We start from the raw sequence: 144,179 nt of genomic DNA on the forward strand, positions 1-144,179 counted from the left end.
GCTTCATTAGTTAACCTTGCTCTTTGACATACCATCTCTCATTTGGGTCCCTTTGCCATTGGCCCCGTGTTGAGATAGATCCATAAGCACATGTCTATATTCTTACCTTTGTTCCTGTTTATTATCCCATATTAAATGATCAGTTTAATATGAGAAAATAATTTGGGTTGGTTAGATATTAGATATTTAATGACATTACCTCTCTCTTGAAATCATAGTCATCCTCGACTATGAGGTAAAAGAGATAAAGTCATAGTCATTAGTCAATTTGTCTTAGCCGGTAGAGGATCCCTTTTTACCCTACGACATCATTCCAAGATGGATGACTAATCCATTTGGTGCTTGGGAGACATAGATGCCGCAAGCATGTCTGCTCTTTAGTCCATTTCATCCTCCCAAGAAGAGTGACAAATTCCACATGGTGTTTGAGAGACGTCGTCGTCCCAAACATGATTCTTAGTATGCATACTACTTAAATTTGTGCACAATAAAGAGAGAATTAGTCTTATAAGACAAAAACATTGATCATTTAAAAGAAACATGTACATTTGGTTACTCTAATGTAGCATTGTAAGCATTGACAAGGTTCATACTATCCTTAAGCTGGATTCCTTGCATCCATCTAGCATCTTCAAAAGGATAATTTTTGAACTTAATTAGATACCGTCAGATAATCTTACCATGTCATAGTACCTTGTCTTCATGCCGAAGGATAGCTTTGGGTTGTAGTACCTCTTCTTGATCTTCAATTTCGGGAGGGTCTTCAATAATTGGTTCATTTGGAGGCTCTCCTTTGTAGGGCTTGAGTAGGCTCACATGAAAAGCATTGTGTATGAGCCAATGGTTAGGTAACTTGAGTTGATAAGCTACCTCATTGATCGGCTTCAAAATTTGAAAAGGACCATAGTATCTTTTTGCTAGTTTAGCATAATACTTTTGATGGCCCCTAGGATTTTTTCCCATCGTTTGCCTCAATCGAGCCTTAGGAAACTTAAGTAAGACCCAATCATTTTCTTTGAACGTTAAGGCCCTTCTGTGCTTATCAGCAGCAGCTTTTTGCCTTAGTTGGGAGATGGATATAGCCTCCTTAATCTTTTGAAAAGATTTTTGCAGGTCACGGCTATACTCATCGGCAGCGAAGATCTTCCCATGTACTTTAAGTAGCAAGGGACTTTTAGGTCTTCCTTCTATGATTTTAAAAGGTGCTTTTTCCGTAGAAGTATGGATAGTATTATTATACGCATACTCTACAACAGGTAGGTACTTTTCCCATTGTGAGCGTTGATCTACTTCTGTAACATAGGTCTTTAGTAGATCAAGAATCGTAAGATTGGCTATCTCACTTTGGCTATCTGTTTGTGGGTGATAGGCCGAAGAGAAATTCAATCTTGTACCTAGATTTTTGAAGAGACCTTTCCAGAAATTACTGGTTATTCTAGGATCTCTATCTGACACGATGGATGTTGGCAATCCATGATGTTTGAAAATCTGTGATATGAAGAGAGTTACCATTTGGTGTGCCTTAATAGTCTTCTTGACAGGGATAAAGTGTGCTTGCTTGCTAAACCTGTCGACTATTGTCCATATTCCCGTATTCCCATGGATAGATTTTGGTAATCCAAACATAAAATCCATGGATATACTCGCCCATGGTGAATTAGGAATTGGCAATGGCTGGAGTAATCCAGGTTGCTTCCCTCTATCATACTTGGTCTTTTGGCACACTACACATTTTGAAACATACTCTTGTATGTCCACTTTCATGGTAGGCCAATAAAAGTATGTCTCTACTCCTCGAAGAGTAGGTTGAATGCCTCTATGCCCCGCACAGGGAGGAGCATGGGATTCATACATGGCTTTCTCACGAAGGGAGTGGGTAACACATAGCCTATTTCCATGGAGAAGATAATCATCCTGCAAGTGAATGGTTCCTCTTTCTTTCCCAAAGCAAGGGCTGACATTATGTATTTAAAGTCACGGTCAGTAGCATACTCATCTATCATAGAAGATAGATCATTGTGAGTTGCTATTGACACAGCATTAACTGTTGGTCGTCGTGAAAGTGCATCAGCCACTTGATTGTGCTTACCAGCAATGTGAGCAATGTGGAAATTAAATTGTGAAAGAAAATTTTCCCACCTCATTTGTTTGTTGGAAAGCTTTGTTTGCGTCATGAAGTACTTGAGACTTTGATGGTCTGTTCATAAGATGAATGGAGTCCCCAATAGATAGTGCTTCCATGTGTCTAAGGCATGTAGAATAGCTAACAGCTCTTTCTCATAAATGCCTAAGACCCATTCATCCGTGTTGAGCCTTCGGCTCTCATATGCTATGGCATGCCCTTCTTGAAGCAAGACTGCTCCAAGGCAATCACCACAAGCATCACATTGGACCTCAAATGGCTTTGAGAGATCCGAAAGCAAAAGGACTGGTTGGGAGATAAGCTTCTCTTTGACTTGTCAAAAGCACTTTGCTCCTTAGCAATCCATGAATACTTAACGTTTTTCTTTGTTAAGTCATGTAATGGTCCTGCTATTTGAGAGAATTTTGCTATGAAGCGTCTATAGTATACACACATACCAATAAAGCTTCTTAGCTCATGTAGATTCCTTGGATTAGGCCATGCTTTTATTACCTCCAACTTTGATGGATCCATACGGATACCATCTCGAGAGATAATATGACCTAAGTATTGAATCTCTTGAAGGAAAAATTCGTTTTTCTTTTGATTGAGAAAAAGCTTATTCTCCCTTAATGCTTGAAAAATCACTTGGAGATGTTGCTTGTGTTCCTCCAAGGAATTGGAGTAGATGATGATATCATCAAAGAACACTCCAGTGAATTTGTGGTAGGGTCTAAAAAATTTCTCCATTAATTGATTGAATGTAGCCGGTGCATTAGTCAAGCCAAAAGGCATGACTAGATATTCATAAAGGCCAAATGTTGTACAAAACGCGGTCTTTAGGATATCTTCATTCACTATCCTTATTTGATGGTAGCCACTTTTAAGGTCAATCCTATTGAAGTAGGTAGAGCCTTGTAGCTTATCAAATAGATCTTCTACCCGGGGTACGAAAAATATGTTTTTGATAGTGATATGGTTTAGTGCACGATAGTCTACACACATGCGGTATGTACCATCTTTCTTTTGCACTAAAAGGACTGGAGAGAAAAAGGGAGAGGAGCTAGGCCTCACCCTTCCTTTGTCTACCAATTCATGTACTTGCCTCATGATATCCTCTTGTTGAGCTTGTTAAAATTGATAAGGAGGTTTGTTAGGCGGTGAGCTTCCTGATAGGAGCTCAATTCGATGGTCATCATCCCCTCGTTTTGGAGGTAAGTCAATAGGGATATCATCAATGAACACATCTTGGAATCCTTTTAGAAAGTTAGACAAGTCTAACTCTTCTTGATTCCTACCATTCACCTTTGATGAAACATTAGGACCTTTTAGGGATTCTTTGACAAAGATAATGTTCGTAGAAACTGAGCTTTTCATTGATTTATCAAGGGCCAGAGGATTTACAAGTGGTATAGTACGACCAGTCTCATTAGCATCTATATACATATTCTTTCCCCTGTAGGTGAAGTAGATTCTCCTTTCAGGGAACTTCATGTTGGCAGCCATGTGGTTGAACCATGGTATCCCTAGGATAACATCCTCATGTTGGAGAGGAGAGATGAGAAGTCTTCTTTGTCGACATAGCTTTGGACATGAAGCCTCAACTTCCCAATCAAGAGAGTGACGGAGGCCATCTCAAAAGCTTGAATGCCCAACTTGGTGGCCAACTCCATTGATATGAAGTTGAGAGCAGAACCAGGGTCAAACAAGATGAAAGCATCATACTCCCTTACCTTTTCCCAAGCATAGGAGAGAGGTGATCCTTTGCAATGAGTATCCTCTTTTGGAGCTTCGATAGTGGAAGCTCTAGGAGTCTCATTGCGAGCATTTCTTTTGGGGCAAGAATGATAGCCATGCCCTTGTTCCCCACACTTAAAACATTTGTGATCCTTGCGAAAAGTTTCAAGCTCTCCAGGAGAGAGTTTATTTTTACCTTTGTAAACTCCTTTCTCCTTGGATCGATTGTTGTTGTTATTGTTGGAATGGCCGTGGGAAAAATTTTGGGCATTAATTTTTTCCTTTGCATCACTTTTGTCTTTATTTTCCATGGGTTTGACATTCCGTCTAACCCCTTGTTGGAAATTGATGCGTGAAGCAACCATGGTATGGTGGATTACTTCGTTGATAGATTCAGGCCGTTGAGAGTTGACATACTCGGCCATCTCTTCAGGTAATCCCACACAGAATTGTTGTTTTTGCTCAGCAAAGTCTATCTTTTGAAAGACAATAGCCTTGAGATGTAAATCCCAAAACTTGTCCACATATTTGTGGATAGACTAATGAGAGAGAAGCCTTAAACTCCGCCATTCGGTGAGCACTTTGTCCTTTGCATCACTTGCAAGGAATTGCTTCATGATGGAAATTTGTAGAGTTTTCCATGTCTTTGGTGCTTCACCATTGCCTCAAAGGCTAGCCCACCATTGAAGAGCCGATTTTTGGAAGTGCATAGCTACATGGTGTAGCTTGGAGGACTCCGTGAAGCCCTCGTCTCCAAAGGCCACATCAAATTGTTGGATGAAGGCCAATACTTTGTTGGTAGCACCAATGGTGCCATCATAGGTGACAAAAGAGATGCTCTTTCCTCCCTCTTTGAACTTCTTGAGATTTTGTGACCTTCGCCATGCAGGGTAAGATTTGCGATGTCCTCCCCTCTTGTATTCTCTAGGAGAAAAGCCATATCTTTCATCGGTAGAGGAGGAAGGTGAAGAAGAAGGAGAAGAGGGTGACCTCTTTCTTGCCCTTTTCTTCCTTGCTTTCCTCTCTTCCCTTTTGGAGTGACGAGGAGAAGGACTATGGGTTACCCGTTTCCTCTTGGGAGGAGTTGGCGATCGTTTAGACCTCCTTCTTCGTGGAGCCACATCTTCGAAGGAATTTAGGGATTCATTGCTTTCTTGATCTTTGGATTCCTCCTCTCGTATGGGAGAGAGTCTTCTTTTGGGGGTCTCTTCAAGAGGCCTCGTAAGCTCTCTCTCCTCTAATTGGAGAGGAAAGGAAATCCCATAAGCACGAAGTTGTTCAGTAACTTCGGCTTGCAAAGTGGGGTTGCCCATAGATTGTTGCAACCTAGTGACAAGATAATTAACAAACATGGGAGGATCATCATTGGCACCTTCATGTGCAAAATCAAAGTTATCAATGTTCATTCTCCTCTCTTGATTATTGTCAGCCATGCTAATTAAGCTTATGTGTTTACTTAGTGTAAGCTTTTTGGCAATTCAAAACCTTAGTTGCTACTCCTCTTACCCTTTGAAAATAGGCACTTAAGTATCTACACCCAAGGCTCGAATTGGTTAATTATAGAGAGTACTGGAGTGAGTCTAACATAGCGAAGTTGTCAAGGGATAGCTCCTTTTGGATTTCTTATGGCTCAATAGTGGTAAAGCCGTAGGCAAGTCTAAAAAGACTCCATTATTAAGTCCAAAGCTCCCGAGGTGTGCACCATATCCCACATAGTGGGCTCAACAAAACCGATAATAGATCCCAATCCCACTTACCCTAATATAATTAACAAAATCAACCATTAATAGGCTACTTAAGGACCTCTCTTCTTAAGCAAGAAAAGAGAAACCAAATGCTCTGATACCAATGTAATGGAAATTGCCTATGAACTTTGAGAGTAGCGGAATTAGGAAATTAGGTGAAGCACTTTTGAGAGATTCTTTGTGAGCATAGCGGGTGAACTTATTTGATGGTAGCAACATAAACATGGTACTTAGTTAACTTGGCATGAACAATACTTTTGCAAGAGAGAGAGAGTTTAGAGAACATGACAATAGTTGAGGACCGGATTCATATGGAGCCGGTCCCCCCTCCAATAGGCATTTGTATTATAGTTTCTCCCATCAAGAGAGATTTGGTACAATACAATCTTTGTGTTCCTTGTGACCTACCTGATGCAATGAAGATGGAAAGCTTCATGCATCACAAGCATAGCATAAACTTAAAGAAAGCATTAACTATCCCAAGCCTCAGTCCCAAGGCCTCAAACACCTTCGAAGGTGGAGAGAGCTACAGGGGAATGAGGATAGGGAAGAGGAAGAAGAAACATTCCATAGGAGAAAGAAGTAGTTCCTCACTTATCATTACTCTTCTTGCTAGCATACATAATAGCATAGTAATGGAGATGGAGAAGATGGCAAGATTAAGCATAAGCATGACTCTTGGTTGGATTTGCATTCCATAGCCAAGAGTGTTGGTGTAGGCTTTCACTCTCACAAGCTTGGAGAAGGAGGTGGTGTTCCTCAACTTTCACCAAGTGAGAATGGTGTCTCAAATGAGTGTGTGTGATGGTGTATATCCCCCTAGCACCCCCCCTCCTTGCTTTGGGTGAGTGGAGACTTTTCCACATGCTGCAGGCTCATTGGACCCCTCTCCCCTTATCCAACCACATGTAGCATGCAATTAAGTACATGGGTAGTCTTTTGACAAGTGTCCTCCTTACCCCTTAGAGAGAGAGAGCTTGAAAATATCTAGATATTTGTTAGGTGGAAGTAGAAGCTCATTGGACTCCTGTTTAGCCCAACCAATAGCATTCAAGCACACCATGTGGTTAAGCTTAGTGAGAGTCTGACATGTGTCCCATGTGCTCTTTTAGAATTCCCCTAATTTGAAGATTATTATGCATAGGAAGTTTCTCAAGCAACTTCCTCATTAAGTGAGTAGGTTCTCTTTTTGACTCAAGCATCTTACTCCCCATGCATAGGAAGCTTCTCAAGCAACTTCCTCATTAATGTGACAAGCACCTCAAGTACCTTAGTCATCAAGCATGACAAGAACCTTAGGTGGAGTTCCCACCTCAAGCACAGCCCTAGCTTGCCTAAGTTTAGGTCGGGTTCCCACCTCAAGCACAACCCTAGCTTGCTTAAGGTTCCCACCTCAAGCACAGCCCTAACTTGCCTAATTTTAGGTCAGGTTCAAACTTCAAGCACAGCCCTAGATTGCCTAAGTTTAGGTCAGGTTGCCACCTCAAGCACAGCCCTAGCTTGCTTAAGGTTCCCACCTCAAGCACAGTCCTAGCTTGCTTAAGGTTCCCACCTCAAGCACAACCCTAGCTTACTTAAGGTCAAAAGGACTTTTAACACTAACCATTGGAGGTCTTTAATGAAGCTAACCGTAAGGTCTTTTAAGCTTCATTAGTTAACCTTACTCTTTGACAGATCATCTCTCATTTGGGCCCCTTTACCATTGGCCTCGTGTTGAGATAGATCTGTAAGCACATGTCTATATTCTAACCCTTGTTCTCGTTTATTATCCCATATTAAATGATCAGTTTAATATGAGAAAATCATTTGGGTTGGTTAGATATCAGATATTTAAAGACATCATCAACATAAAGCAAAAGCATGATCACTTCATTTCCGATCTTAACCTCTTCTATGCCTTCTTGTTGCATAAAATCAAGAACCATGCATTCCAATTCATCAATGAGTAGCCCAAAGAGGGTTGGGGAAAGTGGGCATCCTTGTTTGACACCAATGGTGCTTGCAAAATATTCTGAAATTCCATCTCCCATACGTAGTCGACATATCACTTTTTGGTAGATGCGAAAGACTGCATGCATAAATTCTCTCGGCACTTGAAGGCTTTGCATACGTCTCCAAAGATTTCCTCGCGGTACCATGTCAAAAGCTTTCTTGAAATCCACAAAGCAACAATACAAATTTTTTCCTTTGGATCGAGACGCTTCCATAAGAACTCAAAGAGTGACAAGGTGATCAATAGTGCTATGATGCTTTCAAAAACCTGCTTGGCCTGGTGCACGTTTGCCGTTCTTTTCAGCCCATTCAGTTATCTTCATCTCCATGATACATCCAAATAACTTTGCCATCAAAGAATCATCATTATAGTGCGATGGTTGTTCACATTGTTTACATCTCCTCCTTTTGTGCAAAGGTTTGATCCAATTTTCACTCCAATCATGAAGCATGCCATGTTGAAGTGCAAGGTTAAATATATCACATATCCAATATCGTGTTTTCTTGCTTTTCCATTTAATCATTTCAGCCTTGACACCTTGAAGGTCCTCTGCCTAGCGGGTAGCAAGTTTCTCAAGCGCGCAACATACATCTTCAATGGTAAAGAAGGGAGGCATAAACGGAAGGGAGCTACAACACTCCATCTTATCAACATTGGTTGCTCATAGAGGTTCTTGCAATGTGTATACATTCCCCAAGAGTCAAGTCACCAAAGCTCTCAACACGCTTGCCTTTTAGATTTTGCCAAAACTTGCCACATGCATGTGCTTTCTCTTGCGCTAAAAGAAGTTGTTTTTTGGCTTCCCACCTTCTCCTCTTTTTTTAAACAAGTGCTTTTTATGTGTGTGAATGTTCCAAGTAACCTTCCTTGTCTTTGCTTGCATCCAACCTTAGCAAGTGTTTTCGGGCTTGACTACATTCCATGTCGAACCATTTCTTCTTGGTGCTACCCTTCTTAGATCTTTTGCAAGACATGTGTTTCACCGAAAAGCATTCCCTCGTACAAGAGCAAATTAACTCTTTGAAAACTTTCCACTTGCATTCTAATGTTGGGCTCTCTTGATGCTCTGTCATGCTTAACATTTGGTCCACCATATCAGCATATATAAGTGCTCGTTTGAAGTCTAGACGTAGGTACGAATGATTCACATCATGATTGGAGGCTACATGCTTGGGTCTTTTACCACACTTGAGGTCAATACATAGCATCCTATGATCCGATTCCAGATTCCATTCACCAAGTGTAAAGCTTTGTATGCATTCTAGAGTGGCTTCCGAAAACAACATATAGCCGATCACACTATCACCATTGTGCTTTCTACATGTAAAGTCATTGGTGCCTTGCCATAAAGATACACCATTTGCAATGAGCATTCCAGTACTATTGCACATATGTAGAAGTGACTTTCCATAGTGATCCAATTCTTTTGCATCATTAGAATTTTGATTATACATCATCCATTCTTCTTGAGACATGCGGCATGTCAACTTGTTGTGTGTCGTGTTGTAACATATTTGTGCGAGCATTCATGTCTCCAAAGACAATGACTTCACCTTGGTCCTTGTAATGAGAAATGTCTTCCTCTAGTTCAACAAAGGGTTGATCTCTATCCATATCCAAGTGAGCATAAAAGTTGGAGTCATAGTGAGGAATGTAGCAACCAACCACAAACATGACTTGACCATTGGGTGGACTTATTTTCAGCCATAAGTAGCATTTATACTTATCTTCTTTGACAATGGAAACATCTTTCAAACCCTTTTTGATCATACATGCTATGCCTCCTTGGCCTCTACGTTGCTTTGCATTTTTTGTCCACATCAAAGAATGCACATCGTATTTGTCAAATCCAAGAATTCGTTGTGCATCATGCTCCCACGTTTCAACAAGAAGTATCACATCGGAATCATTGGTAAGCTCATCAATGCCAATTTCCGCATTCCATGGATAGCCGTTACAATTCCAAAAGCTTATTCGCAAGCGTGAGTTGGTCTCATAGATCATGTGTCCCTATTTGTTGGGTGGACTTGCATCCTCCTCAAGTGATTTTCTTCTTGAGATGACACCTTAACCTTCTTTGTTCTTTCCTCATATGCTTTGCGACGTACATTTTGTTGCATAAGAGTGCGATCCTCATATACATTACAACCCGTTCCTTTGAGGTAGATCCAACTATTTTCAAGGATGATCTTTCTCTTTACCTCATTAGCCATGGTACATACAATAGGTCTTTCTCCCGAGCGAGGGACTCCTTGTTTTCCAACTCGATGTGCACCATAAGCCATGATTCCAGACATGCCAAAGTGTGTAGCAAAAAACTCTTCAATAGCAACTGCAAGAGATTGGGGTGTTTCCATGCTTTCCTCCTTGAATCCACGAATAACGATGTTCTCTGAGCGTTTTTGCCGTTCTTGCAATTCTTGAGTGTCCACATTCTCTACATTCTTTGCTTGGACAACGGCTTGCGTGAAAGGAGATGTAGCAACCACATTATCTTACATATATCAACCCATGATTTGGATGCATTTCTCATCTCACATACATCATGTCGTATTGTATCTATCGTTTCCTCTTTCAATACATGATCACTCTCAACTTTGCTCAAGCGCTCTTTCAATACATTCATGTCCACAAGAGAGTGCTTACATTCTTGAACTTCATTCTCAAGATGCACCAAGCGTATTGTTTTCATTTCAAGAACCTTCTTGAGGTGCTCATTCTCCACAACAAGAACTCTTAAAGTACCATTCTCCATTGCAAGTGTGCGCAACTCTTCACCTTGCTTGTTGACGGTTTCTTGTAATGAGATCAAGTAAGCCATGATCATTGCTTCCATTGTTGTAGACGATGTGGTTGGATTAGCATCCAAATTCCTTGGAGATTTTGCATCATTCTCCATGGTGAGTGTAGATTTTCCACCCTTGAGAGTTTTGTCCGACATTGCCTTCAAGTCGGCAACAAAAATGCAAAGTTTTGACAGTTTTTTCAGTTCTGAGATGTTGTTACAGCAAAGCCTTCCATTGCTTAGAAAAATTCTGTTTTTACATCAATATGTAGAGGGCTTTGTGCTCTTTGATTGAAGCTATAGATCACTTAAATTGGAGTTCAAATGAAGAAGTTATGATCAAAAGAGTGAACTGCTGTCTACTAGGTCAAAAAACGACTGAGAGAGAGAGAGAATACCTCGTCTCTCTGTGCGCGCATGAAAAAGAGTGTGTGTGTGGTGTTGTGTGTGTGTGTGTGTGTGTGTGTGTGTGTGTGTGGTGAGAGAGAGAGAGAGAGAGAGAGAGAGAGAGAGAGAGAGAGAGAGAGACGGAGCCACTACACAATGGTCATAATTTATAGCTCTAAAACAAAGAGTGTATACTTACCTTTTCAAACAGTTCATGTAAGTAAAGGATGTGCATAGGGATTGTTTCATGATGTATTCTCTAATATGGAACTTGAAGATCACGCTAACATTACTTGTAGCATCTACCACATCCTACGATCTCACGATCAAAAAGATAAAAAATAATCTCACGATCGAAAAGTTGTGTATGACCCTTGCAAGAGAGAGAGAGAGAGAGAGAGAGAGAGAGAGCCACATGTTCATGTCCCACTGGAGGCTCACCCAGCTCCCTCACATCACCTCCTCACCTCATGGTTGGCCTAAGGTCTTCCACATGCGCTAATCCTCCGAGAGAGAGAGAGAGAGAGAGAGAGAGAGAGAGAGGAGAGAGAGAGAGAGAGAGAGAGAGAGAGAGAGAGAAAAAATACCCCGTCTCCTGTGCACGCATGAAAAGTGTGTGTGTGTGTGTGTGTGTGTGTGTGTTGTGTGTGTGTGTGTGTGTGTGTGTGTGTGTGTGTGTGTGTGTGTGTGTGAGAGAGAGAGAGAGAGAGAGAGAGAGAGAGAGAGAGACGGAGCCAATACACAATGGTCATAATGTACAGCTCTAAAACAAAGAGTGTATGCTTACCTTTTCAAACAATTCATGTAAGTAAAGGATGTGCATAGGGATTTTTTCATGATGTATTCTCTAATATGGAACTTGAAGATCACGCTAACATTACTTGTAGCATCACCACCTCCTACGATCTTGCGATCAAAAAGATAAAAAGTAATCTCACGATCGAAAAGTTGTGTATGACCCTTGCGAGAGAGAGAGAGAGAGAGAGAGAGAGAGCTAGATGTTCATGTCCCACTGGAGCCTCACATAACTCCCTCGCGTCACCTCCTCACCTCATGGTTGACCTAAGGTCTTCCACCTGCGCTTATCCTCAGAGAGAGAGAGAGAGAGAGAGAGAGAGAGAGAGAGAGAGAGAGAGAGAGAGAGAGAGGAACTGCATTTCAAAAATCTTGACCGCAAAGTTGGAGCATCTGCTTTGATTGGACTCAATGTTTGGGAAAAATGCGTCTCGAATTAATATCGTGCCGTTTTCAATTTTTAAAGGCATGGGGAAAAGGAGAAATTCTACCCCAAAATAAAGAAAATTCATGTAAAAACCCGAAGAATAAACCTAATTTTCCCAGATTTCCTCTTGGAAAACTCAAGAAAGGAAATTTTGAGTGTTTGGAAAAATGATTTTTCCCGAACACTAATTGGACCTAAGGTCTCTCTCTCTCTCTCTCTCTCTCTCTCTCTCTCTCTCTCTCTCACGTCATTTAGTCCTTTTGCATTTCAGGTTTAGAGACGTTATATTTATTTGGAAAAATGATTTTTCTCGAACACAGATTGGACCTAAGCCTCCTCTCTCCTCTCTCTCTCTCTCTCTCTCTCTCTCTCTCTCTCTCTCTTCTCTCTCTCTCTCTCTCTCTCTCTCTCTCTGTGACAATCAAAACCTGCAGAAAAGCTTATAAGAGGAAACCTCAAGAGAGAAGCAGGTCACAATCCAGATGGAGCCTGTGCTGCAGGGCTTTGTAAAAGCTGAAAGCAGTCGCAAAAGCAAGATTAGGTAGCTGATTAGCGATAATCAGGTTCTTGCCATGGTTGTGTTATTGTGGCCATTGCTGGCGACGATGGTGATGGCTGGACAGCTAAATTAGAGAAGTCGCACGGACAGCGAACCTGGCCACTTCAATGATCACTTTTATGCGGGTTGGTGGCCTGATCATGTCTGGCTAGCTGATGAAGGCCGCACCACCAACCTGATGCTTGATAACAATATAGGTACATTCTCTCTCTCTCTCTCTCTCTCTCTCTCTCTCTCTCTCTCTCTCTCTCTCTCTCTCTCTCTCTCTCTCTCTCTCTCTCTTCTAGAGTCTAGATCGCTTCCTAATGATCTTGGGCATGCAAAGGGTTGTGGAGTACATGCTTAAGACACAATGTAGCCCTTTGTATCAACTTCCTAGAATCGCATATGAAGCAAGTCAAAAGGTCCAAAAGGCATGCAAGAGCAAAATACTAAGTTCGGGGTGGATGCTTGACATCAAGAAATGGTTTGGAAGATGCGATGCATGTCACTTGGTCAAGGATGTGTCGATCGACTCCCAAGTTAATGAGGCCTTCTTACAACGCCAATGTATCGCGGCTTGGGAGAAATCCGAAGGTTCTCGCTTCAACCATTACACCACACACGTTGCCCCAAACTATAAATCTCTTTTCTTCTTTGAACGAGGTAACCGAACCCATCCCTACATCCTTGAGCCCATCCGTTGAGTGCGATCTGCACCATTGCCTCCATTCGTCTTAGCTCCCATTCTCTACGCTGCGAGACAGGACGTTGGGGCACTGGCAAGGAGTCTCATCGACTTTGCACCTTATGCCCTCGTCAAGTGCGAGAGAGTGAGTACCACACACTACTTGAGTGCTCAGCTTTTGACCACATTAGGTCCTCTTTTCCCCATATATTCAACCATGAGCTCTCCCTTCATACCTTCCTCTCCCAACCACCATGTGAACTCTCTATTGTGATACTCATTTTAGCCATTTTTGAGCATCGAGAGTCACTTATGACCTCCACTCACACCACGTGACATGTTCATTTCGTCCCATATGTCATATTTGACCTCCGAGGATGATAATAGAACTCTCTCTCTCTCTCTCTCTCTCTCTCTCTCTCTCTCTCTCTCTCTCTCTCTCTCTCTCTCTCTCTCTCTCTCTCTCTCTCTCTCTCTCTCTCTCTCTCTCTCTCTCTTCTTACCTCCCATTCTCTACGCTCCGAGACAGGACATTAGGGCAATGGCGAGGAGTCTCGTCGATGTTGCACCTTATGCCTTCGTCAAGTGCGAGAGACTGAATACCACACACTACTTGAGTGCTCAGATTTTGACCACATTAGGTCCTCTTTTCCCATATATTCAGCCATGAGCTCTCCCTACATACCTTCCTCTCCCAACCACGATGTGGACTCTCTATTGCGGTGCTCATTTCAGCCATTTTTGAGCATCGAGAGTCACTTATGACCTCCACTCACACCACGTGACATGTTCATTTGGTCCCATAGGTCATATTTGACCTCCAAGCACGGTAATAGAACTATATATATATATCTATCTATCTATCTCGTTCGCTCGCAGGTGCCTCTTCATCTTCCAGCCAAAATCTATTTCCCAAGCCGGCTTCCCATTCACCAACCTCACTCACACACACACACAGAGGCCCGGCCCCTCCGCGCACAGGGCAGGTGAAGGCCGCCATCACTGTCAGCATGTAGGATGAGAGAGAGAGAGAGAGAGAGAGAGAGAGAGAGAGAAGTGTGACTACTACCTGGCTCAGACAACAGCAACTCGGATAGCTCGACTCGGTTAGCAGCTCTCAGACGTACAGCAACAACTCAAACAGCATCTTTCGTTGACTCGTGATCTGCACCAGCTCAGATAGCAGCTCGTCTGCAGAGCAGCTAGGCCACTAGCTCGCTTGCACTAGCTCGGACTCCACCTCCTTTGCACCACCTCGGACAGCAGCGCTCTCACTCTCTCTAAGTTGAGCAATGCGAGTGCAGCTATGCCGACTCGTCTGCATCATCTCGGATAGCAGTGCTCTCTCTCTCTCCTCTCTCTCTCTTCTCTCTCTCTCTCTCTCTCTCTCTCTCTCTCTCTCTCTCTCTCTCTCTCTCTCTCTCTCTCTCTCTCTCTTCTTACCTCCCATTCTCTACGCTGCGAGACAGGACGTTGGGGCAATGGCGAGGAGTCTCGTCGATGTTGCACCTTATGCCTTCGTCAAGTGCGAGAGAGTGAATACCACACATTACTTGAGTGCTCAGCTTTTGACCACATTAGGTCCTCTTTTCCCATATATTCAGCCATGAGCTCTCCCTACATACCTTCCTCTCCCAACCACGATGTGGACTCTCTATTGCGGTGCTCATTTCAGCCATTTTTGAGCATCGAGAGTCACTTATGACCTCCACTCACACCACATGACATGTTCATTTTGTCCCATAGGTCATATTTGACCTCCAAGCACGGTAATAGAACTATATATATATATATCTATCTCTCTCTCTCGTTCGCTCGCAAGTGCCTCTTCATCTTCTAGCCAAAATCTATTTCCCAAGCTGGCTTCCCATTCACCAACCTCACTCACACACACACACACAGAGGCCCGGCCCCTCCGCGCACAGGGCAGGTGGAGGCCGCCATCACTGCCAGCATGTAGGATGAGAGAGAGAGAGAGAGAGAGAGAGAGAGAGAGAGAGAGAGAGAGAGAAGTGTGACTACTACCTGGCTCAGACAACAGCAACTCGGATAGCTCGACTCGGTTAGCAGCTCTCGGACGTACAGCAGCAACTCAAACAACAGCTTTCGTTAACTCGTGATCTGCACCAGCTCAGATAGCAGCTCGTATGCAGAGCAGCTAGGCCACTAGCTCGCTTGCACTAGCTCAGACACCACCTCGGACAGCAACGCTCTCTCTCTCTCTCTAAGTTCAGCAACGCGAGTGCAGCTATGCCGACTCGTCTGCATCAGCTCGGATAGCAGTGCTCTCTCTCTCTCTCTCTCTCTCTCTCTCTCTCTCTCTCTCTCTCTCTCTCTCTCTCTCTTCTCTCTCTCTCTCTCTCTCTCTCTCTCCTCTCTCTCTCTCTCTCTCTCTTCTTACCTCCCATTCTCTACACTATGAGGCAGGACGTTGGGGCAATGGCGAGGAGTCTCGTCGATGTTGCACCTTATGCCTTCGTCAAGGGCGGGTGGAGGCCGCCATCACTGCCAGCATGTAGGATGAGGGGGGGGGGGGGAGAGAGAGAGAGAGAGAGAGAGAGAGAGAGAGAGAGAGAGAGAGAGAGAGAGAGAGAGAGAGAGAGAGAGAGAGAGAGGAGAGAGACAGAAGTGTGACTACTACCTGGCTCAGACAACAGCAGCTCGGATAGCTCGACTCGGTTAGCAGCTCTCGGACGTACAACAACAACTCAAACAGCAGCTTTCGTTGACTCGTGATCTGCACCAGCTCAGATAGCAGCTCGTCTGTAGTAGCTATGCCACTAGCTCGCTTGCACTAGCTCGGACACCACCTCCTTTGCACCACCTCGGACAACAGCTCTCTCTCTCTCTCTCTAAGTTCAGCAACGCGAGTGCAGCTATGCCGACTCGTCTGCATCAGCTCGGATAGCAGCGCTCTCTCTCTCTCTCTCTCTCTCTCTCTCTCTCTCTCTCTCTCTCTCTCTCTCTCTCTCTCTCTCTCTCTCTCTCTCTCTCTCGTAGTACTGCGGCAACGGTTGCCTCCACCCTTGCCTCTTCACCTCGTGATGGCCTTGCGTCGCGACCCATCAGCTCCCCCCCCCCCGACGGCTCTCCGGCAAGCCCGTCGGATGCATTCTTTTTGTGCCACATGCAGAGCCTGAAAAAGGCTACCTTTACATGCAACTGATAGAATTTTCCTAAAGTCACTTCCAAGCAAAACTACCTTTCCACCAAACAGACTGTCTATTTGTAAAACATCTCTGAGTTTCCTATCTACACCCTCAAAAGCATGGCGATGAGTCATGAATGCTTCATCCCATATTATCAAAGCTACTCTCCTCAACAATTCTGCAAGTTGGCTATTCACTTTTATATTGCATGTTGACTCAGAATTTAATTCTAGAGGAATCTTATACCTCGAATGTGCAATTCTTCCATTGTTAAGGAGCAAAGCTGCAATACCAGATGATGCACATGCCAACCCTACCTTACATTCACCTCGAAGCGTGCAAGCAATGCATTATAAACATAGGTTTTTCCAGACCCCCCCAGACCATCTAGAAAGAAGACACCCCCTCCATTTTGCTCAACTGCTTATAGCATACAATTGTAAGCATCACGCTGGCCATTGTTTAGAGACCTTTCCATTTGTTTTTCCATACTACATTGTTCGGTAGTATCATACATGGTCTCTTCTGCTAATACACTACTCCTACTTAAAGACATAAAACTTTGATCAATTGGAGGCATCCCGGGATAGTCAAAGAGCCTCTTAACATATTGTTGTAGCAAAGAATGCAGATTACAAAGTGCCCGACTTTTAGCAACTTCTTGTCAAACTCTTGCATCAAGAACACGCATGTTTAAAGCATATGCATAGTCTTTAGAAAGCTCAATAGAAAACCTATCCCACAATGTCCCTAGACATAATGGCTCACAATATACCCATATAATAGCATACAATTGGCGCAATTGCAATCCAGTTTGAAAAGAAGAGGCTTCTTCCAAGCATGTGATCCTCTCCTCGTCACTTTGCAATAACACTCTAGCATTGCAAGCCTCTTTGAATGTAGCATAAATGTGTCCTTCATATGTTCTCAAGTCATCATAACACTTGCATCCCTTACATATGGTTAGCAAAATCCGTAAATAGTCAACATCTCCGGCAGTGGGGACAATGTTGTACATTCTTCCAACGGTATCTCCAAAATTGTCTTTGTGTCCATTGTTTTTTAGTCTTGTTCCAAACCCACATAATAGGAAAGTCAGCATATGTTAGCATATGGGCCTCATGATGATTTTGGTTTACAACAAACCACTCACTAAGTGTTGTCTTCTTAACTTTGTTGTTATTTACTTACTCTGCCAAATCATCTGAATCTCAAAAATTCATAGTATTTTGATTGGCAAGATGAACTTGCAATCTTTGGATATCAGGCTTCTCTTCATGCATGTCAAAACGATAAATTTGCCAAATAGCTTCAGATGCAGAAACAGATCGTGCATCAAGATAGCTCTTAATTTCGTCAAAAGCACCTTCATGATCACGGAGCACCACAGTGACTCGATCATGGCCCTTATATACATACTTGTACAAATACTTTACAACAGAAATGGTTGACCAAACCTCAACCTTGATGTGTGCTTTATATCTCAATGATAAAAATGGGTTGTATGGAACAACCCATCTATTGTCTAGCTTGCAATCTCTTAATTGAACAAAACTTCCATTATCTCGTCTCATATACGTAGGATATCCACTTTCATCCACATTTGTAGACAGTGCAAATTTTGCGTGGATATTTAAACTTACATTTTCCATCAACCATACATGGAGCATTTGAATTCAAGGGACCACATGGTCCATGAATATTGCATAAACTAATCACACTATGCAACTCTGAAAATAGCTCTTTGTCTGGGAGCTCAGCGCACACCAACTTATTATAGTGGGATGCTTCCATTGATTTGTACTGATATGCTAAAATCAACAATATATGTGCACGTGGAAGACCTCGCTTTTGAAACTCGATCACACATACATGACCTACAACATCTCCAAAGACAACCTTTTTTATAAGCAAATGCATCATGTCTTTAAAATTTTGATAGAACGTGCAGTTAGATCCGGACGGTCTACAGCACTTTGTCCTGGTAGCAATGCTTCTTCTATTTCTATCCATCATGGATTACATGTAAAGGTTATAAAGAGATCAGGCTTTCCCCTCTTACGAACATTTTCCATGGCATCTTGGTACAATTGGCACATGTATCTTGGCCCTCTAGTGAAAGAAGAGGGCAAGACAATTCTACGCCCAGCAGTTTGTCCCAAAATAGCATCGATACCATTCCTAGCCTAGATCATATCAGCCAAGCCATTATAGACCTCAGCACGGAGTGTCCTCTGATTATTTCTTAGCCACAACAAATGTGAGTCCTCCATGGAACTATATGCATCCACAATATATTGCTGGAGCAATCTTTCACCCCGTAAGAGACACTCAGTGGTGTCATTTCTTATTTGTATACGAAAACTATAGTATTGTTTTTGTGTAATTTTCTGTCTGGATCCGCTTTGTAGTGAAGGATACCATCCATCTTCTCCCATTGGAAACAAAAGAACATACATAAGAGGCATGTATGATCGATGCAAATTAGAAACTCTTTTTAACCCTCCTTCTCGAAGATTTAATACTATGTCACGATGCCCTATAGTTCTCTCATCGCCTTGCCTAGGCAATATAGCAGCAACTTCACCACCATGGGGAGCAAGATATTGCCACCCATTAGAGCGAGATTCAGTTATCACCATCTTAATCTCTAAAACAACATATCCATTAACCATAGCACCTGCAGTGCGAAGTGCATGAGCATAAGGATTCACCCTATGCATCATTTCTTGTAAAGTTTGTAATACTTCAATGTCCAAGTGTGGAACATGATGCAATCTATTTTATAGCTCATGCTCCGTGTCAGAAAAATACAACCGTGCAAATCGAGGAACTTCACTACGTCCTTCAATTGGCATTAAAGGACCAATATTGTGATATATACAACCATGTGCCTTGAACGTGTAAACTCCTCTTCCTCGGGACATGTTTTCATCAATGTGAGCACCCAAAGAGGCAAATGCAAGTGAATTATTGTTTCCGCGAATATTATTTAAGAAATTCTTGCCTCTTCATGTAGAGGATTGCATCAAATCTTTCAGTTATGGGGGTGGCTCACTCAAAGGCAGCAAATGAATCTTGCCATCCAAACAACAATACTTTCCTACAAAATTACGAATACTTCTTCCTTCAACCTTCCATACTACAGCTCCACAAGTGGAACATTCAAAGTCTAAGCAACGTAAGTTGTGTATCAAACACTTTCCAAACAGAAGTGGTGCCATGGAAGGATTTTTCAAGATGGGAGTAGATGCATAGTTAGAGCAAATTGACAAACAATGTCTTGCCACCTTTGTATAGTCTCCCTATTCAAACACGACTGGGGGCTCTATGCACATTTGCTCTAAATTACTTTGATGGTCTTCAACATGAATATCCGGGGAATATCCATACACTCATGATCTGGACCTTGGCCAACAATGGGTGGCTCAGGTCTCTCATAACACTCTCTTTCATATCTTTCATAAGAAATATGTGGATGTAACCCTAAGCCCCTCAATGCCTTGTTGTACAAAGAGTTCCTAGCTCTATTCCTTGCTATTTCACGCCTAGCTCTTTGAGATTGAGCAAGATGTCTAATACGCCTTGCATGCCCTAGGGACAACATTCGCGGTCCTGACACCATTTGCTATGAGACTTCAATTATTAATGTGTGTGTGTGTGTGTGTGTGTGAGTGAGAGAGAGAGAGAGAGAGAGATTCACCATAATCCTAGTCTACATACATGCATGTAATATCACATGTGTAGAGGTCAATACACCATAACGTGTCTTTGGTGTTTGACATGTGTATAAGTAAGTATGCACATGCGTTTCAGTTATCAGTTATCTTTTTTAAATTGAAAAACTCTAAAAACTTACATAAAGCAAAGTTCCCATTTTCTCATTGCATAGCAATGTTTTACATATATCATAAGCGATTTGCACTTTGTTCACATGCATTGTAACCAACACGATAATAATTGAAGTTCCATAGCAGATGGAGAGAGAGAGAGAGAGAGAGAAAGAGAGAGAGAGAGAGAGAGAGAGATACCATAATCCTAGTTTACATACATGCATGTGCTATCATGTGTGTAGCTAGAGGAAAATACACCATAATGTGTCTTTGGTGTTTAACATTTTAGATATCTTTTTTAGATTGAAAACTCTAAAAAATTACATAAAGCAAAGTTCCCATTTTCTCATTGCATACCAATGTTTTACATATATCATAAGCAATTTGTACTTCGCTCACGTGCATTGTAACCAACACGATTGTTTGGTTTTGGAAAATTGTGTTTAACCATTGCATTCAATTTATTGGAAGTGGCTTGAATCTCTGAAACTCGAGAACCTTGTAGCCTTGTCAAGGGGCACCCAATTTACTTGAAGCAACTAGAATCTCTGAAACTGCAGAACCTTGTAAATGTGTCAAGGCACCCAATTTATTTGAAGCGGCTCGAATCTCTGAAACACCAGAACCTTGTAGCTTTGTCAAGGCACCCAATTTGTTCACAGTGCTCCTTAAAGTGGGCACAATTTCACGCAGGGCATGATCTTGGTCATTGCGTTGGCCCCCAAGAACTCCCAAGAGCTCTATGCGAAAATTCCCAAGAAACTCCAAGGCTTGCTGCTGGCTCACCTCAATCCGAGCTATGGCTCTCTGTAACTGCAATTGATTTTCCAAGATCTTTGATTGGGTCTCTTTCATTTCATCAGGCAACTTCCATGCAAGTCCACCCTTAACATGAGCACTGGAGCCAAGTGTTTGGAGCATCTCCACATTGCTCAGCTGAGTTGTCTCCACCCGATCACACGCAGACTTGATTTCTCCAAGAGATTCAAGAACTTGCCTCTTGGTTAGCCCACCCAATGTTCTAGCTAGCCTCTTTGCACCACGCACGCTATGAATAGGAAGAGGTGTCACAATCTCTTCATCATCATTGGTTGAAGTATATACTTCTATGCGGGAGGAGCTTGCACCGTTGGTTGTAGTTGCAAGAGGTACAAGTGTAGTTCAAGTTAGGTCCATTTTACTACACATAGATACACATGGAAGAAAAAGAAAATAAATTGAGAAACCATTGTCTCAATCGTCTCTATAGACAAAGATAGATAGAGAGAGAGAGAGAGAGAGAGAGAGAGAGAGAGAGAGTAGGAAGATGTGTTGGTTTATTGGCTGAAGTTTCTCAACTTGCATGCATAGGAGACAATGATAATTTGTAATGTGGTCCTCTCTAACAATCACTCTCAAGCTCTCACCAATCTCTTCAATTGGAGACCCTATGATTGGCAACAAAGGGCTTTCTATTTCAAAAGGGGGCTCATTTATATTATTACTATTCACTCTCTATATATGGCTCCTTGGTCTTTGTCGGGGAGAGAGAGAGAGAGAGAGAGAGAGAGAATGTACAAATGACCTATCAACCACTTACTTCACCTACAATAATTTATGATTCCATAAGAAGAGCCACTACACAATGGTCATAATGTATAGCTCTAAAACAAAGCGTGTATGCTTACCTTTTCAAACATCAAAGAGTTTTTGTAAGTAAAAGATGTGCATAGAGGTAGAGATGGTTGAGATATGAACGGGATTTTTTCAAGATGTATTCTCTGCTAACTTTTTGCTCCTTGCTCTTTGTCTGGTGGGAGGGAGGGAGAGAGATAGAGATAGACAAAGACATAGAATGTTACAAAGGACCTATCAACCACTTACTTAACGTAAAATAATGATTGATTCCATTAGAAGAGCCACTACACAATGGTCATAATGTATAGCTCTAAAACAAAGAGTGTATGCTTACCGTTCCAAAAAGTTCATGTAAGTAAAGGATGTGCATAGGGATTTTTTCATGATGTATTTTCTAATATGGAACTTGAAGATCACGCTAACATTACTTGTAGCATCTACCACATCCTACGATCTCACGATCGAAAAGGTAAAAAATAATCTCACGATCGAAAAGTTGTGTATGATCCTTGCGCGCGCGCGCGCGAGAGAGAGAGAGAGAGAGAGAGAGAGAGAGAGAGAGAGAGAGAGAGAGAGAGAGAGAGAGAGAGAGAGAGAGAGAAGACCAAATGTTCATGTCCCACTGGAGGCTCACGCAGCTCCCTCGCATCACCTCCTCACCTCGTGGTTGCTCTAAGGTCTTCCAAGTGCGCTTATCCTGAGAGAGAGAGAGAGAGAGAGAGAGAGAGAGAGAGAGAGAGAGAGAGAGAGAGAGAGAGAACTGCGTTTCAAAAATCTTGACCGCAAAGTTGGAGCTTTTGCTTCGATTGGACTCAATGTTTGGGAAAAATGCATCTCAGATTAATATTGTGCCGTTTTCCATTTCAAAAATGCCGGTTAAAGGCATGGGGAAAAGGAGAAATTCTACCCCAAAATAAAGAAAATTAGTGTAAAAACCCGAAGAATAAACCTAATTTTCCTTCCTCTTGGAAAACTGAAGAAAAGGAATTTTGAGTGATTGGAAAAATAATTTTTCCCGAACACTAATTGGACCTAAGGTCTCTCTCTCTCTCTCTCTCTCTCTCTCTCTCTCTTCAAAACCATGTTCTTCGCTGAGAGAGGAAACCGTACTCACACTTACATGCTTGAGCCTATTCCCTTCGATACGCACTATCGCAGCAATTCGGCTTAGGTCCCATTTCCTTCGATGCGAGATAGGGCATTGGGGCAATGGAGAAGAGTCAAATCGATTGTGCACATTATGCTCACTGCAAGTTCGAGAGTCTGAGTACCACACACTACTAGAGTGCTCAGCTTTTGATCACATCCGAACTTGCTTCTCTCACATTTTCAGCCATAGCTTAGACCTACACACTTTTCTCTCCCAGCCAAAGTGTGGACTCTCCATTGCGACTCTCATCACTACAATTTTGGAGCATCGAGAGTCACTCATCAGCCATACACATACTACATCAAATGTAACTTTGGTCCCATAGGTCATATTTGACCTCCGAGGACGATAATAAAATCTATGTATCTATCTATCTCTCTCTCCCCCCCCCCCCCATTCATTCATTCCCTGATCATGCATTCACTGAAAGCTTGCACGTCATTTAGTCCTTTTGCATTTCAGGTTTAGAGACGTTATATTTATTTCGAAAAATGATTTTGTATGTTTGGAGAAATGATTTTTCTCGACACTGATTGGACCTAAGGTGTCTCTCTCTCTCTCTCTCGGACAATCGAAACCTGCAGACAAGACGAAACGTCAAGAGAGAAGCAGGTCACAATCCAGATGGAGCCTGCGCCGCAGGTCTTCATAAAAGCTGAAAGTAGCCGCAGGAGCAGGATTAGGCAGCTGATTAGCGATAATCAGGTTCTTGCCATGGTTGCGTTATTGTGGCCATTGTTGGCGATGGTGATGGCCGGACTGATAAATTAGGGAAGCCGCGTGGACAGTGGCCCTGGCCACTTCAGTGATCACTTTTATGCGGGTTGGCGGCCCGATCATGTCTGGCTGGCTGATGAAGGCCGCACCATCAAACTGATGCTCGATAACAATACATTAACAGGGACACTCCTAAGGTGGGCTTGAGTAATGGAGCCATGCTCTCTCTCTCTCTCTCTCTCTCTCTCTCTCTCTCACAGGTGCCTCTTCATCTTCCAGCCGAAATCTGTTTTCCAAGCCGGCTTCCCATTCACCAACCTCACACACGCACGCGCGCACACACACGCACACAGGCCTGACCCCTCCCCACAGAGGGCAGGTGGAGGCCGTCATCACTGCCAGCCTGCAGGAGAGAGAGAGAGACAGAGAGAGAGAGAGAGAGAGAGAGAGAGAGAAGTGGGACTACTACTTGGCTCGTACAGCAGCAGGTCCGATAGCTCGGCTCGGTTAGAAGCTCTCAGACGTACAACAACAGCTCTCGAATGTGCAGTAGCAGCTCTCGTCGACTCGTGATCTGCGCCAGCTCAGACAGCAGCTCCGTCTGCAGCAGCTAGGACACCAACTCGCCCGCACTAGCTCGGACAGCAGTGCTCTCTCTCTCTCTCTCTCTCTCTCTCTCTCTCTCTCTCTCTGAGTTCAGCAACGCGAGTGCAGCTATGCTGACTCGTCTGCACTAGCTCGGACAGCAGCGCTCTCTCTCTCTCTCTCTCTCTCTCTGGACTGCGGCAACGGCTGCCTCCACTCATGCCTATTCACCTCGTCATGGCCTTGCTTCGCGACCCATCAGCTCCCCCCGAGCCACTTGCTCAACCCATCAGCTCTCCCCCCGGCGGCTCTCCAGCAAGCCCGTCCGCTGCGTCCTTTCTGTGCCACGTGGAGAGGCTGAAAAAGGACATAACAGAGTAAAATAGTTGGATACTAGTGTGGCCGGGGGCCTTCGGCCGCCTCTCTCTCTCTCTCTCCCCCCCCCCGCGTGCGCACTGTCCTCATTGTAGCGCAGGAGCAGGATTAGGCAGCTGATTAGCGATAATCAGGTTCTTGCCATGGTTGCGTTATTGTGGCCATTGTTGGCGATGGTGATGGCCGGACTGATAAATTAGGGAAGCCGCGCGGACAGCGGCCCTGGCCACTTCAATGATCACTTTTATGCCGGTTTGCGGCCCGATCATGTCTAGCTGGCTGATGAAGGCCGCACCATCAAACTGATGCTCGATAACAATACATTAACAGGGACACTCCCAAGGTGGGCCTGAGTAATGGAGCCATGCTGTCTCTCTCTCTCTCTCTCTCTCTCTCTCTCACACACAGGTGCCTCTTCATCTTCCAGCCGAAATCTGTTTTCCAAGCCGGCTTCCCATTCACCAACCTCACACACGCGCGTGCGCACACACACAAGCCCGACCCCTCCCCACAGAGGGCAGGTGGAGGTCGTCAGAGAGAGAGAGAGAGAGAGAGAGAGAGAGAGGACCAGTAAAGAGAGATAGAGAAGTTGATATATATATATATATATATATATATATAGGGGAGGGATCCGGCACCCTCTCGGGCCACGTGGAAGAAACTAAATCAAACGACGAGTGTGCTCTAAGTTTAGCCCGGCGAGACAATGAGTGCGACACACACACACACACACACACATAGTGAGTTCCACTAAATGCAACAAGTCGTGACTACAGACGCATGCGCACACTTACACGGTCCATGTTCGTGATCCATGTGAAGCAAGTTGTCAATTGGGTTGTTGCTCGAGGATATCAAGTTTGGACTTTGTAGAAGTTGTATACATGTTCCAGATTGTTATGTACAGAGTTACCTTGACATCTTTTTGTTCTTTTGGTTGTGAACTACAACAACTCCATCTTTTTTAAGCGAACAATGGTTAGGATCACAATACTACATGTAGTGGAAAATGCACATATTTTCCACTAAAATGCTATGCTAAGTGTTTCCACAAGATCTATCACACATATGTAATTCATGCTTTTTTTATGTAGAGATCTATTTGGGTCATTCCAAGTTTTGTTCAACTGCAAACTTGGGACTACAGTGGAATTTCATCTATTGCACTTAGTAATTTGTCGGTTTGTTTGAACGGTGAAAGATATAGGCGGGTCTCTTTGTGCCAATGGTGGTCTTTTCAAGAACATTATATGTAGCCCGTATGCTTGATTTTCCATTTTAGGACCAACACCCCTCCAGATTTAGTTAAAGCATAAGGTTTTGTTTGTAAAGGAACCAATGGGTTGTTAGAACAAAAGCATAGGGTATGGTCATCAATCAATGCAAGGCTAGGAAGCACTAGGTTCTTTGCACATAATCTAAACCCTGGAGTGAGGGTCTCTCTATGAATGTAGTGCCTTCAAGACTTTGAGGAGGTGGGCAAGTGTATCCTATTATAGGAATTAGGAGTTGAACTACTTCAACAAGCCCTCTCTCATATGTGCTAACTATGAAAACAACAGATTAAGGTAATACATGCACAACGTAATTAAATACCATGTGTGTCATAGTATAAGGTTCGATCTTATCAACATGCTAGAGCCACGTGGTATAAGGTTGCTTGGGGTGCCCTTACCAACATACCAATAATATACAACCTCTCAATCTTACTAAAGAGCACACCGAGAAACACTCACACTTTATCTAGAGAGACCGTCACGCATGCTCTAGCCCATAGACATGTATAGTATAGGTACATGGTATTTATTTAAGATGCTCTGTGGTTTAGATGATAACAAGTGTATGTGAACCATGAAGAAAGGGATTCCGGTAGACACTTGGCAACAAATGTAAAATGCTCTTTGTGAACCATCTAGCACTTTAAGACTAGATAGTATGCTCTTATTATGTCTTCTAGTAACAATTCTATCTTACTATGGGTCATCTAGCAGTATATTACATGTACAGAGACACGTAGGACCGTAGGACCTTTAATCCAAGCTTAAGCTAGAATCACCATAGTGGGCCTTGGACATGGTATGCCAGAGTGTCTAGAGAGAGAGAGAGAGAGCATCCTATACATGGTATTTAATTAAGATAGAATGCTCTTACCAATCGATTGAGAGAGACAGCGGAATTGGAGCTGATCTCTTTAGATAGCTTATTCCAGTGTTAAAGTTTACAACTATTGGTGATTCATTAGTCAATCAGTAGAACTGGAGGAAGAGATAGAAACTGAGCTAGAACAATTACATGAAGTGGAATACATATGTTAAGATATAGACAAGCTGAATGACTGGAATTAGTGTTCAGATTAAGTTCAGATTCAGATTCATAAGGAATATTGGATACAAAGCATATCTGGCTGAAGTATACTCAACTACTGTATTAGGAATTACAGAGTAAGAGTACAAGTGGGGATAATGTAGCTTAGGAACAACTTCAAGACTACAACCACACACTAAGAGAAGGAAGTCAAAAGATAAAACAGCTCAAAAGTACAACCAACAATTGCCAACCCAATTACATTATAATGGGTCCTATTTATAGCCTCTTGGAGTTACTATGGTAACCATCATGGTAATTATTGATTGATCCACTGCTCGGCTTTCCAGGAGCTGGTTCCCACCTAGTGAACTGCCTCCGCCAGTGAGACTGCCTCCGCCATCTACATCCTTCCCTCCTTTCTTGAATTTTGGTGAGACTCCAAAATTTTTGAAACAAAAATCCACCGTCTAATCCTTCTGAAACGTAGCTTTATACCATATTTCATGCTTTGTTGAGTGCTTGACACCCCCTCTCTTCTCATCTGCACCACGAATGCTGCACTCCTCTGCGCCGCATTGGTGCTAGTCGTGCTTTTTTTTTTCGAGGCTGCACCCCTATAGTTGTAATTCCAAGGGTGTCAGCCAAAGAGATGTCCACACCCGGCCGAGAAAATCCACCGTCTGATTCTAAACATGTTGGGAAAAATCCGCCGTCTGATTCTGAGACAGTTGGAAAATTCCTCCATCGAATACCAAAATAGAACTACCTAGTATCCTTCAACTGAACCCGCTTCCTTTTGCCCTTAGGTCTTGATGGTGTCTCCGAAGTCCCAGTGCCAGCATTCTCCTTCTGAATGAGGTTGTAAATGGCCTCTTGCTCAAGCTGATCCTGCCTCTCTGTGGTCATTTCTACTTCATAAGGCGTGAGGGGATGATAAGTTTTGGTGTCAGGATCATAGAGCGCGCGTTTGCCTTTGGTTAGACGAGTCCTGGCCAATTTATGACAATGCGAAGCTGTATGGATCCATCCTTCTGGAAGAGGCTCATTAGTTCTAATCCTGGCTTCAAAGAGAATCTCAGCCATCTCTCTGTACTGGGGTCCTAGGCCTGGTTTAGCCGTCATGTCTTTTTCAGGAACTTTAGAGGACTCAACAGTGAGTTGCAATAGCTGGTTGGTGATCTTAGTGAGACCTCTAAGCTGAATTTTCCATTGTCCCAGACACAGTTTGATCCTCTGCACCTCGTCTCTTAGCTCCTGGAAATCATTCAATTGGAGAGCATCATTGAAAAGTGTTTGCCAGTTTTCCATTCCACAGTCGATCGCTCATACCAATCCTGAAGATCATCCGTAATCTTGAAGTATGTGAGCCGATCTAGTGGTTATGTATGTTGATAGAGTGCTGGAAAAAATCTTGGCAACTCTGGCGCTCTTGCTGATAAAGCATACAAGAGAACTGGGGAATCAGACAAAAATTCTAAGAAATTAAGGACAACCTAGTTCTCTTGCTGCATCATCTTTCTGGTTACTTTAACCAGCTGAAACAGTCGCCAGAGAGCATTTGCCTGTTCTCCCACTGACATTCGAGTTTGAGGTCCCTTGCTGGTGGTAGTCTGATCTTCAAGAATAGCTCGCACCCTTTCATCCAGAACTCCCCTAGCAATCTGCATTTGCACTAAGACCTCTTTTAATTGACTCCTGACATCCTTCATACATCTATATGTTGGCTTATTCCCCATCAGAAGTTTTATTCCATGGCTAGGGAACAACAATCTGCAGTAGAATGCCGTTGCCAATGTGGATTAGCTACTCTCTCTTCAGCAGTCAATATCCATTCAGGCACCCTTTTTCTAACAGTTGTATTGTACTGGGATGCTCAAGTAGTTGACAGACCTCCTAATCATGGAAAGCAGCCGATTTCCAATGCTCAACCATTTCCTTGGCGCCGACATATAGTCGCTGAAATTGATCCAGATCAAAGATAAGATCATCATCCTCCATATACCGCCTGGTTATAGGAGCCTGCTGATGTTTCAATCTCTTATTCAGCGTGATGAGCTGTAATGAATGTTGCTCATCACCTGCTAGACCCTCAGAAACAACTTTGCCTTTCCCTTTAGCATCCCTACTATGTTGTGATTGATGTGCCGGTGAATTTACAGTGTTGCTGAGTTGTTACTCTCCCAGCTACTGATCACTCGACTGTTGCCCTTTATGCTGGTCTGGTTGGTTTGCCTATGACTAATTTCCTCATGTTGTCCCTGCACCACCAGTACCAGGTTCTGGAGGTGGAGATGGAGGAAAGTCATCATCATCATCATTATGCCCTTCTTCTGGTTCATCCTCCTTCTCTGCTTCTTCTTCCTCCTTATCATCATCCTTCTACTGTTCAATATAATCAAGGATAGCTTATTTGCCAGAGCACTGTTATATTCAAAAAATTTATCTTGCAAATCACTCTGCATTGTCTCCATAAGAGACCTCAAGTTATCCATGTTGAAAACAACATTCCCTTCTGGATTCAAGATCTCGGCAGGATTATTATAGATACATCTTTCTATTAATGTGGCCTTTAGAGCAGTGTGGCTGGTCAGTAAGGAGTTAAACTCAACTCTCTTAATTCTCAGCATAGTTTCAAACCTATCAGCAGCTCTTTCAGCTTCTGCCTTTTCTTCCGGCATGGTCCGTATCTCAGACTCCACCTTGGCGAGCTTATTTTGTAACTGCTGAATAGTCCTAGCTGACTGAGCTTCAAGGATACTGTGGTGCAGGTTCTGGACTGCTCTACCTTGATCCAGCTTTTCAATCTGCTCCTCAACCTCCTTCAGTTCAGTCTTTACTTTAGTTAGTTCATCTTCTGACACTGCAGCATCCAACATTTGTTCCATGCAATTGATAATAGTATTCCATGATGACTGAATAAGTACGGAATAGCCATTCTTAAATGTTGTTGGGTCAGAGTCAATTGGCTCATAGACCGTGACAAGAGCCTGATAGGGTAATGTAGAATAATCAGATTTTTGCAAAAGTAGACGTCCCTTGAGAGGATGAGTGCATCTGCTGTAACCTGTCTTTCTTTGTCAATCTCAGGGCTGCTTCATTGTATGGAGCAGAAACTCTGCCAAGTGGACTTGGAGATGTTGGTCCTTTGCCCTTATCAGTCTGGTCTGCTGGCTGCTCAAGACTGGCCCTTTCTGACTGGTCTTGTCCAGTACTGGTGGTTGCTGAAATCTGGCCTGCTGGCTGGCTGACTCTACCAGTGGTTTGGACAGTATGTTGTTCAGTCTGGCTAACTGAAGTCCTTTCAGTAGACACTGTTTTGATTTGACTTTCTAACTGCTTCAGGAGAGCAGTGCTTTTGGTCAGTGTCGTCCTTGGCCTCTTTGAACTGCCAGCTTCCTCTTGTATAGCCTTTCTCTTCTGTCCAGTGGGGACTGACTGGCTTTCTGGGGCTTCTTCATCAGATGATAATTCTACATTCTTGGATACTGGGAATGGCTTCTGGATCCAAGCCATTCTCACCTGATCATGGACGTCTAGAGCAGTTGCCCAGTACAGAAACTGTCAAACATACCAAGCCTTGAATACACTTTGAGACTTCAACTTGGCAATTTGTTGAAGTACATTATGCGACAATATTTGGCAGAGGTTGATAGAGACTTTAGAATCCAATCACTTTGCTAAAAGCATAGCAAAGAGTTTCTCTGAGACATATGTCGGATTATTTTTCAGGATCACAGCTTCAGCCACAAATCGATAAGCAGCAGGAACGTCCTAACCTGCTAACTACTGGAATCCCTTGTGCACTGGCTTTCCGTTTCTTTTTGGCAGCATCATCTTCCTTCAAATCTGCATTGATCTGCGTTGCCACAGATGGCTTTGGCTCATTTGGCATTCGAAAGGCAAAAGCAATGTTCTCTAGAGTGACAATCACTTTTGTACCATAGACCATAGCACTTCCATCTTCTGCATTAAAAGAATCCAGGACTTGCCTTATGATGGTTGTGTCAAACTCAATCCTTGTGGCTTGCAGAACCACATGCAAATCCCATAGTTTGAGTAAAGCTTGCTTAGTAAACACATAGCGTTGAATCTTACTATGCGGAATGAGCGGAAGAGTTGCCTTTGCAGCAGTAATAAGGGCTTGGGTTTCATCGATAGCCTCCTGCATCTTCTCCGATATTTTCTTCGTACCCATACACCGTGAGGACGATGAAGCAGTAGGCGAAGAAGAAGATGAATTACTTGATTCGTCGAACCTGTATCCAGGTGTGGCTGGCAAGGACAAGCAACAATCCACAGTCTCCTCAGAAAAAGAGGTTTGCGGCTACAAGTGAGGACACTTCGAAGCTTGGCGATGGTGAATGGACAACAGAAGGTAAGCGTCGCGCAGGAGATTTGCGAGAAAAAACTCTTACTCGCCTTACTATTATATGCGTTCGCGCCATAAAAGCTCCACTACTTACCGTTCCTAGAGTTATGTGCACCGCAAGTGACGTGGTAGGCATGCATTGGACAAGAATTTCGCTCGTCTTTGAAATGATTACCACTGATATTCCATCTGACCGTTGGTCCCCCAAAAACTGATATTGGTGTCCATACTTTTCTGGTTCTGGTCTGGACAGGGTTTGATCGCACTGGTACTGTTCTAGCTTTTTGACTGGTTCTCGAACTAGTTGTACATGGAAAAGACCTAAAATAGCTGATTCTGGATTTTCCTGGTCTTCAGCTCCCAGACCATCAATGCCCGTTTCCTTGGCTTTTGAATAATAGAGCTTGATTTTAGCTCCATTATATACCCCTGGCAATAATAATTCAGACATATCTTTCAGCCTTACCGTGCCATTTGAGAACACCCAATCAACTTCAAATGGTCCTGCCCACGCTATCTTTAAGTTTGGTTTCTTAGGGCCTAATTTTGACTGGTATAAGAGAACCAGATCGCCTTTCTGAAACTCTCGGACCTTAATTCGTTTGTCATGCCAGTGTTTCCTTCTTTGCTGAACAATTTCTTGTTCCAGCATAGCCCTCTGTCTCAGCTCATCGAGTTGTGTTAGATCTTCCAGTCTCTTTTTCAGATTGTGATTAAAATCTAGGCCATGCTCAACGGCCATTCTGAGACTGTGTATGACAAATTCCATTGGTACAACAGCTTCAGTGCCATACACCATTCTAAATGGTGGTAACCCCGTAGTGACCTTATCAGCTGTTCTATATGCCCATAGAGCAGTCTGAAGCTTCAAGTCCCACTGTTCTAGCTTTTTCTGCACAATCTTGGTGAGGATAGTCTTAATGGTCTTGTTGCTGCTTTTGGCCTGCCCATTGCATCTAGGATAATATGGTGCGGATTTTCGATGCTTGACTAAAAGCATATCTATGAGAATATCCATAGTGTCATTTATGAAGTGTGTCCCTTGCTCTGACACAATCTCCACAAGACATCCATAGTGGCAGACAATATTCTCAAATAAAAACATTGCAGTGGATTTTGTTGTGTTGTCAGGAAGAGCCTTAGCTTCTACCCACTTGGTTACATAGCAGGTAGCCATCAATATATACCTATTCTTTTTGGGAGTAACCTTCTTGAATGGTCCCATAAAATCCAAACCCCATTTCATGAAAACACCTAGTGGCTGAACTGGTGTTAAGGGAGTCATGTCTGCTGTTGTGGGTCTACCCCTTCTTTCACATAGGTCACAGGTTTTGCAAAACTTCTGACATCAGATATCAAATTTTGCCACCATAAACCAGCATGCAGAATCTTCTTGAAAGTAATATCATTAGAAAAGTGTCCACCTGATCCCCATTATGTGCCTCTGAAATAACTTGCATTCTGCCCTCCATAGGCACACATCGACGAAGAATCCCATCAACACCCAATCTGTAGAGTGAGCCACCAATAATGGTAAACTTTAAACTTTTAATAACTAGAGCCTTCTTCTGGTTCTGCTTCCAATCATCTGGGAAGCCACCCTGAGAAAGAAACTGATATACTTCATATAATTCAGGATCAATTGATTCCACCGCTTCCAGCTAAAATAATTCAGCATCCACTGGTTCGTCTCTTAAAGACACTTCAGAGTAGCCCTCCGTACTCCTAGAGAGGAAATCAGTGCCACAGTGGTTTTTGCCAAGTTTATGGAAAATTCGAAATTCAAATTCCATAAGGAACATCATCCACCGTATTAGCCTGCCTTGAATAATGATTTTATTAATCAAGAATAATAGGGCTTGATGATCCACATAGAAATGAAACAATTTGCCTAGCAAATAATGCCGGAATTTCGTAGCACTGAAAACCATCCCTAAAGCCTCTCTTTCAGTGGTTGTATATCCTTGTTCAGCCTGGCTGAATCTGCGACTAGCAAAGTATACAGGATAGTCAGTTCTTCCTTCTAGCTGAGCTAGAATTGCTCCCATTGCCAGTCCCGAAGCATCCACATGTACATGGAAAATGACATCCCAATCTGGTTGTCAAAGAACTGGTTTACTGACGATGGCATTCTTTAATTTCTGAAAACTTTCTTCACATTCAGCAATCCAACTGAACTTGTTGGTTTTCTTTGTAAGCTCATACAATGGTAATGCTTGAGAAGCAAACTTATGCACAAACCTTCTGTAAAAATTAATATATCCCAGAAAAGAACTTAATTCTGATGCATTCCTAGGCGCCTTGGCCTGTTGGATGCACTGGATCTTGTCATTGGCCATTTCTATTCCATTTCTGGACACCACATGTCCTAGTAGCTATCCTTTCCAGACTAAGAAAACAGATTTGAATGGATTCAAACAAATCCGTTTTTCCTGATAGCGCTTAAAAACCATCTCAAGAAATAGTAAATGCTTTTCCTCTCTGGAATATATAGTGAAGTCATCCATGAATATGGCGAGGAATTGATGAAGAAATTCATTGAATATTTCCATCATACATCTTGGAAAAGTGGCCAGTGCATTGCAAAGACCAAATGGCATTACCACATACATAAATGCTCCCCACTCCGTAATGAAAGTGGTCTTTCCCCGATCCTCAGGAGCAATTTGTAACTGGTTATAACCACTATACCCATCCATAAAGCTATACATCTCATATCCTGCAATTTCATCAAGTAACATATATGTGAAGGGTAATGGAAATGGGTCCTTGATGGTTTGAGCATTCGGTTTCCTATAATCTATGCATACTCTCAGCTTCCCATTCTTTTTAGGCACAACCACAATAGAAAACAACCAATCACTACTGGCTACTACAGTAATGAACGCAACTTTTAGAAGGTTGTCAATATCTTCTTTGACCTTCTTAACATAATTCGGATTCATTCGATAGCGTTGCAGTCGTACTGGCCTGGCATCGGGTTTCAGTGGTATTCTATGTTGATAGACCTCTAGATTCACTCCTTTGAGATCAGTATGTTCCCTTGCGAACACATCTTTATAGTGTTGGAACATATGTCGTGCCTTCTCTTTCATCGTAGGATTCAGATGTTTATTAATCTTGATCATTCTAGGGTTTTCTTCAGGCATTCCTCTATCTCCTGATCATTTGGAAGCAGCCAGTTAGGCCCTCCACCCTTTCTCTTGGTTGACTCCTCAGCATAATCCCAAGATGATCCTCTGAGCTCTGAACTACCATTCTAATTTCCAGTAGCTCCTCCAAAGCATGCCGGTTCTACTGGTGTACTAAACTCAATTTGTTCTTCTGGCCTTCCAGTTAATCGAACTGGACGTTCTTTTGAATTCAGTTCAGTGAACTGTTCTAGAAATCGTTTCTTTTGTTTTTCAGCTTCATCTTTGTTTATTAAAACTGCATTGAGATCTATCTCTGTTAATGGAAAAATATTCATAGCTGCCAACATTCTCTCAATTTTCTTCACCTTGTACTTCTGACAGAGCTCTTTGGGTCTCAGTTCTTTTCTCCAACTTTTGGTGTTATTTGTCTGAATCTGGATTTGCTACCGGCCCCTTGTATTGTTAAAGTCTGGTTAGCATAGTCGTGAATAGCCTGTGCCATTGACAGTTATGGGCGGCCCAGTAGCATCCCATACGCTCCTTGCACATCCAGTACTAGGAAACAGCTTTGAACTTTGCTTTGCCCACTCATATCTGCATATTCTCTACCATTCCAGTTGCCTGCACCACTAGATGATCCACCATTCGGACTTTGAAAGGTGCTGGTTTCAGGTTAGTAATTCCGATCCTTTGCTGAAGATGTACTCCCAAAATGTGTACCCATGCTCCTCCATCTAGTATGACGCTTCAGAGTGGTTCCCACTATTTCCGCACTTTGTAGTACACCTGAATCACTGGCACTTCATCACCTCTGACAGCTATCAAGTCGACTATTCTGGCCTCCACCTCAGCCTTCATTCGCTACCTGATGAACTTCGCTGCTTCAGGTAAAGCTCTTCTAATGTCCTCTAACTCCACAGAGAGTTTCTGAATTCTGTCACAAATTTTGACATGAATTTCCTCTTTCTCATGATCAAAGTTGTCGTCAAAACTTGAAGAACTGGTAGTATCTTCACAATACCATTCCTTTGGTTCAGTGCTTTCAGCTCCTTTAGCAGTTCCCAACTCTTCCATCAACCCTTGTACTGCAGCCAACATGGTCTCAGGCATCCCAGGCTTCGACTGATTTGGTTGTGCTGTCTCAGACAATTGGGTAGGTATCTTATGAATGACCCGAGCATCATAACTCTTTGGTTGCTCTGGCACCTTCTTGGCTAAATCCTCAGTGATTTTCACCGCTAGTTCTCTTTGCTCCTGCCATTCATCAACCACCTTTTCTTTACCCTTGGCCTTCCATACCTCTCTCTGCTGAGCCCATTTGCTACTTTCAAGAGTGACTGGTTTCGCTGGTCTTTCTAGAATTTCCTCAATCACCACCCCTTTGCTTCGTGTAACTGCTCGTACAGGAACCGGTTCTGGAACCTTCGCCTCGGTATCCGCAGCCCCAGGTGTTTTTGGACAATGAGCCGCGAAGTGCCCATACTTACCACATGTATAGCAATTCAGGCTTTGATTCTGAAAATTACCACGACGTTGGCCCCAGCTGGTACCTGCTTGGTATCTATCGCGCCTTGCACCAGTACCACTTACACCTGGTTTCTCTTCTTGAGAAGCACTGGTAGTTTCCACTCTTACTTGTTCAGCATTGGTGACTGCTACCACTGACAAATCTTTTCCCTTCTTAAAATGATGAATTCAAATACCACAGTTGTTCCATAGATGGCTATAGGCTTTGCAATAAGTGCACTGTGGACATTCATTTGAAACATGGTCTTTAGATTTACACTTTGAACACCAGGTTTCCATTCTTCTTACCGGCTGTCTGGTCTAGCTAATCTCAGCAATTTGTCGGGCCATCTCTTCAATCTTCCTAGACCAAGATCCTTTGTTAATCTTGTCTTTGGTTCTTTCATATGAGCTGCTTTCGCAGCTACTAGAGGCTCTAATGGACTCGGAATCTTCAGTAGAAGTACTGCTACTACTGGACCTCCTCTTCTTATGACTCTTTTCCTTCTTAGCTTGCTATTCTAGCTTCAGGGCCCGTTGCACCAAATCATTGAATTTCTTGGTTGGTGCCGGCACCTCCAATTTCCTAAGCTTCTTACTGCAAAAACCATTCAAAAACCATGCTCGCAGCCGCTTTTCGGGTGGTGGTTCCTGCAGTTGTCTAGTTAGTTCCTTGATTTTCTTAACATAGCTTCTGACTGACAATTTTCCCTGCCTTATCTTATCCAGCTCACAAAGTATATCCTCATCCCCTCTGTTGTTTGAATATTCCAGTCGGAAAGCTTTAAGCAGTTTATTATATGACCTGAGTTGACAAGCCGGGTAATGGTAGTACCATTTCCTTGCTGCCTCCTTTAATGTTTGCGGAAAGTAGTCACCCCAATCATCTTCATCGATATTTTTTAACTCAGCATACTGCTCAAAGGCTTGTATATGAACATCCAGGTCATCCTTCTTTCCCCCTTTGAACATGGGAATTTTTTTTTTCAATGAAGATGTGTAATCATGTCTATCAGCCTCATTTCTTCCTCTTCTCACCTTGGAATCCTAACTCTTTTTGGAAGCTTTCTTATAATGGTCCGTGTTTGCATCCCTCCGTCTCATTTGTGCTGTCTCCTCCCTGGCTTTTCTACTTGAAGTATGACGACTTCCTTTACTTCCTTTGGCTCCTTTGTCTCCCTGTGTGGTCCGAGAACTCTTGGACTTGCGTTCCTCCCGTTTAACCCTGCGTCTTCTAAACTGACTAGAATGCTGAGAGTCATGTGCCTCATCAACATGATTGTGCTCCTCCTGAGCCTCAGTGTCAGTTACTCGTTCATCCTTGGGACCAGAGTCTCTTTTTGACTCCTCAGGAATAGGGTCAATACAGTAGGATGGTTTCCGGCCACGACTGGGTTTGGGTGCCATTTCTGCAGTTGAAACTCAAACTGGGAGAGGAGTCTGTTGGTCAACGAGCAACATCTCTAGCCACTGTGATCGCCAAAATGGAATTGGAGATGATCTCTTTAGATAGCTTATTCCAGTGTTAGAGTTTACATCTACTGGTGATTCATTAGTAAATCAGTAGACTGGAGGAAAAGATAGAAACTGAGCTAGAACAGTTACATGAACTGGAATACATCTGCTGAGAAATAGACAAGCTTAATAATTAGAATTAGTGTTCAGATTCAGATTTAGTAGGAATGAATACAAAGCATATCTGGCTGAAGTATACTCGACTACTGTATTAGGAATTACAGAGTAAGAGTACAAGTGGGGATAATGTAGCTTAGGAGCAGCTTCAGGACACAACCACACACTAAGAGTAGGAAGTCAAAAGATAAAACAGCCCAAAAGTACAACCAACAATTGCCAACCCGATTACAATGTAATGGATCCTATTTATAGCCTCTTGGAGTTACTGTGGTAACTGTCATGGTAATTACTGATTGATTCGCTGCTCGACTTTCCAGGAGCTGGTTCCCACCTAGTGAAACTGCCTCCGCCAGTGAGACTGCCTCCGCCATATGAGAGAGAGAGAGAGAGAGAGAGAGAGAGAGAGAGAGAGAGAGAGAGAGAGAGAGAGAGAGAGAGAGAGAGAGAGCATAGTTGATGTGCTTGAGTCGATTGGTAAGAGTATTTATCTTTTTTGTTTAGCTCCCAGTTTTAGTGTGAGACCATCTCACTCTATCTTTTAATGCGAAACATTTAGTCATAGGGGGATTCGGCTCTACCTTTTAATTCTTGATGCCACTAAACTTATAGGCCTTCTATTTTTCCAAGATTGGGTAGACCTAATCAAACTTAACAGTTGTTAGTTACAACTACATAAATTTGCATCAAATAATGGAGCCTGCTGGGTCTATTCCCACTTTCATTTTAATTAATTACGAGCAAAGATTCCTGCTGCAATGCAGACTCCAAAGGCAAAAGTTGCATGCCACGTCACCCACCCCTCCCTCGCAAAATGGGCCGCTACAAAGACGTAAGCTTTCTTTGCGATCGTCACAAAGCCATGTCTGCACAGTCAGGGTAGTCATTCTGGGCTTCACATTTCAACCCCTAGGTTTCCTCTCTCTCTCGCTCTCTCTCTCTCTCTCCACATCTCATGTCCCCACTTGTTTTTTCCCCTGAAACCTCTCCAAGCATGTGGCTACAAGCACGTGTCAACTCCTCTCGTTTTACCCTTGAACCTTTAGAAGCATCTTTCCAGATTCTAGTTAATTCACTTGCTTCCAAAAATTGAAGGGGCCTACTGGCTAGGATGATAAAAAGATGATATTAATTAATGAGATTCCCCCACCCCAACCTTCCAAATGTCGCCTTCCCATTGCCCGCCCTCCTTCCCCTTTGCACTCTGAGTACGTGCCCGCACACTCTCCCTTCTCACAAGAGCCCTTGACAACCCCCCCCCCCCCCCCCCCCCCCCCCCCCTTCCCCTTCAACAACCTCATCGAGTCTCTGCCTCAATGCAGAGACTCGAGAGAGAGGGAGAGCATACACATACTGGCTCAGATGCCTCAACTCAGAGCTTCCACACAGAGGGAGAGCATCACAACACTCAGAGAGAGAGAGAGAGAGAGAGAGAGAGAGAGAGAGAGAGAGAGAGAGAGAGAGAGAGAGAGAGAGAGAGAGGAGGGGGGGGGGGGGGGGGGGGGGGGGGGGGGCATCCTAGGAGAGAGAGGGGACACACGTCCTCCACTAAGACGGCTTCCAGAACTAGAAGAGGGAGAGTGAGCACCAAGAATAGAAAAGAGAGAGAGAGAGAGAGAGAGAGAGAGAGAGAGAGAGAGAGAGAGAGAGAGAGAGAGAGAGAGAGAGAGAGAGAGAGAGAGAGAGAGAGAGAATGTACTCACGAATCTTCTATTTTCTCCTTATGGCCTACTGGCTCATGCTCTATATTCATTCATCACCAAGATTCCTCCTGATCCCAACCTTATCTCCCATGAAATATTCTACCTTTTGGCTTTTGCTTACCATTGAAAAGGGAGAATGGAGTCTTGAACCCTCGCACAATGGCGCACAACAACTTCTGGTGTGCTACATTAGACCATCCAAACAAATGGCCCACATTGTACCCAAGGCGTCCTCAATCTTTAAAAAAAAAACATATCTAGTAGCAACAGAATAAAGAGTGCGCGGAGCGTGTGGGGTGTACCGGGAAGGGAGAGAGACAGACACATGCAGTGTGTGGGTGGAGAATGGAGCAATCATCCATATCTCCTTACTGACTATGTATGTAAGGTATAGGTTAGTAGGTCAGTGGGCGGTCGGACATTGACGTCCAGCACAGGGAAAAGGCACAGACGCCTTTAACCCCAACAATCTCCCACTTAACACTTGAAGAGTGAGCGTGTGCGGAGCTTGCGGGTGTACAGGGAAGGGAGAGAGACAAATACACACAGTGTGTGAGTGGAGAGTGGAGCAGTCTGCCCTATCTCCTTATTGACTATGTGTGTAAGGAATAGGTTAGTAAGTCAGTGGGCGGTCGAACACTGACGTTTGGCATAGGGCAAAGGCACAACCGCCTTTACCCCAACAGAGCCCCCCCTCCCCCCCCCCCGCTAGGGCCGCTTCCGCTCACTCTGCCCTGGAGGATTGCGCCTGCCCGCGTCCGTCACTGGCTGCGCACTGCATCATTTTCGCTTTTGACTCCTGCCAAGAAGGTATCACCTGAGATTTTTATTTTTTTTCGATTTTCCCTCAGCTGGTACAGTCCACTTCATATGTATTAGGAACAATTACTAAAATATTCCTTTAATTTGTGAAACTCCCAAAACACCCCTCAAATTTCATAAGTTTCCAAAATATTCCCCATATAATTCCCAAAATGCCCTTCAAATTTTCCAAAAACTACCAAAATACCCCTCTAATTTGTGGAAATTCCCAAAATACCCCTCAAATTCCTAAATACCCCCAGTATTTTGTAATGAATTCCCAAAATGCCCTTCAAATTTTCCAAAATTCCCAAAATACCCCTGGTTGTGAGATGAAATATTTCCAAAAATAAAAAACTTGTAGCTTTTCATAAGAAGACTGATACTTTATTAAGCTAAATAAATTACATGCTAAGCACTCAAAAACAGATCTCAATTGTCAACAAGGAATAAAGATTAGAAACTCTTGAACAATCCAACTACAAGGGTATTTTGGGAATTTTTGAAATTTGAGGGGTATTTTGGGAATTTCCACAAATTAGAAGGATATTTTGGTAATTTTCCCTTAATTTAATTTGAGGTCACACGCGTGTGACTATCCACACCGTTCAAACAGCCATGGCGTACTGTCTGGTTCAACTCTCGTTTCCTGCAGCTTCATCATGCCGACAAGCCCATCACAGTAAGGCGTTTTTTTTTGGGCGTGGAGCCATCTCACAGCTAGTCTCTTAGCTTGGCTTTTGGTGCAGCTCTCACTTCGATCAGATTGAGTGGAGCTCAGCCCAAGACTGTCCGGTTCAATGGAACCTTCAGCACCAGAAGAAATATTCCGAGCCTGCTCGTGGAAGCAAGGGTGCGTTGTTTGGCGAGAGAGAGAGAGAGAGAGAGAGAGAGAGAGAGAGAGAGAGAGAGAGAGAGAGAGAGAGATCGATCCAATGTTTTAACCTAATGTCCAAAGCTCAATGCGCATTGATGATTGTCGTTCATTGAAGGCGTGCTAAAGTTTGCCTATATTTTGGACAAAGTTGACATGAATGGTTAGAGGACACACGGGGAATTCAAGGTGGTGTAGGCCTCCTTGTGGTCGACATTCTTCATCAGTAAGGCGATCTCCAAGCGTAGACCTTGGAACATGATCCACAATTGGGACTGGGAAGCTGACTTATTATTTTGTCTTTACTCCTTGGCAGCACTGGTGAATTCTATGGTGGCAGCTTGCAATCCAAGATGGTTATTTTTGGAGGTTCTTAGACACGTTGGGTGTTTTAGGAGTTTGGTAGCTTGTCTTTAAGAGGATGTACTTAAGCCAGCTCTGTTCTGAAGGGGGAGTGCGATAACTTGTGGTTGGTGGGTCGATGCAAGCGACATCATCGAGATGATGAGTTCCAAGGGGACGTGCTAGTTCCTCTCTTGATCCCTAACATGGCTATTGGTCCTTTTTAATGCTCTACTAAAAGTTGAGTCTTTGGAGAGAGCAGAACATAGTCACAAAGAACTTTGCAAAGTGAGGCACAGAGAGCACACTCAACTGCTCTGGTGCATAGAATCCATCAAGGTACATGTCGTCCCCCCCCCCCCCCCCCCCCCCTTTCTATGCCTCGCACACAATATTGGGCATCGATTCTCGTGTAAAATTTTCTTGATTTTGTGACAGGATGCATCATGCCTAAGCCAACCAACCCTCTCCGGGCACTGAACACCAATGTTATCCACATTGTCAACACTCTAGGGCAAAGTGGTTCCAACACTAGGCGATGGCAATGCAAGTATTGCGACTTTAAGTTAACTAGCACAATTCTCGAGTCGTAAAGCACTTGACAAGCATTGGCACAACCAATAACAATAAGATTCCAAAGATGTCAAGAACAAGTTGATTCCTGATCACTTTTTGGCCATGGGTGATTTCAATAAGGTGCTAGGTACAAAGCAGACACAGGTTGCGCTCCACAATGCTCTTGTGGGAGATTTGGGGGGTTCATGCACATAGATTCAAGGACACTAGGAAGAGGGCCTTTTGTTAGGAAGTGTGCGGTCTAGCTAGGAAGGTGCGAAACCTTTGGCTGTGAGAGTTGTGATGGGAAACACTTTGTGAAAAAGTGTTTATGAAAGTCACCAACCCTCTTCCTAAAGATGGCTTAAAGTCTAAGAGCGTTCATGTTTGATACCTTTTCAGGTTTTTGAAATGCTCACAGGGCCCTTGCTTTTATTCTACAATTTGACACAGCTTTTTTTGGAGGGCGCTACTTAGACCACTCAAATATCAGAAGGGCAACATCTTATTGAAAAGGAAATGCACGGACATGGTGGTCCACACTTCTGCTACGTAAAGAAGCATCGACAAAGTGGCTAAAATTCAAGCGACTTTTTATTTCCTCTTGGCTCACTCAGGAGTACAAACATGATGTGATTACAACCTGGAATCATCTTCGGATGACCAAGGGAGACATTTTGGATTTATATTGTGAGAGATTTTGGATGCTTTTCTACCTGTCTCTTCTTTTAAAAAAAAGATCAGCTTCAAGCAGCAAATTGAGCGATTTTGCTGTGGACTTCCCAAAGAGATTCAATATTACTGATGACTACAAAAGTCCGGGTCCATAAAGCAATTGATGGGACATGCTAAGCAAGGGTTTGCTATGCATTTGGGTAATCTAACTTATCCGACGGATCAACTGTCGACACCAAGGACCGGTAAAATTTGACAAATGACAACAAAAGGAAAGAGAAGTTACAGAAAAAGAAAGATACTCGTCCCCGACTGACAGAGGAAGAGAAAGTCGAGTACCTTAAAGCGGGGAAGTGTTTTGATTGTGGGGAACAAGACATATATCTGCACGGTGCCCCAAAAAGGCACCCTATGGACAATTAGAAGATGGGCCAAAGAGTTCCAGAGAAGTCGAAGAACATGGAAGAAAAGGAAAGATGAAAGTAGGACTGGTGTCAGATTGTGTGGGGACAGACCTAGATCAGATGGATGAAAGATAGAACTTGGGGCAAAGTACGAGATCAAGAAGCCCTCATCTTCTTTGACGGAGGAGCCAAGGCCAACATCATTTCACCTGAATTGGTGGCTCGACTTGGAAATATGCCCGACCAAATGGGGCCACAGGCGAAGGTTGTTCTAGCGGCACCCGGACGAGATGTTTCCATTTACACTTGTCATAGGCAAACTTCGTTTGCATTGTCAGAGGTATTTAGGGCACGAGGACTTTTACATCACGCCTTTGGAAGGGTGTGACGTCCTCCTAGGAATCACTTGGTTCCACAAGAACAGTGTCGTGGTCGATTATAGGGGTAGGAAAGCGACTTTGACAAATGAGAAGGGCATAGAAATTGTACTTGATGTAAAGCTGAAGGGAAAGTCTGTCCCACTTGTATCGGCTTTGGCCATTTCCAAATTAATGAAATCCAGTATTTTGTTTACTCGATCTTCTTGAAGGAATTGAATGATGAACAAAGGTCAAATATGTTTGATTTAGAAAAGTAACGATTAAAATTTCTACATGCACAGGTTGACTGCTTCTCTGAAGGCTTGCCAGACGAGTTACTACCTTCTCGTCTTGAGGATCACACGAGTGATTTGATTCCCGGTAGTACACCACCAAAACGACCACCTTATCGAGTTAGTCGAGCTCAAAATGAAGAAATAATGAATTAGGTAAACGAACTTCTAGAAAAGGTCTCATCCAACCTAGCACTTCACCTTTCTATTCTTCGGAGTTGCTAGTACTGAAGAAAGATGGATCTTGGAGAATGTGCATTGACTTTAGAGCTCTCAACAAATCCACCATCAAGAAGAGATCCCCTATTCGAAGGATCGATGTACTAGACAGACTTCAGGGGTCCTCTCGTTTTAGCAGAATTGACTTGAAGAGTGGATATCGTCAGATCCGAATTGCTTCGGGAGACGTCTACAAGACAACTTTCCAGACAACTTTTGGTTTGTATGAATATTTGGTTATGCCATTTGGCCTTATGAATGCTCCGGCGACATTCAACCAAATGATGGATAGGATTTTCAAAGAGTACCGATCATTTGTGGGCACTTTCTTTGATGACATCATCGTTTTCTCCAAGAATGAAGCAGAATATAGACACCATCTGTTACAAACGCGAAAGAGAGCGAATTTTTCTTGCCTGAGATACATTTATTGGGACACATCATCTCAGCAAAAGGAGTAAAGATGGACGCGGCCAAAATTGAGACTATTCGTGATTGGCCTGACTTAAAGAATGTTCATGAGGTTTGAAGCTTTCTGTTCTTGTGCTCTTATTATCGGCGGTTCATTCGAAAATTTGCAAAGATAGCTTCTCCTTTGCATTTTCTCACTCAGAGTGGGGTTCCTTTCTCTTGGGGATAGACAAAGATTACCGCTTTTCAGACTCTCAAAGAAAAGTTGACTACGGGACCAATGTTGGCCTTACCAGACTTGCAAAAGCCATTCGAAGTTTATTGTGATGCTTGTGGTCGTAGTTTAGGAGCAGTTTTGATACAAGAAGGCCATGTCATTGCTTACAAGAGCAGGATGTTTTCACTCCCGAGTTGGTGGCACATATTTATGAGAAACAGCAATTGGTAGTTATCCATGCTCTTACGTAGTGCTTGGAGCTGATTTTACCGTCTTTACAGATCATCAAAGTTTACGCTACTTGTCGCAGAAGCAGCTCTTAGAAAAGTAGATGCGATGGGCTAACATATTGTCGTAGTTCCACTTCCAGATAGTCCACGTTCAAGGACAAAAGAACGTAGTGGCAGATGCATTGTCTCGAAAGCCTTTAGCTCTGGCTATTTCCGCGATACATGATCGAATCTTCGAGGATATGGTAGATCAGTACGCCACAGATTGTGATTTTGCAGACATCTTTCACCGGATACAGAGTGGGGAGATAGTTGCAGGCTATTCCATACGGGACAACTACTTGATGCGGAGAACGATGTTGTGTGTTACACAGTCTTTGAGGCAAAAGGTTTTGACAGAGTGCCACTGTCCACCTTTTTTGGGTCACCGCCATAGATACCACCTTGAAGGGTATTGAGCGTTACTTTTACTGGCCGAGGCTCAAAAAGAACGTGGACAAGTTTGTTTGCAATTGTTTAGTATGCCAAAAGGTTAAGTTTGACAGGCACCAGGACTTCTACAACCTTTACCCATTCCCTCCCGTCCTTGGGAAAGCATTGCTATGGATTTCATTTTTGATCTTCCCAAGAGCCAATGTGGGCATGATGGGATTTGGACAGTCATTGGCAGATTTAACAAGCAAGTCCACTTCATTTCGGTAAAGAAGACAGTCAAGCCTGACCATTTGGCGAGACTATTCGTCTCATAGATTTTTCGGCTACATGGCATGCCTGAGTCCATAGTCTCAGACAGAGATCCCTGATTTACGAGTTTGTTTTGGCAGGCAATTTGGGAGAACATTGGCACGCGGTTGCAGTTCTCATCCTCATTCCACCCACAGACAGATGGGCAATCTAAGATAGCCAATTTAGTGGTTTTCGATTTATTGAAGGCTTACATTTCGGATCAGAAGACTCAATGGGAAAAGTACTTGCCCTTGGTGGAATTTTCCTACAACAACATGGTTCATTCATCGACGGGGAAGGCGCCATTTGAAGTAATCGAGGGTGCTAAGAAGGTTCCTCCATTTCTAAGCACCAAAGATAAGATTTTTGAAGCAGATCAGCATACGAGAGATTTGGACACTGCTTTTGCCAAGGTTCGCGAGGCTCTTGAGAAGTCTCAAGCAGGGCATAAGAAGACATCTGATAAACATCGACGCCACTTGTAGCTGAAGGAAGATGATTGAGTGCTTTTACGATTTGGGAAGGCAAGCTTCCGGAAAAGAAAGGGAAAGGAGCGGCTTTTTCCAAAGCTAAGTATGAGATTCCGGAAAAGAAAGGGAAAGGAGCGGCTTTTTCCAAAGCTAAGAAAGGGAAAGGAGCGGCTTTTTCCAAAGCTAAGTATGAGATCAGCATACGAGAGATTTGGACACTGCTTTTGCCAAGGTTCGCGAGGCTCTTGAGAAGTCTCAAGCAGGGCATAAGAAGACATCTGATAAACATCGACGCCACTTGTAGCTGAAGGAAGATGATTGGGTGCTTTTGCGATTTGGGAAGGCAAGCTTCCGGAAAAGAAAGGGAAAGGAGCGGCTTTTTCCAAAGCTAAGTATGAGATATTATGGCCCTTTCCAGATTCAAGAAAAGATAAATGATGTATCCTTCAGACTGAAGTTGCCAGATACTTGAAAGATTCACAATGCTTTTCATGTGAGTCTGTCACGTGCACATCTAAACCTATGTATACGTGGACAAGTTGTTCCAACTTTCTACTTCTAGGGTTTAGGTAGCCTAGGAAGTGTTCTGGCAACCTTGTGAGCCTGTGCGTAGGCCGTGCATGTCCAGGCACTTAGAGTTGTTGGGATTGTGGTGGAGGGTGCAATGAAGCTCAAGGAGGTTTGAAGGCTAGAGCATCCATAGATGCACACGGTAGAGAGAGAGAGAGAGAAAGAAAGAAAGAAAGAAAGAAAGATTTTTAACGTCTATGTCAGGCCGAAATCGGCCTATGAGACAAATCAAATGTACATGGCGTGTATGTCATCCGTCTATCGGAAAGACAAATGAAACAAAACTGATACAAAACTGAACTGAATGTAGGTAATGGAGTATCTGAGGAGGGATGGGGTTCTATCTCTAGGGGTATATGCATGTCTATATGCTCAAGGTAGTACAATCATGAGAATGCATCAAGCTCTCTAGCTCCATCCTGTACAAATGGGGGGATGTAAGATGTGGTACATGGGCGGGGTTGGTGCCAAGGCTACCCGGATGAAAGCTGTCGGGTCGGCCCTCATCTGAGCTACTCGCTCCTCAGTGGCACGACGCTCCCGGGCTCGGATCTCCTCGATCTGTCGGTGGTGGGAGCTCACGCCCCTGTAGCCTGTGACTCGTGGTCGTCGTCTAGCTCGGTTCACCTCCGCCTGTGGGAGTGTCACTCCTCTCTGAGTATCTGGTGAGGTAGGGGTGGCAATCCTCTGAAAGAAGTCTGTGAGCTGCGACTGTCTCCCCTCTGTCTGTGTAGCTGTGCGTGGCTGTAGTAGTGTGTCCCGATGGCTCTGTATCTCTAGTAAGAAACGTCCGAGCTGTCTCTGATCTCGAGAGTCCATGATCTCTCGGAGAGTGGGCTGTCCTCTGAATAAGGCCTCATATCTGCCTCTGATCTCAGTGTATGCTCTGCATCTACATACAAAGTGCTCCTCACTCTCCACCTCCTCTGTGCAGGCTCTGCAGACTCGCTCCTCCCTGGGAACACCAGTATGTCTCCCGATCTCAATCTCTAACCTGTGTGAAGCCACTCTCAGCTGACCAATCGCCACCCGTGAGCTATGTGGCATATATGTGTCCATATAGCGTGGTCTCTGTATGAACCCCCCAGACAATATGGTGAGAAACTGGTCTCTGTAATCTGACATCCTCGTCCCCAAGCCAGGTGACTCCCAGACTCTCCTAGTGTATAGCTGCCACAGATCCTGTCTCAATACCAAGTTTCTCTCACTGCGAGAGAGGTGAACAGATGGTGAGTGGGGGTCGTACTGGAATGGTGGTAGGCTCTCCATGTCAAGACCGTGTCCCTCAAACCATGCTCTGACCTGTGAGTACCAAGCTCTCGCATGCCCACTCTCTGATAGCTGTATAGCTGCCTCAAATGCTCTACGAGTAAGTCTGTCAGGAGGTAGCTCTCTCATCCTCTGGATGAAGCAGACTGTCTGGAATAATGCCTCTACAACCATAGGTGGTGTGGCGAGCTCGGCTCTAATAATGTCATGTGGCACTGTCTTCTTGCTGCGGAGCAAGCGTGAGATCATACATACCTGTGGCCTCTCAAGCTGTGTCCACTGGTCATCCGTCAATCCTGGTGCCCATACTGCCGCCGAGTACATCAGGGCCGGGGTGACTAAGGTGTCAAAAAGCCAGCCCTTCGTGCGGGGCTCCTGAAAGTGTGCCTGGTGGCATCTCCGCTCTAGCATGGTCAGAGCTGCATATCCGCGGGTGAGCCTGTCAGCAGCAGCCTGCCTCATAGTGAAGGGTCCTGGTAGGCTGGTGAATGTGATGCCAAGATAGACATAGGAGGTGACTACATCAACCTGTCCTCCTGCTGCTGTGAAGGTGGCAGCGCTCCTCACTGCACTGGATGTGTGAAAGATCATGACCTTGGTTTTGCCAAGGTTCACAGTCAACCCCTTGTGTGTGCTGAATTCGTCCAAGGCCTCACAATATATAATAATGTACAATCCAATATCTTTACAACATGGCATAAAATATGTACATGGAGGGCTTTATTTATATATCCGGCTGACACTTCTCTACTTGGCTAACACATAGCTATATAGAAAACCTAACAGCTCATAGGCCAGATGCCAAATACTAAGCTATACATGTGTAGAGGTGTTTTACCATGCCCACCTTTCAATCCTCCCCTTGGGCATGCAATACATAATGAAAACCCATTTATTTACACATGATGACGCTATCCACTAAGGATGATAAGAACTATCCACACTGGATGACAAATAATACCTCCCCTTGAACTAGAGAAGGTAGAAATGGATCTTCAAAGTACACCTGTAACAAAACAAACCTCCCCTTCTTCTCTTGCTTCTTCGTCTTTGACTACGTGAACTACTCCTTTCATTGGCTGGCTCCTTCTCTTCAAGAATAGTGACTACATGGTCATAGTTGGAAGGAAGTGCACTAAGGAGGATTGTAACTTTGTCGTCTTCTTCTACTCCGCATTGGATGTAGGTCAATTGTGTGATCATGCTTTTAAGCCTGTTGACCAAACTGGCTATGTCTTCCCCCTGGAGCATGGTGAGTTTGTAAAGTTGTCCTTTTTAGGCTAACTTTACTCCGTTTGGCTCTTAACTCCAAAATTCTTCTCCAGAACTTGCCAGGCCTCGTATGCATGTGTGCACTCATCTATAAAATGTACATAATTATCATGGAGTGTAGTAATTATGATGCCAAGTGCCTGTTCATCTTTTTCTTGATTGAGTGTAGTAGATGCCCTGGTTTGTGTGCCTACGTGATCATTGAGAGGTGGTTTTACTATGCCTAATAATGTTCTTTATTAAATAACCCCTTAACTTAGTTTGTCAGATATGAAAGCACTCCCCATTAAATTTTATAATTCCTTTTTCTTCCATGATGCAAGTGCTTGTGAAAAAATGCTAGGGACTTGGTCTTACCAATAGGGACTTGGTCTTACCAATAGAGAGACTCTCTCTATGGTAGTGTCTTGCCCAATTTTACAAAGAAAATAGTGCAAGTGCGAGCTTAGTAATCCCGATTGTGAAGTCACTCTTCATAAATAAGAATCTTGAAGCACCTCTTCACAAGAAAGAGTGCCCTTGGTGCATTTACCTTGAGACTTCGAAGTTCGAATTTGAAGCTTTTGTCATTCGAGGCTTGATGCGTTTTTGACTCTTCTTGAAGCTTTTGGAGGTTAGGAAAAAATGTTGCTTTAGGTCGACCTTGAAGTTTTTCTTGTTTTCTTAAAAAAACTTTGCTCCTGTTGCAGTGTGGGAAGCAGTTCTTAGAAGGGATTGCCTTTAGGACTTTGGGGTATTCAATGCACGTGAGACAGGCCGCTTAGGGGGCTATGTGAGCCAAGGAATGGGCGGCCGTTTAAAAAAAAATAATAATTTGTAAATCACACAAGCGATTGACGAAAAACAACTGTCGAGGGCAAACAGACGCCATCCAAGAAGGGGTGATGAGGTTTTAGGGCTTTTGAGTGATGTGAGGCTGCAAAAGGAGTGGTCCTACTCTTGTACTTACATCCATGAGGCTCGATCTGTCACATGACACATCCAACCCTATGTGCCCGTGGACAAGCTACAGCATGACAAGGGTTCAATTCAGTCAAGTCAGTCTAGAATAGGAAGTGATCTGGCACTTTGGTGAGTCTGTTCGCAGACCGGGCATGTCCAGACACTTAGAGTAGATGCATATCCTCTGGTTGCACACAACATGATCATCAAATTTCCATAAGAACCCATCAGGAGCATTTTTACAGTGCATAGACCTATTTCCCCAATTTTTGACAATTTTCACTTATTATTTTTAAGTGACTTTTGTTGGAAACTGGGTAGGGCAAAATGAGTAAGATAATATATAAGAAAACCAACGCTAGGCTTATCTGGCAGAAGAGGCAGGAGTGCACAGGCAAGCCACTTGCAACAGGCATCTCTCCGACTCTCTCTCAAGCAAGACTCTACAAAGACCTGGCGTTTTTTAGCAACAAAGGCTAGCGTTGTTCAGCAGATCTCCAGCGTTTTTGGAAGTGTGCGGTCTAGCTAGGAAGGTGCGAAACCTTTGGCTGTGAGAGTTCGTGATGGGAGTCACAAACACTTTGTGAAAAAGTGTTTATGGAAGTCACTAACCCTCTTCCTAAAGATGGCTTAAAGTCTAAGAGTGCTCATGTTTGATACCTTTTCAAGTTTTCGAGATGCTCACAGTTCCCTTGCTTTTATTCTACAATTTGACACAACTTTTTCTGGAGGGCGCTACTTAGAGTACTCAAAGATCAGAAGGGCAACATCTTATTGGAAAGGAAATGCACGGACACGGTGGTCCACTCTTCTGCTACGTAAAAAAGCACCGACAAAGTGGCTAAGATTCAAGCAACCTTTTATTTCATAGTTGTTGTCCAAGCTATGCATGATAAAGGTGATAATCTTATTCTTCCTGTTTGAACAAGCAGCGAAGTTGAGATCACATATTGTCAAGTTTTGTTCTTTGCTCTTCGTAGGTTTGTAGAGTATTCATTTTTCGATTTCGTACTTAGCTTACCTGAGGACTTAAGAATGTGTTCCATTACAAGTTGTTGTGTGAAGTTTGATTTCTAGGATAAAGTTTTTTAGATGTCTTATCCTTCTTTTGCTTAAAGTTGAGTACTTGTTTTAAGCAAAGTAAGTTGCGTCATCTTATTTTACACATGTCTTTTCTAAGAACATTTTTAAGTTAATAATGTTTTGTTTTATTTAGTTTTGTTTCGTAGCAAACTAAGTGATTTAGTTTGTTTGTTTGTTTGTTTTTGTTTTTCTTTTCTTTTCTTGTGTTCCTTGCTTTTATTGTTTTATGAGTGCTTTATTCCCTCTTATAATTCGTGAGTTCAGACTATTTTGAATTTATGAAGGTATATTTTTCAGTCATCTAGCGGACATGCAAATCTTTTTGATTTTCGTCCGAGTGGTGACCAGCTGTTGAGCTTCATGAAGATATATTGGGAGGGTGTGCATACCCCAACAGCTACCGATCTTATACTCATGTGTGTGTCGATGTGATTTTATGTGTGTATTACTTTTATTCTTGATTTTAAATAAACTTAAAAAATAAAATAAAATAAAAATAAATAAGTAATGGATTTTTTTGTTATTTTGGTTGTATCTTGATTTATTGTGTAGAGCTTCTTTTCGTCTTGATTTTAGTTTGTTTGAGTGTTATGGCTTCTTTTCGTCTTGTTTTGGTTTATCTATTTGTTGTTTTTTGCTTTTGATTGTGTGTGTGTAAAATAATAAATAAAAATAATGTTTTTAATAAATAATGTTTTTTTTCTTAAAACTCTTAAAATAAAAATAACATTTTAATTTGGATCCTTTGGATCAAGGGTTTCTTGTGTGGTTTCATGAAATATCTCTTGTGAGAGGAGAGATTGAGTAGTGATTTTAGCAAGGGATCACGGGCACTCGATTGCACGCTATTGTCGATGATCTTTTGAGTGTAGCAAGCAGCCTTATTTAAGGACCTCATTGCTTGGCAGCAGCCCTGCTATACAAATGAGGGGTGTGGCTAGCACCAATCTAGCCTTAGGATCTTTAGCCTTGAGGCGAGCGTTGATATGAAACATTGACCTTACTACAAAAATGAAAAAAACTTTTACTTCTTCTTCAACTTCAACCAGCAACGTTGACGACTCTCAGGTATGTCTTTTCGACCCTTCTTTCTTTTCAGTAGCTAGAAAGTAGTCATAATCTGTATCAAGAAAGATTTAAGTTTTTAGCTAAGTCTAATTTGACGAATTTGCATGTTTTTGGTGATGGTCCTATTCGTTGGGCTTCTTTTAAGAATGTCTTAGTTAGTACTCATTACACAAGTTCTTCCATAAAAGCCCTCAATCGTTTGAGGCGTTTAAGGAAAAAACATCTTGCGGTAGATCGTTCTCTAAGTCCGGTTCATACCTCTCAAGTTATTTATGTTATTTATAATATTCACGATAGTTCTATGATGTATGTTGCCCAAACCTTTCGAACAACTTTTGTCCGTTTTCAGGAACATGTAAGAGAAGCGAGAAAAGTTCAAAGTAAGAGCACCGTACGTGAAAGTGTGAAACCCTTGTATGCGGCAATAGCAAAACATGGCTTTGAGTCTTTTCGTTGTTTTCCCATTGAGCACATAGAGGGTAATTTTAGAAACTCTAAAGAGTTCTATAAATCAGTGTGGCCTCGAGAGTTGTTTTGGATGAGAACTTTGCATACTTTTTTCCCTAAAGGTTTCAACTTGGAAGGAAAGTCTTCTTTACGTAAAAATAAGACAATTTACCATAAGAAACCTATGCTTTGGCGAAGGCATCCCAAACCCGAGTTAGTTCTCCCTTCAAGTCAGTTTAAAAGAACTTGGATTCCTAAAGGTTCTCGTTCAAATCCGCCTTCTATTCCTGAAATCAATCCAATTGTCTTGCACAACACTATTTTTAGTAGAGTACAAGGTCTCCCTAGGGCTTCAATCTCTAGAATTGAGAGTGATGACACTTCTAACCATAGAATTTTTGCTTATAGAGATTTCAAATGGAGATTGATTTACCTATCTAGAGCCATGGAATTGGGTTCTTTTTCTTATAAATTATTTGAAAGGTATAATATAAGGATCCTATTTAAGCTCTTCTATACCCTTGAGAACTACTCTTATGAAGATTTGGAGCTAAGAGAGTCTCATAGTATTCAACTTCGAGTACTCTTAGGCAAATTTCTGAAGTCCAAATGTCCTAGTCAGTTTATTTTTAATGTTTCTTCCTTTTGAATGTTAAAGATAATCAGTAGTAAATTCAATAGAAGTGGGGAGCTAAAAAGCCCACTTATTGTTTGACTTAATATCACCTTATGTTGTTGTTTTGATCTTTAGTGCGTGTAGTATTTTTACTATAGCTTGATAAATGCTAGCCTTTATTATGGCTGAGTATGCCTATCACCTCCGGAGGGTGATAGAAACTCAGCTCGTTGGTTTTGTAGAGTACGTTCAAAGCATGAATGACCTCTATACAAACCTGCACCTACTCTTGGGCACTGACGACGTGAGTAGGGATGTCATAGCTGTTGTCCAAGCTATGCATGATAAAGGTGATAATCTTATTCTTCCTGTTTGGACAAGCAGCGAAGTTGAGATCACATATTGTCAAGTTTTGTTCTTTGCTCTTCGTAGCTTTGTAGAGTATTCATTTTTCGATTTCGTACTTAGCTTACCTGAGGACTTAAGAATGTGTTCCGTTACAAGTTGTTGTGTGAAGTTTGATTTCTAGGATAAAGTTTTTTAGATGTCTTATCCTTCTTTTGCTTAAAGTTGAGTACTTGTTTTAAGCAAAGTAAGTTGCTTCATCTTATTTTACACATGTCTTTTCTAAGAACATTTTTAAGTTAATAATGTTTTGTTTTATTTAGTTTTGTTTCGTAGCAAACTAAGTGATTTAGTCAGAGTTACCCGGAACGCGGAACGGGAACGGCGCGGAACGGCAGGCTAAAAAAACACCCAAATTTTTTTTTTTTTAGCGTTATGTGTTTGAATATAAGTAGTATTAGAGTCCGTTGACTCTAATATCCACAAAAAACACGATTCGAAGACCATTTAACCTTATTATGACTTGATTGGGATGTGAGGCGCCCAGAGTACATAGCCAGATGAACAACAATGAGCAAACACAATGCCCATAGTACATACACAATGCTCTCAAATAATTGCAAGAGTAGTAGTCAGAGATAACACTTTGAAATTAATTATGGCTAACATAGTAACAAACCTCAAGGGCCGCCAACGGCCAAGGTGCTACAAATACCATAAAGATGCTAGTAGCTACAAATGGCAAAGAGGGCAAGGCTCAAGCAGCCATACAAAAAGGTGGATAAATGGCAAAGACTCAAGACTCAAGAGCCACTAGCCTGAGAGGCCTCCCAATCCGTAGTAGCCGGCTGTAAATCATGCACATCCTCCCATTCCTCATCATCGAGGTCTAGGTCCGGCTCGATCTCAGCCACAGATGAAGTACCTGGTGTTGGTGGATGTGCATCTCCACCCGCCTGAGAAGCCTCTTGCTCCATCTCCCACTGTGTAAAAGGATCTGTCTGTTTGTCTGTACTCTTGCAAAGCATTTTCAAATTTGCGCTGACGAAGACAAGATCATTAGCCTTCTCCACTCCAAGCCGATTTCTCTTCTTGGAAGCAATGTGGCTAAAGGTACTCCACAATTGCTCCAAGCATGAGGTACTAACTGACTGGCTGAGAATACGGATCGCCAATCTCTGAAGCTCAGGGCCATCATAGCCATAGTCCTCCCACCAAAGCACTGAACCTATTTTCCTGCGATCAATTTGAGCATCTGGACTGCCATATGACCCCCGCATCTCTCTGTACTGTCTCAGCTGATCTCTGACAATGCGTCGCCCATCTCTGTCTAGAACCATCTTGTTTAAGATCTCTGTAAATTGGTTCATGACTTCCCTATCTGTCTCTTGCCCTGCACCTTGGAACTCTGGATCCACCATGTACGTTGCCCCGTGTAAAGGAGAGGCATATGAATTCCACCTCAAGTTGCAAAGCGCATGGATCTCCTCATATCGCTCTGCGTTCGGCTCAAGCTGTGCAAGCTGCTCAATCATGCGGTCCATTGCCTCATAAATCTTGCCAATGTAAGGATCCATGCCATCCAGAACTCGAAGCAAATGAACCACCGGTTTTACCTGTGCATCTAGACTCTTGAGCTCCTTCCAAAACTCAAGATCCTCTGCCTTATCCTTGCACAAAATCCCTGCAACTGTCTTTGCATAAGGGGAGGTGGTGAACTCATCATTGATGAAGACCTGTCAGACCGCATTTTGACATTCAGACAGCGTGCGTACAAGAAGAAAGTTGAATGCGAAGCGGGTATCTGAATACTTTAGAAGCACTTTGCCGCCCGACCTCTTGAGGTACTCACTCCGAACCAAGTTGTGATTGTTGATGAAAGTAACCATCTTCACTGCATCAGCAATGACTGGAGCAATCCAGTCTAGCTTGCCGATGTCTTTTAGAAGGTTGTTCAAGCAATGTGCCATGCAAAAGCACACTGTCACATGCGGATAGTGGCCCTCTATGATAGCTGCTGCTGCCCTGTTTGATGCCTCCCCATCTGTGACAAAGGCCACCACGTGTTGCTCACCGATGGTTTCTATGGCCGCTGTCCACTCTGCAGAGAGGACATCGGCGGACTTGCCACTCTCAGTGGCATCATGAGAGTGCACAAAGTACATCTCTCCACTGGAGTATGCGACGAGACCATGGATAGATCTCTTCCTTGTATCGCTCCACCCGTCAGCAATGAGGGAAACGCCATGTTTTGCCCAAAGACGCTGAATGTTGAGGGTTGCTTGCTCCACGATAGCCTTCTCTCGATCGAGCAAGGTGGTTCGGAGAGCCTCTGAAGATGGCGGCACATAGCCGGTGCCATACTCTCCTATCCGTTGCACCATGACTTTCCAATACTCCGACCTATTTTGATCAAACATAGAAGAGGTTAGTATCAAAAAAGTGGAAACGACGATAACGGAAGAAATGAGAGAGAAGATTGATGAATCATAAAACAATGAACATACCTCGCTGCGACAAATGGGATATGGTCGTGATAGAAGAATCGGGCCACGGCCGCATCCACCTCTTCCTTCTTCTTTGGGTCCCAAGAGGTGGCAAGGGTCTTTTGGCGACGAATTGGACCTTTTGAAGATGCACCAACACCTACACCGGGTAGAGAGGAAGAAGGGAAAATGAGGGTCTTTGGATCAATACCTTTGCGTGCCGGCTTGGCTTTATGGTTGAATTGCCGATCCTTTTCCTCGAGCTCCTTCCTCTTCTCGATGGTTACGTTGGCACAAAATTTCACCTCATGTCCCGGCACTCAAAGAAAGTGTGCCCTCACTTTGTCATGCCCCCCTTTCCGCGTGTAAGAGCATAGCTTGCATCCCCATGCACGAGAACCTCCCGCCGTCGACAAGGTGCCCTCCGAGGTCACTTCATCCCACCACGACCATTCCTTCGCCTTTTGAGTGTTGCCCGCATGAACGGAGGGGGTTGAACGAGAAGAAGAGGCCATGGATGATGGATTATCCGTGAAAGAGAGAGCTCGATCTTGAACTTTGAGAGAGAGAGAGGGCTTGAGAGAGAGAGGGCTTGAGAGAGAGAGGCTTGCCGCTTGATTCCGTGAGAGCTTGAAAGAGAGCTTGAGCCTTGAGCCTTGAAAGTTGAGGGTTAGAACTTAGAAGTTAGCCCAAGAGAGAGAGAGAGGTTGAGAGCTTGAGCCTTGAGGCATGTTGCGGCGCCACACTATGGCTTGAGAGTTGAGAGCAAGCTAGGGAGAATGAGCTTGGCTTGAGAGTTGAGAGCAAGGCTCAAGCAAGGGAGAATGGGCCTTGAGGCTTGATGAGTGTGTGAAGAATGGGGGAGAAGGGGGGCATTATATACTTTTTTCACTGCTGAAAATGGCCGTTGGCTGCCCAACAGTCATTTTTTTAAATTTCAAAAACTGCCGTTGGGGCCGTTCCGTCCCGTTCCAGTCCGTTCCGGTGGTCCCGTTCCTATGACAGCTTTCAGCCGGAACGCCGTTTCGTTCCGACGCGTTCCAGAAACCTCCAGCCGGCCGGAACGCCGTTCCGGCGTTCTAAGGCCCTAAAATGCCGTTCCCCGGTAACTCTGGATTTAGTTAGTTTGTTTGTTTGTTTTTGTTTTTGTTTTCTTTTCTTGTGTCCCTTGCTTTTATTGTTTTATGAGTGCTTTATTCCCTCTTATAATTCGTGAGTTCAGACTATTCTGAACTTATGAAGGTATATATATAAACCTTTTATTTCCTCTTGGCTCACTCAGGAGTACAAACATGATGTGATTACAACTTGGAATTATCTTAGGATGACCAAGGGAGACATTTTTGATTTATATTGTGAGAGATTTTGGATGCTTTTCTACTTGCCTCTTCTTTTTAAAAAAGATCAGCTTTAATGTTATGTCCCACTCATAGGAGAGGGGATCTAGCCTAGACGCCGTCGGGATGGGTGTCCAAGTGTTCGGGCGGACGTAGTGTGAACATGGTCAGTGTGGCCGGCCGTTATTATAAAAGGGAGGCCAAGGCCTCATTTGCGGTTATCGACCCCCATTGGCAGAGTGCCAGTGGTTAGCCCGCGAGGCTAGGAGTGCACGAGGTCACCTCGAGGAGATGAGGCCGGGTGGTATGGGACACTCGGTCTTACAGGTGCACGCCTACGTCCTCGGACGTTGGCCCCAGCACGGGGGAGCTGCCGGATGGTGGCTATGGTCGGGTGGTTTGTCCGACGCGTGTGTAGGCGGTCCATGTAGCCGGGAGATCCACTCTCCGCGTTTGTTTCATGGTATCGGAGCCGGCTTGGCTACGGGATGGACTGTGTGCACACCTACAGACTGGTTTAAGTCGGATAGTCTTTATTTCATGCAATTTCTTGATGATATAATTGTTTAATCAATTATTTTCTTCTCATGAGTATGTTTGCAAGTGAAAATTAAAGTTTGGTCGCTGATTTTTGATAAAAATCAGCACATCAGGAGATGAAAATGCTGAAAATCACAGTTCCTTCACTAGTTTTGCTGATTTTCGATGAAAATCAGTGAATTCTTTATTAAGTGGCTGATTTTAGATTAAAATTGAGCATGCAATATCCTCTTTCAGCTTTCTCTGTAATCTCCTTCTCCTTTGTGCGAAGCATAGAGAGAGAGAGAGAGAGAGAGAGAGAGAGAGAGAGAGAGAGAGAGAGAGAGAGAGAGAGAGAGTGCTACCTCTCTCTTTGCTTGGGGGTGACCAGCTGCAAAACGAAGAGCCAGGGCTGCGTTGATTCTCCAACATGGAGGAGTTTGTATGGGTTGGCTTGAGGGTGGAGCCTATGGCGTGTGTTGGGCACGGAGGGCCACGCACTGGGTAGTTGCTTCACCCTTTGCGCCTCTCTCTCCACGCGTCCGTATACAGAGGCTGCCCCCTGATTTTTTTTAGCGCAAAGCCATTGCGCTGGTCTCCTCACGCTACTGAGTATTTTGTTAATTAGCTGACCTTTTTTTTAAAGTTGGCCAAGACATTTGGGGTTTTTTTATACAAGGTATGAAACCTGCAAGTTATTAAAACAACTCACTCACAGATACTCGCAGAGCTTACACAGAACTTCATTTTAGCTCTCCTGCTCCTCTCTCAAGTATGCTCTCTCACACCTGCTCGTGCTCCCGCCATCACCTGCTCGGCTTCGGACGCTCACGCCGACGCGAAGAGCTCCTCGAAGTTGAACTTTTCGTGACCGAAAAGTGCAGAAAAGGCCGAGTTTCGCGTGAAATTTCCAGTTTTTCACGCACTTTGACATGGACTCCTCCAGCTCGGATGTGCAGCATGACAACGCGCCGGGTAATGTTCAAATTCCATTCACGCATTCTCTTTACACATGGATTACAAGTACTTTCTAGAGTTTCGACCAATGTGTTACCGCTCTAGAAAACGCGAACGTTCAGACGGACCTTCGCTTGGCCTCTCTCGAAGGGGTCGTGCAAGGGCTTAGTTCCCGGCTTTAGAAAATACGGCTCGGTCGACGACTGCGCGTATTTTCGAGGGCGAAACCAACCTCCAGCGATTGCGGACACAGATTGCTGCTTTTGGGCGTTCACAGGGTGGTCCGACTACCACGATTCTTTACAAAACTACAAATTTCTCAGGGGAAGAGAAGGAGTGTACGGAACTAGCCGTAAATAACTGGTTGCATCAGTGGACTCGTATTTTGATCTCCATGGGGAGCATGATGAACTGAGGATTCAGACGATTCCTCTCTATTTGCGCAGTAAGGCGCTTACTTGGTGGCGCGACATGACAGAGAAGCCTACGACGTGGGTTGATTTTTGTGTGAAATATAAGAGGGATTTCGCCAAAATGGACCCTTTGAAAGCTTATGCCAAACTGCAGAGTCTTTTGATGAAAACTCTGTCTTTTGATAAGTATACGACAGGTTTCAAAGAGGCGCTCACCTTCTGCGAGGTGGATTCTACGCATGCTGTGCACATGTACTTGCTGGGATTACATGAGGATTCTCGTTGGGCCTTAATCAAGGACAAAGCCCCGATTGACGCCGAGGATGTAGTGGCAAAGGCCAGGACGTTCCATTTGATAAATGGAGCCAATTATGAGAAGAAAAGAACTGCAGACCATCAATCTGGTGAGGGTTCTTCGAGGAAGCGACCCCGATTCCAGCATAAGTCCAAATCACCGCCGAGATCTTCTCAGGTGAAGAAGAAAGCCAAAAATGCTTCAGTTGTTGATGCAGTAAAGAAGGGGGCTTGCTTCGGATGTGGCCAGACGGGTCACCAAATCAAGGATTGCCCCAAGAAGAAGAAGACACAGAAACCGCAAGGTCGTCCTTCGGTTCAGATTTACGAGATCTCAGGTAACTCTGATGTCATTCAAGTTGAAATCCATCATTTAGCGCACAATTCATGCACTAATTGTACTTTTAGCACCAAAGTGTTTGGTAAGCACGATCTTCTCCGTTTCCCCGGAAGATCAATGGTCACGACGTGACTGTACTCCTTGATAATGGAAGCTCACACAATTTTATGGATGCAAAATTGGTGCAAAAACTGAGCCTGCGGACGCGGGACAGTGACCATGAGTATCACGTGAAGATGGCTCGTGGCGAGGATACGGATGTATGGAATCGGATGGTTCCAAACTTGTCGCTCGAGCTAGCTGATTACAAAGAGAACCTGGATTTCCACATCATGCGCCTGGATAGAGCAGATGTTATTTTAGGAATTCCATGGTTTTATGATAAACAAGACTTATTGTATATAGACTATGTACATCACTCTTGTTTTTGTTAAGCAGGACATGCCTCATGTATCTGTGTCGCTTTGTAATCAGAAGTTTGTAAATAATGGTTTTGCAATACCAGTTGTTACTGCTTTGGAAATGTACAAAGAAACAAAGTCTTCTGATGTTGACTTTTATCAATATTTATCATCTACTTGGTTTGATTCATTGGTGCTTGGTACTTCTGTCACTGAATTTCGTAAAAATGTTTCATGTTCTTCTGTTGAACTTCGGGATTCCGACGAATCCAACCTTATCCGAGAAATCATGACTGATTTGAAGGATGTTTTTCCTGATGATCTACCTCCTGGCTTGCCGCCTTCGAGAGGAGTAGATCACGTCATTGAGTTGGTGGTTGGTAGTCAGCCCTTCTCAAAGCAACCTATCGGTTTAGTAAAACCGAGGAGGACGAGATTCAGCGGCAGTTGAAAGATTATCTCGACCGCGGTTTTGTTCGGCCAAGTAAATCCCCGTGGGGAGCGCAAGTGTTACTTTCTCGAAAGAAGGATAACACTATGTGCTTTTGCGTGGATTACAAAGGGTTGAATAAGCTTACTGTTAAGAGCAAATATCCGCTCCCACGCATGGACGATCTGATAGATCGACTCCATGGAGCGTTGTATTTCACGAAGATAGACTTGTGATCAGGCTATCATTAGATACAGATCAAACTCGAAGATATTCCTAAGACAGGCTTCCATATGCGTTATGGTCACTACGAGTTTTTGGTCTTGCCTTTTGGTTTGACCAATGCTCCAGCTACGTTTCAGCAGATGATGAATGATCTGATGAGACCATTTTTAGGCAACTTCGTTGTTGTATTTCTCGATGATATCTTGATCTACAGCCGAAGTTTGTCTGAGCACTTAGTGCATATACGCACTGTTCTCGAAGTACTGAGAACTGAGAAGCTTTACGCTAAGGCTTCTAAGTGTGAATTCTTTAGGAAAGAGCTTTTGTACTTGGGTCACATCATTACTCACGATGGAATTCACGTTGACCCAGAAAAGTTGGATAAAGTGCGAAATTGGCCTATTCTGAAGAATGTACGCCAAGTAAAGTCCTTTTTAGGCTTTACTGGATTCTTTCGCAAGTTTATCAGGGATTACTCTAAAGTTGTTGCTCCGCTTACGCAACTTTTAAAAGGAGGGGTGAAAGGGCCGAAGACTTCGGGTCCTCACCGTAGGGGTAATCCCCCTGTTGTCTGGAATGAGCGTCTCGACGAGAGCTTTCGGACACTAAAGCACTTGGTGACTACTGCGCCAATATTGCACATTGTGGATCCTAGCAAACCGTTTGTGGTTGAAACGGATGCTAGTGATTATGCTATTGGTGCGGCATTATACCAGGATGGATGTCCTGTTGCGTTTGAAAGTAAGAAGCTTTCTGATGCTGAGATGCGTTATCCAACGTATGAAAAGGAGCTTTACGCCGTAGTCCACGTCCTGAGGAAATGGCGGCACTACTTGTATGGCTCTACGTTTGTTGCATGGACAGATCATCACTCCTTGCGCTATATCTGTGATTAGGTTGATCTCAGAGGCCGGAAGGCTAGATGGGTTGAGCTTATGCAAGAGTTCGACTTTGAGATTGGTTATAGAAAAGGATCCAGCAATTGAGTTGCTGATGCGCTCAGCAGGATTCCTGAGGTCAATGCCTTGTCTATGGCTGAAATCTCGACGGATTTCTATCTCTCTCCGAGGGCTATGTCGTTCCGATGGCCATTTTGGCAAGATATGGAACGAGGTTGAAGCAAGGCATGACTCGCATATAGGCTTGGATGGTCCGGAGACCCAAGTGAGTCGTGCTCGAGAAACGAGACAACGACAATATTCCATTAGAGGTGGACTATTGTTCAGAAATGGTAAAGTCTGCGTACCGGAAATCGATGAGATTCGACAAAGGATTTTGTGCGAATGCCACGATGTTCCTAGCGCTGGGCACCCAGGCATCCAGAGAACTTTGGCTTTGTTCAAGCGATATTTCTATTGGCCAAGAATGCGCTCTTACATAGAGAGCTATGTGAAGAGATGCGCTCAGTGTCAAGTCAATAAGGCAGAGCGCCTTAGTAAAGCTGGCCTGCTACATCCATTGGAAATCCCAGATGCCAAGTGGCAGAGTATTTCCATGGACTTCATCGTTGGTTTGCCAAATACTAGTCGAGGCCAAGACGCTATTTGGGTTGTGGTTGATAGACTCACAAAAATGGCGAAGTTTATACCAATGAAGTCGACAATAAAAAGCCATGAGTTGGCTGTTTTATTTGTCGATCAGCTTTATAAGCTGTATGGTCTCCGAGAAGATATCGTCAGTGATTGAGATACTAAGTTCATTGGCCGATTTTGGCAAGATGTCTTTGCTCACCTTTAGACGAAGTTGAGTATGTCGTCTTCTGACCATCCTGAGTCCGACGGACAAACTGAGAGGATGAATCAGACGTTAGAGGACATGTTGAGAGCCTATGTCTCTCATAGGCAGTCTGACTGGAAAAGGTATCTTCCACAGTTAGAGTTTGCGTATAATAATAGCAAGCACTCTGCTACTGGATTTAGCCCATTCATGCTGATGTATGGATTTGAGCCTAAATCCCCAATTGCTATTGGCTTAGAGAAAGTGAAGGAACTCCAAGCTCGTGATTTCTTGTATGACATGCAAGAAATGCTCGAATTGGCTAAGGATAGTATAAGAACGGCTCGTGACCGAGTCACTACTTATGCTAATCAAAAGAGATCTCCAAGGACTCTAGATGTGGGACAATGGCTCGATCACAAAGAAAATTGGCCAAGTTGCCTACAAACTGGCTCTTCCTTTGGATGTTAGTGTACATCCAGTGTTTCATGTCAGCCGCCTTAGAGTGAAATTGGGCGAAGCCGACGTTGTGCCTATCGAGGAAAATGTATGGCAAGATATGCAAACTGAGTATATTCCTCGAGAACCAAAAGCAGTTTTAGATCATCGTACCCGTCATTTGCGCCAAAAGGCTTTTCACGAGTACTTAATTAAATGGAAGGGTCAATCTGAAAGGTTTGCTACTTGGGAACCAGTAAGAGCTTTGAAGGCTCAGTATCCCCACTTCATTGATGAGGACATCAATGGTTCTTAAGGGAGGAAGTATGTTATGTCCCGCTCACAGGAGAGGGGATCTAGCCTAGACGCCGTTGGGATGGGCGTCCAAGTGTTCGAGTGGATGTAGTGTGAACGCGGCCAGTGTGGCCGGCCGTTATTATAAAAGGGAGGCCAAGGCCTCATTTGCAGTTATCGACATCCACTTGCAGAGTGCTAGTGGTTAGCCCGCGAGGCTAGGAGTGCGCGAGGTCACCTCGAGGAGGTGAGGCTGGGTGGTATGGGACACTCGGTCTTACAGGTGCACGCCTACGTCCTCGGGCGTTGGCCCCAGCACGGGGGAGCTGCCGGATGGTGGCTATGGTTGGGTGGTTTGTCCGATGCGTGTCTGTAGGCGGCGCGTGTAGCCAGGAGATCCACTCTCTACGTTTGTTTCATTTAAGTAGCAAATTGAGCGATTTTGCTGTGGACTTCCCAAAGAGATTCGATATTACTGATGACTACAAAAGTCCGAGTCCATAAAGCAATTGATGAGACATGCTAAGCAAGGGTTTGCTATGCATTTGTGTAATCTAACTTATCCGACGGATCAACTGTCGACACCAAGGACCGGCAAAATTTGACAAATGACAACAAAAGGAAAAGAGAAGTTACAGAAAAAGAAAGATACTCGTCCCCGACTGACAGAGGAAGAGAAAGTCGAGTACCTCAAAGCGGGGAAGTGTTTTGATTGTGTGGAACAAGACATATATCCGCACGGTGCCCCAAAAAGGCACCCAATGGACAATTAGAAGATGGGCCAAAGAGTTCCAGAGAAGCCGAAGAACATGGAAGAAAAGGAAAGATGAAAGTAGGACTGGTGTCAGATTGTGTGGGGACAGACCTAGATCAGATGGATGAAAGCACAGAACTTGGGGCAAAGTACGATATCAAGAAGCCCTCATCTTCTTTGACGGAGGAGCCAAGGCCAACATCATTTCACCTGAATTGGTGGCTCGACTTGGAAATATGCCCGACCAAATGGGGCCACAGGCGAAGGTTGTTCTAGCGGCACCCGGACGAGATGTTGCCATTTACACTTGTCATAGGCAAACTTCGTTTGCATTATCAGGGGTATTTAGGGCAGAAATCAGCTTTTTGAACACAACAAGATCAACGTTTTAAGGACAGCAAGGTGAGCGTTTTTGAAGACAGCAAGGACAGCATTTCCAAGCATTCAGTTTTCAGCCCTAGTCTTGTCATTCGTCGACAGTTGCAGATTCGCAAAGCATTTCCAAGCATTCAGTTTTCAGCCCTAGTCTTGTCATCGTCGGTACCACCGTCGGCCTCGACATAGCATCACTTAGATTTGCATCAGCATCTTATACCAGATTGTGCAATCAATAGCATAGACCGCTCTCGCCATCGAGAGTGGGGCCCTTGGAGGAGGTTTGACAACTTCCTGGTGTCGTATTCTCTTCTCTCTCTCTCTATCTCTCAGTCTCAGCACCTTCATTCATAGTGTTCGCCACTTTGTTTGTGATCATTGCACTCTCACTAAAGGAACAGAAGGCTCTCCCTTCCGTAAGTAAAAGGAACCTTTAGCACAGTTCGGAGCACTCATCTTGAGCAAAGTTCAACATTCACTTCCGTTGCACCTTACATTGGTACCAGAGCTTTGGCAGTGTTCTGTATCACTCAAGGAAAGAACCACAAGAACCACATTATTCTTTTTGCTTGTTGCAGTCGCACGTAACCCAAGTCTTCTTAGGCGTGTCAATTCCTAATGGTGTTTTTGAAGAGTGACAGGAAACCCAAGAAATAAGGGCTTGTCCAGCCTCCCCTTGTGCCTCTTTTCACTCATTGAGAGCGGACCGTGCACTTAGCGGCCGGCCAATCGACGTGAGGTGGGAAAAAGCAACCTTGGTGTGAGCGCAAGGCCGCCAAGGGGTGCGCCTGCGGAAAAGAGCAAAATTCGGGTGAAGAGAAGATCCTTCTCTAACACAGATTGCAAGCTACACAAGAACCTCAAGAACCTCAAGAACCCAAGAACCAAGACCCACAAGAACTCAAGTTTCTCGTGAACTTAAGAACCAAAGATCTCAGTGTATGGTCATCACCCGAAGCGGAATGGATACTTTGCATGAAGGTGATGGACATGAAGAAGGTGAAGAAGAATTTTCTCCACCAGGAGGTTTTTCTGACCCTCCCCCAGGATTGCCCTAACTCCTATGGAGGCTTTCGACAAGATGATGATGGACAGGATGTTAGAACACGAAGCAAGAAAAGCAGAAAGAAAGGTAGAGCATGAAGAAAGAATGGCAGCCCTAGCGCGTGAGCGCGAGCAAGCACGCTTGGCGGCCGTAGAAATACGAGCAAAAATGGGTCGCGAGCGCCAAGAAAGAACAACAGAATTGGCTCGCGAGCGCGAAGAAAGCCGGTTAGCCTTTGAGCGTGAGCGTGAGCAAGCGCGTTTGGCGGCCGAAGACAAAAGGGCAGCCTTGGAGCGTGAGCATGAGCAAGCGCGCTTGGCAGCCGAACAGAGAGCTCAACACATGCAAGAGTTGTTGCGACTCTTTTTTAGTATGCAGGCACAGATTGCAAAGGATCAGGAAAAGGAAACTCTTAGTTTCTTCTTTTCCAAAGCAAGACACACATGATTTGCATGATAATGATGAGCATGATGATTTGCATGATCAAGATGTGATTTCTCACAAGCATGATGATTTGCAAGAAAAAGATGTGATTGTTCACAAGGATGATGGTTTAGTTGATACTTTGTCTAGTGAAGCTAACCTCATTGCAGATTTGAGCAATCACGAGGAACCGATCTTGGCTCTCGAGTTGAGGTCCAAAGAACCCCCACATGAAGATTCGATAGATCACAAAGAACCGATCTTGGCTCTCGAGTCGAGGTCCACTGAACCCCCACAGGAAGTAATATGTGTTCGCATGATCAATGTAAGGTGTAGCGGAAGTGAATGTTGAACTTTGCTCAAGATGAGTGCTCCGAACTGTGCTCAAGGGTTCCTTTTACTTACGGAAGGGAGAGCCTTCCGTTCCTTTAGTGAAAGAGTGCAATGATCACAAACAAAGTGGCGAACATTGTGAATGAAGGTGTTGAGACCGAGAGATAGAGAGAGAAGAATACGACACCAAAACAGTTGTCAAACCCCCCTCCGAAGGCCCCACTCTCTATGGCGAGAGTGGTCTACTATTGATTGCACAAATCTCTACAATGCTTTGGACTTTGCCGACGATGTCGACGACGACGAGACGGGCTGAAATCTGAAAACACTAATGGCTGAAATCTGCAAATCTTTATCTACTGAATTTTGACTCTATGTTGGTGACGATGTCGATGGCGACGATGCGACGACGAGGCGCTGAAAACGCAGATGCTGAAATCTGCGTTTCCCTGGCTGAAACTGCAAACTTCGCGGGATTTGACCATGCGGCGAGGATCTGCTGCGGAAAGGCGAGATCTACGAGGTTCGGGACTTGTTCTACTGTGAGTCTATTCCGAAAACTGAAAACGCTGGTGTTCTTGTTGGTTCTGTCGCGAAGATCTGCAAAAACTTTCTCTTGCTGATCCAAAAACGCTAGGCTGAATTCTGTGCTTGCGGTGGAAATCTGCTAACGCTAGTGGAATCTGCTGTCGTGTTGTGGCCGGGGCTGACCTGCAATGCAAAAACGCTGGGCCTTCTGATGGCTGAAAACTCTAGGTCTACCGCCGGTGGGGGATCTTGTTGAGAAGGTCTGTTGAACGCGAAGTTCGTGCTGCCTCTTCTGCCAAAAAGTGCTAGCGCCAGGTTTCTTATATACATCCTTATTGAATTTGCCCTACCTAGTTCCCAACAAAAGTCACTTAAAAATAATAAGTGAAAAATGTCAAAAATAGGGAAAATAGGTCTATGCACTGTAAAAATGCTCCTCATGGGTTTTGACTGTAATCTAATGATCATGTTGTGTGCAACCAGAGGATATGCATCTACTCTAAGTGTCTGGACATGCACGGTCTGCGAACAGACTCACAAAAGTGCCAGAACACTTCCTAATCTAACTGAAATGAACCCTGAACTTGAAGTAGCTTGTCCACGTACACATAGGGTTGGATGTGCACGTGACATGATCGTGGATACGATCTACCAGAATGCGAGATTGCGAAAGCCTTGTGCCGCAAGACTGTGTGTGTGTGTAAATTCACCTGCTCTTGCACTCAGCTTCAATGGATTTTTGCTCGCTCGGCTCTGTCTCGCTACAGGCCGATTTGCACTTTGCGACGACAATTTGGTTATGAGCTCCTTCTGCAGCGCTGCCTTGATGTCCTACAATCCTCCAAGCTTGCTTTGCTCCTGCTCTCTCGACCTGCTTTATCGTCAAGTTGATGAGTGGCCGAATTTGCTCACTACTTGGACTCTCACAGCGCTACCTTTTGCGGCCTTATTCAACTCGTTGCCTTCAATAGCGTGCTTATGCTTGCTACTCAAAATCCCTTGAATTGCTTGGATTTTCTCAGCTTGCCCCATTTGCTTGCAAATTCCCCACTGTGCTCACGTTGCTGCCCCAATTTCTTTGGCTTGCCTTGGACTGCTTTATTAGGTTCTCTCGACTTCGATTGTGCTCACTGCACCACTTTCACCTGCTCTCAATTTTAATTTGCTCAACCCGGCACTGCTTGGCTGAGATCTACTTTAGCTGGCTTCGATCTGCAGCTTCAAGCTCAAGAGCTTCAAGGTTTCAAGGGGTGTTGTGGGTGATGTGGGAAGTGGGAGCGGCAAGCCTATGCTCTGATACCAGTTGTTGGGATCAAGGAGGTTTGAAGGCTAGAGCATCCATAGATACACACAGTAGAGAGAGAGAGAGAGAGAGAGAGAGAGAGAGAGAGAGAGAGAGAGAGAGAGAGAGAGAGAGAGAGAGAGATTCAAACTCAATATATAATAATGTACAATCCATTATCTTCACAACATGGCATAAAATATGTACATGGAGGGCTTTATTTTATAAGCCTTGATTAGATATCCGGCTGGCACTCCTTCTCTACTTGGCTTACACATAGCTATATAGAAAACCTAACAACTCATAGGCTATACATGTGTAGAGGTGTTTCCCATGCCCACCTTTCAAGAGTGACTACATACCCTATGATTGCACAAACCAGGACCATTAGCATAAGTAGCCAGGTTCAAGCATGAGCATTCTCCATCGCATAAACCCAATTTTGTGCGCATGGAAACCACCTCTTATAGGCTACTTAAATTATAAAGTGACTTATTAATTTATCCAGAAGTGACCTTGCTCGACCCAGGAATTGGTAGCTATATAGGAAGGCCCTTGGCGCTAGAGAGAAGCAGAAGACAGGAATGGAGCACTTGCATTAGGTGCATAGGCCTCGCAACGTTTCCTCAAGCAGTTCAGCCCAGCGTTTTCAGCATAAGGAAATCAGCGTTTTCAGCCCACAGCCCTCAGCGTTTTCAGTTTCCTGCCTTAGCCTCGTGAGAACTCGCAACAACCATTGCAGATCCTGGCCGATTGTCCCATGTACACCTAGATCAGCCTAACGTTTTCAGCTTTAGCAGAATTCAGCCAGCGTTTTGCAGTTCAGCCCAGACCAGCCAGTGTTTTTTGCATTTCAGCCCTTGCACAACTCAGCGGTTGTAGATCAGCCCCGCAGTACCGCCACAGTTGCAGATCCATAGCAGAGCATCTAGCGTTTTCAGTGTTTAGCCTTGACGCTGTCATCGTCGACACCATCGTCGTCGTCGACATCGCCATCGTCGACATAGTCGTCCTCAAATACCACAGCATCTAGAAGCATTGTACCAAACTTTGTGCAATCTAAAGCAAATACCTTTCTAGCAATAGAGGGGGCGGCCCTTGGAGGGGGGTTTGGAACCCCATCTCGTGTCGTCTCTTTTCTCTCTCTAGCACTCTCTAGCACTCACTGACAGTTTGCATGGTGTTGCTAAATTGGCTTTATCTGACAGGAAAATAATTTTAAATGAATTATTGGATTATAAGTGATAGGGTTTTCTCGCTTGGAACACCAAGGAAAAATAATTCTAAATGAATTATTGGAGTTTTAAGTGAGGGTTTTTCTCACTGGAGACATCCGAGTACAGATTATTTCTAGTGCGTCATTCAGAGTAATGACGGGAGCACTGTAAAGGGAATATTTGTAAGGCCACAAGGAACGAGTACTTCTGATGCGTCACATCGGATGGGTGACAGGGAGCATCGGAAAGAAGTATCTGACCATTCGGGAATGGCCATCTCTGATGTGTCATAGGATGGGTGACATAGAGCATCGCGAAGGAGATTGTACCATAAGTTCGGTAGGAAAGGACTAGGTGATGGTATTCCTGATGCGTCCCAAGATGGGTGACAGGTGCATCGGAAAAGGGATTATTCATATTCAGGAGGAAATTCCGAACTGTGTTAGAATGCACAAGGAAAAGCAAGCACTTGAATGAAGATGGGTTCAGAGGAAACTTTGAGGAAAAACAGATGCTTTCTGAGAAAGCGGGATTGCTTTTCGGGAAAGCAAATGCTTTCCCGCGAGGAAGCCTATGTCTGCATTGCAATTGTTCATGTGATTGCATCCAGGGACGCCTGGGAACTGCTGTGAAAGGATTGTTTTTAACTTATAAGGTTTTATTGAGTTTTTGGGCAGATTTAGACTATTTTTAAAATATGCCGGCCGCCCACTTAATAAGTGGGCAGCCATCTGATAAATAAGGCAACAAATCAGCCAACGTTTTCTCTCTCTCTTTTTCTGGTAGAACAGCGCAAGAAAAAAAAAAAAAAGGCCGCGATCTCTATGCGAGCAGCTATTCGTGCCGTGGCCAGGAGCTTTAAAAGCATCACATGCCCTCACTCAGAGGGGAAGATCAGTTCTTGCAAGAAGAAGATGCTGCTTCAGATTTCATCCGCAAAGAAGACGTTGCCGGTGATGCCCATGGCTGCCCCAAGTGTACCAGATGTCGCCAAGACCAGTGCGTGAGTTCCCTCGCGAAGAAGTGCCTACGGAGCGTGTTTCCATCGCGACCAATTGCTGTTTTTCTCTGTTTTCAGCCCATAAACGTCATAGACGGGGCTGATTTACGAGAAGGAACCCGAGAACACACCTCTTTTGTGTGTAGGATTGGAAGGGAGGATTTTCTATGTAGAAATCTCTTCCGGGGAATTGCTTTTTGAGAACCGAGTTGCGTTTCGAGCATCGAGACTTTGAAGGTAACGATTTTCATGTTATGAACTCTGAATATTTGTTTGTAGGTGTACTTCCTCTTAGCGAGGGAGTAGGAGTAGAGGAAGGCATGAGCCTCTGCAGGCGAAAGCGCTCTGAGGAACTAGAGCGAGATCAGCCCAAGGGTTTCATACCCAAGTTTCGGAAGTAGATCCACCGATGGGAGAGAGGTAGTCTCTCAAGATGTCCCAAGGGAAGGACTTCATGTCCGAGAAAGCAGAGTTGTTCTGCGAGAAGAGGACTCTGGAAATAGAGTCAGAAACGAGTTGCAGGGATGCCATGCCCTGAGTTTGGAAGGTGAGATCCAGAGGCGAGAACCTTGATTCTTGAGGAATTGGAATAAGAAACGGAAGTTCCTTGGAATATGGTTTTGCCCTAGGAATAGGAAGTCGAGGCTTCCGGGAACCATCAAGTCTTATTCTACAATGAACGTGGTAATACGTTCGGTTCAAGTGCTTGTATAGACTTCTCCTCAATAATAAAGATACTATTACGGGGGAGGACCAGCCCAACTTCAGGTCCCCAATACTGTGTCGATCCTCTCACTCTCTCTCTCTCTCCTATCTATTTCTCTCTATATCGTCTGGCTTCAGTATTAAGTGATAAATTCTATTTATCCGAGTATATTATATATTGCTATGCGCTCCCGTTTGTGACACATGTCACTCTCGTGTTATGATCATTGCACATTCTCGCATTGAGTCAAGGAAGGCTCTCCCTGTCCGTCAGTAAAAGGAACCGTGAGCACCCACTGATCACTTGCCCTGAGCCATACACCATCATTCTATTTCTCTCTATATCCTCTGGCTTCAGTATTAAGTGATAAATTCTATTTATCCGAGTATATTCTATATTGCTATGCGCTCCCATTTGTGACACATGTCACTCTCGTGTTATGGTCATTGCACATTCTCTCATTAAGTCCAGGAAGGCTCTCCCTTTCCGTCAGTAAAAGGAACCGTGAGCACCCACTGATCACTTGTCCTGAGCCATACACCATCATTCACTTCCGTTGCACATTACATTGGTATCAGAGCTCTTTGGCAGTGTTCGGTATCATCACTCAAGGAAAGAAGCACAATAATTTTTTTTGCTTGTGGTTGCACGTAACCCAAGACCACTTGGGCGTGTCGATCTCTAATCTGTGTTTTTGAAGAGTGGCAGGTAACCCAAGAAAGAAGGGCTTGTTCAACCTCCCCTCGTTCCTCTTTTCCACTCATTGAGAGCGGACCTTGCACTTAGCGGCATGCTAATCGACGTGAGATGGGAAAAAACAACCTTGGTGTCAACGCAACGCCACCAAGGGATGCACCCGCAGGAAGGAATTGAGCTTGGGTAAGAGCAAAGCCTTCTTAAATGCAGATTGCAAGCGAAGAACTCAAGAACCTCAAGAACCCCAAGTACCCAAGAACTTAGTGCATGGTCATCACCCAAAGCGGAATGGATACTTTGCGTGAAGGTGATGAGAGCGGAGCTAGAGAGGAAGAAGTTTCTTGTCACGTGACACATTTCAACCCTATGTGTCTGTGGACAAACTATACCACAGCAGGGTTCAGTCAGTTCAGTCAAGTCTAGATTAGCAGTGATCTGGCACTTTTGTGAGTCTATTCGTAGACTGTGCATGCCTAGTCACTTAGCATAGATGCATATCCTCCGGTTGCACACAACATGATCATCGGAATTCCCATCAGAATCCATTAGCATCAGTTAGGGGAATTTTCCAGTGCATTTAGCCTATTTTCCTATTTATTGGTTATTTTCACTTATTATTTTTAAGTGACTTTCCAACAAAAGTAGGTAGGGCAATTTTGCTAAGTTAATATATAAGCATACCCAAGTTAGCACTTTCTGGCAGAAGAGGCAGCAGGAGCTTCCCGCTCAACAAGCAACTTCTCAGCAGTACCCCCCTCAGCATCAGATCCATCGCCACCATCTCCCCTCATATGGCGTTTTTTCCTCTTGCAGTCTCATCGCCCACAACCTCCAATCTCTGGCGCTTGTGTTCCTCTGCAGATCAGCCCCCAACTGCTAGCGTTCTTGATATCCACAGCAAGCGTTTTGGCAAGGAGAACAACAGCCCTAGCGTTACTGAATCTCAGCCCATGGCAGCGTTTTTGGCAGCAGATATTCAGCCCATTAAGATGCAGATCTTGACCTAGAGCCTCAGCGTTTTTACATCAATTCTCAGCAGGTACATCAACCATTAAAAACGCAGCCAAAGAGGTACAGTAACTCAGCGTTTTTCCCCTTAGCATGACCCCCGAGCAAGACATTCATTTTCAGCCATAAAACAGCAGTACCACAGTCATTTTCAGCCCTAAAACAATCCAAGAAATTCAGCATAAGGAAGATCACAGATTTCAGCCTCAGTCGCCGTCGCCATCACCGTCGTTGTCATCGGCATAGTCCAACTTGCATCAGTCCATTGCATTCGCATTGTACACATTTGTGCAATCAAAGTAGAACACTCTCGCTGACGAGAGTGGGGCCTTCGGAGGAGGGTTTTACAACCTCTCGGGTGTCGTATCTCTTCTCTCTCCTTCTCTCAGTCTCATTCACTTGCACGCACAATATCCACTCACTTTGTTCGTGATCACAGCACTCCATAAGACGGAAAGCTCTCTTTCCCTAAGAACTAAAAGGAACCTTGAGCAATAAACATCACTAATCTTGAGAAAATACAACAGTCATTCCCGCTGCACCTAACATTGGTATTAGAGCTTTGGAAGTGTTCTGCATTACTCAAGGAAAGAACCGCAAGAACCACAAGAATTTTTTTGCTTGTTGCGATCACACGAACCCAAGTTTACTTGGGCGTGGCGATTCCTAATCGTGTTTTGTTAAAGAGTGACAGGAATCCCAAGAAAGAAGGGCTTGTCCAGCCTCCCCTTGTGTCTCTTTTGAATCATTGAGAGCAGACCGTGCACTTAGCGGCCGGCCAATCGACGCGAGGTGGGAAAAAGCAACCTTGGTGTGAGCGCAAGGCCACCAAAGGGTGCGCCCGCAGAAAAGGGTAGAACTCGGATGAAGAGAAGATCCTTCTCCAATGCGATTTGCAAGCGAAAGAAAACCTCAAGAACGCGCAAGGCCGCCAAAGGGTGCGCCCGCAGAAAAGGGTAGAACTCGGATGAAGAGAAGATCCTTCTCCAATGCGATTTGCAAGCGAAAGAAAACCTCAAGAACCCCAAGAACCAAAGACCCTCAAGAACCTCAAGAACCAAAGATTCTCACGAATCAAGGACCCCAAGAACCTCAAGACCCTCAAGAACCCAAGTTCCTCGCGAGCTTAAGACCCCAAGATCATACTGCATGGTCGTCACCCAAAGCGGAATGGATACTTTGCATACAGGTGATGAGCATGAGAGAGGCGACGAAGACTCATTCCCACCCGGAGATGATTTCTTCAACCCTCCCCCTTCACCATCTACGCCAAACCCTATGGAGGCAGTGGTCAAGTAGATAATGGCCATGATGGATAGACAAGAAGCAAATCGCCTTGCTCTTGCCGCAAAACAAGAAGAAAATCGACTTGCTTTCGAACGCGAGTGCGATGAACGAGAAGCTCAAAGGGAGATTCGTCATCAAGAATTCATTTCCCACATCCTAGCTTCGAAGACCGAACCACCCAAAGATCGTGGAAGTTCGTCAAGTGGCGCAAGCCACGACGCGGATTCCAAACATCCAGTTACAGAAAAGTTGACTTTCAGTAAGTATGACGGTAGATGGATGCTACTGTTATTCATTCTTGGTTGCATCAATTTAATGCTTATTTTGCGACAACTAAGAAGACAAGAAATAGCAAAGTTTTGACGGCAGGTATGTACCTTGCCGGTGATGCCATTAATTGGTACCACGCAACGGTTGTAACACATTACATCCCTTACATGGACCTATGGCTAGCCCATGGCAAGAGGCACAGCTAGCCGCGCACCTTGAGGCAGCCAACGATTTTACGCCCCTCTCTTTTAGTTGGGCTGATTTCCAAGACAAGCTCAAGGTGCGGTTTATGCCACCTCAGTACCTCGCACGATTGAAGGACGATTGGCGCGCTCGCCGCTCTCAAGCAAAATGGTATGCCGGTTATGTCTTTTTCTAATCGTGTTTTGTAGCTAGGTACCCAGCTACGCATGTCGGATGATGAGCGCAAAGAGGCTTTTCTCTTTGGATTGGACGAGTATATCAAGTACGATGTCGAGGTATTCGATCCCATCGATCTCAACAAAGCGGTAGCGATTGCTCTCGCACAGGAGATGAAGCACAACAAGGGAAAGCCTAAGGAGAACAAGACTTCCACAAGTACCTCGCAGACTTCTCAGAACCCGCAGAGTGGTAAGAACGGTAAGAATGGTAAGAATGATAACTCTTCTAACCAATCTTCCAACAGTATCTCATCAAAGAATTCTTCCAACAAGGGAAAGCCTAAGGAGAACAAGACTTCCACAAGTACCTCGCAGACTTCTCAGAACCCGCAGAATGGTAAGAACGGTAAGAATGATAACTCTTCTAACCAATCTTCCAACAATATCTCATCAAAGAATTCTTCCAATGAATCTAAGGGTAAGGCTAACACAACTACTAAACCTAAGCTTACTCCAGATGAAAAGGTAGCACAAGGAATTATAGGAGGTTACATCACTTCGGAAGAACAAAGCACTTATTCTAAGGAAGGTCGTTGTTTTCATTGTCACATTAAGGGTCACATAAAACGAACATGTCCTAAGCTTGAATCGAATGAATCTAAAGAACCCACAGTACCCACTACATCTGTCAAGGCAATGAACGATACCACAGGTGTGCCCAAAGTTTCTCAGGACCCTCCCATTGATGATTCTCTCATTAAATGTTATGGTCGTACGTCGGGGCACCGTTTTGTCATATTGTTTGACCCAGGTAGTATGCATGATGTGATCAGCCCCTCTCTTGTTGAGAGAGCCCGCCTCGAAGTTAGTCCGAGATCTCCTATCGAGGTCTCTGGCTTTCGTCCTGGTATGGACGCTCTCATCACGAAGGAGTGCCTTGATGTGTTGTTTGCAATTCAACAGACTGTCTTCACTAGAAGATTTGTTGTTTCTCCTCTCTCAGGATGTGATATGATTTTAGGCATGAAATGGTTTCGTGAAATAAACCCTCTCGTTGATTGGGAGGCTAACACTTTAACTCTCAATGCCAAAAGTGATTCTCCTACTGTCTTTCAGGGAGTGGATACTTCACCTTCTCCATCTCTCATTGCTAATATGCAGGACAAGATTGAAAGGATTTGAGATAAGGAGACTCTCTCAGTCTTTTTTTCTCGACAGCATGACACACAAGAATTGCATGATTATGAGAAGCATGATGATTTGATGGATAATGATTTACATGATGATTTGGATGAAAAAGACAAGCATGATGAATTGCATGAAGATGATGTGATTGTTCACAAGGATGATGTGTTAGTGGATGCTTTTCCTAGCGAAGCTAACCTCGTTGTACATTCGATCAATCACGAAGATCTGATCTTGGCTTTCGAGTCGAGGTCCAAAGAACCCCCACAGGACGATTCGATCATTCAGAAAGAACCCCCTCAAGAAGAACCGATCTTGGCTCTCAAGCCTTGGTCCAAACAGCCCTCACAGGAAGTATTGTGTGTTCGCATGATTGATAGGCACGCATTGTTCGAGTGTTTCATTCGTGAAGGTTTCTTGTATTTTAGTCAACATCGTTATGTGATCCCTTTTCCTAGGCATGACATATTGTATGTTGAGCACGTTTCTTTTTTTTTTCCGAGAAAAAGATCCTTCTATTAGTTAATGAAAACTGCCCATAGGGCTACAACCACCTCTGCAAGAGAGGGCTACAACAAGCATGATGGGGAGACTCTCCCAATGAAAAAACAGCATATATACAATGGGGCTAAATCAAGAGATGGGAGGAGGGAAAAGCCACACAAGTGGACAGTAGTGCCATCTGAGCACCCCCTGGACTATGGTGTAGAAAGGCCCAGGGCGCCAGAGTTGAAGGAAAGCCTCGCGGCGCTCCCGCATGCGGTCGGAGCTGTCCTCTGAGAGTATGGATCAGCTCTAGCCAAAAGTCACGAACAGTCTCTGCTGGTGGCACAGGGCGAGCCTCAAAGATGCGGAAACAATGGGCCCGCCAAATGAACCAAAGTGTCAGGCCACTGATGAGCTCCCAACACTCCTCTCTCTCACTGCACCACTCCAGTGGAGTAAGCTTTGTAGCAGGCTGAAGTGTAGGTCGCCCCCCCTGTATCACTATCATCCTGCTGGTGGAAGATAGCTCAAACTGAAGTGCCGGGCCCGTGAGGGTGGACCAAGCCGCTGCCCCCCAAGTGTACTGTCGAGCCGTGGAGAGAGCAGGCATCAGCCGAAGAACTCGTAGCCACACCTGCTGGGCCGAGGGACAGTCCCAAAGACAGTGACGCTGACTCTCCACCAAATGGTCACAAGCTGCACATGTGGCCGAGAGACCACTATGCACAAGCCAGCTCCCTACTGCTGTGGCTCTATGTACGACCAGCCACTGAAACAAGGTGACTCGCCTCGGCTGTTTGGAGTCCCACAGCCTCTGCCAAAAAGCTGCCAAGAACTCGACTGTGAGGCCCTCCTCCTGCCAATGGCGTGCTGCAGCGGGGTGGGCCTCTCTCTGTGCTGCAAGTATATGAAGGGGACTCCTGGGTGGTCTGCAGAAGAGAAGGGGTCCCTCCATAGCCACTCAGCAGGATCCCACTGTACTCGTGCCAGTGGACAGCACTCCCAAGCCCATAGCCTCCAGTGTCCTGTCTCAAGAGCTGCTGGGTCAGGGTCTAAGACGCAAGTCTCCCCCCAGATGCCCACAACTCGGATCCTCTGGACTGCTACCTGCGGGGCCTCTACTGCAACTCGCTGTAAGCGTCCCCCACCCTGAAGCTCGAAGAACAGGGCTGGGACAGTCTCTGAGCAAGCCCTGACTGAAATGAGAACCTCCAGTCGTGTGAAGGCTCCCATCCACCGGGGTGCTACGGGCTCGAGAGGCGTGAGCCACTTAGCTGGAACTGACTCTGAGATGTCCTGACACATGCTCTGCACCCCTCTCATGCCCTGTAGCTGGACAGCCTGCACCTCCTCCGACAAACCTGTGAACTCTAGCCAGTCACCTAGAGAGCGCGCTGGACCAGCTGCCATGGGACCCCAAGAAACATGAGGCCGACTCCCAACCAAGTGGCCTCTCTGAGTGCTAACCATGGGGTTCCAGACGAGGGGCTGCCGTAGGCGCTCCTCCGTGCACGTCGGCTGTCTCTGCTCTAGGCCACGCCGTAAGAGCTCCCAAGATCGAAGCAAACTCACAGCAAATCGGTCCTCCAGTCTCCTGCTCAAACCAACTCGGCGCAGCTCTGTAAAGATCCATCTGGTCGAAGGTTGCCAAGGGCCTCTTGACTGAGGCACCCTGGCATGAAGCCTCTGCAGCAAGAACTCCTTCCAGGGCTCCTCGCCTGGAAGAAGTCCTCTGACTACGAACTTCCCAAGAAGGGCTCTGCTCTGCTGTGCTGGATCAATGATCCCAAGCCCTCCCTGAGAACAAGGAAGTGTGATGACCGACCAAGCCACCTTGGCTCGGGCAATCTGAGTGTCGCGACCTGACCAAAGGAAGTTCCTGATTAGCCTCTCTACCTGGCTGATACAAGAACTCGAGAAGATCCAGCAAGAAGTGATGTACCACATAGTCGCCAACAACACCTGGCTGGCAACTACTACTCTACCAGCCAGCGAAAGTCGTGCTGAGCTCCAATGTAACAGCTTTCTCCTGATGGACAGGAGAAGAGGAGCAATCTGCTGCTCGGGGGACAAGTCCAAACCAACCTGACAACCCAAGTATCGAACTGCAGTCCCTGGAGGAATCCACCTAAAACCCTCTCCTGGCATCCAATCTTGCACAGGAGCACTGCCAACCGAGAAAGCCACTGTCTTTCTCCAGTTGATCAGTGCGCCCGATGCACAGCAGAAGGTCTCCAAAGCCTGCTCACATCTGTGTAAATTGGCCTCCTGGCCCTCTAAGTACAAGGCCGAGTCGTCAGCAAACTCAGCGTCCAGAAGCTCATCTCCCCGTATAGGGAGTGCTAAGCCCCTCAGACCAACCTGCTGTGACACCAAAAATCTGCTCATCGCCTCCGCATAGAACAGAAAGAGAAAGGGGGCAAGAGGACGACCCTGTTTGACCGATCGTGTGAGCATGAAGCGCTCACCTCTACCGCCTGCCAAAAGCACCTGACTGTGAGCTTGTCTGTACAAAGCTGACATCCCTCTGGTCCAAGCATCTGAGAAGCCCATCCTGCGTAGCGTGCCCTCTAGAAAGTCCCAGTCAACTCTGTCGTATGCCTTCTCAAAATCGAGAAGAAGAGTCACAAGGTCCTCCCCACGGAGTTGTGCCAGGGCAGAAGCCTCCCAGAAGGTGAAGATGTTGTCAAGGATACTGCTTTCCTTGACAAAACCTGTCTGAGTCCCATGTATAAGGCTCTCCAAAAGTGGCTGAATCCTCAAACTCAGAGCCTTGGCAAGAATTTTGTAGGCTGAGTTTAGGATGGTGATGGGGTGCCACTGTCGAATCTCATCCAAGGAGCCACCCTCCTTTGGAATGAGGTAAATCAGGCCCTCACTCATGCTATCCGGCATCACTCCTGTGAGCAGAATGTACTGAAATGCACTACACAGATCTGGGCCAAGCAGGTCCCAGTACTCCAAGAAGAAACTAGGAGTCAGCCCATCCTCACCTCGACAGCTACCACGAGGGAGGGCCCTTAGAGCCGTGTGTAGCTCCTCAAGGTGAAGAGGTATCTCTAGCCTCTGGCGCATCTCCTCAGTCACAAGATAAGGCATCTGTGCCCAAACCTGCTCCCTGCATGCATCCTGTCTCTCTGACTGGGGCTCAGCCGACAGTAACTCACGGTAAAAGTCAGTAGCAACTGCACGCATATCCTCGGGCTCACAAACAACTGACCCGCACGCATATCCTCGGGCTCACAAACAACTGACCCATCTGGTCTCCTCAACTGATTGACCTTGGCATGCGAGTGCCGAGGTCCCACTGTCTAAAAAAAAACACCTGTCACTCTGTCACCCACCTGAGTCCACTGAGATGCCTGTCGGTGAAAGGCAAACTCATGGCGCCTCTCCTCTGTGCAAGCAAGCTCCTGTCGAGCCTGCTGTAACTGCTCCTCCAACCATGGACTGTCTGGATGCTGCTCCTGCATCCTCTGTAGTGAAGCAATGCCTTGTCTGAGACGCTGCTGCTCCTCTCTCGCTGCAGCCCGTCGAGCCAAAGACTCCTGTAGAAAAAAGTGGCTAAGCTGAGCTAGGCCTAAGGCCACTCTGTCTGCAAGTAGAGCCTGGCTGTCCATGCCCTCTGTCCAGAGAGCCTCTACCCTCTCTCTGAGTGCTGAGTCCAACAAGACCCGCTCTGGGATGCGAAGCATCGTGCTCCCACTCCTCTGCCTGTCTGCCACTGTGAGGATCACTGGTGCATGGTCCGAGAAGGATGTCCCTGCCAGGATGCCCACTGAGCCCCCCAAGTCACTGAAGTGGTCACTAGTGTAGAAGCGATCTATCCGCGATAGATTCACTCCTCCCACTCTGCGGTCCGATCTAGAGAAGGCAAGACTCTCTGGAGGCCTCACAAAGCCAGAATGCTGCCATGTATCCGAGACCCTCAAAGTCATACACAACCTCTCCCAAGCTGCTAACTCGAGTCCATGCACAGTAGCATGGCTGCCTCCGATCCTGTCAGAAGGGTCCTCCAACATGTTGAAGTCCCCTCCTACACACCAATGGTCAACCTGTGGCAAAGACTCGACAATCTGTGACCAAAACTCTGCACGAGCACTCGCCACATTGGGCGCATAGATGTTCAGGAAGCCCACAAGGCCACCCTGAAGCTGCATAGTAATCCACTGAGCCCTGCCTGGCACAATTATCCCTCTGCCCACTGCAATGAGTCCGCAATAGTCATACATACCCCACCCTGGATGCCTCCAGGTCCAAAAGCAGTTGACCAAAAGGTATCATACCGTCCACGCAAAATCTGACCACATCGCCGAATGCGGCTCTCAAACAAATGGTGCTCCTGAAGCATAAGGAGATCAATCTCTCCTCCCACAAGGCAACGCTGAAGCTCCTGACGCAATCGGCCCCACTGTCGTTGAAACTGGGGCCCACCTAGTCCCTGCACGTTCCACGAGACGATCCTCATGGGGAGCGAGAGAGAACAGATGTTGCCGCAGCAGCAAGACGGGCTATCTTCGAGGCTGGCTTGGATGGGGAGTAATCCGCATCCGAGCGTCCTCTAGATAGGCGAGACTGCAGTGAGTGCCTGGCCCAAGCCCAAGCAGAGCGAGCCGTGCGTAAAGCAACCTCCTCTGTCCAAGAGTCCTCATGAATGTATACATAGCAAGGCAAACACTGCGTATCAGCAAAAAAGTACACCACAATGTGCCTACATCCTGCTGAGTCTGGGGGTGTCACCGCAAACTTGGCCAGTGGCCACAAAGTCTGCAGCAAATTTGTAACTCCAAGTTCTCCCATGTGGTGAGAGAACTCGAGAACCTGTGTATGCAACCATCCCACCACTGAGTCTAGGGACCACTCTCTCTCGGTCCTCCCACAGAGGGGGAAGGAGAAACCAACTGCCGAGTCCAAGGCCTCTGTTCCCCTAGCGGCGAGGAACAAAGCGTGGACCCTGAAGCAGGCTGCCTCGTGGTCTGCTGCGGAATCGCCGAGGAAGCGAGTGAACCCGTAGTCGAAGAAATCCCAGCGGCGTCGGAGGTCAATGCTCGTCAGACCACGAGGGATAGCTGCAAGGGAAGATGTCTTAATCTGCAGAGGGGGCCGCAAGAAGGGCTGACCCTCTCTCGCTAGGCGACTCGTGGCAAAGGCGCTGCCAAGAGATCTCCTAGCCGCCGGCGAGGGACCAGTCTCCTGAGTCGACTGTGGTACTGGAGCAGGAGGAGGGGGAGAAGGAACTGGGGGGGGGGGCGGAGGAGAAGAGAAGCGGGGTGGGGCGACAGAGATAGGAGGGCGAGGAGGGGAGTAGGCGAGAGCAGAGGGCGGGGGAGGGGATGTGGAGGAGGAGGGGAAATCTGAAGGTGGAGGGGCTGGCGAGGGTGAAGCTGAGGTGGAGGCTGGCGTAGGGGGCTCCTCCTGCTCAAGAGGACCAAAGCGGTTCCCCGTGGGAACCCACTGCTGCTGAGTAGACACGTGAGGGCCACTCTGAGTGCCAGGCTGTCGCTGTGGCTCCTGGCGTCGATGGCCACGGGCCTGCTGTCACCCCTCCTCCGCTGGAGCCCCAGGCTCGGAGGATGGCTCTGAATATGTGCGCTGTGCCGCTGGCTGTGGCTGCGGCCCAGCCTTGGCAGGCTGGGGCTGAGGCTGAGGTGCAGGTCGTGGCCTCCTCCGTGGACAGGCCTTCGCTAGGTGGCCCATCTGTCTCCCGAACTCCACACTCTGTCTAAACCAACCTCCACTCACTCGAGGCAGAAGGATGACCTTCGGGAGCGTGTGGGTATCTCTGACCAAAACTCGAACTGAAGGGATGCCAGCCGCCTTGGCACCTACTGATGCTGTCGTACGAGGTGTCTCCAGGACAGTCTCGATGGCGGAGCCAATCCTGGAGAGAAGTGGAAGGTACTCCCTCTGTAAACCCAGAAAGCAAACTGAGATGGGGATGTCTGCCTCCTCTACGAGCACATCCGAAGTCGGGTCAAAACCATGTCTCCACTGTCGAAAGTGGGCGCGTGATGCTCGGATGGCCAGTGGACTCATAGCTATGACCTTGGAGGCCATCTCGGAAGTCTCAAACTCGATCTGGTAGTACCCCTGTCCAAGAATCTGGACATCCAAGATCTTGCCCACCTCTGCGAGAAGGCGGGCCTGGAGAAGGTCTCGCAGCTCTCCTCTGCTAGGACGGGTGCTGAGAACCTTGCAGATGACTGAAGTCGCCTGCAAGCGCTCTACCTCTGCAGCAAGGCTCGCTTGCTCTGTCGGCGAAAGAGCAAGTCGAATGGTGGGCTCAGCGGGGTCGGGCGAGGGGGCTTCAGGCGAGTCCCTCTGTGGCGGAGCTGGAGCCTCCATTTGTGTCTACTGCTAAGTCGAAGAAGCGGACGGTGAAGGAAGTCTACAAAGAGTACGCCGAGCACTCGTCCGAAGAAGAAATGCTGCAGAGCCAGGTGTAGAAGACCTTCGGGAACAGTGAGGACGACGGGGGCGGGGGGGGGGGGGGGACGGAGAGAGCGGCGAGCGAGAGACAAGAGGCTGCGGGGTGGGGGAGAAGCGGCCAGGGAGGGGGGGAGGGCAGCGGACGGGCTGGAGGGAAGGGGGGAAGGCAGCGGACGGGCGGGGGCACGGGGCGAGGGCGGCTGGTAGTAGCGCACAAGAGGGGGGGGGGGGGGGGGGGGGGGGGGGGGGGGGGTTGGGCTAGGCTGCGCGAGGGTGAGGGAGGCAGCGTGAGGGCGAGGGCGGGGCAGTGCGGGGTGGCAGGAGGCAGCGCGAAGGGGAGGGGGGGCAGTGCGGGGGCTGGAGGGCGAGGGGGGGGGGGGAGCGGGCAGTAGTAGCAAGCTTCCTCTAATACTTTTGTGTATTCAACAGTTGAGCACGTTTCTCTCATGGATGAGCATGAATGTATGCGGATTGTTCATGAAAAGTTGAAAAGTCTGTATGTCAAGAAGTCACATTCCATGTTTCTTCCTTGGCATGACACAGTTTCTGAACGAGCATATGATTGTATGAGCACCAAGCATGGGCATTTCCATTGTGATTTGCCACAGTTGATTGATGTCGATCAAAAAGGAAAGATTCGATCTCATTGTTTGATGTGTTTGATGAACGGGTTGTCACTCCATCTATTTGTTCATCTATATTGCACAGTCTTTAGAGAAGACGAGATTTTTTTCCTTCACTTTACATGGAATGGGTATGTTCGTGGTTTTGTGTTGGAGATGGTTTCAGGAATTTTCAGCCATGGAGATTCTTGAAGACGAAAGAAGCAGGACTCTAGACGAAGTTGAAGCATCGAAGGAGCCACAAAAGACTTTGTCGCTTTCGGCGCGGCCCAAAGAAGCAAGCGTTGCAGACCTTTATGAAGTTCAAGTACCGCACGACCCACACATCAGAGTGGGCCGGCAAAGAGTCCCTTCCAGGATTCCGGATACTGTTGGCGATCTCCCTCGACGCCATACAGTTCGGTACCAATACCTCACTTTGAAAAGGAGGGGATGTCACGTGACACATCCCAACCCTATGTGATTGTGGACAAGCTATACCACAGCAGGGTTCAGTCAGTTTAGTTAAGTCTAGATTAGCAGTGATCTGGCACTTTTGTGAGTCTATTCGTAGACCGTGCATGCCCAGTCACTTAGCATAGATGCATATCCTCCGGTTGCACATAGCATGATCATCGGAATTCCCATCAGAATCCATTAGCATCAGTTAGGGGAATTTTCGAGTGCATTTAGCCTATTTTCCTATTTATTGGTTATTTTCACTTATTATTTTTAAGCGACTTTCCAACAAAAGTAGGTAGGGCAATTTTGCTAAGTTAATATATAAGCAAACCCAAGTTAGTGTTGCTAATTGGACTATTTTCTTATTTTTAATGATTAATCTTTTTTTTAAAGGATATTTTATTGTGTGCACTAAGAACTGTTAAAAGATTGTAGCTACAGGAACTGCCATCAAGAACGGACAACTCTGATGTGTCATTTGATGGGTGACGGTAAACATCGCGAAGGAGTTTCCGTAAGTTCGGTGGAAAGGGCCGGGTTACGAGTGCCCCTGATGCGTCACATGATGGGTGATGGGTGCATCAGAAAGGGGGCATTCCGTAGGCTAAGGAGGAAATCCGAACTGAGTAAGAAAATACGCGTAAGAACGCAAGCACAAGAATAAAGATGGGTTCAATGAAGCTTTTTACGAAAAGCAGGAACATTCGCGGGAGGGCAGATGCTTTCCCGCGAGGAGTCTGTGTCTGCATTGCATCTGTGCCGTGCCCTGCACCCGGGGACGCGTGGAATGTGTTCGTGTAGCATTATTTTCACTAATTGAGTGAGTTTTTAAAGTTTGAACAGGTTCACACTTTATTTTATTAAGTGGCCGGTCACTTTTAAGTGACCAGCCCTTTATTAATAAAATAAAGCAAGTCCTTCTAAAAAGCCAGCGCTAATAGGCTACGAGGGCTGAAAATCAGCGATCTCTCTCTCTCCTCTCTCTAGAAAGCGCCAGAATGAGCGATTCTTCTCTCTCCTCTCTCTAGGAGCGCCAGGTTCTACTTTTTCGGCCCCTATTCCTGCCGGGTGCAAGGGCCCAGTTTTCACATGGGCGGAAGCAGCAGAAAGTGCTAGCGCTGGGATTCTGGAGTAGAGGCTGGCGACGGAAATTGCAAGTGTTCATGTGACGACTGAGTACGGAGGTCGATTCTCCGAGCAAGGAGCGACAGGTATAAGGTGTTGATACACATTGAGAAATTGTTGCTTTGTGTGGTTTGTTTTGCAGGAATCTCTCGTCTTACGGGAAGGCCTCTCACGGGAAGTACGGCTTTACGCCTAAGTCCCTTACGAGAAAGTACGGCTTCGTGCCTAAGTCCCTTATGGGAAGGAACGGCCTTGTGTCCAAGCCCTTTACGGGAAAGCACGACCTTCGGGTCTAAGATTACAGAACGGAGGGGTTTCCTCGGGTTCTCGTGCTTGTATAAGAATTCTCCCTGAATAAAGAATACTCTTAACGGGGGGGGGGGGGGGGGGGACCAACCCATCTTCTGGTCCCCAATACTGTGTCGATCTTCTCCCTTCTCTCCCTTTTGCAAAGTATTTTATTTTTCAGATTTCTAAGTGCTCGTGTACGCTCCCGTTTTGTGATAGTTAGCACTTTCTGGCAGAAGAGGCAGCAGGAGCTTCCCGCTCAACAGGCAACTTCTCTGCAGTACCCCCCTCAGCATCAGATCCATCGCCACCATCTCCCCTCATCTGGCGTTTTTCCCTCTTGCAGTCTCATCGCCCACAACCTCCAATCTCTGGCGCTTGTGTTCCTCTGTAGATCAGCCCCCAACTGCTAGCATTCTTGATATCCACAACCAGCGTTTTGGCAAGGAGAACAACAGCCCTAGCGTTAGTGAATCTCGGCCCATGGCAGCGTTTTTGGCAGCAGATATTCAGCCCATTAAGATGCAGATCTTGACCTAGAGCCTCAGCGTTTTTACATCAATTCTCAGCAGGTACATCAGCCATTAAAAACGCAACCAAAGAGGTACAGTAACTCAGCGTTTTTCCCCTTAGCATGACCCCCGATCAAGACATTCATTTTCAGCCATAAAACAGCAGTACCACAGTCATTTTCAGCCCTAAAACAATCCAAGAAATTCAGCATAAGGAAGATCACAGATTTCAGCCTCAGTCGCCGTCGCCATCACCGTCGTTGTCATCGGCATAGTCCAACTTGCATCAGTCCATTGCATTCGCATTGTACACATTTGTGCAATCAAAGTAGAACACTCTCGCTGATGAGAGTGGGGCCTTCGGAGGAGGGTTGTACAACCTCTCGGGTGTCGTATCTCTTCTCTCTCCTTCTCTCAGTCTCATTCACTTGCACGCACAATATCCACTCACTTTGTTCGTGATCACAGCACTCCATAAGACGGAAAGCTCTCTCTTTCCCTAAGAACTAAAAGGAACCTTGAGCAATAAAGATCACTAATCTTGAGAAAATACAACATTCATTCTGCTGCACCTAACATTTCGACACCAAGAGGATTGTTCTCCGATCCTCCCCCATCCCCATCTACACGACGGATTGCACCAAATCCTATGGAGGCTTTGGTCAAGATGATGATGGAGATGATGCTACAACAAGAGACTCAAAGTGCCGCCATGGATCGAGATCGAGAAGAAAGAAGGGCAGCTATGGAGCTTGAGCGTGAGCAAGCACGCGAAGCTCAACGCATAGCGACCGAAGAGAAGCGCGTGGCTATGGAGTTAGAGCGAGAGGCGCAGAGAGACCAATGCATTAAGGAGTTGGTCCTACAGGTACTCTCCTCAAAGTCCGAGCCACTCAAGGAGGTTTGTGTCATCAGGTAGCACAGGTAGAGGCGAAGATTCCAACAATCCAATCACTGAGAAGTTGGCGTTTAGTAAGTATGATGGTAAGATGGATGCTTCTTTGTTTCATTCTTGGTTGCATCAATTTAATGCTTAACTTTGCGACTGTCAAGAAAACAAGTAACAGTAAAGTTTTGACTGTTTCCGTGTACCTAGCGGGCGATGCCATTAATTGGTATCAAGCTTGGCAAGAGTCACAAATGACTGAGCATCTTGAGCATGCCGAGGAAGACGTACCCCTCTGTTTCAGTTGGGTTGACTTCCAAGACAAGTTGAAGGCTTGCTTCATGCCACCATAGTACCTTGATCGGTTATAAGAAGATTGGCGTGGTCTTAAACAAAATGGATTCCCTGTTATGTCTTTTTCTAACCGTATTTTGTAGATTGGCGTTCAATTGCGTAAGTCGGATGAGGATCGCAAGGAGGCTTTCCTCTTTGGGTTAGACGAGTACATCAAGTTTGATGTACAAGTTTTCAGTCCTAAGGACTATAATGACGCCGTCAGAATCGCCTTAGCACAAGAAATGAAGCACAACAAAGGCAAACCGAAGAAAAACAAGTCGAGTACTTAGCAAGACCAACCGAATGATAAGCACGGTAATGACGATAATTCTTCTTCTCAATCTTCTTCTACACCTAGAGCAAAGAAGTCTCACAATGATGATAAAGGAAAGACTAAAACTCAAGACACCCCTAAGTTGACGCCTGATGAAAAATATGCTCAAGGAATTTCAGGAGGTTGGTTAACTCTTGAAGAACAAGCCGAATATGCACGAGACAAAAGATGTTTTGAGTGTCACACTAAAGGTCACATGAAACGAGATTGTCCTAAGAAAGAAGACCCTAAAGAACTCACAAAAGAACCCACAGAATCCACATCATTTGTGAATGCACTTAGTGAGCACACTAATGCGTCTGAAGTTTCTCATGATCATGTAGATGAGTCTCTCATGCTATGTTATGGTCATGTGAATAGTACACACATTGTGATCTTGTTTGATTCGGGTAGTATGCATGATGTGAATAGTGACTCTCTTGTGAAGAGCGTACGTTTAGAAGCTCTCCCCATAGATCCCATTGTGATCTCTGGATTTGCTCTTAGCATGCACTCTTCTCACGCATGAATGTCCTGATGTGACAGTCTTAGTTCAAAATGTCGATTTTCATTGTCGTTTTGTGGTTTCTCCTCTCACAGGATGTGATTTGATTTTTGGCATTAAGTTGTTTAAGGTTATAATCCACGCATTGGTTGGAAAGAAAACTCTCTCTCTCTCTCTCTCTCTCTCTCTCTCTCTCTCTCAGCTGAAGGAGCACCTCCCGTGGTCCTTCGCTGTGACAAGAGCATTCCATCTTTGCCATTAGTCTCTTACTCTCATGATTCCCAAGAGGTCAAAACTCGTAGTATGATTGTTTCTCTCAATACACAGTCCCACAGTCTAGAAAAGCATGAGTCATTGTATGAAAAGAATTCTCTTGCTGTTTTTTCTTCTCCGAAGCACGACATGCATTTTTTGCATGATAGAGATGTGATTGTTCGCAAGGAGCAATTTTAGGGTTTGGATGATGATGTTTCTAGAAAAGCTAACCTCATTGCAGATACGATCAGTCACACATGATCGATCTTGGCTCTCGAGTCGAGGTCCAAGGAACCCACTCAAGAAGTATTGTGTGTTCGCACGCATTGTTCGAGTTTCTCAATCATGACTATCTCTTGTATTTTTGTCACCGTCTTTATGTGTTTCCTTTTCACAGGCATGCCGTATTGCACGATGCACATGATTCACTCACGGATGAGCACGGATGTATGCGGATCATTCGAGAAAAGATAAAGATTTTGCATTCGAGGAACTTGCATTGCCTCACGATTGTCTGTTTTGTCAGTCGCTTTTGCATGTTCATTCTTTGGCATGACACATGCAGAGAAAAAGTACGAGCACAATTGTCCATCAAGCATTGGCAATTCCGTTGTGACTTGCCACAATTGATAGGTTTAGGTCGAAAGGTGAAGTGTTGATCTCAATTTTGACATGTGTTTGGTGAACGGTTTGGCACTCCGTCACTTTGTTCATCTACATTGCATGCACACTTATTTAGGGAGAATAAATTTTTTCCAGTCACTCTACATGGAACAAATATGTTTATGGTTTTGATTTTGAAGTGGTTTAGGAATTTTCCGTAGCGGAGATTCTTGAAGAAAATGGACCCACGACCACAGACGAAGTTGGAGCATTGGAGCCACAACAGTTCATTCTGTGTTGCTTTCGGTGCGGCCCGAAGAAGCAAGCATTGCAAACCTTTATGAAGTTCAAGTATTGATCGATCCATGCAGCAGAGTGGGCCGGTGAAGAGCACTTCGTAGGATCCCAGGAGCTGTTGGCGGACTTCACGAACGCCATACAGCTCGATACTAGTATCTCACCTTGAAAAGGGGGGGATGTCACGTGCACATTTAACCCTATGTGTACGTGGACAAGCTGTTCCTACTTCTAGGGTTTAGGTAGCCTAGGAAGTGTTCTGGCAACCTTGTGAGCGTGTGTGCAAGACGTGCATGTCCAGGCACTTAGAGTAGATGTATCCCTCTGATTGCACAACCCAGGACGATTAGCATCGGTAGCCAGTACCAAGCATGAGCATTCCCCATTGCATGAACCTAGTTTTGTGCGGGTGGGAACCACCTCTTATAGGCCACTTAAATTATAAAGTGACTTATTAATTATCCAGAATCGTGGAGGCTAAATTGACCTTGCTCGACCCAGGAATTGACAGCTATATAGGAAGGCCCTGGGCGCTAGAGAGAAGCAGAAGACAGGAAGGGAGCGCAGGCATCAGGCGCACAGGCCTCCCAACGTTTTTTCAAGCAGTTCAGCCCAATGTTTTCAGCATAAGGAAATCAGCGTTTTCAGCCCACAGCCCTCAGCATTTTCAGCTTCCAACCTTAGCCTCGCGAGAACCCGCAACAACCATTGCAGATCCTCGCCGGTTGTCCCATCTACACCCAGATCAGCCTAGCGTTTTCAGCTTCAGCAAAATTCAGCCAGCGTTTTGCAGTTCAGCCCAAACCAGCCAGCGTTTTTGCATTTCAGCCCTTGCACGACTCGATCGGAGTCGGCGGTTGCTCATCAGCCCCGTAGTACCGCCACAGTTGCAGATCCATAGCAAAGCATCTAGCGTTTTCAATGTTCAGCCTTGACGCCGTCGTCGTCGACATCGCCATCGTCATCATCGTTGTCGACATCGCCATCGTCGACATAGTCGTCCTCAAGTACCACAACATCTAGAAGCGTTGTACCAGACTTTGTGCAATCTAAAGCAAATACCTCTCTAGCAATAGGAGGGAGGGGGGGGGGTTTTCGGACCCCATCTGGTGTCGTCTCTTTTCTCTCTCTCTAGCACTCTCTCACAGTTTGCATGCCACTCGTGTTTTGGTCATTGCACATTCTCTCATTAAGTCAAGGAAGGCTCTCCCTTTCCGCCAGTAAAAGGAACCCTGAGCATCCACTGATCACTCATCTTGAGCCATACACCATCATTCACTTCCGCTGCACATTACAAAGTCTCTTGAAACCTATCAAAGGTAAGGTGCCAGTCGACAGGGAGCCTGGCGAGCAACCTAAAGTAGAAGAGAGCGAGGAGATACTCGTTCTTGAACAGATACCGGCGCACATGGAAAGTGAAAGGTAAAGTGATATGGCGGTTCTTGGTGAAATTCAAGAACTATCCGGCATTGGATGCAAAGTGGATGGAGGAGGAGGACCTGGCAGATACTCCTCAGATACTCGAACTTTACCTTGAGGCTTTTGGTCTAGCTGTGTCTATTTCGAGAGATCCCGTAGATCAGCAGGGTTGAATCTGGTGCAGTGGGACTGCACAAGAGGGGAGTTACTCCGCTCCTTTGTCACAGATTACCCAGATGGAATAAAGTCACTGATTTTCCGTTGGATTTCAGGGATACTAATGTGCTGACAGTATTCTGCTTTATGACTTTATGAATGAAAAACTTTGAAATGGGAACTCCCGGAAAATGAATATGATTTATGTCTACTCTCTCATATGATTTTGTTTGAGTGCAGGATTGAAAGGCGAAATGATTGCAGCATTTCGTTGGGTCTTCAGTGGCCTGATACGTCAGCAGTTTGTGACACATTCAACCCATGAAATTTGGGGGTTTTCATGTATTAGTGCAACTTTGCTCAGTGGAGCCCAATTTATTGACATTGGTGCACATCTAGACGCGTAAGATTTGGGTTTTTGCAAAATTTTGCTGAAGTTGCCAATTTTATCCTCTCGAGATCATATATTAATGCGATTCCAGCAGGTTGGTCAGTGAAACTTTGGGGCTTCTGCTGAAATTTATGGATTTTGGCAAAATTGATGCGTGAAATGCACTTTAGGGACATTGCTAGAGTAACCTTTGTGTTGCAAGCAGTGGGATTATCTCCCACTTCTGAGTTTTTTGAAACATTGTAGAGAATCTTTGGTGATCTACGTATCAGAAGGTGCTTTGGTCGCATATGTGTGCAATACCCATGCTGGGCAGTTCCATTGAGTTGATGTATTGCTGAATATTCATGTTGCAGCAGTTTTGGAGATCATTTGCAGATCTGGTATTGTCGCAGATGTATTTTTGGTGCTACTGTTGAAGTGGGAGTTACCTGGCAATGGTGTATGCATGAAATATATACTGAAATTTCAATTTTGTTGCTGAAAATCATCCTTTTCTATTGTTGTACATATATTTGGGCACAGCGACACTAAATCTTGCTCTTCTTTGCTGATATTTTGGGCTGAGTTTGGCTGAATACTTAGCTTACTGTTTGCTATTAAAAATTGCATCATTTCTTTGTGTTTTGCTGAAGAACGGCCACAAATGCTTCTAGTAGCAATGACACTACATCCCTTCTTGAAATCAAGAGGTTTGATGGCACTGGCTTTGACCTGTGGAAAAACAAGATGCAAGGCATTTTGTTTCTTGAGGATTGTGATGATGCTCTCTTGGAGACTAAGCATGTATCTATGACAAATAAGGATTTGGCTAGATTCAATAAGAAAGCCATTGCCTGTATTAAAATGGTTGTGTTTGATGATGTACTTATAGACATTAAGCATTTTGATACTGCCTATGCTATGTGGAAAAAGTTAACTTATGAAAATACAACTCCAGTGAATCAAGTGCACTTTATGCGCAAACTTGTGAACATGGAGTTGGATTGAGTCTAAGCCAACATTTGAGCATGTGAGTGCTTTCACAGGAATTTTGAGTCAGTTGGAGGTTTTTGGTTTGCAGCCCTTTAGTGATAAATTGAAGGCTATTTTCTTGCTGATGACTTGCTTGACAATTCGGAAGCCTTGGTTGTTTCACTTAGCAACAACCTTGCTTTAACCTTTGATGGTGTTAGGGGATCTAACCTCAATGAGGAGATGAGAAGCAGTGGTTCAATGAGGAAGGGCAGAGAAGAGGGATAATGCTGCAAATAGAGGTAAAAGTAGAAGTGAAATCAAGGGCAAACAGAAGATGTTACTTGCTATCGGTATGTTCGTAAGGGCATAAGAAGCTCGATTGCAGGTACTACAAAAGGGAACAAGAAAGAAAAAAACAGCAAGGAAAGAAAAAGGAGGATGATAAAAAAGATGATGACAACGCTCGCTGTTGCTCCAGCTTGTCTGCGCAACCCCACCCCCCCACTCCCCCCCCCCCCCCCCCCCCCCCGGGCACCCGCCCCCTCTCGCCATCGCTATCCCCTCCCCCCTCCCTCCCGCCTCGTGTTGTGCGCCAACCCGGCAGTGTGCTGTCCCCCAGCCAGCGCCACGTGCCCCCGCCTGCCTAATCCGTCCCCCCCTCCCCCCCTTTTTTTTTCCGTTCTGGCAGCAATGCTGGTGGGCTGATTTTAGCTCGTTGGCAAATGCTCCATCACCCCTGTCGCTCACCTTCTTCCATAGTAGCAGACACGAATGGAGACTCATGCTACACCACAAAGGGACTGTGACGAAGCCCCCTCGACCGACCTCGCAGAGCCCCCCATTCGACTTGCTCTGTCGCCAGCAGAGCAAGCGAGCCTCGCAGTAGAGGTGGAGCGCCTCCAGGCCACCTCTGTCCTCTGCAAGATTATTGGCAGTCATCCCAGTCGAGGAGAGGTACGCGACCTTCTGCAGGCCCGCCTTTTAGCAGAGGTGGGGAAGATCATTGACATCCAACTTCTCGGACGAGGATACTATTAGATAGAGTTTGAGACTCTCGAGATGGTTGCCATGGTCATCTCGATGAGCCCGTTGAAATTCGAGCGGTTAGAGCTCATTTCCGACAGTGGTGCCATGGGTTCGATCCATCATCGAATGTTCTTGTCCAGGAGGCAGACTTGCATATTTCGATATGCTTCCCTGGCTTGCGGAGGGAGTACTTACCGCTTATTTCCAGGATTGGTTCCGAGATCGGGACAGTCTTGGAGACCTCGTGTACGACAACTTCAGTTGCAGCCAAGGCTACCGGCGTGCCTTCAGTTCGCGTCTTGGTTCGTGACACTCTCTCCCGAAGGTGGTCCTTCTACCTAGGGTGAGTGGGGGATGGTTACGCCAGAGGGTGGAGTATTCGGGACTCTTGAACCAATGCTTCATTTGTAGAAAGATGGGCCACTTAGCGAAGGCCTGTCCTTGCAGGAGATCTCGATCCACAGCGCATGCGCATCCTCCCAAGGTTGAACATACCCAACGGACAGGTACCCAGGACACACAGACCGGTACCTCGACAGAGGCCAATGATCAGCCAGCTGACGGTTGGTAGCAGGTGCCCTCTTGCAGCTCAACAGCATTGGGTTCAGACAAGGAACTCTTTTGACCCCCTTCAGCAGGAGCCCCTTGAGGAGGCCCCCTCCACTGCAGCTCCTCCACCGCCTCCCCCCCCTCCACCTTCTCCGCTCCGCCGCCTCCTCCTCCTTCCCCCCCACCCCCACCTCCTCCTCCTGCTCCTCTCTCCCCGATGGGGCCCTCAGTCTCATCTCCCGACCCATCTCACGCTCCTTCTCAGACGCAGGGGACTAGACACATCTGTAGCGAGACGTTCTCTTGGTAGTGCTTTTTGCTACATCCCCACCTGAGGACGCCTCTCTTGGTCCAGACCTCTGCTTTTGTAGTAGTCCCTCGTGGTTTGACCAGCTTCGACATTCGCAGACGATGGGACTTCTTTGATTGTACATCCTTGGTGACCCTTCTTCCAACTTGAAGAAAGCTTGCTTTCGAGTTCATGTCCTCTTCTTAGCAGCCCGAGGCTCTGAGGGTCTGGATACAACGGTAGGTTTCTCCTTTCCGTTATGCGGTAGGGACCATACAGAGTGGACGTTGCACACAATTCTTGACTGGCTCCAGGTCCAAGCTATTGAGGTCTCACACACACAGGGGACCTAAGAGTGACAGATTTGGTACAGACACTTTGGCCTTTAGCCAAGTTCAGTGTGACGTCGCCGGATGTAGCCGGTTGCAGGCACATTGTGGTACACTTGTATGCTGACACTCAGAGCCCCCCTTGCTATGTATTTGTAAATGAGGATTCTTAGACAGAGGATGTAGCCATACGGACTGCACGCTCGGCTTGGGCTTGGGTGGGACAATCACTTCATCAGCGTTTTTCTAGAGGTCGCTCGAATGCGGATTATTCTCCATTCAAGCCGACCTCTAAGATAGCGAGGTTGGCTGCTGCTACAGCATCTGTTTTTTCTGACCAACTCCGTAAGGATCGTCTCATAGAATGTGTAGGGATTAGGAGGGCCCTAGGTTCAGCGTCAAAGGGGTCGGTTGCGTTAGGAGCTTCAACGATGCCTTGTGGGTGGTGAGATCGATATTCTTATGCTACAGGAGCATCATCTCAGATTTTGCTTGGTCGCTACGAGACATTTTGGTCAGCTGCATTTGGACTTGCATGTATCCAGGGAGGGGTATGTATGCTATTGCGGACTCATGGCAGCAGGCCATTGTGGGCATTATGCCAAACAGGGCTCAGTGGATTACTATGCAGGTTCAAGGTTTCCTCATGGGCATTTTGAACATATGCGTCCAATGTGGCAAGTGCACGAGAGAGTTTTGGTCTCATATTGTAGAGTCTTTGCCGCATGCAGAGCAGTTTGTTGGGGGAGACTTCAATATGTTGGAGGATCCCTCTGACAGGATTGGAGGTGGTCATGCTACTGTGCACGGGGCTGAGTTGGCAGCTTGGGAGCGCCTATGTATGACTTTGAGGCAGGGTAGAATCCGTACGTACGTACGGTACCATTCCGTACTGTACAATCATACGGTGCGGTACAGTACGTAACGTACGGTACAATACGGCATATATATATATTTTTGGGGCGTTTTCAGCTCGGACAAATTCCGCTAGGGAGGCTTTCAGATGGGCTTATTAGTGTGAAGGGGGAGAAGCCTTAGGCTTTTTTAATCGACCACTGTAGCAAAAGAGTCTCTGTTCTGTTACAGAGAAGTCTGCAGAGCAGTGCACAGAGTCCTGCAGAGCTGAGCTACGCGCGTGAAAAGGTACTGCTTCTGCCACCATGCACTCCGTACTCTTCTCGCACTCCGTACTCCTCATGTGTGTGCACTCTTTTGCATTTGCAATGTGCAGGATTCATTATGCCGCGTAAAACCAACCCTAACTGGTCGCTCCACACCAATGTTTTGAGCATCATCACGACCACTTCTCAGCAAGGTTCTGGCACACGCTTATGGCAATGCAAGTATTGTGGGGACCAATACACCAGCACTATTACGCGAGTCAAAAAGCACTTGACGGGCATCGGGTGCACTGATCAAATTGGTGCATGTGAGAAAATACCACCACCTTTGAGGGAGCAGCTTATTTAAGAGTATTTTCCTGTTGGTGCTCCTGGTTTGAGAGGTGCTCCCAGCACACAGGATGCTTTACATGATGCTTTTGTTGGAGAGCTAGAGTCTTTAGGTGCGGAGACAGAGGTTGGAGGAGGTTCGGCCTCCATGCAACCCCCTACTTCCAGGAAGAGAGCACGTGTTGGTGGTGAAGGTGAGGATTCCTTGCCACGTGAAAAAGGTACATCTGAAACACCAACGTAGACCACTTTGCCTAGTCGCATCTCTTCTCAGGCTTGGGTGAAAGAGCGTCAGAGGGTGGCAGAGATGGAGATATGTCGCACTCTTATTGAGTGCAACATATCTTTCAATGTTTTGCGCACAGATCAGTGGAAAAGAATGGTAAAAGCCATTGCACAGGTGGGGCCTACTTAGACATGGACAAGTCTTGATTACACAAAGATGCGCACCACTATGTTAGATGAACAGAAGGCCTTAATTGAGAAGGCACTTACGCCTGTGAAAGCTTGATGGAAGGAGTTTGGATGCACCATTATCTCAGATGGTTGGGCAGACATACGCAGACGACACATAATCAATATCCTTGTGTCTTCAGCTTTGGGCACCTATTTCTTGCGTACTGTGGATGCAGGAAAAGCAGGGGAAAAGATCACGGCTGAGTTTATTTTTGGTCACATCAAAACAGCCATAGAGGAGGTTGGCAAGGAGAATGTTGTGCAGGTAGTGACAGATAATGCAGCTAATTGCAAGGCAATGGGATTTATGGTGGAGCAACAGTTTCCTGGCATAGTGTGGACTCCATGTGCTGCACATTGTTTGGATTTGCTCATGGAGGATATTGGCAAACTTTCATGGGTGCAGCCCATAGTTGCAGATGTAGTCAAGGTCACCACATTCTTTCGCAAGAAACATCAGGCTCTTGCTATCTTCCGCAGCCATAGCACTTTGGATATGGTTCGACCTTCAAAAACCAGGTTTGCCTACATTTACTTGGTTTTACAGAGGCTCTACAAACTTTGAGATCCACTACTACAGACAGTGGTGGATCCAAAATGGCGAGGCATGTCAAGATCGCAGGATGAATCTACAAAATACTTGCAGAGGCGGATCCTTGATGAGAGCTTTTGGCAGGAAGTGCACGCTCTTTCAGTGGCACTCAAGCCAGTCTACGTCCTCCTTCGATTGACGGATATGGAGGGATCGACCTTGGGACTAGTCTATCATCTGTTTATGCAGATGAAAGACCACGTTTCCAAATGCGATTTGTTGACTATTGATCGGTAAGGGTTCCTCATGTTCTAATGGTTGTCTGTTTTAATCATCAAGTCTAAGTTATAACTTGAGCCGTTGGACTTTCATGAGCCGTCCCATACATGCGATGGCTGCCATGCTTCATCCTCTCTATAGGTCGCCAGAGCTATGGAGTGATACCTTGCTTAGCACAAAACAATCAGAGTATGTTGGGCTCATGTTTTCAGAGGATGATCAGCTTGGGATAGACAAGGAATTCACCAACTACATGAATGGCATTGGCGCTTCTTTCACGACAGCAGTTTCTTTGAGGAAGGAAGCCACAAAGTATCCTTTGACGTGGTGGCACTCGTATGGGAGAGTTGGTCTTCCCAACCTCTCACGCATTGCTCTTCGTATCCTTTCTCAGGTTAGGAAACTGCCATCCATGATTACATTGTACAATGTATATATCATTTTAAGCTTCTAACTTCATCTTTATATTACTAGACACTTGTCACTCTCTTGCTGACGATTGCGCTCTTGCTTGAGCACTGAGCAGGATTGCTCGGTTGGAGCATGTGAGCGCAATTGGAGTGCTTACTCTCTCACACGAAGATTCGAAATCGCCTTAGCACTTCTCAGTTGGAGAAGTTGGTGTATTGCAGAGCCAACATGAGGCTTGTGCGGAGTTACCATTCTTTGGGGCAACCCAAACAGGTAATTATCTTGATGTTGGCTATTGTAAACTCAACCTGCAAGCATATGCCATAAATAAGTCAGTTTAACTTTATTTTACTCTTAAACAGGTTGATGCGACAGAGCTGAAAATGGTAGATGATCCTAGACCAGAGGAGGTGGACCGACAGATTAGAGACGAGCAGGAGCAGATTGTTAGAGAGCTGCATAGAGAGCTCGAGAGCGTGGATCGTCGTGTGACTAGATCACGTGCATGAGCTCTTAGCCTTCCTCTACGCACGGTGGGAGGAGATCCAGACACTGTGAGACGAGAGAGTATTCGCAGGGGGAAGCTTCCTATTCGCTCCATTTGCAGGCGAGCGAATGAAGCTGTCTGGCTCATCCATGCAGAGATTGCTGATATGCCTGAGGAGGCTTGTGGTGCAGAGGTGCTTGTACCAGAGTTGACATATGCTGAGCCTGACCCTGAGTTTGATGAGGAGGGCAATGTCCTTGATGATGGGGGCTTGCTCTCTACCGACGATTCATCTTCCGCATCTGACATAGACTTTTGAGGCCGCACGTCTTAGTGCACACTGGTGACTACATGCTTTTGAGGACAGGCTGCAACAGACTTTTATTGTTATTATGGCATTGTAGTATTTCACAGTACTTTGTTTTGGATCTTGATTCAGTTTGTATGGTATATGCCTACTTTTGGCTGATGCCATGGACATGATGTTTGTAGTTGTTATTTGGTTTTATGATTTATGGTCATTGGTTTTCTCATTGAGTATTGAGTCTTGAGTCATTAAGTTTTATGATCAATATGTTCATTTTAAGCATTGCATTGTTAATGAGGTTGAATTTTGAAAGGTCTGTGAACTTAAATTTAGTGTAATTGTCTTTTTTTACAAATGGTACGTACCTATCACGTACCTAAAGGTTGGTTCAGTACGGAAGTACGTTCCGTACGTACCTAAACCGTACCGTACACTACGTACCTTTCCACCTTGCTTTGAGGGTTTTTGATGTTTGGCAGCACTCGGGCTTTGTGAGGCCCCCAGACAACTTGTCTTTCTCTCGCTCTGACCGCAGAGGACGAGGAGTGAATCTATCTCGGATAGATCGCTTCTACGCCAATGACCATATTTTTGTACATGGGGAAATCTGTTTGCATCCTAGCAGGGACTACTTTTTCCGACCATGTGCCAATGATTCTCACCGTGACAGACAGACAGAGGAAGGGGGTGCGATGCTACGCATCCCTGAGAGGATCTTGCTGGATCCAGAGCTTAGAGAGCGAGTGGAGGCACTTTGGTGAGAGAGCTTGGACACGCAGGACACCCTTGTTGGTAGAGTGGCCGCTGGCGTGGCTGAGCTCAGTCGCTTCTTCCTCTAAGGAGTCTGCAGCTCGCTTGGCTGCAACCAGGAAGGAGCAGCAGCGTCTCCGATGGGGCATAGTTTCCTTGCAAAGGATGCAAGAGCAGCATCTAGACAGTCCTTGGTTGGAGGAGCAGATGCAACAGGCTAGAGAGGAGGTGGCTAGCATTGAGGAGCAGAGGCATGAGTTTGCCTTCCAGCGGCAAGCATCTCAGTGGATCCGGATGGGTGACAGAGTTACTGGGGAGTTTTTTGAGACGGTGGGGCCATGCCATGCGCACACGAGTGTCAGCTAATTGAGGAGACCGGATGGGTCAGTTGCTTCCGAGCCTGAGGATATGCGTGCACTTGCTACTGATTTTTACCGTGTTTTGTTATTAGCTGAGCCTCGGTCAGAGCGTAAGGATGCATGCAGAGAGCTGATCTTGGCACAGATGCCTTCCTTGCCTTGTTTTATTGAGGAGATGCGACAGAGACTTGAGCTCCCTCTCCAACTAGAGGAGCTCCATAAGGCCCTTAGAGCACTCCCCCGTGGTAGTTGTCTAGGGAAGGATGGTTTGACTCCCAGCTTCTTCTTAAGAGTACTGAGACTTGCTTGGTTCAGATCTTTGCAACGCATTCCAGTACATTTTGCACATTGGCGAAATGCCTGACAGCATGAGTGAGGGCATGATCTACCTTATTCCCAAGGAGGGAGGCTCCTTGGATGAGATTCGACAATGGCGACCCATCACTATCCTCAACTCATCCTACAAAAATTCTGGCAAAGGCTCTGAGCTTTAGGATTCAGCCACTACTCGAGAGCATTATACATGGGACCCAGACAGGTTTAATCAAGAAGCGTAGTATCCTTGACAACATCTTCACTTTTTGGGAGGCGTGCGTCTGCGAGGAGAGGATTTGGTGATACTCCTCGATTTTGAGAAGTCCTGCGATAGAGTTGATTGGGACCTCCTAGAGGGCTCTCTACACAGGATTCGTTTCTTAGATGATTGGATCAGAGGTGTGTCTGCTCTCTACAGGCGTGCGCACAGTCAGGTGCTCTTGGCAGGGGGAAGAGGGGAACGCTTCATGCTCACGCATTCGGTCAGACAGGGTTGCCCTCTAGCCCCCTTCCTTTTTCTGTTCTATGTTGAGACGATGAGCAGATTCTTGACTTCTCTGCAGGTTGGCTTGCGTCACACGTGGTCTCGAGCTCCCTATTAAGGCAGATGAGCTACTTGACGCTGAGTTTGCCGACGACTCAGTCTTGTACTTGGAGGGCTAGGAGGCAAATCTACACAGGTGTGAGGAGGCTCTTGAGGTGTTTTATTGTGCATAAGGAGCACCGATCGATTGGAGGAAGACAATAGCTTTTTGGGTTGGCAGTGCTCCTACTCTTGATTGGTTGCCAGGTGAGGGTTTTAGATGGATTCCCCCAGGGACTGCAGTTAGCTATTTGGGTTGTCAGGTTGGCGTGGACTTGTCCCCTGAGCAGCATACTGCTCCCCTCCTCCTATCCATTAGGAGGAAGTTGTTGCATTGGATCTTAGCACGACTCTCTTTGGCAGGCAGAGTTGTAGTGGCCAACCAGGTGTTGTTGGCTACTATGTGGTACATCATGTCTTGCTAGATCTTCTCGAGCTCCTGTATCAGCCAGCTAGAGAGGCTGATCAGGAACTTTCTTTGGTGAGGGCACGACACTCAGCTAGCCTAGGCCAAAGTAGCCTGGCAAGCATAGCATAGTTACCTGGAACGGAAAATTGGAACGGGAACGCGGAACGACAACATGCATAAAATGCCATTCCTTGTTTTGGATACTCACGTGTGGAACACGGAACGAGGATCCGAAACGGGAAAGTGGGATGGGAACGGGGAATGGAGACCTGAAAATGGCCATTCCCTATAACTATGAAGCATAGTCATAAGGGATGCGTCCCAAGGGAAGGGGGACAGGGCTCAAATGGATTTTTAGTGTAAAGAAGAGGGCGGGACGGCAAGTGGGGACGAGAAGCCCAAAAATGGGCATCCCCTGTGACTATGCTGGCAGGTCATCACCTTACCATGTTCTCAAGGGGGGCTTGATATCATAGACCTAGCACAACATAACAGAGACCTTCTAGGGAAGTTTGTTGTCAGAGGACTCCTTCCAAGGGAGGAGCCCTGGAAGGTTTTGCTGCTTCATCGGCTTCGAGATCAAATCCCTCATGCAGGAGGCCCTTGGAGCCCTTTCATGAGGTGGATCTTTATAGAGATGCACAGAGTTGGTTTGAGCAAGAGATTGGAGGATCAGTTTGCTGCGAGCCTGCTTCGGTCTTGGGAGCAGCTGAGGAGAGGCCTGGAGCAGCACCAGCCCACTAGCACGGAGGAGCGCTTGAGAGAGCCCCTAGTTTGGAACCCCTTGGGTAGCACCCAGAGAGGTTGCCTGGTTGGTAGCCGGCCTCATGTTTCTTGGGGTCCCATGGCAGAGGGCCAAGCCCGCACTCTCGGCGACTGGCTTCAGTTCTCAGGTTTGCCCGAGGAGACACATAGCATCCAGTTACGAGGCATGAGAGGAGTGCAGAGCATGTGCTAGGACATTACAGAGGCTTTACCAGCTGATTGGCTTACCCCTCTAGAGACGGCAACTGACAGCAACTCCTAGATGGATGGGGGCCTTCACACCACTCGAGGTCCTCATCGAAGTTCGTGCTTGCTCGAAGTCCATACCCCCCATGTTTTTTATGATCTAGCAAGGAAATGCTGAAAATCAGCCATCTGGTGATGGTGTGCAAGCTTGCTATGCAAAATGAGATGAACTCTCTGTATGCAAATAGCACATGGGAGCTTGCACCTTTGTCCGAGGGTGGGAAAGCTATCCCTAATAAATGGGTTTGCAAAGTGAAATGTATTGATGGGAGCCCAAGTATAAAGAATGGTTGGTTGCCAAGGGCTTTTCACAAAAGGAAGGCATAGACTTCCAAGAGGTCTTTTCACCAATGGTGAAAATATCTTCTCTCCTTGTGTTGTTTGCTCTCACTGCGCGCAGAGTTGGACCAAATGGATGTGAATATTGCTTTTCTTCATGGTGACTTATATGAAGAGCTGTAGATGAAACAGCCAAAAGGTTTTGTCATTCCAAGAAAAGAGCATTTGGTTTGTAAGGTGAAACGCAGCTTATATGGGTTCAAACAAGCCCCACGACAGTGGTACAAAAAGTTTGACACCTTCATGCTCAACCATGGATTCAAACACAATCATTTAGATCACTCTTTGTACACTAAAATGGTTGATGATGGAAGCCTTATTGTGCTAGTCTTATATGTGGATAATATGCTGATTGTAGGAAAGCATAAGAGTACTTTGAACGCTCTAAAAAGGCAGCTGAGTTCAGCCTTCTCAATGAAAGATTTGGGGGCAATTGAACACATTTTGGGCATGCACATCAAAGGATATAGAGAGAAGCACCTGTTGTTTCTCTCACAAGACAAGTACATTAGCAAATCACTTGACAAATTTAATGTGGCTGACGCTAAGCCTCTTGGTGTGCCTTTATCGCCACATACAAAGCTTAGCAAAGTTGATTGCCCAAAGGATTATGTAGTTGCAAGTGCTATGACGGGTATACCTTATGCATCAGCTTGTGGATCTTTGATGTATGCCATGGTTGCCACTTGGCATGCCATTTCTCATGCAGTGGGAGTTGTCAGTAGATTTATGTCTAATCGTGGCAAGCCACATTGGGAACCAGTGAAATGTATCTTCAGATACTTAAAAGGTTCACAAGAGAAGTGTATATGCTATGGATAGGGTACACTAGAATTGCAAGGATTCTGTGATTTGGACATGGCAGGAGACCTTGACACTAGTAAATCTACCAGTGGGTGTGTTTTTACTTTAGCCGGTGGGGCTATCTCTTGGTGCTCAAGGTTATAGAAAATTGTGGCAGTGAGTACTACAGAGGTTGATATATTTCAACCACAGAGGCTTCTAAAGAAGCTATTTGGCTTGGCCGTCTGGTCAGGGATTTGGTCTTTCTGCACGTGCTCCAGTGCTTGGTTGTGACAGCCAGAGTGCAGTATGTCTGGCTAAGAATGCCATGTTTCATGCAGGCACCAAACACATAGATGTTCAATACCATTTCAACGACAGGTCTTGGATGATGGTCTTGTCACACTGACTAAGATTAAAACCTAAGATAACCCTGTAGATATTCTCACTAAGAGTCTTGCAAAGGCTCAACATGAGCATTGCTTACAATTAGTGGGAGTTGGTTAGCTTAAAGGTACCACTTCAGGCCTTTTAAGTGGGAGGTTGTTGGGCATAAAGGCCCTTCCTCTCTATGTATAAACGTATACAGGTGTGTTCATATACAGGTGTAAACACATCCTTACGTGCGTTCAACTTCTCACAGCTTCTCTCTGCTGCTCACGATTCTGCCTCATACTCCACATGCGCTTTCTTCACACCCCCTACATGAGCATCAAGCTATGTACCTTGTGTCACGTAGGCATTGCACTTGAGTCACGTGGACAAGCTATTGCTCTTGGTCAACATCAGTCTTAGTTTGTATAGCTTAGGACCTAGCTTGGCAACTTTGTGAGCCTCTAGGACGTGCATGATTAGGCAGGTCATAGTTGCATACCCTCACTTGCATAGTATAGTTACTTAAGCATATAGGTTCATGAACAGTCACTTAAGTCATTTACTAATAAGTGACTGTGACATGACATTTATAAAAAGTAGGTAGGGAAAATGGCTAAAAACCTATAAAAGAGTCACTTGGCCTTCAATTTTAAGCATCTCAGAACACAGTTCCCATAGAGGGCAACCAACGCCCTAGCACCAGCCATATCCAACATCTTCGCCATCAATACCCCCAACACCAACAATCCAATACCAACGTTTTCAGCACCTACGTCCTCAGCATCAAATTCAACCTTGCGTTTTTGGACCAGTTCAGCCTAGTGTTTTTCTCATATTTTTGCATCAATACCAGATGCCATTAGCATCAACATTCAGTATTCAGCATTTTCAGCATTGGAGCGTTTGTGCAAGTAATCTAAAGCAAGTACTTGCTCTCGCAACAGAGCAAGGGGGTCCTTGAGGGTGGTTGGGACTCGACATGTGGTGTCATCTCTCTTTTCTCTCTCTGCTTCTCTCTTTCATTGTGTTCAATTCAGTCTCTCTCAAGTGAATAAAGTAACCTTGTGTTTGTGCAAATTACTAGATCTGAGCTAAAATTCTCAAACCCTTTCGTTGCACGTGACATTGGCATCTGAGCTTTGGACGTGCTTCGGCTTTGCGAACTCAAGTGAAGAATTAAGAACCCAAGCAGAGCTGTGAACCCAAGGAATCTCTTTTAGAATGTTTTTTCTCTCTATTTCAAAGAAGTTGCGTGTGCCTGGCCTGGACTAATACTTGTTGCCTACAAATATTAGCCACTCCCATCTTTATCGCTATGTCTTGGATACCCTTAAGGCCTAATCTCCTCATCATGAATGAAGATCGGCATTGGATACACGAAGATCCATATCTTGATCACCAAGATTTGCTTGCCTTGTATATGGAAGGAGTTGGAGACAGGATTCCTAACCACCTTTTGCATTTGCATTTGCATGTAGCGTGCATCCACTTCCACCGACATGGCACCATTGGTGTTAGGTGCAGTGGAATGAATGTTGTATTTCTCAAGATTAGTGATCTTTATTGCTCAAGGTTCCTTTTAGTTCTTAGGGAAAGAGAGAGCTTTCCGTCTTGTAGAGTGCTGCGGTCACGAACAAAGTGAGTGGATATTGTGCGTGCAAGTGAATGAGACTGAGAGAAGGAGAGAGAAGAGATACGACACCGAGAGGTTGTAAAACCCTCCTCCAAAGGCCCCACTCTCGTCGGTGAGAGTGGTCTACTTTGATTGCACAAGGTGTACAATGTGTATGCAATGGACTGATGCAATTGGACTATGCCGATGACGACGACGGTGATGACGACGGCGACTTCGGCTGAAATCTGTGAACTTCTTGGTGGCTGAAAATGACTGTTTCTTGATGGGTTCATGGCTGAAAAATGACTGTTTTTGTCGGGTCGAGAGGATGATGAAAAACGCTGGACTTTTTGCTCTTTCTGCTGCGTTTTTGGAGATGAATGCTTGGCTGAAAAACGCTGTGACAGCAGAGGTTTCTTTGCTGAAAATGGCAGTTTTCCAAGTGCTTAATAACTCCTTACCCGGCCTCGGTAGTCTGCTACAATTTGCTTGATGAAATCGCTGAATTGGCTGAGATTTTCCTGGCGTTAGTAGTGGCCAAAAACGCTGATGTGACCAATGGGAAAAACGCTAGCTTTCACTGCTTGCTGGCGATATCTGCATGGGAGGAAAACGCTAGGGCAGCCAGAAGAGTGGGCGATTCCAAGATGAGGATGATGCGGGGGAATGGGCCTCACCAAGTTGCTTGGAGAGGGTCTTGCTGAGAGAGGGAGGGAAACACCTGTTGCTTGGTAGCCTGCTGTGCTCCTTGGCTCATCTCTGTTTTTCAATGCTGAATTTGCTAATCAAAATGCTGAGTGTTTGCAGACCTGTTGGCGTTAGTGCATGGCTGAAAAATCTCTGAACTTGCAGCAGTCTTGGGGCTGATGTCTGGTGAGCAAAAACTCTAATGTTGGTGGTCTTGGCGATGATGCGGGGGGGGGGGGGGGGGGGGGGGGGGGGAAGATGCGGGGGATCTGGTGTTGCCGCGGTACTGCAAGAGGACATGCCGGCTGAGGTCTATTTCCAAAACGCTAGGCTCTGATGGTGTAGGTGATGATGCAAAGCCAAAACGCCAGGCTTCTGGGGGGTACTGCTGAGAAGTGACCTGTTGAGTGGGAAGCTCCTGCTGCCTCTTCTGCCAGAAAGTGGGAACTTTGGTTTGCTTATATATTAACTTAGCAAAATTGCCCTACCTACTTTTGTTGGAAAGTCACTTAAAAATAATAAGTGAAAATCCCAATAAATAGGAAAATAGGCTAAATGCACTGGAAAATTCCCCTAACTGATGCTAATGGATTCTGATGGGAATTCCGATGATCATGCTGTGTGCAACCGGAGGATATGCATCTTATGCTAAGTGACCGGGCATGCACGGTCTACGAATAGACTCACAAAAGTGCCAGATCACTGCTAATCTAGACTTGACTAAACTGACTGAACCCTGCTATGGTGTAGCTTGTCCACGGACACATAGGGTTGGGATGTGTCACGTGACAATTGGATATACCTCCCAGCATCCTCACTTTTGTCTTCAGCCACAATGTTTTTGCGACCTGACTATTTGGGCGGTAGCACTTGCTCGCACGGCAAGAGTAAGTATCAAGGCTGGTATTGTGCGACAATAGTAAGGCTACCTAGGAACTCGGTTGGTTGGTGTTTACATCACAATAGTACCTACATCCATAGTTTCCATAAGTCTAGAGGCGTTTTCATTGATCTATGCATCCACAAGCATCAGAAGCATTCGGCATCAGAACTATAGAAAGCATCAACAAGAAGAAGTTTGGCAATTGTGTCTCATCTTTAATGGGGGGTTCATGTGCCCATCGCCGCATTGCACTTGAGCTACATGGACAAGCTATTGCTACATGCTAGCATCAGCCTTAGTTAGAATAGCTTAGGATTTAGCTTGGCAATTTTGTGAGCCTCTAGAAGGACGTGCATGATCAGGCAGGTCATAGTTGCGTACCCTCACTTACGTAGTATAGTCACTTAAGCATACATGCATATGAAGAGTCACCGAAGTCACTTATTAATAATCGATTGTGACATGACATTGATAAATGTAGGTAGGGAAAATGGCTAAAAACCTATAAAAGCCCCCTGGCTTTCAATTTTAAGCATCTCAGAACCGAGTACCCGTAGAGGGCAACCAACGCCCTAGCACCAGCCATATCCAGCGTTTTCGCTATCAGCACCCTCAGCACCAGCGTTTTCAGCACCTACGTCCTCAACATCAGATTCCACCTTGCATTTTTGGATCAGTTTAGCCTCGGGTTTTTGTAGATCCCTTCAGCATCATCTCTCAATATTCATCATTTTCAGCGTTGTAGCGTTTGTGCAAGTATTCAAAAGTAAGTACTCGCTCTGGCAACAGACCAAGGGGGCCCTTGAGGGTGGTTGGGACCTGACATGCAATGTTGTGTCTCTTCTCTCTCTGCCTCTCTCTTTCATTGTGCTCAGTTCAGTTTCTCTCAAGTGAAGTGAAGTAACCTTGTGTTTGTGCGAAATACTAGATCTGAGCTAAAATCCTTAAACCCTTCCGTTGCACATGACACATTGTACCCATTGTTTGTGCAATTCAAAAGCAAATACCTGTCTGGTGACGGAGTGGTGGGCCCTTGAGAGGGTGGGTTACTCTAAAGGTCAAGAGACTTTTTCGAAGGAAAGAACTAACTAGTATGGGCTAAAAAGGGGTGGTTGGATTAGTGTGATACCTGATTTAGTGCATGTTTATTGTCCTTTGCATTTGACATGTATTCTAATGTGTTTTGAGAGTAAGAGTATAGGCCATACAATAGGCATATTTTGAGGTGTTTGCCAGTATAGGATGTGTAAGGGGGATAACAGGTCATGTATGAATGTTTATTGTTTATCAAAAGGTGCAAGCTGAAATGCTGGGTTTCTTGCTCACACATTTTTGACAGCATTTTCTTAACTTCCATTTGTTTTTTGAACTCGTTGCCAGGCTGGCAAGAATGTCAAAACAGCTAAAGAGACCATTGTTCCAGAACCTGATTACAGAATACCAATTGTCCTTCTAGGTGATTTTCGTTGTCAATTGTGCTGTGTGTGTTTGTCGGCCTTGGTTGTTCCGTCAAGACCCAGCTGTGCCTTCTATGTGCTTATTGTCTGCCCGTCTTGTTATGGTTTTAAGCCCGATCATGTTATGGCATGTTTTTTTTTCCTGCCTGGATAAGATTTGAAACTATTGAGTTCAAAAGTCCCATTCTTTAAAATTTTTCTGGTTTTCCTAAAAATCAACGGATGAGTGCTTCACATTTTGCTTTATTGTTTGGTCAAACACAACTTTAAATATTGAAACCTGTCTGTCAGGTGGTGCAGCTGCATTGGTTTATGCAGACAATATGTTGGCTGCAGCACCCGTGGGTCTCCTTGGGTTGTTATTGCTTTTCCAGGTATTTCATATATTTATATGCAAGCTTGAAATACCTGACTTACACTTCAAGGAGATGCAGACTAATCTTTTTGATGAGCAAAATCTGATTGCACCTTTCCATTTGATTGGGGGCTTCTGAATGCGCATGATGTTTACTTAATAATCAAAGTTGACTCTTATGAACTGTTTGTAGTTCATGATTATTGCTTGTGATTCTTTCTTGATACTTGCAGACTACTCGTGTTCGGTTTGTGTTTGACGATGAAGCGTTGGTATGTGAATTGTTTCTGTTGCAATTTCAAGTACATATGATAGTTGGTTTTTGAAGAAAGCCATTTTCTTCACATATTACTCTGCTGTTGATGTCATGTAGGAAGTAAAAGTTGGCGAGGAACTCACAGAATCTGGAGAGAATGTTTTTGTTGGGGGCAAAAACAGATGGAAGTGAGTTGATTTGTTTCATTCAAATCATTTTCTTGTCAGAGATGTGCTTCATCTTGTGAATGAAAAAGTAAGATGAAGTGGACGTACTTTTAGTTTAAATAGGTTTATGTCATCGCATAACTTTTATCCTCGGATTCACCCCTTGCCCTCTCTCTCAAGTTGCCCCATTTTTTGACCTTGGGAATCCTACTTAACTTGAAATCGAGGGTAAGCGAGCAAAGTGCTATGTATTTTAGGGAGAAGAAGGATGTCATGAGACAGAGCAGCTGTAAAGAGTAGAGCTAATAAACTGTTCAAATTTTGAGGAAGGAAGATTGGCAAGTGGGCAATCTACAGAGGAGGGAAAGCTGTTAAGCAAGAATTTGATAATCAATGAAGCTGTCATGCAGCAGATGATACCCTAATTTCCATATCTTAACACATGGTTATTCACTTGTGTGAGATGTAGCTCATTTTAAGAGACGACTTTTTAGATTTTAGTCATGTTTTATTTTCTTTCATTTGCTGTTTTTGGTATAAATACTGTATTTGATCTGCTCAATTGGTGGAGTTTGGCCTTCCGTGAAGATTGATGTCACTTTCTTCTTTCGTCTTGTTTTCTTGTCAGATTGATCTTTGAGGTAACCGGGGATTGTTTGTATGACGTTAAAACTTCTTCTTCTTGTCTATGTATTCGGTTTGAGGGGACTTAAGTATGGAATCAGAGAGGTACCCTCTGCATGGATGAGGGACACAGACTGACATAGGAAAAGCAATCTCGTTAAGAGCACCTTAAGGCTGGAACAAAACCATGGTGCCAGCAATGAAAGTATGCTCAGGCAGCACAAAAGGGGTGCCCTCTCTGCTTTTATCTGCGGCCATAATCATCAGTTTTTCGATCTCTTTGCTGCTATTCTGCCATGTTTTTGGCCGTATCTTCTACAGCCATACCTGCTTTTCTGAGCCGCTCACATCGGTGTGCAAATCAACCCAAATCTCTCCTTTGGTGGCTGTTCGCAGCCTACATTGAGAAGAATTAAGTTGCTACATCTCTGCCCTGGACGTGCTTGCGGTTACCTCGGGAGTGAATGGCTTCATGTCATTCATTGAAGTTTCACCTTTGTAGATTCCTTTTATGCAACAAAAAGAAACTACCATTCCGGAACTGGTATGGGAGACCTTTGAGAGCGTAGTTTGGGACCTTATTGGTGTATGGTTCATGATTAGTCGGCTGGCTTTGCAGCTGTCTGGCGGGTTTAGGGACAAGGACAAGCCTTCGCCAGAGAGACGATTTTTCTACAAATGAAGCACTGATTCGGCAGCCCCGAGCACTCAACTCACTGCCTAATTCACCCAACACTAATCCTTCGAAGAATTTTCTCCCTCAGGAGAGAGCAGGGTCTTTAACAAGGACTTGGACAGTAGTATTTTCAGTTGCCTTGGTGGCAGCTGGAGTAAGTGTTTGAGGGAACTCAAGTTCCCCAATCAGACCCTAGAGGGAGGAAGGGGACGTACCCTCTTGAGTCTCCAGGGATGAGGGGAGCCGACTGACATAGGAATGTTGATCTCCTTTTCAAGAGTGCCTAGGGCTGGAACAAAACCATGATGCCAGCGTAAAAGGTGTGCTCGCGAAGCACAAAAGGCACTGGTAATCATAGGGTGCGCACATGCGCATGTTTTCAGGGTCCAGCCAGTGAAGATTCTGCTCGACCCCATCAGATTCTGCCCGCTTTCATGAACGTTGGCAAACTCCTATCGCCGGTGACCAGGACGTCAATGGGAGGCCCTAGCCGATTGCCAAGGTTCAACAACCAGTGGGGTGCTCACAGACCAGATTTAGCTTGCAGCAATTAATGCAAGGGTACTTTGGGCTACACAACACACCCTCTTGAGGCTGCAAGCGTCAGCACTTTTGGCCGTTCACCATCTACAGTCATCATTGCTGCTGTTTTGGCCGGCAATTGGAGCTGCATGTGTGTGATCAGTAGTTCTTTGGTCCGATTGAGATTTAGCAACCTGAACGGCCGGCACTGGTGCATGTGCGCAGGCTATCAGCTCAACCCCCCCCCCCCTTTCTTCCCCCCCAATCACCACCAGCAGCACCGACTTTAAAAGGATCAAATTGTTTGTTGAATCCGATGGTCACCTTGAGGAGTTCTTCTGCAGCCAGTGGCTTGCTCGCTCAGTAGTTTCGCAATATTCTTCTATTCTGATGTGATTTTAGAATGCATTAATGTCACTTTGTCTATCTGCTTATTCCATGTGCTGTCTGCAGGTATTCCACCTTCGTTAATTGGGAGATGTGGTGGCCCAATTTTCCAGTTCTTGTTTACTTCAAAGAGACTCAAACAAAACCTGATGGCCAAGTCCACTTTTTTCCTGTGATTTTTGTAAGTGGTGGAGTGCTTAAATCAACATTCTATGCATTATTTTCCATACATATTGCCTTTGAGACAAGAAAGAGTTTTGGCTGAATTGCTAGAAGTGATCTTTTCTTATAGCTGAAGTCTTTTCTGGCTTGCATGTAAGCTTTAAGTCGTCTAGAAACAAGGTTTTCCTGCGTTGTACTCGAAAGGAAAATTCTGAAGTTTGTTTCAGGTACTTACCTTGAATGTCTATTTGATTTTTATCAGAATGGAAAGCAGCTATATGATGTAATGGTCGAGCGAGCAGGGCGATCGGTAAACAGTTTACCAAAGTAACTGTCTTGGTAAATACCACTATTTGTGTATACATATTGTAAGCCTAAATTTGTACGTGATTTTGCCTTGTATAATTTTCTTGCGCCCCAATTTGTGCATGTTATTGAGCACAGTTAGAACATTAAAATGAAGCATTGTTTGTGTATTTTTACTGGGCACTGGATTTTAAAGGCAATGTTCTGAGGTGAGGTGCCCCTGGTCTTGGGGAGCTAGAGGTGTGTTGAGCATAAGGCAGTCTTTAACATGAACTTATCCAGCAACACAATCTTGTCTGAGCTTGGACTGATTTATTGGCACTGTCCTCAAAAGATGGAGAAAAGCTGCAGTCAACTATGGTTGTGACCCAGTTCAAAAGAGAAACTGCTTATTGCGACTCCGATTCTTCTCTCAGCAGCCTACAGTGCTGCCCCTTTCCGCTGTTTCCTGTCTCGTGACTCCCTCTGCCGGTGCTGTTCCGCATTGGCATGGTCGTGTTAGCGTGCATGCCCACCCTGCTCATATCAAGGTTAATGACACAAGCTAGCTGTGGAAAGTCCCCTTCCCTACTTGGAAGAAGAGGATAAGGATGCTGAGGTTGCACCACAATGTTACACCCTCAGCATCACTTCAGCAGTAGTGTAGTGATCACCAGTCCCATTGTCGGCACCGGTTCACCTGCAGCCACCCAAGCTTGATGAGAGTCGTGATGGCAACACAGGTACTTGTATGTATGATGTCTCATGTATGTACCTACCTCCATGATTTTTGTATTGTTGTACCTATTCAGGATCATCTTGCTCTCTTGTAGACCACATCTTTGCTGGATAAGCCTAGCTAGTTCGCCAACTTGCCCACTTGTCACCAGGATAATGCCTTCCATAGGCTTAAGATAACATCTCCTTTTAATCTTCCTCATAGAGATACGTTTATAGTCTAGCCTGTTTAAAGGCTTTCTGAATAAGAATAAGTAGTGTGCGTGCCTTTAACATACCCTTTTGAGTACTGCATTGAGCTCTCTCTCTCTCTCTCTCTCTCTCTCTCTCTCTCTCTCTCTCTCTACGCCCACGACTGCAGAGGACTACACAGCATCGGCGGAGGCTGCATCAGAGGATTCGGATCACTTTGGCTCGACATGCACGACGCCCGGTCAGACTACTGACCATGGAGGAGATTGATGAGATCCGCCAGCGACCGATGCTGGATCTCTTGTGATCTTGCTATCCCAGCTAGCTGCTGTTCTGACTTTGTATCAGATCCACCACATTGTAACTTTCTGGTCTCATAGGTCACTTTGGCCTTTTGAAGACGTTAATATAACATTTCATTTCATTTCATTTCTCCCCCCGCTGCCCCTGCACACACCCCCCCCCCCCCCCCCCCCCCCCCCCCCCCCCCCCCGCGCAGTCCCTGCTCCCCCGCCCCCCGCTCTCCCGCTGCCCTTGCACCTGCCCCCCGCTTGCGCGCTGACCCTGCACCACCGCCCTCTGCTCGCGCGCTGCCCCTGCACCACCGCCCCCTGCTCGCGCCATAGTTACCCGGAACAGGAACGGGGAACGGGGAACGGGAACGGGAGGGTCTGGAACGGGATGGGAACGGGGAGGAGGAGGGGGGCCCGGAACGGTCCACCTAAAGTAAGACTTGAATTACCTGCATTCAGCTTAGTCCCAAGTAAACTCCTAAACAACCCCAAAACTGCCACCAAATCTGCCCCCTAACGTGCCCTCAAAGTGCACTAATTATGTTTCCCGAACAGCCCCAAATTTGCCCCCAAAAGCCCACTTTTTTTCCCCCAAAATCCCTACTTTTGCCTGTTCCGCCCCGCGTTTCGCCGTTCCGCCTCATGTTCCACCTCGTTCCCCCCATTCCGGAACACCGCCGGAACACCGTTCCGGTTACACCCCATTCCGGAACTGCATTCCGTTCCCATCTCCGTTTCGGGAACGGGACTCGTCCGGAACGCCGTTTCGAAACGTTTGGGCTGTGTTCCCCCTGTTCCCTGTTACACTGTCTCGCGCGCTGACCCTGCACCACCCGCCCCCTGCTCGCGCGCTGTCCTTGCACCCGCCCCCTGCTCGCGCGCTGTCCCGGCACCCCCACCCCCTGCTCCCATCCTCTGCTCACCCGTTGCCTCTGCACTTGCCCCTCGCTCGCGCGCTGCCCCTTGCACCCCCGCCCTCTGCTCGCGCGCCGCCCCTGCACCCGCCCCCTACTTGTAGAGTTGTGTCTCTCTCTCTCTCTCTCTCTCTCTCTCTCTCTCTCTCTCTCTCTCTCTCTCTCTCTCTCTCTCTCTCTCTCTCTCTCTATCGCGCTGTTATTATTATTATTTTTTTAACGGACTAACTTTTTAACCCTTATTTTTTAAGTCTATCGTTTCTTAACTTTAAGTTTTAAGTCTATCGTGTTGCCTCTCTCTCTCTCTCTCTCTCTCTCTCTCTCTCTCTCTCTCTCTCTCTCTCCCCTACCCCGTGCGCTGTCCCCCCCGCCCCCCCCCCCCCCCCCCCCCCCCCCCCCCCCCCCCTTCTCTCTCTCGCTCGTACTCTATCGCGTTTTTCCATTCTCTCTCTCTCCCCCCCCTCTCTCTCTCGTCCGTACTCCATCGCTGCCCCTCCCTTGCCATACCTCTTCGCGTTCCCCCCCCCCCCCCCCCCCCCCCCCCCCCCCCCCCCAGCTACCACGCCACATGAGCTTAGTGGCTCTTTGTCGGACGGCGATCAAGCATGAGGAAGCAGAACGATAAAGCCGACCCCCTAGAGGATGCCATTCAAAAGTGCAAAGAGGAAATTACGGAGACCATTACCAAGATGAACCGCAATCTCTTGGGCACAATAAACATGCTCGAAGGACACGTGCTGATCCGAGAGAGCAAGATAAATACGCTGGAAGACCGAGTGACGACTCAGGATGAAGAGATTGCGTCACTCAAGAAAGACCTCGCCGAAGCACGATCAAGAAACACACTGGAAGAGGGCGAACTGCAACCCTCAGTGTTCGAAGAAATCAACACGATCAAGGAGCAAGTACGGGCCATCAAAGAGGGAGAAGAGCAACAAAAAGAGATGACGACTTCTTGGGTGGATGTTCTTACCAAAACTCCACAGAAGGCCGATGAAGCCAAGAAATGGATCAAGGTGGCCAAGAAAGGAAAAGGCAAGGAGATAACGCCCACGTCCACACCCACTATCATTAATCAGACACTAGAGGAGGAGCAAAGAAGACGGGTGCGCGCGTTACATGTGAGAATTTGCGGTCTTAAAGACAAAAGGAATGTGGACGAAGAGGTAAAAGAACTCATGGCCTTAATGCGGGTTCATGAGCCGACGCACACAAGAGCATGGAGAGTGGGCAACATAAAGAAAAATGGAAGCAGCGAGGAAACCTCAAAAGAAAGAGCACTCATCCTCCGTTTTTCCTCCATGGAAGCGAAGAAGTCCTTCTTGAAGAAAAGACCAACTCTTAAAGAGACGGGCATCTTTCTCGGGGATGATCTCACCCTCTCGTAGATCGCTCATATGCAGGAAGTGATGCCGGAGATTAGAGCAGCAAGGGGAAAAGGCAAGATTGCCTTTTACCGAGATGGAAGAGTAGTAATACTAGAACGACGCTCCACATGACGGTGCGAGACTTATGGGACCACACTCAAAGTGGATGCGTGGAAGTGTAATGGATCTATGCGTCTTGATGTGGGTGCTTTTGAGGATAGCTTTACTGGAAGAGACATCATCTTTTACTCCGAGACACACCAGGCCCCCGGGCAATCCATGCCTCACATCAGTGGATACAGATGGGAGACAGCCTACAGATAGGAGACACGCTCAGAGCATAGAGGACAGGGCTCGGGGGGAGTGGCAGTGTTATTTAGAGAAGATCTGCAGCCATTGATACATATAGCCCGTAGGGATGAGCAGGCTAGGTACATGTGGGTGAGACTGAAAGCAGAGACATGCATATATCTTTACATTGCTATTTGCTACTTTTCCCCGAGTACATCAGTCTATGCATCACCCAGAGGACAGTCCCCTTTTTCTATTTTGGATGATGACATATGGGAGTTCTCTAGAGATGGTGACATTATCATTCTAGGGACTTCAATGCTAGGACTGCCCATCACCAGACAATGTTTTAATCATACTTCAGAGGAGATGCTGAGAGAGCTAGATGTTGTAGAGACGGGCCTGTCCAGACTATCACACGATGTGGAATATACTGAGTATGGGCAACACCTGATAGACATGGGCTCCGCACATGGATTGGCCATCTTGAATGGCGTACAGAGATTTCCTGCTGCTGCGGGAGGTTTTACATGCTTCCTACACAGACATGGAGCCAGCACAGTGGACTATGTCATGGCACAGCCGAATCTCATCTCTAGTATCCAGGATCTCACAGTTGGGCCCAGACCGATCGGAGTGGCAATGGATCATGCTCTGGTGTCGTGGATCATGCTCTGGTGTCGATGACCATCTCCTTCCAGTTCAGTGTAGCACACAGTCCACGGGTAACAGCCCCTACTCGCTACACCTTCACACGGGAGACGGATTCTGTATACATGGACGGGATCTATAGACGCCTATGCACTGAGGACCCGGGGCGACCTCTGGAGGAGCTAACTACTATACTGACACAGACATTACATGATGCAGCAGCAGAGGCATACCCACACACCCAGCCTGAGCAGAGCCGCCGATCAGGGAGCATGCCTCAGAACAGCTGGTACGATGATGAGTGCTGCCAGACTAGAGCCAGACTTCAGAGGGGGGTGCTTTTGGGGGACGTCACTCATAGACAGTCACAGATTGACTTCCGACGCTTGGTGCAGCGGAAGAAGAGGGCTTTTTTGGCTCGACTCAAGCAGGATCTATACCAGCTATTCTTGAGTCAGGACTCGCGTGAGGCGTGGCGGCTCTTTCATGAGCAGCCCCCCCCCCCCCCCCCCCCCCCCCCCCCCCTCTGCTATTTCCTCCACAAAGACCTGGGGTCAGTACGCATCATCTTTGTACACAGTACCTGGACAGCCGTCCCTCCCCAACCCCCCCGATCCATGCCCACACACATGTGCTTTTTTCACCGCTGAGATGGTGAAGAAAGCTATTGATAGGATGAGGACTGGGAGAGCTTATGATCATGATGGCTTAGTCGTTGAGCATTTCACTCATGCCAAAGACCTACTAGCAGAGCTTCTAGCAGTTATGTTTAACCGTGCCATGTGAGGGCCTACCGGACACTTGGAGCCTATCTACGATCGTACCTATCTTCAAGTCAGGAGACCCCATGGAGCCTGGGAATTATCGCACTATCATGATTGGACACACACTGGCACGGTTGTATGCATCCATTCTTAAGCAATAGCTGAGTAGATGGGCAGAGAGGGAAGGAATGCGTGCAGCTGGGCAGGCAGGGTTCAGGAGAGGCTTCTCTACTCTTGACCATATCTTGACACTCAGGGCCATCATCGAGGAAGGCAGATCTCATGGGAGACGGATCTATTGTAGCTTTGTGGACTTCCGCAAAGCTTTTGACAGAGTACCCAGAGCTAGATTGATGCGCAGATTGCAGGAAATGGGAGTACCACAGAGCTTATTTGGGGGATCATGGCATTGTACAGATCAGTAGTAGGGCATGTACGCACCCCTGAGGGACTTTCTCCACTATTGGGGTGAAGTAGGGTTGCCCGCTCTCTCCTACTCTTTTCGGTATGTATGTGGATGAGGTTTCTGACTACATTGAGAGCGATGGGGATAGAGGTGCATAGTTGGCAGGGACATGGATTCCACTTTTGTTATATGCTGATGATGTAGTGTTGATCTCCGAATCTCCATAGGGAATGCAACGTCAACTGGATGCTTTGCATAGGTTTGCCCACGAAAGTGGTTTGTCTGTCAACCTTGGTAAAACCAAGGTTATGGTGTTTAATACCACCCCACAGTGGATCAGGAGGTCAGTACCTACATTCACATACGGCCAGGAGACTGTGGAGTACACAGATGCTTACACTTACCTTGGAGTGGTTTTTAGCGGACCTGCATTCTCACTCAGAAGAGCAGCAGAGACCAGACTGACTAGAGCCCACGCAGCACTCGGTAGATTAGAGAAGATGTGTTCGCAGGTTCAGTTTCAGGAGCCTCGGACGAAGCTCTGGCTCTTTGACACTTTGGTGGCTTCAGCATTGCTCTATGGAGTTGAGATACGGAGACCTTCATTGGATCACCGCGGGAGGCCGGGTCGCACAGATGGATGGGGGAACATGGAGAAACCTCTGGTCTCTATGATCTCGCGGCTCATTAGAGCCAAGGCATCAGTACCACGGGCCATTATCCGAGCAGAGCTAGCAGCCCCCCCCACTAGTGGTGGAGGCGCTGACCAGATCACGAGCTAAAGGCTCCCGAATATATCTCCTTTAGCTCGTGACCCCCTCTCTCAGGTCGCCGGGTACTCAGGTCGCCCCAATGCGGGCAGGCTGCAGGCACAGCCCAGCGGGGTATCGTGCGGGCCGTGAGCCATCCCTCAAAGGGGGCCGCGAGCAGCAGACGTTTCAGCAGGTTACAGGACAGCAGGGCTTCGCCCCCGTATTACTTGGCACAGGTTTTTAGTGGTGCCCGCAGTTGGCTGTGGCATAGAACCCTCGTATTGGGAAACAGGTGGAAGCTTCATTGCGTTCAGCAGAGCTCGAGCAGGTGGAGGTTTTGGAGAGCTGTGTAAGAGCAGGTTGCAGGCAGACCGAGGGGTGTCTATCTGCATATTGTCTCCTTGATTCGTATCGCCCATAAGGGGCTGTGTTGTGTATGCCGCCTGGTCTCAGCTGAGCCAGCGCTGGCTTTGGTTTCTTGGATTCCGAATGTATGCAGCAGGTTTTCTGATCCGGGTTGACACTACCCGAGGTATGTATGTTGTTGAGGGGGTCACGAGCTCAAGGCTCCCGAATATATCTCCTTTTGGTTGCGCAGTCATACCCGCCAGCAGGTGTCTGGATAAGGCCACCTGGTCTCAACCGAGCCAGAGTGAGCTAGTGCTTCCCATTGCTTTTGTTGCCGAGTATTGGCCTTGCGGGCTGGACTTGTGCCCTATCCGCCTGGACTCAGCCGAGCCAGAGCGTCGAGCTATACCCGCATCGCCAATGGAGGCAATGAGCGCTTCGCCAGTGGAGGCCCCATACGAAGGCAACCTTTGTGCTTACAAACAAGCGGATAACACAAATGGAAAGGGAGATGAAAGAATGGAAAGCAGAGACGGAGGGATGGTGGAAAGAGAAGGCGAACCTTCTTCAAATGTTTCTCAATGAAGGCGCGCAATGGAAGAAGGAGAAAGAGGACTTGTACGCAGAGCTACAAGCACTTAAGGTGGATTCACAAGCACTTAGAGAAGAGGTCACAGCCCTCAAGCGAGAGCTTGCGGATAGAGTAAGCAGTGGACTGGAAGAAGGGGAATTTCAGCCCTTGGTGATAGAGGAGATCAAGGTCATCAAGGAGCAGGTACGGATGATCACAGAGGAGGAGAAACACAAGGTGGTAAAGACGTCTTTGTGGATGGATGTGATGATGAAGACGCAAAAGAAGGCGGATGAGGCCGAGAAATGGATAGAAGTCGCTAAGAAAGGGAAAGGGAAAGAAACCACATCCGTCCCCACTCCCACAATCATCAACATGACTCTAGAAGAAGAGCAACGAAGGAAAACTAGAGCCTTGCATATAAGAGTAAGCGGTCTAAAAAGACCGAGATGATGTGGAAGGGGAAGTCAAAGGACTTCTCTGCATGATGGGTAGTGAGGCTACTCATACAAAGGCATGGAGGCCCGAGGGTAGGGAAGAAGACACAAGGCAATGGGGAGACTTCAAAAGGGAGAGCTTTAATCATCCGTTTCCCGTCCATGGAGGCAAAGAAGGACTTCTTGAAGAAGCGCCCTACACTAAAGAAAACAGGCATATTCCTTGGAGATGACCTCACTCTCACACAGCTTGCGCATATGAGAGAGGTAATGCCAGAGATTCAAGTGGCAAGGGAGAAGGGAAAGACGGCCTTCTACAGAGATGGCCGGGTGGTGATTGTAGAGCGGCACTCCACATGACGGTGCGAGACCTATGGGACCACACTCAAAGTTGCCACTTGGAATTGTAATGGATCTATGCGCCTTGATGTGGGTGCCTTTGAGGATAGTTTTACTGGAAGAGACATCGTCTTCTACTCTGAGACACATCAGGCCCCGGGGCAATCTATGCCTCACATTAGTGGATATAGATGGGAGACAGCCTGTAGACAGGAGACGCGACAGAGCACAGAGGGCGGGGCTCTGAGACACATCAGGCCCCGAGGCAATCTATGCCTCACATTAGTGGATATAGATGGGAGACAACCTGTAGACATGAGACACGATCAAAGCACAGAGGGCGGGGCTCAGGAAGAGTGGCAGTGTTATTCAGGGAGGAGTTGTAGCCATTGAGACATATGGCCCGCAGGGATGAGCAAGCTAGGTACATGTGGGTGAGATTGAGAGCAGAGACAGGCAGATATCTTTACATTGCTATTTGCTACTTTCCCCCGAGTACGTCAGTTTATGCACCACCCAGAGGACAGTCCCCCTTCTCTATTTTGGATGATGACATATGGGAGTTCTCTAGAGATGGTGACATCATCATTCTAGGGGATTTCAATGCTAGGACTGCCCATCATCAGACAGTATTTTATGATACTTCAGAGGAGATGCTGAGAGAGTTGGATGTTGTAGAGACGGGCCTATCCAGACTATCACGGGATGGAGAACACATTGAGTATGGACGACACTTGATAGACATGGGGACTGCACATGGATTGGCCATCTTGAATGGCCTACAGAGATTTCCCGCTGTGGGGGGTTTTACATGCTTTCCACACAGATATGGAGCCAGCACAATGGATTATATCATGGCATAGCCGAGCCTCATCTCTCATATCCAGGATCTCACGGTTGGACCCAGTCCTGTGGGTGTGGCAGTAGATCATGCTCTTGTGTCGTTTACCATCTCTTTTCAGTTTAGTATAGCACACAGGCCACGGGCAGTAGCCTCTACTCGCTACACCTTCACGCGGGAGACGGACTCTGTATACATAGATGGGATCTACAGACGCCTGTGCGCAGAGGAGCCAGGGCGACCTTTGGAGCTTACTACTATTCTGACACAGACACTACATGGTGCAGCAGCAAAGGCATACCCACATACCCAGCCTGAGCAGAGACGCCGTTCGGGGAGCATGCCCCAAAACAGCTGGTATGATGAGGAATGCCGGGACACTAGAGCCAGACTTTAGAGGGAGGTACTTTTGGGGGACATCACTCACAGACAGTCACAGATTGACTTCCGACGCCTAGTGCGGGGGAAGAAGAGGGCATTTTTGGCTCGCCTAGAGCAGGATCTATACCAGCTATTCTTGAGTCAGGACTCGTGTGAGGCATGTCAGTTCTTTCATGAGCCCTCCCCCCCCCCCCCCCCCTGCCATTACTTCCACAGAGGCCTGGGGCCAATACGCATCATCTCTATACACAGTTCCTGAGCAGCCCTCCCTTCCCGACCCCCCTGATCCATGCCCACACATGTGCTTTTTTCACCGCTGAGATGGTGAGGAACGCCATTGACAGGATGAGGACCGGGAGAGCTTATGATCATGATGGCTTAGTGGCTGAGCATTTCACGCATGCCAGAGATCTACTAGCACAGCTTCTAGCAGTTGTGTTTAACCGTGCCATGTGTGAGGGCTTGCTTGATACTTGGAGCCTATCTACTATTGTACCTATCTTCAAGTCGGGAGACCCTATGGAGCCTGGGAATTATCGCACTATCATGATTGGACACACATTGGCACGGTTGTACGCATCTATTCTTGAGCAACAGTTGAGTAGATGGGCAGAGAGGGAGGGGATACGCGCAGCCGGGCAGGCAGGGTTCAAGAGGGGTTTTTCTACTCTTGACCATATCTTGACACTCAGAGCCATCATTGAGGAGGGCAGATCACATGGGAGACGGATCTATTGTAGCTTTGTGGATTGCCGCAAAGCATTTGACACAGTTTCCAGAGCTAGATTGATGCGCAGATTACAGCAGATGGGAGTACCCACAGAGCTCATTTGGGGGGTCATGGCATTATACAGGTCAGTAGTGGGGCATGTACGCACCTCAGAGGGTCTATCCACACCGGTTCACTCCACTATTGGGGTGAAGCAGGGTTGCCCGCTCTCTGCTACTCTATTTGGTATGTATGTGGATGAGGTTTCTGACTACATTCAGAGAGATGGTGATAGAGGTGCACAAGTGGGAGGGACATGGATTCCACTATTGTTATATGCTGATGATATTGTGTTGATCTCCGACTCTCCGGAGGGGATGCAACATCACTTGGATGCTTTGCATAGGTTTGCCCAGGAAAGTGGTTTGTCCGTCAACCTTGGTAAAACCAAGGTCATGGTATTTAATACCACCCCATAGTGGATTAGGAGGTCAGCGCCCGCATTCACATACGGCCAGGAGACAGTGGAGTATACAGATGCTTATACTTACCTTGGAGTGGTTTTTAGTGGATTTTCACTGAGGAGGGCAGCAGAGACTAGATTGACCAGAGCCCAGGCAGCACTGGGTAGATTGGAAAGGATGTGTTCGCAGGTTCAGTTTCAGGAGCTTCGGACGAAGCTCTGGCTCTTTAACACTTTGGTGGCTTCTGCATTGCTCTATGGAGCTGAGATTTGGGGACCTTCATTGGATCATCACGGGAGGACATGCCGCACTGATGGATGGGGGTACATGGAGAAGCCTTTGGTCTCTATGATCTCGCGGCTCATTAGAGCCAAGGCTTCAGTACCACGTGCCATTGTCCGAGCAGATCTAGCTGCCCCCCCACTAGTGGTTGAGGCGCTCACCAGATCTGTCTCCTTTATACACCGCGTGTGGGAACTTCCCAGAGACAGATATGCCTGCCTTGCACTTGAGTCCTCTCGACAGTTAGCCATGCAGGGAGATATTGCATGCTGGTATGGGGAGATGACATCATGGTTTCAGGCACATAGGTTCAACATAGACAGTTTGCCTCCTTTCCAGTACTCACGGGATGCACCTCTCTGACTCTTACACAGTCCGAGATCACCAGGCTCATCCGCCAGGACCTGACTTAGCTAGACACGAGGAGGACATGGATACAGCCAGCACAGGAGGTGGGCACGAAGATGGCTTTCTACAGAGAGCATCTCCTCCAGCTTACGGAGGACGGTTTTGTGACGAGGCCCAAGTACATGGACACCCACTTGTCTCATGGGGTCCAATGTGCTATTGGCCAGATACGCACATCTTCACACCAGCTCTGCAGATCGAGACTGGGAGATACAGCAGAGTACCAGCAGAGGCCAGGACATGCCCCCTATGTGACATAGAGCTTGTGAGAGAGTTGCACTACACATGCCACTGCCCCGTCTATTACGAGATACGAGGCCGCTTCCACTGCTTGTTCAGAGAGGGCTTTGGACCACTCTCCAGAGTTACGAGGATCAGAGATGCTTGGGTTTGTTTTTGCACGAGCTACGCAGACATAGAGAGAGCCTGATGAGAGGAGAGGCTAGCCAGCATCAGATCAGATCACAGACTTCTTTAGAGCAGACACTGGACACCCGGAGGAGTTACTACCACAGCAGAGCTCGCTGTCTCACGCCAGAGGCACACTGATCGATCGGGCGACTGAGCTAGGGAGATCCAGACGCCCGCAACCACGGAGGACTACGGAGCACCGACGGAGGCTGCATCAGAGGATTCGGATCACTCTGGCCCGACATGCACGACGCCCGGTCAGACTACTGACCATGGAGGAGATTGATGAGATCCACCAGCGACCGATGCTGGATCTCTTGTGATTTTAGCTATCCCAGCTAGCTGATTAGTTCACACCTTGGAGTTTAGGATTCCATAGTAGTCATTTAGTCATTTTGTCATATTGTCATTGTCATTTTCATTTCATTTTGTTACTTTTGTTACTCGGACTTTGTATCAGATCCACCACATTGTAACTTTTAGGTCTCATAGGTCACTTTGGCCTGTTGAAGACGTTAATATAACATTTCATTTCATTTCTCTCTCTCTGTACACTTCCACTTGTCTGTCACGGCTATGGTGAATCAGAGGTATCATCCAACAGCTATGTTCCATAAATCTCATGCCATGATTGTTTATGCACCTTTATGTCTAGCAAAGTACCCATGGCATTTTCTTTTAGGACATTTATTTCTCATTTTCTATATACTAACATCTCCCTACTGATTCTAGAAAATCAAAATATTGAGTACAAAAAGAAACAAACTATTAATTAGAAGGCAAGATGTACTTGTGAAATCTTGCAATATACTTGATTTCAAGATATACGTGGATATCACATTGTACATGTGCAGCTCTTCTTACTGAAGGGGCTCCGTGTCATTGTCCACTATAATGTAATAATGTAATTCTATTTAAATCTTTTGGCTCCGTGTCTCTATCCATGGTAATTTTACATGGTATATAAATTTTAATTTTGATTTTCTTCTCAAGTTTGTAGATGGCATTTTTATAGCATGAGGTAGCTGCATCCACAATTGGATGGGTGAATCAGATAAGAAAACCAAGCAATGCACAATATCACGCTACATACATACTAGAAGCGTTACAAGTTTTGGTAACAAATAATAGTTTATTATTTGGGGCAATGCCAATGCACGAAGATCCATCTTGTTTGTTGATAACCAGCTGAGCATGATGAAAGGAGGGGTGTTCGCGCGCACGCGTGTGTGTGTATGTGTGTGTGTGTGTGTGTGTGTGTGTGTGAGAGAGAGAGAGAGAGAGAGAGAGAGAGAGAGAGAGAGAGAGAGAGAGAGAGAGAGAGAGAGATGAAATGATATATTAACGTCTACAAAAGGCATGATGAAAGGAGGGATGTTTGCATGTGTGTGTGGTGTGTGTGTGTGTGTGTGTGAGAGAGAGAGAGAGAGAGAGAGAGAGAGAGAGAGAGAGAGAGAGAGTACATTTTAGGAACAATCCCAAGAGACCTCAAAGATTTTTAGGAAGAGTCTTGAACCCAATACTTGATACGAGAGAGAGGGGGGGGGGGAGTGTGTGTTACTCCCTTGACATCTTAAAGAGGCCGACGTTGCCTATGAGATGAAAATTGTACATACAATGAAAATGTATCTCTCATCTAAATTAAATAAGAAAACAAATCTTATAGTGAAAGGCTAAAAAGGCTGTCTAACAAGGTGTCATTGAAAAGCTTTCTCAGGGTGTCTATGCTAACTCATTGGAAAACTAGTGTGCCATGATTACTTCGGAGAGAATGGTTTGGTAGTTCAGTTCAATTGATGTACATTCTTGAATTAGATGTAATTTAGTTCAGTGCAACATCTCTTTATTATAGGTTGTCTCTCCGGTACTCCGTTGTTGTCCAAAAAGCCGCAATCGATATACATGTCAACCAAGGCATTGTCAATAAGAGGGTCAACGTTAGACATCAAATGTTCTATTTTTTGGATCTCTTCATGTGTGGCTTAGCCTTTTCAGTCATATATCTCTCAGGTTACATGCTGAAAATAAATCAGCACCCCAAGGTTGCATTGTGTTCAAAACATATAATTGCTCATAAATAATGGCTTTGCATTTTATTATAGTAATCATTCTTGTTAGGAAAGTTCAAGAGCCTCCTATTGATACGTTTCTAGAAAGCGGTCTTTTGGAATGCAATGCCATTGATCCTGCAATTGTTGGAATGCTTGCTGATCCCAAGGAGGCATTTGCTAACAAATAGGAGTTACATTTTCTCCCTTTCAAACCTGTGGAAAAAAGACTTGCACTGTCATACTTGCCCTTGCTAACAGCAACCACAATATTGAAGCACACGTCCATGTGGTAATTGACATCTCTTTGATCCTCCTCACCACGATAGTGCTGAGACAATTCAAATCTGGTTGTCAATGTTAAGATGATAACAGGTGACCAACTTAATATCGCTAAGGAGACTTGGCAAACCGTTGGGTATGGGCACCACATATACCCTTTCATCATTCTTAGTAGGACAGACTAACCATGAAAATATCACCTCTCTGGATGAGCTCATTGAAAAGGCAGATGGATTTGCAGGAGTTTTCCCAGAGCACAAGTACGAAATAGTCAAAACGGTTATAAGAGAAGCAGCGGAATGACAAGTGCTGGTGTCAATGATGCCCCTGCTTTCAAGAAAGCAGACACAGCCATTGTTGTTGCCGATCTAATATTGTGCTGACTAAGCCTGGTCTGAGTGTTATTATTAGTGTACTTCTTACCAGTTGTGCTATCCGCTAGAGTGTACGACTTATGCAGTTTCTATCACCATACATACAGTGTTGGGCTTTGGCAGTTTGTTTTTTGCCCTTCATGGTCCTAATCATTGCCATACTAAAACGATGGTACAATAATGACTATCTCAAAAGATCAGGTAAAGCCCATAGATTTTGCAACTGGTGTTGCTATTGGAACTTACCTTGCATTGACGCCAGTGGTCGTCTTCTACGCAGCCCACAAAACAGAATTTCCCAGACAAGTTTGTTGTGATGGACATTAGTTGCAGTCAATTCCAGCTCACAGCTGCCATGTACTTGCAAGTGAGCATTATCAGCCAAGCGCTCATTTTTGTAACTAGATCAATAAGCTGGTCTTTCCTCGAACGCCCTGGGGTATTGCTCATGACTGCATATGTCGTAGCCCAACTGGTGGCAACCCTTCTGGCTGTGTATGCAACGTTTTATTAATTAACAATAGCGGAGGTGCTGAATAAAACCCCAAGCAGCCCGGCTCCAGCTTTGTTGCGCTTGTTGGATTGTGACCGAGTTTGCAGGCCCATCGACCTTGGGAAGATCCCATGCTAGAAACACAGAGAGTGAATGCTGCACTTCTTACTGTTACGCAGACACATTTAACCGAGCGACAAGGGACTAATATCCCAGCACATGGAGAGATTGATATGCCGTGCAGCCAGATGATGTTCTCTTTGGGCTGCTGAAGGACCGAGGAAGGGGGCGAAAAGATTTGCATCTAAAAATCACCTTAGCTACACGTGATGCAGAGAAGTTCTACAGTTTGGCAGGCAACGACAAATTTCTACAACCTGCTTGAAGCAGGACCAGTACTGCAGAACACTCTTGTTCCGATATTATCACCAAAGTGCAGGAGAAGCTATGAGAGCATCTCTTGGCACAGTTTTACGATGCTGTGTATCCTTTGAACATGGTAGAAGAAATTGATACGGCGTGAGAAAGAGCTTCCCTCGCCATGGCCCCCCTGAACACAGAGGAGTGCTCGCATCTTGCAGCGAAGAAGAAAGCCTGCAAGATGCGCAAGGCTACCCAGGGATTCTATGAAGAGCAACTGCGAGGTTTTTTTGAAGGCAGACAGGACTATCGAAAGCTTAATTTAAGAATATCGCAGACAAAATATTTTTCCTTCATCCAGTTTCAGTCTTCAAAGTTAGCAGAAAAATAGTAGCAGATTCACGAGTAATTATCTTCACTTGGTGCCACCACCACAAGATGTAGGTTGGCCGATCAAGTCGTGTTTACCAAATTTCAAGTGCCAGTAGATCGCATGCAAAGAGAGGATGTCTGTCAAGCCATACAATGTTTTTCATGAGCTTCTTCTCCAAGGTTTTCTGAGTGATTGTTGCCAAAGGGATGATAGGAGGGATCGAGATGGTAGAAACCCTAGCTCTTCAAATGGGCATCAACCACAAGAACTTAAGTTGTTCAATGTTTACCGAGGTAGCATTTAAATTGTCATGGATCATGGCTGTTTTGGGCAGCTTATGGGCTTTATGATCGAAGGAAGGGATTGTACATGTGTCCCAAATTGCCACACATATGATTAATAATGCAAAAGCTGTTGTGAAGAGAGGTTGTTTCCGTGACTAGGAAGAGAGATCAAGAGGTATGGCTTAAGGTTGTTTCCATGATTGATTGCCACACATATGATTGAGAATTTAAAAGTTGTTGTGAAGAGAGATCAAGAAGTATGGGTTAACCTTGTTTCCATGATTGGGAAGAAAATTTACCTTTCCATGAGGGATGTGGACCAAAACACATGGCAAGATCTTCTATCAATGAAAAGAAGCCCTTTGGGGACAAGAGTCTTGGATGTGACGAATTACTCAAATATGATGTTGATGGATCTACACTCTTGTAGACGAAGGTATGAAGAGGAGCTTGAAATTGAGCTCAATGAAGATGAGCCAACCTTCATAAGAGGCCAGACGACAAGGTACTCCAATGATGTGTCACCTCCATTGATGTGTAACTTGTGAAAATCATTAGAAATCCATAAAGTTCAATTGAGAGAGCTGCAATGACATAATTTTCTTTAGCCATAGAGGAGAGAATTGTGAGAGCATAAGCAAATAACCCTGCTCGATAGAAGAATATATTCAACGTAGTCCTCTCTTAGATTGCGTTGATTGTACAATTTGCTCGACAAATACAAGGGCAGGGTTTGAAAGCTAGTATGCTTGATGCGGCCCACATCATTCAAACAAGGTTTGTGAGGTTGTCCTTGATCGAACCCAATTGTTTTTTTTACTACTTGGGTTTTCAATTTGCAAATGGAGGGGATACCAACTATGGATTGTCATGAGGAAGGGAGCACCCATGGGTTTTACCAACTTGAAGATAATCATTTCTTCCCATGCACTACAAATCCAAAACGAACACATCTCTCTAAATTTGGAGAAGAATTATAATGACCCTCTAAAACTAGAGGAGAAGCATATCATGACCCTTCAACACTTGAGGAGAAAACTAGTGTCTGCTGAGGCAAGGGAACGTTCTCTATGGTTTATAATATTTGGATGAGGATGGTGACGCCTCATCGCTATACTTTCTTATGGTTTTTTATTTTTTATTTTCGAGGCACAACATGTGAGCACGTAAGGTGTTTTTCATGATATTTTCAAGGCACAACCTGTGAGCTTGTAATGTATTTTTCATGATATTTTTGAAATCATGTTAGCAAACTTCTATTACTATTCACATATGCTTAACTAACTATAGGTGTGGACAATGAGTAGACTCTATATGTATATTGAGATCAATGTAGAACTCTAAATTGAAGCATACAACTACTCTTCCATTGAACGTAGCATGTTGAATGATAATCAATAAGTGAATCTTTACAAACTTTTAATGACATGTTGTGGAACAATTTCAAGAAGACAACCATTCTTTTGAGCAAGTAGTAGGATAAAAAGTTTATATTTGTGAATCAATTCAAAGTTTGTGATGTTGCTTGGTATAATAGTAGAGAGAGAGAGAGAGAGAGAGAGAGAGAGAGAGAGAGAGAGAGAGAGAGAGAGAGGTCCCATGGAGGGGATTTTTTTGGGTGATTAGAACAAACACGTGTAACACATGGTGTGTTTTGCTTGAAGGGGATACAAGAAGCTTTGTCCCATCGCATAGGAATGTTAAGGCTTTAACTACCTTTGTAAGGGAATAGCATTGGCACAAGAGTGAAATTTTACAACACCTGTCATTTCATATTGATCAAGTTGGACTCATCCTTTTTGTTTTTGGGCGGGCAGGTGGGTCAAAAGAAACATGCTCTAGATATTTTGAGAAAAGAGTTTCTCAAGAGATTGCATGCAAAGAGGGAAAGGAGTTTTTGGGCAAAATTCTCTATGAAACGAAAAAAGGGAGGGAAAAGGAAGTGCCAAAAGGGGTATGAAAGGACTTAAGGACATGAGAACTTGTCAATTGAACAAAAAGGGAGGAAGAAAAAATGGCAAGGGGATTATCTCCTCTTTATAAGAGATTCATTCATATGTTACCATGAATGAATCATTGATTAGTGTGGTTGTGGACAAGAGATTAGTCAGTTCCTTTGTCCAAAGAGCTCAAGGCTCTCTCTCCTTTTAGGGGAGGTTTCTCACCAAGGAAACAAACAACACTCTTATAGGGAGGTTGTTCCCACAAAAGGTTGAGTAAAGGCACTTTTATATTCTCAAACTATTTCTTAGTAGAAAATTACATTAAAGGGGAAGCTTCATCTACAGTAAAAGACATCAAGAAATTTTTTCCAACCGAGGGATTTTCAAGCAAAGGAAAAAAAAAAAACTCACTCTCTCCATTCTTTCATTATCTAGCTAAAATTTTTGCATCCCAGCACATTATTGAAATTTATGCACTTGTTTTCATTTATGGAGATTATTTAATCATCGTTCTCTTTGAGAAATGCAATGGTGAGGGGTTTCGCATATAGCTATGAGGGCATCTCATGAAGAAAACATTATGGTCTGTAGTCAAACCTAGAGAAGCAAGTGAACCATCCACAAATGAAGGCACTCAAACTAGCGCATTAGTGCATGTTGGTGGTCAACCTTTCACTTCCACGAATACACTCAGTGGTATTTGAAAACTAAGTTTACACTCCTCGTAGTTAGTGGGATACTCAAGCCAAAGATGAGCAAACCTTAGGTATAGTTATCATTGTACTTCATGGACAATTTTGTGCACTTCATTGATACTTGCACCACCGTAGTTGAAGCTTGGAATACTCTAGAACAAAATTTTGGTGCAAAGAAAGAGCAAAGTAGAATCAATCTCAAGAAAAGCTTGTAGAAGCTAGTTATGTTTCAAGGGAAGAATGTCTCTAGTTTTGTCAATAGAATAATGAGCATCATTACTCAACTCACATATATCAATTTTGAGGTTCCCTTGGAAGATAAAGGAGCGGTTCTCTTGAGTGTATTACCACCAATATTTGCCCATATTGCCACATTACATAGATGGGGCCCAATCTCAAATGATCACGTTCTCCATACATATATCTATATTAGTTGAAATAAAAGTGCGCAAAATAGAATACATTTCACCCGTTTTAAAAATAGGAGATGCTTTTCTAAGGAATTTTTATAGATAGATCTGGCATAGGCTAATTATAGATGTTCTTGCAAAGTATGATTGTTTTATTAATTTTCCATTCTCTATTTCCCTTGGTAATGCTACTATGCTTTTTGATTCCTTGAGCCCCAAATTGGCCGTTTGGCAATATCTAAATCATTGGTTTTGGTAGATATCGCACAAACAATAGTTGAGTGTGCAAGGCCACATCTAGTTGTAAACACATTGATTGAAAGCACTTAACAGGGCTATGAAAATCAAATGCAAAATGTAAACAGAGCTGATTCGCCCTCTATAAACTTTGCAAAATAAATAGTGAGCTTTATAATAGATTTTATTGCACATGGCTACAATTATCCAATCTCATTAGATACTTCTTCTCCAACCTCGACTCCTTTCTACTTTATAGGCTCTTAAATCAACCCGTAGGTGGCTCCCTCAACCATTGAGATGGCATGGCTAGTATAACTATGTCCTCTACTAGCTTCTTTGTTCCTCCTTTGCCAAAGTTGGTACCAAGGGGCTTATGTGTTTCCCTTAAGTAGATCCAACCATCTTTAAACAAAACAAGCTCCTCATCAAAGAATCTTTTAAACTTTCACAATCCCTCCTTGCATCTATGTACAAAGCCTTCTCTATTTTGAGGTCTTTGCCATGTAGATAGGCCTGATGGTTCCCCTTTCCTTGTAGCTTTGCAAGCTTTAACTTCAGCTCTTGCATTCCTTTAACAATATCACAATATCATCTAAGATGGATTTGACACTTTTTGGAACCACAATAACAGACTTTATAGAACTCTGAAGAATGCTTGGGGCTCGAATAGTGTTGACTATCATCTTGTCCCTTTGTCGTTGTCACTTAGCTAGTAGTGATATTGCATCTTCGACCTCATTCTAGTTGGCCTTTAGGTGTTGTTCAACATCTTTGTCTTCAATAAGTATCTTCAACTGCGCATGTGTCTCTTTTCCTATGGTCTACAAAGGGAGCTCTGTCTTTTCCAAGTTTAGGGTAGCCTTTTTAGTCCTTGGCAATTGATCATAGTGTCATTAAAATTCTCTTAGAATCTCGATAGGTGAAAGTTCCTATTTTGGCCTAACTAGCCTAATTGATGCCTTGCTAAGGTATGTACAATTGTTTTTGCATATATCACACTATGTACATTAGAGCACTTTTACATATTAGAAAGTATTGAGAGAGGTAGATATTTTATTTTCATATTATGAACATGTCATGGCAAAACAACGCAGATCCACTTTATCAGCCATTTGTCGACCTCATTACTTTTGATGTCTTCCTAACTTTGTAGAGGACCAGAGAAACTAATTTTTTTAACACTAAACTTTGTTAACAGGAGACCACTGCTTTGGAGGGAAACTTCATGGTGAACCTATCCCTAAGTATATGTTAACTCCTTGTAGCCGACCTCATCCCTTATTAGTACGTCATGTTTTGAACAACAAACTCAAGATGACTGTGTTAGAACCAATTATGAGGATAGAGCCTACTATGTAGCCCTAGATCAAAATCCATTAGCCACTTTGACAACTCATACATACCCATCGATGGTATGACTAAAGGAGCATTAAAAAAATACAACTCATAGCCATGAAGGTTTGTCCTAACCATACTTTCACACATAGAGGAAACGAATGTGCAGCAAATTTTTATTGAGGAGACCCTCACCTTTTTACAATTTTGTTGCCAGCATGTAGAGAGTTTGTATTGCTCTCATGGTTGTGGTTATTGTGATGTTTTTCAGTCTTTGAGGAATTCTGAGGCTAGTGCTAAAACCAAGTCACATGTGCATCAAATTTGCATTGAGTCATGCATCAAGAAATAGCAAGAGTAAGAGGTGTCCCATAAATTTCTCGTAAAAATTAGGAGTAACTATACTATTTTCACCTTCTTAGCTTAGGAGAAGGCTTCACATCTCTCCCTCCTTGTTTCCTCCAAATATATTATTGATATCTCTACTTAAATACCAAGGGGCCAGTATTATCTATCCCATCTATTAATAACTCACAATAAGAGTGACCACATACAATATGTGTGTGCACGCGCGCGCGCGCGCGCGTGTGTGTGTGTGTGTGTGTGTGTGTGTGTGTGTGTGTGTGTGTGCGTGCGCACGCGTAAGTGTGCATGCATGCCCTTACCTAGTCACATACTAGATAAGACATTAAGCACTTTTGGTATGGGCCTACCGTCCTCAAAAGAGTTGAGAGTCAGTCAATGTTAGCTTTAGCACCGAGCCATTCATTTCTATGGATGGTCTTGAGATTACATGAGATAAGCTCGTGCTTGCTAAAACCATTATTACAAAATTTGTGTATCAATTTGTTGATCTCTTGAAATGTCGTGAAGTATTCTGAGGACGAGTAGATAATAAGCGACAGAATTCCTAGGGATGTGTTGACAACATGTTTTCTAGGTCTATTACTATTTCTCTTAACAAACTCTCTGCAAGGTTGTAGTAGGGCTATTGTGTCACTTCACAGGACAGACAGACAGTTGGACAGGTAGCTACAGTTGGTCTGGTTCACACTGGACGGACCCTTTGAGCTGGGAGTGACACGTGGCAGGGTACCTACGGTGGTCTAGTGGACATCGTGGCCAGGTCACCACCACCACTCAGTTTGGAGATAGACTTAGCTGACTAGACATTTATGAGCCGTTGGTGGCTCTTTATGGTTGTACATATGAGTAGTTGTTTTGGGCCAGTTCTATTATCTTGTACGTAGTCGTCTTGGTAGGAGTCTTGCACAGAGCACTGCTTCACCATCCCTGTACATTTGAGCCTCGACACCCCCATTTGTACATGTGAGTGCTGTTCTAGAGCTGAGTGTGTTGCCAAGCCAGAGTCTGTACCTGGTTCTTTGAGATAGTCGAGTCCACATGTTCTGGTCCACTGTTGTGTTGTCTCTGTTCTGTTGTTATCCATTGTTTCTGTGTTTCATTCTGTTTGAGTGAGTTTCCATCTGTTGAGTGAGATTGTCACGCAAATTGCAATGAGGGGCACCCACACTGTAGAGAGCACGACACATTATCCGCGCTACAGGTGCTCTCATTTTGGCGATCACGGTGGGACCTCAACTGAAGTCTCACTCTGTTGAGTAGCCGGTTTCTTCGCTTCGCCTGTGCAGCCTGTTGGTCTGGTCCAGTTTCACCCGTGACAGCTTAATCTAGCTGGTCTAGTCTCTCGCCTTGTTGGTATGGTCCTCTCGCTCTGGTCCACCCAGTCCTCGTCCTGGTCTAGTCCTTCTCGTCCCTGGTCTAGTCCTTCCTCGTCCTGGTCCAGGCCAGGTGGTCTAGTCACTCGCCCTGGTCTAGTAGAGTCTAGACCAATGTTCAGCCAAGTGAAGGTTGTCTTGCCCACGTGAAGGTCTTCTTGCCCAAAGCTTGGTGGGGTTGGCGGTTACTGCATGACACATACAAGGAGGTCATTGGAGCGTCAAAGTGCACTACCGAGTCCTCTGAAGTACTACCACAGACGGCGTCAACCCTTGGTGCCCAGTAGAAGCATATTGACCCCATCACCCATACCTACTCATACGGCTACCTCCATTCCTTCAACCGGTTCTACATCCTCCAGGTCACCTTCTCCGGTAAGGCTCACCCCCATTTTGTTACAGCAAGCTAGTGAGCAACAGACTCAGGAGCAAGAGGCCATGGAGGAGCTCACAAGTGTTCTGGCAAAGGTGAACATCAAGTTCCCTACCTTTAAAGGTCTCTCCACAGAAGATGCAGATGACCATGCTCGGAGGTTTGTCTCTCTTTGCAGAGGTCGTGGCCTCAACAGAGAAGACGCATACCAGGTGCTCTTTCCGTCCACCTTGGATGGTCTTGCAGATAAATGGTACAGTCAGTTTGCTGAAAACCACTTTACTACTTGGACCATGTTAAGACAGCAATTGTGTGAAGCTTTCCGACCAGGGGATTATCAAGAGAAGATTCTAAATGAGTTGGCCAACCTGTTGCTCTAGCCCAAGGAGACATTTGCAGAGCTCATGACCAGAACAAAGTCCCTGGTCGCCAAGCTGCCTCAGCAACCAGGGGAATTCATGGTGAAGAAGTGGGTAGAGAAGGCTCTGCCTAAGACTTCTCAACAAAAGCTCAGAGAAAGTCTCCGTCCTGAAGCCAGTCTGGAGGATTTTGTTGCTACTGCTACTAGAATAGAGGGAGCAAGAAGGAAGTTCACTGACTCTCCTCAGTTAGATACTGCCCCTGTACTCGTGGACAGTCCATCAGACCCCTTGACTTCTTTATGAAGGGAACTGGAAGCCCTAAAGTTACAGCGGGCCCTTCAAGAAGAGAGATCCTTCTCTCTCAAAGAGGAGAAGACTCCACATCAAGAGGCCTATGATCAACTTAAAAGAGAGTTAGAAGAGCTCAGGTCTCAGCAAGAGACTAAGGCTATGGTATGGTGTAGTTCATGCGGCTCTCCAGGACACCCTCCACAGGACTGTCTCCTTGCTCTTATTGTCACTTCTGCGAAAAATCGGGTCATGAAGATAAGGATTGCTACTATATAAAGGGATTGCACAAAATACAACAAAGTCATGGTCCTACTCTCCAACAGGGGTTAGCACCAGCATCCAACATGGTTTCCCACTACGGCCATCCCAACTACATGCCACCTTTGCTCAATACCCCTGCTGTCCAAGGTATGTCAAGTACTTTCCCGACTCAAAGTTTTTATAATGCTAATGCCACCTCAACCCCTCAAAGCTTCTACACTTCAGCCTCCAACTCCATGCAGCAACCACCTCGTCACCCGTTTCGTCCTTCCAATCGGCCCATACTCTGCTGTAGATGCGGAGAATATGGGCATTATCAGAGCAAGTGTCCTTTACCTGAAGGGTCCCCTCCTTGTCGTCATTGCCCTGATTCGAAGGATCACTACAATAAGGATTGTCCCACCCAAAGGGCATCCACGTCTTCAGGCTCGACTCAGAACCAGCAAGATTTCACCTTCCCGAAGATAAATTTGATTACTGTGAACACCGTGCCTCAACCATCACCTGCTACTCATGTGGTTAAGCCACTGCAAGTGGAGGAGCATACTGGTGTCCTTACTCGGGCACAAAGAGCAGCTCTTGGTCTCAGTCTGCCCACAGGTCCACCCCGCCAATTCCCACTTCCTCAATCTGGTCTACCTGACCCAAAGGACGAGTCCTTCAAAATTGCTCAGAGCAAACCAACTTCCCTGTTATCTGACATTGATGGAGCCTTCTTGGAAGTAGTGGCTGACTTGGAACAGATTAAGGTCACAAAGGGAGCCCAGTTCGAAGGCGACAAGCCCACATCAGAAGTCATCTTGAAAAATACTTTTCAGCAGGTGTCACTATACGACATGCTAAGGCTCGATGCAACACTTAGAAGTGACACCCTGTCAGTCATTTAGTCTCTGTACCCCGGTGCTGGGCCTAGTGGCGGGCACCTCCCTGTACAGCCCTCAGAGTCTTATTTGATTTCCTATCCAACTGCTCCCCTCACCGATTATAAAAGTCCTCGTGTCACTGTATCTATTCTTGGGCAACAGCGATTCGGCATCATCGTTGATGGTGGATCTGGAATCAATTTGATGCCTGAATTCACTATGATGGCCTTAGGTCTAAAGCCTACCCGACCTGCTCCTTTCAGTGTTACATTGGCCGATCAGAGAACAGTCTACCCAGTGGCCATAGTCGACAAGGTGCCTCTGAAGGTACAAGATTTCACTTTTAACTTGGATTTTGTGGTAGTTAATCTTCCCCAGGTAGAGGGAGGTTATCCCTTGCTGATTGGTAGGCCATGGTTGCGACATACGAAAGCACTTCACGACTGGGGAAACGACGCCATGTGGATACATACTCCTGGCTCTCCAATGCAACAAATTCGTCTCGAAGGAGGTATGGATCCGGTCGTTCAGCATAGCTCTTTGTCAGTAGAGTCCAACCCTGACTTGGAGCAGTCGGTCCCTCCTGATGGGTCCGATGAAGACTTACTGCAGTGGTTAGAAGCTACCTCTTCGATGCCATGCTATGTAGTCTCTCTTCAACCTTTGCCAACAGATTCACCCTCTCCCCCTGATCCTACACCTGAAGCTACACCTGAAGCCAGTAATCCCAGTCAGCCAAGTGCGCCAGAACCAAGTGGACCAGAGGGGGGAAAAGTCTCCCTTGCAAGAGTTGGCCAACACCCCAACTCCTTCCTTAGCCTCTACTCCATCTGACTCTCTACCCATGCCGGAGCACTTTGAGGTATCTGAGGATTTACCATTCACAGAGCTTCCATCAGGATGGTTGCAGGAAGAGTATGTTGATTTCAACATTGATCAGATGCCAGCTCATAATGTCCAAAAGCTCACAGAGGGGGCACGGTCTTCTCTCCCTGACGCAGCCTCGCCCACGGCACCGCCTGACCCAGTTACAGAGATCAACCTAAGCGGCCCTGACAACCATCAGCCCATCTTGTTAGCCGCTTGGTTATGGGATCACCCCGCTCTACTCGACCTGGTAATCTCTTTCATGCGCTCTTTCAAGGATATGTTTGCCTGGTCTTTACACGATTTGGAAGGAATCCGAGCAAAGCTAGGAGTCCACACAATTCCTCTGGTTGAGGGGGCTAAGCCGGTCAGAGGACGGGTTTACAAACTGAATCCCAAGTATGCAGAAGCAGTCAAAATCGAGTTGGAAAAATGCAAGAAGCAGGTATTATTGTAGCAATAGAGCACTCAGAATGGTTGTCCCCTATGGTTATTGCCCCAAAGAAGTAGTCCAACAAAATTCGAGTTTGCGTCGACTACCGGGCTCTGAATAAGGTCACAATCCCGGATGGATTTCCGACCCCTTTCACTGAGAGAGTCCTCGAAGATGTCGCTGGCCATGTACTGTATAGTTTTATGGACAGGTTCAGCGGCTACAATCAGTTAGGAATACATCTTGACGACCAAGTCAAAACAGCTTTTGTGACTCCTTGGGGTATTTTCATCTACACTAGAATGTCTTTTGGGCTTAAAAATGCACCGCCTTCTTTCAATCGCATAGTATATCTCATCTTTTGTCCTCTACTTACTGATCACCTTCGCATATTCATGGACGACTTTTCCACCTTCTTGGGTGCTCAATGTTCGACCCCAATAGAAAATCTAAAAGAGCATCTTGCTCAGCTCTCTGCAGTCTTCCTCAAATGCAGAGAGGCACATTTGAAGCTCAATCCGAACAAGTGTCATTTTTTGGTCAACGAGGGCACACTGTTGGGCCATGTGGTGTCTGCTCAAGGTTTAGCACCTGACCCAGAGAAGATATTGGCCATCTTGAAGTTACCTCCTCCCATAAATCCGAAAGGTGTTCATCGCAGGTTTATACGTATGTATGCACAGGTGGCTCAACCATTGACCCGGCTCACCAGTGCTGCTGTTCCCTTCCAGTGGTCAACACCTGAGGCCGAAGCATTTGCATACCTCAAAAAACGCCTCACTGAAGCGCCTATTCTAGTTGCCCCGGATTGGGCCCTACCTTTTCATTTGCATACAGATGCCATTCTGCTGGCTGTGGGTGTTGTGCTGACTCAGCCTAGCAAAGAGTTCAACTTGGATCGCCGTGTACATTATGCAAGTCTCCTGCTCACCAAAGTAGAGCGCAACTATAGTACCACAGAGAGGGAAGGTTTGGCTATAGTGTATGCTCTACAAAAATTTCGTCACTATTTGCTAGGGGTCCACTTCACAATTATTACTGATCACCATGCATTGTGCTATCTGCTTAATAAGCCACAAGTCGCAGGTCGAGTATGGCAATGGCTCCTCCTATTCCAAGAGTTTGATTTTGAAGTGGTACTCCGTCTTGGTAAGCATCATGTAATGGCTGACCACCTCTCTCGCATTCACAAAGGTGAAGAAGCTACCGGGATTGCGGATGACTTTCCAGATAGCAGTCTTTTTAAAATCGATACAACACCGGAATGGTACGGCGAGGTCTTACATTTTCTATCTAGTGGGCTGTACCCAAAGAAGGCATCTCCACTGCAGAAGAGGAGATTGTTGTTGAAGTCCAGGCCTTTCACTCTGATTGGGGGCCAGCTCTACAAATCGAGACCAGATGGTGTTCTGAAGCGTTGTGTCTTGCCCCATGAGGTGGAGCATATTCTGGAGGATGCCCACAATGGTCCCACTGGTGGCCATTTCCCTGGTCACATCACCGCCCATAAGATTCTACAGAGTGGTCTATGGTGGCCCTACGTTTTTAAGGATGCAATAGCATATTCTAAGGTTTGTGATGTGTGCCAGCGCTGTGAGCCGAAGCCAAGTAAGCAATCCAACCGTCCTCTGCAGGTCTCGATGGCGTGGCTACCTTTTGAGAGATGGGGCTTGGACTTTGTGGGTCCAATATATCCCCCGGCTCAACCAGGTAATCACAAATATCTGCTAGTGGCTACAGACTATGCAACAAAGTGGGTAGAGGTAGTGGCGACAGTAGATTGCACTGGCAATACATTAGCCAAATTTTTATATGAAAATATTTTATGCAGATTTGGATGTCCCTTAGAGATCACCAGTGATAGGGGCAATCATTTTGTCAATGACATGATCTCAACTTTGCTGGCCAATTACAAGATTTTTCATCGCAAGTCGTGCTCTTATTACCCTAGAGCCAATGGGCAGGCCGAGAGCACCAACAAGGTTCTCATCGCCCTCCTGTGGAAAGCATGTCATCTCCATCCAGCATCGTGGGCTCAGGTTGTGCACGCCACTCTTTGGGCATACCGCACATCTTTCAAAGCAACAACGAATCACACGCCTTTTCAACTCGCTTTCGGTTTGGAAGCCATAGCTCTATTTGAGTTCAACTTCGGATCCCCTAGGGTGGGCAGTCTGCGTGCTAGTTGGGGCATGGAATCTGCTTCTATATCCCGTCTCACCTTATTGGATGAAAGCCGCCGTTTAGCTTCACATGCTCTGCAAGCTGAGCAGATTCGTTGCAAAGCGTGGCATGATCGCCATCTCCGACGGCCGAAAATAATACAAGGCTCGCTGGTGCTACTCTATCAAGCTAAGTATCTGAAGAAAGCCAAGAAGTTGATCCCAGCCTGGCAAGGGCCTTTCAAGGTACATGAGATTTTGCCACAGGGGGCTGTGCAGTTAGTCACTTTGGAAGGCGTTCCTTTGCCACTGGTAAATGGATCAAGAATAAAGTGCTATCACTCACTTGCCTGACTCTATAGAATCTGGTTGTGTTATAACTCCCACATACAATTGTATGACTGTCCCGTCTCAATTTTCGGCTCTCTCCATCGATCAATTAACCCTCTTCTCAGATTTACCTTATCTCAAGTTCTCATCTCAGTGTAATCTGTGTTATCGTAAAAATTCTCGTGTTTTATGCATACATCAAACTCCTTCTCACCTCACATTGACATAATTCGAATTGGATTCGAGCTACTCTTGAATTTTTTCTTTCTAATTATTGGAATTCACAAATTGATTTGATAATGAGCTTCCTGTTTCTCTCTGTCTTCGTGTCTATCTCTATCGTGGGTATCTCTATCTCTGGTCCTTACAGCTTAACACCTCTCCCTCTCTTTGTGGATCTCTTCAAATTGGCAAGTACAACTCTAATCAGATAGAATATGGATCTTCTCGACATTCTGGCACATCTCTCTCACACTGCTCACAAGCACTATATCAAGTGGAAGCCCTGATAGGCCATTGGCTATAAATTCTGCAGCATCTACGCTCTCTATCCCTCTCTCTCTCTCTACCTTGGACTCCAAGCCGCTGCTGCAACTAGTTGCTCCTTACTATATTGCTTTGTGCTTTCGCTTACTACTTCCTCCTGCTTGCTTACTGCTAGCTTTGCTTTTTCACTCAACCCTACCCAATATTGCTTTTTACCCTGAGTTCCCTGTATTGGTGCTTTCCTGAAAGACGTTAAGTGAGGCACCTACCCTATCCCAACCCCCTCGCCCCTACCCTCCCTTACTTCCCCTCGCCCCTACCCTACCCTCTCCACACCCCCTCGCCCCTACCTACCCTCCCTTACTACTCGCCCCCACCCTATCCCACACCCCCTCGCCCCTACCTACCCTCCCTTACTGCTCGCCCCCACCCTATCCCAACCCCCTCGCCCCTACCTAGCCTCTCACACCCCCTTGAACCTACCCTCCCTAATCCCCTCACCCCTATCCACTCTCCCCCCTCGCCCCTACCCACCCTCAACCCCCTCGCCCCTATCCACTCTCTCCCTTCGCCCCTACCCTCCCCCAACCCCCTCGCCCCTACCCTCCCTAATCCCCTCGCCCCTACCCTCCCTCAACCCCCTCGTCCCTATCCACTCTCTCCCCTTGCCCCTACCCTCCCTAACCCCCTCGTCCCTACCCCTTACTCCCCTCGCCCCTATCCTCTACCCATCCCCTTGCTCGTAACGTACCTAAACCCCTTGCCCAATTCCGCCTGCTCGTGCTAACTAAACCCCTCGCCCAATTCCGCCTGCATCCATCGCTTGCTTTCAAACATCCATCGTGTGCTTTCAATCATCCATCGCTTTTGAAAGGACAGGCTACTCGCTTCTTGCTTAATCAAGCTTTTCCAGAGTTCACCCTGCACACTGCAGATTGACACAACTAGGGAGCTTTCTTTACGATGGCTGGTACAAGCAAGCAAGTAAGGAAGAAAAGAGCTCTCTCTCCAGAGAGGCCAACTGATGGTGAGAGGCCAAGTGAGACATCCCAAAGTTCTGCAGAGGAAGAGGATGTGGATACCTCTAGCCATGGCCTCATAGATGTGTCCTCCATTAATCACAATGATGAAAATTACAAGGCATCCGACTCAAGCTCTGCTTTCGACTCAGAGTCTTCGAGCAACGAGGAAGAGGAAGAGGATGAAGAAGAAGAAGCTGCAAAGAACCAAAAGAAGAGGAAAGCCATCATGCAGGTATTGAGTCATCAAATTCCTCGGCCTCCTTCCAAGACCCAAACGAAGTTCATACTGAACTTCCATCTGCAGCAGCCTCATCCGTCCCTTCGAGAAGTCTTATCAAAAGACCAGCTACACAAGGTAGGTTTGTCAGCATTAGCAGACATCGATCTGCCTTCTGATATCCCCATGGATATGGTGCATGCACTCCTCAAGTTTTTTCCCAAAGTCAGAGGACACCCACTGACTGCTACACGAATTGGTAACGCTTTGGGGATGACAACCTTTATTGCAGTAAAACCGGCTACGCGAACCTATTCACAACTTTCGAAAGATGCGACAATAGAGGCATGCAAAGAGCTACTTAGTACGAGTCATGCTGACTATGCAAGGAATAAAAAGCTCGGGGCCATTTTCAAGTATTACTTTTTGGTCCGAGATCCTAAAGTCAGTCAGGGCAAGGGCAAGGCCAGATGTGACGTGCCTACTATATTCTCGCACTGCAAAGGCCTATACTGCCTCATCCACACCATCCCGTGTGGCTTTCATCAAATTTTATTTACCTCTTTATAGTCGCGGGCAAAAAGATTTAGAGCTCAGGTGCAATCTGTGCAATCTAGCTTTCAATGCTTCGTAGCTCCGATGTTGGCCTGGGTCACTAATATACCTGTTAGTCCTATGGATGTGGATGCGGCGTTGCGGCGTAAAAGCTCTAAGGGAAAAGGGAAAGATATTGAACAAACAATGGATCTATCTGAAAAGCCAAAAAAAAAGAGAGCAAAGGTAGTGAAGGACACAATAGAATCTTTAGTATCCCTGCCAATTTCGGAAAAGCCAACAGCTTCGAGTGAAGCAACCAGTTCGACGTTCCTCGCATACGGTCGCTACTGATTCGCTGGTAAGTTCAGGTGGTGCAGATCACACTATGCATGTCAGAGCTATGGCTTCTACAGTGTATGTTCCTCTCTCTACTGCTGCTATTTTTACCCCTACCACAGTGACTAGCTCCCACGTCCCAGTGGCAATTGCTTCTTCTCCTATGCCTAGTCCTGCGGCAACCACTCCCACCATCTCTACTTCGACAGAGAGGCATGCGCCTAGTCCACCGTGAGCAGTGCCACTTGTCACACCAGTCCCACCAGATGTACCACTTGCCAGCTCTCTTCACCCTGACACTGCTATAGGACCTTCCACAAGGTCAGACTCTACATCATTTTTTCGGCTATCTGAGGATATATTGCAGGAGTCTAGGCAAGCCATTGCCACCATTGAGCTGGGAGCAGAGCGTTTAGCAGCCACACACCAGCGTCACGCAGCTACTTATGCAGCTATGGAGGGAGCTCTGAAGGTTGCTGAGAGCGCCATCGCTGATAGGGATGCCAATATTTTCGCACTCCAACAGGCCCTGAAGTTAAAGTCTCAAGTGATTAGTGACCTTCAGAATCAACTACAAGGATTTAGAGAATTGCTGTTACATGAAAATAGGGCAACGTAGCCTACGATGATGGGTATGGGATATGGGTGGACTGGAGCAGGTACACCAATGCAGCATGCAACAATGGGTCCTTCTCAGCAGTTTATGGGACTTTACTCACAGACTCCAGTTCCCGTTCAATACTACAATCAACAACAACAACAGTATCCTCCTCCTCAGGGGTTTCAGTCTTCACCATTGCCTCAGATGCAAAATATGACTTGTTGTGATGGAGTTGCTAGAGCACATCGCCATGGCTCTATTACTCGACGTCCTCAGTACACTACACGACAGGTGCTACCATCTGCCCAGCAGCAGGTGGCTGGTCATTTCTCAGGAAACACACTTACTGACAGGAGAGCTCACATACAGCAAGGCCCCACAATCGATTTGATGGCTCCACCTCCAGAGGCTGATACTTCGGATGCAGTAGTGGCCACCACTCTATCTCTTGGATGACAAATTCAGGAGCTCACCATTGTACATACTAGTAGTTTTCTTTCACAGTTTCAGTCTTCCTCTCACCGAGACGGTGAGCGGTCTTGTGGCGGGCAACCTGTAGCAGGGCTACCTTGTCACTTCACAGGATAGGCAGACAGTTGGACAATTAGCTACAGTTGGTTTGGTTCACACTGGACGGACCCTTTGGGCTGGGAGTGACACGTGGCAGGGTACCTACGGTGGTCTAGTGGACATCGTGGCCAGGTCACCACCACCACTCAGTTTGGAGATAGACTTAGCTGACTAGACATTTATGAGCCGTTGGTGGCTCTTTATGGTTGTACATATGAGTAGTCCTTTTGGGCCAGTTCTATTATCTTGTACGTAGTCGTCTTGGTAGGAGCCTTGCACAGAGCACTGCTTCACCATCCCTGCACATCTGAGCCTCGACACCCCCATTTATACCTGTGAGTCCTGGGCTGGAGTTGAGTGTGTTGCCAAGCCAGAGTCTGTACCTGGTTCTTTGAGATAGTCGGCCGACATCAACACAAATGCAAAAAGAAAGATCAAGGACAAGGGAACGGGGAAATGACGCCAGAAACGGGGGGAAATGGCTCTGAATTTCACAGTGCTTGTGCAACCATAACAACACCTCTCGGCGGGCTCACACAAAAAAAATAGCCCCAAGGGCAACACTCTTGGCTTTCTTCAACCTTCCGCAGTTCCAAAACTGGGAAAAAGCCCCTCAAATGAGTGGAAAATGGGGTTTTATAGAGGGGTCCCTCCCTTTTTAGTAACTTGAATTTGATTGGACCTCCTTGGCTCCAAATTTGTCAATTTTATATGAGGCTTGAGGCCTTTAGACTAATTCCCCAACACTCTCTCTCCCTGCTAGCCTTCTTGAGACCTCGGGGAAGGGGGGGACACTAGCGCTAGTGCTCCCAAGCTTGTTCTTAATAAAAAATGGGTGCCCAATTAGGCGTGGGAACATGCCCTTTTACAAGCTGCCACATCATCAGTGCAAACTACTTTGCTCAACGATCGATCGCCGTCGTCGCACTCTTAGATGCCGCCACCACTGCCGAAAACCTCCAGCCCACCCGGAGTGTCGAGTGTCGGGTGTTGGGACACGAGCAGAGCTCACCGGCCACGCAGCCATAACCATCCCACGTTGCCTAGCTCTAGTAAACTTATTTAGCATAGGTGACCAAAATGCGGTATCAACATTTCTCATGGGAATCCCTACTTTATGTTCACGGCACGTGGGGCCACCACGAATGCCCACCCTCCAACCTCCTTGAAAAAACAAAAAACTCGCCCTTTTTAATCCCAACTCTCTCAAGACGCCACTCCCTGCTTAGGGACCCAATCTTCAAACCGCAAAATCCACCTGGAAGCCTTCAACTCGAACTTAAACTTGTGCAAATCCCATTGGTTTCGGACTTCGTCGCACCAGCCATCCAAGGCCGCAAAAAAGGGAAAAAATCACTGGATGCCACTCGACAAGCGATTGCCGCCAAGTTC

General features: G+C 45.8%; 2 protein-coding genes and 1 pseudogene across 3 annotated transcripts; 2 read left to right on the forward strand and 1 right to left on the reverse strand.

The window, feature by feature from the left end:
- Positions 1-18,552: 18,552 nt before the first annotated feature.
- LOC147445984 (uncharacterized) lies at positions 18,553-19,089 on the reverse strand. The gene has a single exon (XM_086524657.1). The coding sequence runs from the start codon at positions 19,087-19,089 to the stop codon at positions 18,553-18,555; it is 537 nt and encodes a 178-aa protein (XP_086380783.1).
- Positions 19,090-40,620: 21,531 nt separating this feature from the next.
- LOC147445985 (uncharacterized) lies at positions 40,621-111,132 on the forward strand. Of its 2 annotated transcripts, XM_086525307.1 has the most exons (8): positions 40,621-40,777; positions 40,845-40,948; positions 107,431-107,506; positions 107,799-107,881; positions 108,096-108,134; positions 108,236-108,306; positions 110,561-110,675; positions 110,919-111,132. In XM_086525307.1, the coding sequence occupies exons 1-8, from the start codon at positions 40,714-40,716 to the stop codon at positions 110,985-110,987; spliced, it is 621 nt and encodes a 206-aa protein (XP_086381433.1). In that variant the 5' UTR covers positions 40,621-40,713; the 3' UTR covers positions 110,988-111,132. The 2 variants fall into 2 exon arrangements, with proteins under 2 accessions (XP_086381433.1, XP_086381434.1); XM_086525308.1 differs by lacking the exon at positions 107,431-107,506.
- Positions 111,133-124,580: 13,448 nt separating this feature from the next.
- On the forward strand, positions 124,581-127,898 carry LOC147445986 (plasma membrane ATPase 2 pseudogene; annotated as a pseudogene).
- Positions 127,899-144,179: the final 16,281 nt, after the last annotated feature.

Source organism: Adiantum capillus-veneris, chromosome 12 (genome assembly GCF_014529385.1).
Source record: "Adiantum capillus-veneris isolate H3 chromosome 12, ASM1452938v2, whole genome shotgun sequence".
Classification (NCBI taxonomy): domain Eukaryota; kingdom Viridiplantae; phylum Streptophyta; class Polypodiopsida; order Polypodiales; family Pteridaceae; genus Adiantum; species Adiantum capillus-veneris.

Coding starts and splice junctions, on each gene's coding strand:
- LOC147445985 (XM_086525307.1), top strand. CDS start 40,714: ATGGCGTACTGTCTGGTTCAACTCTCGTTTCCTGCAGCTTCATCATGC. Junction 108,307..110,560: donor GGGGGCAAAAACAGATGGAA/GTGAGTTGATTT, acceptor TGCTGTCTGCAG/GTATTCCACCTTCGTTAATT. Junction 110,676..110,918: donor ACTTTTTTCCTGTGATTTTT/GTAAGTGGTGGA, acceptor GATTTTTATCAG/AATGGAAAGCAGCTATATGA.
- LOC147445984 (XM_086524657.1), bottom strand. CDS start 19,089: ATGCATAGGGTGAATCCTTATGCTCATGCACTTCGCACTGCAGGTGCT.